The sequence below is a fragment of the Dysidea avara genome, chromosome 8, assembly GCF_963678975.1.
Source record: "Dysidea avara chromosome 8, odDysAvar1.4, whole genome shotgun sequence".
Classification (NCBI taxonomy): domain Eukaryota; kingdom Metazoa; phylum Porifera; class Demospongiae; order Dictyoceratida; family Dysideidae; genus Dysidea; species Dysidea avara.
Genome location: NC_089279.1, coordinates 3,922,566 through 4,049,713, shown reverse-complemented (window position 1 = coordinate 4,049,713; position 127,148 = coordinate 3,922,566). Strand labels below are relative to the sequence as shown.

At 38.6% G+C, this 127,148-nt stretch overlaps 4 protein-coding genes and 2 long non-coding RNA genes across 13 annotated transcripts; 2 read left to right on the top strand and 4 right to left on the bottom strand.

The window, feature by feature from the left end:
• Positions 1-7,778: 7,778 nt before the first annotated feature.
• LOC136263821 (probable outer membrane protein pmp6) lies at positions 7,779-9,136 on the bottom strand. The gene is made up of 3 exons (XM_066058444.1): positions 8,986-9,136; positions 7,868-8,681; positions 7,779-7,818 (listed from the first exon to the last, which is right to left on the bottom strand). The coding sequence occupies exons 1-3, from the start codon at positions 9,134-9,136 to the stop codon at positions 7,779-7,781; spliced, it is 1,005 nt and encodes a 334-aa protein (XP_065914516.1).
• A 6,703-nt stretch (positions 9,137-15,839) lies between these two features.
• LOC136265226 (uncharacterized) lies at positions 15,840-109,795 on the bottom strand. 2 transcript variants are annotated; one of them, XM_066060082.1, is made up of 11 exons: positions 109,183-109,795; positions 91,234-91,350; positions 91,106-91,178; positions 90,947-91,056; positions 90,462-90,521; positions 90,193-90,390; positions 39,484-39,532; positions 24,257-25,955; positions 17,548-17,894; positions 16,650-16,706; positions 15,840-16,400 (listed from the first exon to the last, which is right to left on the bottom strand). In XM_066060082.1, exons 2-9 carry the CDS (start codon positions 91,330-91,332, stop codon positions 17,849-17,851), a joined length of 2,334 nt encoding a protein of 777 aa, XP_065916154.1. In that variant the 5' UTR covers positions 91,333-91,350; positions 109,183-109,795; the 3' UTR covers positions 15,840-16,400; positions 16,650-16,706; positions 17,548-17,848. The 2 variants fall into 2 exon arrangements, with proteins under 2 accessions (XP_065916154.1, XP_065916155.1); XM_066060083.1 differs by lacking the exon at positions 109,183-109,795 and adding an exon at positions 104,307-104,335.
• Positions 85,075-86,272, top strand: LOC136265231 (uncharacterized). 3 transcript variants are annotated; one of them, XR_010705446.1, is made up of 5 exons: positions 85,075-85,273; positions 85,328-85,534; positions 85,583-85,677; positions 85,865-85,969; positions 86,020-86,198. It is a non-coding gene; the product is annotated as an uncharacterized lncRNA (long non-coding RNA). The 3 variants fall into 3 exon arrangements; XR_010705448.1 differs by lacking the exon at positions 86,020-86,198 and adding an exon at positions 86,224-86,272 and having other exon boundaries at positions 85,075-85,534; XR_010705445.1 differs by having other exon boundaries at positions 85,075-85,534; positions 86,020-86,189.
• Positions 86,292-87,294, top strand: LOC136265230 (uncharacterized). 3 transcript variants are annotated; one of them, XR_010705444.1, is made up of 4 exons: positions 86,292-86,376; positions 86,467-86,559; positions 86,984-87,048; positions 87,108-87,294. It is a non-coding gene; the product is annotated as an uncharacterized lncRNA (long non-coding RNA). The 3 variants fall into 3 exon arrangements; XR_010705443.1 differs by having other exon boundaries at positions 86,342-86,376; positions 86,427-86,559; XR_010705442.1 differs by lacking the exon at positions 86,292-86,376 and having other exon boundaries at positions 86,383-86,559.
• LOC136263814 (uncharacterized) lies at positions 104,745-105,263 on the bottom strand. Its single transcript, XM_066058438.1, has one exon. The coding sequence runs from the start codon at positions 105,261-105,263 to the stop codon at positions 104,745-104,747; it is 519 nt and encodes a 172-aa protein (XP_065914510.1).
• A 3,191-nt stretch (positions 109,796-112,986) lies between the features above and the next one.
• Positions 112,987-119,126, bottom strand: LOC136263568 (uncharacterized). Of its 3 annotated transcripts, XM_066058181.1 has the most exons (10): positions 118,937-119,126; positions 118,458-118,573; positions 117,729-117,773; positions 117,582-117,674; positions 117,443-117,508; positions 117,312-117,391; positions 117,190-117,262; positions 117,090-117,140; positions 116,982-117,026; positions 112,987-116,135 (listed from the first exon to the last, which is right to left on the bottom strand). In XM_066058181.1, the coding sequence occupies exons 1-10, from the start codon at positions 118,971-118,973 to the stop codon at positions 113,118-113,120; spliced, it is 3,624 nt and encodes a 1,207-aa protein (XP_065914253.1). In that variant the 5' UTR covers positions 118,974-119,126; the 3' UTR covers positions 112,987-113,117. The 3 variants fall into 3 exon arrangements, with proteins under 3 accessions (XP_065914253.1, XP_065914254.1, XP_065914255.1); XM_066058182.1 differs by lacking the exons at positions 118,458-118,573; positions 118,937-119,126 and having other exon boundaries at positions 117,592-117,674; positions 117,729-117,775; XM_066058183.1 differs by lacking the exons at positions 118,458-118,573; positions 118,937-119,126 and having other exon boundaries at positions 117,090-117,391; positions 117,592-117,674; positions 117,729-117,775.
• Positions 119,127-127,148: the final 8,022 nt, after the last annotated feature.

Genomic DNA, 127,148 nt, shown 5'->3' with positions numbered 1-127,148 from the left:
TCAAAGTGGGGCCCAGGGGCAAGGAGGGTTCCACTCTGAATCACAACTTCAGCCTAGCTGTAAATTAAAGACCAAATAAAAAAAGGTCATTACATGCTACAATAACAATAGCTACCACTCACCAATTATATCTCCTCATTTATAAACTTGCTACACTGCTCCTCTGAAGAATACTGTGACTGCTCTATTAGAGTATCTGGATTTTGACTGCTCTATTAGAGTATATGGATCTTTTAAACAGGTATTAAAGGGGCCCTTGATGGGGCCCCTTTCAGGCTGGGGCCCAGGACAAAATGCCCCAGTTGTCCCCCCCGTGGGTGGCCCTGATTTTATTGATAGTTCATCGCTTAGTAACTGTCAACTTGTCAAAATTTAGCAACCACACTGAGCCTAGCCTAACTTATAAACCCAAACCCATGCATAATTAAATGCTCTGTGTCACTCAATATACAAGTTAAATGTATCATATTTTTGAACTGGTTGGGCATCAAAGCCTTGAGCCAACCGCATTCCTATGATATTGCCCAGGCAATACCAAGATATTGACCAGGAAATATCAAGATATTGCCTGAGCAATATGCTCTGAGCAGCACGTTTGAATGCTCACACTAAAGTAGTATATAATATAATTATAACACTGTAGTATATATGGGCATTCAAAGACATCTCTTGGGGTTTAACTTGTGGGTAATATCATTGGAACGTGGGTTGCTGATGGCTTTGATGCCCAACCAGTTCAAAGATACGATACACTTTGACTTGTTATTAAGTGGCACAAAGCATTTAATTGTTGGTTTTGGTTTACAAGTTAGGCTAGATAATTTTAAAATAATTCTTTGGGCAATGCATGGATGCATATTTCTGTCTGCCACACTGAACACAGACAGGACAAATAAATTTCAAATAGGTGAGTAACTTATAGTCCTACGAATGTACTTAATAGGGCTGTACCGATACTGATATTATATCGGTATCTGTACCGATATTACAAGTATCGGTATCAGTCAATTGCAAGTCAACAATACAGATATTTCACTTGAGTTATTTGCACTATTAAAAGTAGTATAAGTACCATGAAAAGGGCATGATTGGCCAAGTGACTTAGTTGTTAAATGGTTAAGTTCTTAGCCTAGCAGTCCTTACTTAGTATGAGTCGACCTGGGTTCAAATCCCAGGTTGGTGAATTTTTTCTTTTCCTGAGGGTTTTTTTGCACCACAGTTATTTGGTGTTGATTTCTGTTTTGTTCTGTGATTTGCACTGAAAAAACAGACAAGTTTGGATAAACCTTTTGTGAACAGTCATAAGTACAGTCATAAGTACCAACGAATAAAAGGATTATGTTGTTGAAAAGCATATGTATTGTAGTAATTTAACACAGCCATAGTGATCATCCTACATACTCCTTATGCTGTAATGCATATTGGTTTGACTTTGAAGTATCGGCTGTGTATATGGTATTGGAAATAGACAGATATTGATATCGGATGTAAAATATGGTATTGGTACAGCCCTAGTACTTAAACATAATGTATTAACTTACTTACTGTCCCAATAGCAAAGTTAATATGCTTATAAATGTGTTACAAAATGCTAAAACTAAAAAACTAGCTCCCACAATCGCAATGTTTCTGGCATTGTGCATAATAATGTTCTGAGGGGTATAAAGATACTCAGATACTGATGTATAAAAGAAACAAGAAACAGGGTGAGTGCTCTGTAGTTCTTTCACCTGTCAGGTGAGTATGCCTCACTTATACCATGAGAGTGTCTGATTTTGCTTATATATACCCTTAGCCCTTGGGCCTGCATCCCTCAGGCTTTTGAGTGTATATATATTAACAAATCCCTTGCAGTCGTGGTATAGCTATCAACAGGATTCATATAATGTGGGTGCACCACAACTTAACAACTGTGTATTTACAGACATATGCATAACAATGTACTAAGTGATGTAGGACATTATTATGATATATATATAAAAACAAATTTTATGATACAGTCAATAATATTAACCATGTCAGGCTACTGATATTGCATGATCTAAGGATTAACATGATTTCCTAAATTTTGTAGATTCAAACCGTTACAACTAAATGTGTTAACCTGACTGTCAGTGTAAGAAACTAAACCATCGCCACTGTATGTATTAATGCTGTACACCACCTGGAACATTAATCAGATGATAATTAGAATCTCGCAACAAAAGCTAAGAGATTTTACAACATACCATGCATGATATAAATAGGTAAATGAACTGTTGCTATGGCTATGCTACCAGTTTAATAACTGAATAATAATATGTACTATGATGAATTCTTGTGTGTAATGTGGTGTAATACATGATGTGATTTTATGCACTAAATTGTGTGATTTGGATGAGTGACACTCAATAGTCAAAATTAGAATTCAGATTAGAAAATCAGTCATCAATAGTCAAAATAGTCAAAAGGTTCAATAGTCAAAATCAGTCATTCAAAAGGTTCAATAGTCAAAATCAGTCATTTTTTAATTGTGAGTAGTAAAATTAACACCACTCGACAAATCATGTAGTAAGCAGCAAAACTTCTGTACTTGTCTCTGTAACATCCTTGAAACTGATCAAGCAATGGTTTGAACCTAGCGAAGTTGATCTTGCGATTAAGAAATGGTTCAAGGAGAAGTAGAAGTGGTAGACCAATCACAATCACTAGTGTAAATAACACTGCTACAATAAAATATGGTAGATGACGACCATGAAAATACTCTATGTCAGGTGACAGGTAAGTGTAAACCTTATCCAGATTATTAAATGTTAGTGATCTTAACAGCAATAATGAAGTAGTGGTCACAGAAGTGTACAATAATAGCAGAAGGAAACATATTACATGGATAATTCCTCTACTTAGAAATGCTGACAACTTGTAAGACATTCTTGCTGACAAGCAGATTATTCCTACAAAGATGATAACAGCTAGGTATGTTACAAACCAATTATGGCAACTTTAGACCTGCTCAGAAATTGGCAAAAATGGCAATTTCTGGCAACCAAAAGTTGCCATTTTGGGCAACTTTTGAACTGCTCACACTTTTTGAGCAGCAAAAAGTTGCCACTTCTGGCTATTTTTTAACTGCTCATAATTGCCATATTTGGCAATTTCTGAGCAGGCCAAAAATTGACAAAACTGGGAACTGCTTACAGTTTCCAAAATTGACGACTTCTGTTTTTGAACAACCACAAGATGGTGTTCAAAGCTACCAATTCTGGCAATAAGTGTACTACTCCTGTTATAAAGGATGATGAACTAATCAATTGTGGGATTTAGTTTGCCAAAAATGGCAATTTTTGATATCCAAAAGTGCCAAAATTGGCAATTTATGTAATTGCCACATCTGGCAACAAAAAGTTGTCACTTTTGAGGTGCTTACAATTTCCATTTTGGAAAATTTCTGCAATTGCTATATATGCATTAATGAAAGTACATCAAACAATACAGTAGGACTGTATATTAGGAATCATAAAAATTTGCACCTTTTCACAAAAAAATAATGTGACCAGAAACCAGTTTCACAATCCCTTCATGGCACCTTGGCAGTATTGGTTAGGCAAAAAAAAGATTACTTCTGAAAGTAAACATACTAGCCTGCTAAAAGTAATAAGGCATTGTGACTGTACTAGATTGCAGCAACCTGACTGATATTAAAAAGAACAATATATAGTTATCCCTTAAAATAAGTTCTGTATTTACGTGGTTAAATGCCACAGTGTTCATTACCTTAGTTGTCAAATTGATGTGGCGATTATTCAAAATCTACCACTACTCATAAAACTTTGTTTAAGTTTTTAAAATTGATTGTGGAACCACTCAAGTGCAGCCACTATTGAAGGTGAGGCATCTAACCCATTTAATAAAATATACACATTTCATCGGTAGCTTAATGATCAAAGCAGTTAAAATCTACAAAAAAAACTGAACAATAATATTTTTATTATATGTGACTGGATTTTGGAAAAACAATCCAAATCGCACATTAGAAGTTTTGAGATAAGCGGTTTTAAAGAATTCAAGCCAGCATAACTCTCCAAGGATAGCAAGCACACATATGAAATTTACATAAAAGATGCATCAATCTATTACTTTCATGCCACTTCCAGTACTTGTAGCTGCTTATAGAGTTTCCCGCCAAATAAGATAGAAAATCTGAGCAGTTGGATGAGTGAAGTAGTATCATGAATGCTCACAAAGGGGTGGAGGATGGACAAGGGTTAGACCTCAAAATGGAGGCAGACTATGATTGGAGTCCAGAGATGAGATTACAGGGCTGTGCTGGCTCCTTAGTGGCTGACATGTAGCAAAATCCACAGAAAACATGTGGCCAACATTGTCAGGCTGTCCACCAGTAAACCACTGGTTCTTGCCAAGCCAGGTCCTTCACAAGGCCTAAAACTGCCACTCGAGCTCTACACACCACCCAGAAAAGACATCTGTTGAAACCATCCCCGAGTAGTTTGAGTGGTACTGAGTGTCAAAACTACTAGTACAATAGTGCAGTTATCCACTGGAGGTATTAGTTTGATTTTGCCTGATGTGCGATTTGGATTGGTTTTGTAAAATCTGGTCACATATAAAAGTACAGCAATGGTAATCGAGTTGGTAGCTCCAATGGCAATTCTGTGGAAGTGCCAAGTCATGATGAGGAGGAAGCTGGAGGGAAGAGAACAAATAGAGGCTACTATATCTCCTATATCATCACACAATGAAGAGGAGGTTGATGATGAAATGTACAAGAAGAAAAAAACAACCGACCATACAAGGAATTTATACCCTTGGCCAAGCATAGGTGTAAAAGGGTCATTAAGAAGCAGATGTGATATGGACAATCTTAACACTTCTACCTTGTAGAAACTGATTAACTTGCATTTACTAAATCAACCCATTTATTGCATACTATAATTAAAGTGGGATAACACTTAAGCACCATCTAGTTGTTGTTCAAAGCAACATAGACAATGCCAGTTTTAGAACAGCTTCAGTTTTGGCAATCTTTGTCCAGCTTGAAAAGTGTCTAATAGCTATGATAATTCTGTGTAGTTAAGAACTTGCCAATTTGATTGCAAAAACTTCCAACTTTGCATTGCATAAAAAGTGATATGTTTAGTTGCCAGAAATAACTAAATTGCCAAAAATGGTAATTTCTTGCAACCAAAAGTTGCCAAGTTTGGCAACCTTTGAACTGCTCACTAATTTCTCAGCGTCAAAAAGTTGCCACTTCTGGTAACTTTTGGCAAATTAAATCCCACAATCAATGTGTTTATTGTCCTTTATTAGTACAAATACAATTACTGCCAGATTTAGTAGCTTTGGAGCACCATTTGTTGTGGTTGCTCAAAGCAAAACAATAGTTGCCAATTTTGGAAACTTTCAGTTTTGGCAACTTTTGAACTGCTCATAAATGCCAAAGATGGAAATTATGGACAACTAGAAACTTGCCAGAATTGGCATCTTTCCTCTGCTTCCCAAACTTTTTGAGCTATCAAAAGTTGCCAATAAAGACTACTTTTGGTTGCCAGAAATTACCACTTTTGGTAATTTCTGAGCAGTCTATTAGTTTCCAAAATTGGATCTGTAGCATACCTGCAGCTAGTGGATGTACATAATGTAGAAACTCTTGGTCAATTCCAGTCATAGATTTTACTAGACAAAGCTGTCCTAGAAATTGTGGAGTCACTTTTGCAATGCTGGACATAATGCTAACAGCAGTGTACAGACTTTGAGATGCATACAAATGTTGACCCAGTAAAATTTCCAACATACTGTAATAGTACGTAATAACATACAAGTAACCAATCTCAACATGATAGTATGTCATAATAAACACTGCTATAACCAGAACTATCCAGTATATCACTGACAACACGATAACCAGTACTGTCTGTCCTGTTGTACACTTTTCAATGCTGACACATTCTACAGAATCAAATGAGAGAGTATATCCTTCTTCACAACTACCACAAGCAGTACCAGATCGGTGTGAACTACACTGATTCATTCTCACTGGTGAGAGCTGATAAAACCCATTAGTTGTTTCACAACAAGTAAAATTGCAATAATTGTTAGGACAAACTGTCACTGTTGATTTGCCATCAACTACACCAAACCAGTAACCTCTTTTGATAGTTGATGTGCTACCAGAACAAGACACAATGTCACCGTCATCATAGCATACACACTTTTGAGTAGTATTATCATAGTAGTAACCAGGGTGACAGGGAGATAGTTCTGCTATCAGCTGGACAGAAATTCCTAAATCACTGTTTGTATATGATGTAATCATCATAGTGAAATTGGTAATGTCAGAAGTCTCCTTGCCTGTTACACTGACCCCTTCAAATAGATTACAAGCTATTGGCACAAATTGTGTCCCACCAAGATTATGATCATGATTTTCACCACTTACCACAAAGTCCACTCCCCTAGCAGGTTGGTCATGAAAGCTTAGTACACAGGCATTGATTGTAATGTTTTGGCCAAGCATTATATTATCAACAAAGTAAGTATCACAATGATTTGTTGTATTGGTAGTATTGATACAGGTAGCTGGGTTATACAAAACTAGATGACGGGGAGGATTATTATGTGTCATGTTTAACCCCACAATGCTGTTGTTTAAACACATCTCATCACATGATGCTTGTATGTGCATATACACATCATCACCCACAAGAGCAGTATTGCTGCTAAACTCAACACTTGTGGTATTGGATAAGATATTGCTCTGGTTAGTTTGCTTCAGTTCACCATAAAAGGCTCCACCATAAAGAGTAGCATTGTTCTGATTGAATATGACATCAGATTCACTTTCAAATGTCATAGTAAAGATACCATCAAGGTATATTGCTCCACCATTCTTATCAGCTGAATTATAGTTAAATCTTGTGGATGACCTCATTGCAAATTTTATGTTAGACTGTTGGATATTAACAGCCCCACCATCTTTCGCCTCTAAAATCCACTTTGGCATTGCATTCAAATAATAGCCATGAATGTTCACAATACATTGCACCACCCATCACTGCAATATAGTTAACATATGTTACTGATGAGTTTCCAACAAATGTTATATTACTTGTTTGATGTATATAAGCAGCACCTCCATGTAAACCAGCTTCATTGCCACTAAATGTCGCTTTTGAGTTACCGTCAAATGATATAACAGAATATGCTGTTGAGAACACCGCTCCTCCATTAGTGGCATGATTGTCAATATATGTCACTGTTGAGTTATCATGAAACATGATGACACCTTTCTCCTGTGAATACATAGCACCTCCAGTTACTCTGGCTGCATTAATCTTATATGTCACTAATGTGTTACCATCAAATGATATTTCTGAATAACTTATAGAATACACTGCCCCTCCATATAAAGCTCCATTTTCACTAAATGTCGCCTTTGAATTCCCATTGAAAGATAAATCAGAATATGTCGTTGAGTATACCGCCCCTCCATACCTTGCTCCATTGTTACTAAATGTCACTGTTGAATTATCATGAAACATGATGATACATTTCTCTAGAGAGTAAATGGCTGCTCCACTTATGTTGGCTTTGTTAATGTCATATGCCACTGATGTGTTTCCATTAAATGATACGTTAGAATCTCTTTTGGAGTACACTGCTCCACCATATTTACCTCTATTTTTATTAAACGTCACTTTTGAATTATTGTCAAGTGAAATACCAGAAAATTTTTGTTGAGTATACAGCTCCTCCATTAGTGGAATCATTGTCAATAAAGTTTACTGTTGAGTTATCATGAAACATGATGATACATTTCTCCTGTGAATATATAGCACCTCCACTCACACTGGCTTTGTTAATTTTATACGTGACTACTGTGCTTCCACCGAATGATATTTCTGAATAACTACTAGAGCACACTGCCCCTTCAAATCTTACTGCTCCATTTTTACTAAATATCACTGTGGAGTTTCCATTGAATAAAACATCAGAATATGTTGTTGAGTATACAGTTCCTTCATTAGTGGCATGATTACCAATAAATTTCACTGTTGAGTTTTCACGAAACATGATGGTACATCTCTCGTGTGAATAAATAGCACCTCCACTACCACCGGCTTTGTTAAGTTTGTATGTCACTGATGTGTTTCCATCAAATGATATTTCTGAATAACTCCTAGAGTGCACCGCTCCTCCAAGTCGTGCTTCATTGTCACTAAATGTCACTTTTGAGTTTTCATCAAATGTGATGCTACAGTTCTTATATGAATAAAGAGCTCCTCCATTTCCACTGGCATAGTTCCCTTTATATGTCCCTGTTGTGTTTCCATCAAATGATATTTGGGAATAACTCACGGAGAACACTGCTCCTCCATATTCAGCTCTGTTGTCCATGAATGTCAATGCTGAGCTTTGACCAAATAAGATATTACATTTCTTACCAGAATAAATGGCTGCTCCATTTCCACTGGCATAATTCCCTTTATATGTTACTTTTGTGTTTCCATCAAACGATATTTGGAAATAATTTACAGAGAACACTACTCCTCCATATTCAGCTCTGTTGTCCATGAATGTCAATGCTGAGTTTTGATCAAATAGGATATTACATTTCTTACCAGAATAAATGGCTGCTCCACTTATGCTGGGTTTGTTAGCTTCATATGTCACTGTTGTGTATCCTTTAAATGATATGTTAGAAAACTGTCTGGAGAACACTGCCCCCCCCCCCCCCCCCAAATCTTACTTCATTATCACTAAATGTTACTTTTGAGTTTCCATTAAATGTAATGCTTCAGTTCTCATAATAAATAAAAGCTCCACCATTTTTACCAACATAATTCCCTTTATATGTCCAGTACACTGTTCCTCCAAGCCTTGCTGCTCCATTTTTACTCAATGTCACTGTGGTGTTTCCATTGAATAAAACATCAGAATAATATTATGTTGTTGAGTATACAGCTCCTCCATCAGTGGCACGATTACTAATAAATCTCACTGTTGAGTTTTCATGAAACATGATGGCGCATTTCTCTTGTGAATAAATAGCACCTCCACTAACACCGGCTTTGTTAAGTTTGTATGTCACTGATGTGTTTCCACCAAATAATATTTCAGATTGGCTTCTGGAGCACATTGCTCCTCAAAATCTTGCTTCATTGTCACTAAATAACACTTTTGAGTTTCCATCAAGTTATGTTGCAGTTCTCAAAACAATTAAGTGCTCCTCCATTTTTATTAGCATGATTCCCTTTATATTCCACTGTCGTGTTTCCATCGAATAATATCTCTGAACAACTTCTAGAATACACCGCCCTCCATAAGTAGCGCTGTTATGACTAAATGTCACATTTGAGTTTCCCTTAAATGTGATCCTACAGTGATTATAAAACTCAACAGCTCCTCCTTCACTAGCATCATTATCTATAAAAGACACAGTTGCGTTTCCGTCAAATAATATTTCTGAATATCTTGTAGAGAAAACTGCTCCTCCTCCAAATGTAGTGGTGTTATGGTTAAAGGTCACTGTTGAGTTTACAGCAAATAACATGTTGGAATTTTCAAAATACAGAGCTCCACCACTTGTGCTGGCTGCATTGCTTTGAAATATTACCACTGTGTTTCTGTCAAATAATGTTGCAGACTTACTTATGGAAAATACTGCACGACCATATGAAGTAGCAATATTGTTTACAAAATTTACAACTGAAATTTCTCCAAAGTATATTCTAGAATTATTAAGAAAGATTGCTCCACCGCTAGTATTTGCTGAATTATTGTAGAACATGACATTAGAACTGTCTTTAAATTCAACAATTGATCTGCTGCTAAAAATTCCTCCACCAGCAATCACTGTGTTTTGCTTGAAAAGTACATCACCTCTAATGTGTAGTTTATGATGTGAAAGATATACAGGTACTCCTTCATTGCCAACAAATAATGAATTTTGCAAGTATGAATACTGCAGCTGTCTTTCCTGAACCATCAATAAAGATAACACTCTTGGCAACTCCATTGTAAGAGAAATTACAGCTGTTAATCACCAACTTTATTTGCGTATGAGTTGTACCATCAGCTGTATACTGCACTGCTGCACCATGATCTCTATGATGATTATTATGTGTAAACACAGAATTGTTGATGTGTATATTTCCTGAAACTTTTGAGAAGACTACAGCATGTCCTATTGAAGAATTGAAGGAACAGCTTTGAATGATAATCTTGGATGATTTGTGAAATCTGATTCCTGGATATGATGGCTCCTTGCTAGTCAACCCACACCTCTCCCAGTCAATACCTGTAATAGTAACATTGTTGCAGGAGATGAAGTTTATTGCTCCAATACCAATACAGTTCACAATGGAAGTTCCATGTCCAATTATTGCAATATTCTCAAGATTTTCTACAGTAATTTTTGAATCCAACACAACATTTGATCCAACAATTTTGATTGTCATATTATTAGTAAGATGACTGCACTATCAAATGAGTGAAAAGAGCGATCTCTAATAACACAGCAACATTCTACCTGATCGTATCCTGTCTGTGAACCAGGTACGGCAACTTCCTGAGAGTAGATTTCATTGGTAATTTCGTCAGCCTTCGTGAAGACCACAGACAGTAGAAAAATACTTACAGTGCTGGCTGTCAGCATAACAACAGTGGATACCACAGTAGCAGACGTGAGTAATAATTTTCAGGACAACTGATGTTTGAATTGATACATCTATTTTGCACTATCAGAGCCCGTACATCTTTCAGATGCCATACATATGCATTAACAGCCATGTTATACGTAATGACTTTATGTCATAATGCTTGCTATAGTTTGACTTCTCAAGCCAGTACAATTATATGCCACACCATTCAAGATTTGCACATCACAACAAATGGAATGATTCTACATCTGTTCTTCAGTGTTAACAGTAGTAAACATTTCTCCCTTCACAGTACAGACAGTCATAAACTTGTAAGTCTTGTTTTTGTAGTTGGCCAACTACAGAACATTTCACACTGATTTGCAGGCCCAAGGTTACTTTCCTCTATAATACATACCAGTGTGATACCAATGCATAAAAATCTTAATTTGCTATGCATAATTTTAAAGTGGTTACTGCTGTCGTGATTGACATACTTTTTAGTTTTATTGCATCATCACCACCTCAAGCACAATAATTGCTCAGCACTTTAACTTGATAAAGGATTGTGAAGTTTTATTGGTGGAATCAGAGTTCTAAAAGCAGAAGTTGTATATACATGCAACTCAGATAGCCTTTTATTGTGGAGTACAGTATATTTTATCCTAAGAAGGCAATTCTAGGCACAACAAATTTAGAGTTCAAGTCATATATAAAACAACACTGGATACATAATGTGAGTATTGCATTTATAAGCTGTGGATAAGTTTAAAATCTATTAATTGCAGTTCAGCAGGTAGTCCAAACTAATATTCATAATACATGTATTACAATGATTGAAAATACACAGGACAATTCCTTGAAAATTGATGAAAGCTCTTTTAATTAACCTTTAGTATACTATTGCAATCTGCAGGGAAATGTAAGAGGAAATTTATTAACATTATAATAGTCTGTAAATTCCTTAGTAACCTTCGTTACACCAGGAACACATCAAATCTTCTAGTCAAGAATTGTCCACAGGATTTAAGGTACTCATAGTTACACATATCACCTGTCTAAAAAGGTCTATGAAGCAACTGAACAACAGAACAAAAATATTTCTGACATGAGTAGCTGAGTTGTGTGGCTTTTGAAATATCCCATACAATTAGAATAGGCAAATTTGGGTGGGAATGTATTGCACATGAGGATAAGTGGTTGTTTCAATACAAACCATTGGATAGAAATACATGAATGCTCACCTCATTCTTTAATAGTCCTGATCATGACTTTTGTGGGAGCTGACTATAATACACTGTATACCATTGAGTAAAGTATATATGGACTACAACCCACTGCTAACACAATATTTATGGGTGTTCACATCCTCTGAACTAAACAAGGATGTTGATGTATGTTTGTTAGTAATAAACAGTTAGTTAATGTTGCATCAGCCACCACATCATTTTTCCTGCATATTATTGCTTTCCACTCAGTTAACTTAGAAACAACCAATATTATGGCTGTTCATTGTTATGTGTATAATCTGTAATCTTTATAGAGGTTTGAGGTTACAGTCTTGAGAACTTTATATATATACTTTTTGTAAATGTCTCTTGGTCCGTCCATGCATCCCAGCTATGTACATAATATATATTATATTGTATATCTAGGGCTGGGCGGTATTGAAATTTTACTATCACAATATATCATGGGAAAATATCACGATATTACTGATTATCATGATATTTTTTCATATTTTGACAGATGCTCTACTATGAAGCTACGCCTACCTACACAAGTGATATAACCTGCAGCAACATGAATGAATGTGCAAAATTACATGTACATGTCTCTACATGACATGTACCATTCATTGAACTATACATGGAGATATAGACATCAGGTAGACATACAATTAAGCATAGTGAGGATATGTCTTGTACACCCAAGTGCATGACATAAATTCAGGAGTTCTACAGATTCCCATGCACGACTAAAACACTGCTAACTACATAGCAATAAAAGCTCATCTCAGTTTTGCATCACCCATGCACATTTCATTATAATGCTACACTGTACAGAAATATTCTTTCCTCAATAAAAATCAAGTCTCTTTAGTTGCTACTTTCATATTCGCATTTATTTTAATTATAAATATTCCACTTGTAAAATGTGAGATTAAGGCTGATTATCCAGTCAATATACATACATATTATATATTTAGCTATATCATGTACCACGGTAGTGTCATGTACCACGGTAGTGGTACATAATAGGGATCAGGCAGAAATTTTTCAAAACACTCTAATAGAACGCACGCCAAAAGCAGCCTTCCGGGCTTTAGATTTTATTTCTAAAACATTCTAGACCTTTCTTTTGTGTTTACAACACTAGCCAACAAGTATTAAAAGTAAGGGAAATAGTTTTAGGTGTTTTTAAAAATTTTGAAAATGGTTAGATTCTCCATCTTCTTCTTTCTTTCTTCTTTCTTTCTTGTTTCGCGCGCCTACAGCTCGTAGGAAGTAGATATCAGCCCTAAAAACGTATGGCGTATTTAAAAAACATTCGTACCCAGGTCTGTGTGGTATTAAAATCTTCCCTCTCTAATGCGATTGCGAGATATAGAGCAAGAATCACTCTTCGAGACGCCATTCGATCGAGAAGCCATACAGATGATAATATAGAATTGTTTAAAATTCCATTGCTTTAGCTCACAGGACTAAAATGCATCAAGTTGTATCACACTAAACATTAAACATAACTATTGTTCACTGAAACTCGGGTTTTAGACTTCCTTCATTACGAGACAGTGAAGGGGGTGTGGCCCGCACCTCGTCACTTAAACTATTACTGTACGCCTTTCGTGTATACTTTCTATTATATTCTTCAGCTGTTTACCAGCTAAGAGTCGACATAACAAGGCTTGTAAGCTATTGGAACACACTGGTAAATTTCGAATTGAAAAGGGGTGTGTCCCTTCCGTACGCGATTGAAAAATAAAAAGCGGGATACTCCGTATACTCAGCACTTTAATTGGAGTCGACCACGTTTTGTCAAGCGTGTGTTTTACTCTTGTTGAGATTTCGCACCGCTTCGTTGCAGTAAACGGTCACACTAGTGGATTTATCTACTCGTCAAAGGAAAGTGGTATTGTTTACTGTATTGTTAACTGTATTGTTAACTAATTGTTTATTAAACTTATTTATGTAATTGTTTATTGCCAGTTGATATTACAATGGGTTTCTTTATTAAACAATCATGTACTGTTGAACGTATATTTAAGAAGTAGTCCATGTGCATGGACATGAAAAAAATCATGAAACTAGTGTGGCAAAAAAATTATTAATTTTCAACAAGTAGAATAGGGATCAAAGATTTGATTTTGAAAAAAACTGCGTAAACAAGAAGTAATAGGGATGATAATCCACAAAATTCTATGCATCATCAGTTCAAAGCAAGTTATTTGAATAGTGTACACTCAATTTGCGATTCCTATTTCAACTTGTGGTTAAATTTTGTTAAAATGTTGAAATAGGAATCGCAAATTGAGTGTACACTATTCAAATAACTTGCTTTGAACTGATGATGCATAGAATTTTGTGGATTATCATCCCTATTACTTCTTGTTTACGCAGTTCTTTTCAAAATCAAATCTTTGATCCCTATTCTACTTGTTGAAAATTAATAATTTTTTTGCCCCACTAGTAATACAATTAACTGTGTAGAGCAGGCGATCAACCAACATTGGTATGGAGTCACTCTACTCTTTACAAGGTGTAATAATTTGACCAGGCCTGTGATAACAAGACATGTGCCAACTGCATCCTATCACATGACAGATCATACCTCAGTGCTGGAATGGAATATTTGCATTTTATTAAAAAGCTAAAAAATTGCATGGCCACACTGAATGATATAAAAGTTGAGAATCATGATAATTTTGAAAAAGTAGCTGCCCACATGCCCTATTTTTCAGAATAGCTGCATGCATCCATGCATGTATACTGCCACACACACACACACGCACGTACTCACACAGCTTGGAACAGGATCTGTACTTCCCCATTATAGTGAAATTAATTGATACTATTTATTTAATAAGAGGTAAAAGACAGTAAACAGTCTGTTAGGATACTCATCCTGAGAGTATCATGTTTTTAGGGCTGTGAATTAAGCCACCATAATAAACAAAGATGTAAGTCATTAAGTCTAAGTCCTTGACATTAAGTTAGGTAATCCTAAAGCTGCAGCATATGTTGTTGTCAGACCTTCAGTGCTGGACACTGTAAAGCGTTCATAATAAAAAGATCAAGATAAGAAAAACATACCAGTTTTTGTGAAACTCACTGCTTGCAATTCAAGTTACCATAATATATTTGATCATGCTAAAGGTGCAGCAATATAAATACTGGTAAAAATCAGCACTAATATGGTGGTATCGGTATCAGTTAACAGTTGACAATTTAAGCAGATATTTCAGATAAGTATCAGATTTCTGTGTACTTGATGTTGCAGTACTGTGGGTAAAGCATTAGACTAAAGATGTAAACTATTTTAGTGACCAAGGTTTGATTCCCAAGTCAGGCTGGTTTTTCTTTGCTCAGACCTTTCATAGCATCTTCTTCACTGGTCTTTTTTTTTAATTTTTATAAAATTCTTTTGGCAACTGCTTTTTTACATATTTTAACATTAAAATTGATTGTATTGTCCATACTGAAAACAGATGCAACCAAACACTAAAGAAAATCAGTATCGGCAATTTGAAGCTAATTATATTGTTTATTGATATGTTGTAAAATCTCATATCGGTGCACCTCTAGATCATGCTGATGCATGAAACCCATAACATCATGTAAAGGTGAAGCAACACATTATACCAGTGGCAGATCCAGGGGAGAACAACAGGCACATGCTTCCCCCCTCCCTTCCTTCATCCCTTTCAAAATAAAAAGTTACATTTATACGAGATCGAGATACTCTAATAGAGCAGTCAATCACTCTAATAAAGCAGTCACAGTGTTCATGAGGCAGTGTAGCTTAACTATGCAGCTAAAATAAGGATCTGAATAAGGATCTTATATACTTTCTAGGCTAGGGCAGCTATTATTGCTGTGACTTTTTTTTACTCTTCAACTTTTCAGCAAAGTGCACCCCCCTTTCCAAAGTCTGGATCCACCCCTGTATACATACGTATTCTTTGTTACAGTAATAAAATAATACTGACTAAAATTATCAATAACTTTAATGCTAGTAACATTTGCTTAAACAACTCTCTCACAATAATTGTATACAAAATTTGTGTAGGATAAAAGTACTATAAAATAGGTTACTAATTTTTACAAACAATAAAAGTCAAAATGTAAAGCAATCACAAGTATTCAAAGCCTATAGTACAAAATTGTTGTATCTACATAATCTACTCAGTATAGATATAAAATCAAAGTGTAGTAACATATGCATTTCATGCCACAAAAATTGGCAAACAAAAGTTAAGTTAATTCACCATGTAAGTTAGCCTTATTTCTTCAGCAATGTTAGTCTCCCCAGCATTAACAAATGCTGAGTGAACTCTCTTCCATGTAATATCTGTGTCCTTACACTTGTTAAAAAACATCTTAGACAAAGCAATTTGACATTTTTCTGCACTTCCTTGTCCATCTTCTTCAATCTCTTTCATATCTATATGCACAGTTTGTTCAGGCAACAGGAAAGTTGCCACCATGAACCATTGTGGTACCTTCTTGACCCACTTCAGTAATTCAGGATATGAAAGCTGCTCTAAAGAATACAAGCATTGCTTATATATACAAAGACATTGGCATACTGTCACTATGCTATGATTGCATAAATGATACTAGCTACAGCTAGGGTACAGAAATTCACAACAGTTTATGCTCTTTGTATTTACTATGCTTGAACAGCATTCTTGATAATGCCAATCATTGGCAATATTTTTACTATAATATGCAGTAACAATTTATAGCACATGCAAGACACTGAATACACAGAAATTAAAGTACAACTAACTTTTGTTAGACTTGGCTGATACAACAGGATCACTTTTCATAACTGCAAACGAATCATCTAAACAGAACATAGTATGATACAAACTTACACACTGTATGCATTCAAAAGATCATTATTGTTGGAGAATGATTAACACACATAATATTGAACCATTCCACTGTATAATTTTAAACATAATTTATTTCCAAACATTTCAGCTTCATGTCTATTATAATAGATAGTGTAAGCCAAATAAATTCATGCATTTACAAATGCTAAATATTAAAATTAATGCAAGAGCTTATTATCAACAAGAGTTCATAATGTTCAAGAGTTCATAGTTCATGGGGGAGAGTGATTGTCCTGTGCTATCACACTGTGCATAGTCCACCATTAACACTTCTATACTGTTGACAGAGAACTGCATGTTGATAAGGTCAAGTCTTTACCAGTTGGGATGTTACTTTGCACAGTGCATGCATTTGGTGTGTGCATTGTATGTAGTAAGATGCTCTCTCCTATACAAATACTATTCAGTCTTGGTTGTAGAGTGGGTTATCGATGAACAAAATAATAAGTACACAAAGTCAAACAACAAGCTCCTTGTCGTTCAAAGGAAACACAGGTAGTTAGTATAGGTCATACTTCAATAATTAAAGTTTGAGTGGCTCAGGCCAACCATTTTCAGTTCAAAATCTGAATAGTATACCAACATGACCTTTGGTCAGTGGAAGCCTGTACACGCAAAAGGCAAGGAAGATCCACAAGCAAGGAATATAAGGAAAGCTGTTTATTTATTTTCCATTTTAAGTTGTGCACAGACAGTAGACATAATTTGTTAATGACAACTGAATATTTAGTTTAGTTAAAATAGCAAGAAATAAAAACACATGCAGTGAATACATAAACAAATATTTACCTTCATCACTGACAAGAGTGCGATAATACTTAAGCAGCAAAGGTTTATTCTTGATAGGACAGTGTTGCTGTTTCCCTTGTAGTAGCAATGACAACCTGAGATGTAGTTGATTGCAGAAACAACATGGTATATATGCAATTGGCTTCTTTGCAGCTGACATAAAATCTTCCACCACAAGATCAAGCTTGGACATAAAATATTGTAGCAAATCTTTTCGAAGCTCAGCAGAGTGTTCTGTGTTAGGAAGCAAAATGATGCTTAATTGTATGCTGAATTTCTCTTCTGCAAGGCTAACAGTGTATTACTGGCCATTGCCAAGGACCATCTTAACTTTGTCCTTCCTCAACCTGAAATACAAGTACATACACAGTAGTTGTAAAATATGCATGAAGTAGTTAGAATTTTTAGCTGATATATCACAGCAATACTCACGTATACTGATACTTACTGATACTAACTCCATATTTACTCAGTCTTACTCCATCTTGGAACAATTTTTGTAGGTAAAAGTAGATCACTAGTCATAGCAGTAGTCTATTACTGTGCACATTTTGACAGAATTGGAATAATGGTCCCAAGACGGAAATACGGAGCAATACAGAGTAAATACAGAGTTAGTATCAGTCAGTATCACTATATGGGTTTTAAAATGTTTAAATTACAAAAGAGAGCACAAAACTACATATGCGTGAAAATCGTCACTGTGCTTTCTTTCTGTTAATAACACACAGGTGTGGAGTGCTGGCTACAACACACTACATACCACGTATCTTATCATAGGTCAAGCATTCTGGTATACTGCACAATTAAGGTGCTTGTAATACATGTATGGGACCTGTCATTGCATCTGATGCTACCTACCAAAGTGGAGACAATCAGTGAGGTGAAATTTTATCAATCCACCTCAAGTATTCAGCAGAATTTTCAACATCATGTCATGAATGAAAGTATATTAGTAGCTACAGCATGCATTCCCCCTTGAAGTTGTATTTATGTAAGCTAACTATTAATGACCAGAGACTGGCAAATAGTTGAATGGCAAACACATCACACTGTATATTAGGGATCACAAAGGCCTGGACTTTTCTGGCCAAAACAAGTTGATGTTCTAAAAACCAGTCACCTAGTAAATACTATCCCTTGAATTAATTAATCAACTCATTATTATCTAAATTAAACTCACAAAATGCTATAGCTTTTTTCTCACCTTATTTTGTAATAGTACATGCAGTACATAAAATTAAACATATTTCATAACTCACCAAATATTCCATAATTCATCAATTACATTGCTAAGCACTGTTAAGGAAGCATAACTTGAGCAAACCACTTCAAACCAAAAATTACACAATGAAGTATCTTCTTAACTGTTTTTATAGTTTGTCTATCGTGTTTTTATATGCAAATTCTCTGCACAAAGCCTCATACAGTCGTAAACAGCCTTTATACATTGAAGGTTTATTTACTGTAGCTCAAAGCCTGTTTGCTCACGTGGGTGTTGGACAGACATACCTACACAGACAGGCGGTTTTGGCCAAATCAATTTCAGTAAACCAGACACGTGCCCACACACCAGCTGTGGGCACATCTGGTTTAAAAACAACACCCCAAAACCAGCCTCACGACACCTTGGCAGTATTGGTGCGGGATAAGCAAGCCCAAGAAGTGTCTACAAAGCAACTAAATTGCTTCCAATAAAATGCTATGGAATTTAAAATAATTATTTAGCAGAATTTTCGACTGACTGACTAACTGCCTGCCTGCCTGATTCTGTCACACAAATATAATGCAACAACCACTAAGGTTATGGGCCCAATTTTTTACTGATAGATGCCACTTTAGCCCGACTGGTGCCTTTTAGCATATGGCAGTATGTCCAATGCATACTTCATGGAGTTGCCTGTGTCCTCTTTTGTGTCCCATTTATCTTTGCTGACTACAAAATATGTAAATTTGTGATAGCACAACATGATGGCTTCCCTACATAAACAAAAAATGAGTTTTTTGTTGTGACTGAATTTATCGCAGAGTTCCTTCATGTAATGTTCCTCAGTAGAATGCTGTGTAACAGGCTGAACATAGCTTAAAACAAAGCATATTGGCATATCACTGCTCAGTAATAATTGGGTGCATGTTCAGATGCAAAATTAATTAATGGCAAGTCTGGCATCATTCCTCCTTTTGATGCTGTATGCATGGGTCTTCTAGTCATAATTGTGTTATTAAAAATGTAAACAAACAAGTACAGCAAAAATAGGATTTTCTGTCTAGGAATCATAGCCATAAAAAATAGTGAGGTCACCTACGCCTGCAGATGTACTAGCAGACATTTAATCCCTGATTCAGTCTATACCCAAGGCTGAATTAGTGATTAAATGTCCACTAGTCTAGTATATGGTGTATCTCCAGGTGTAGGCAACCTCCCTTGTTTCTACTTTTATGGCTATGCAATTACTCTTTGGTTTAAGCTATTGCACAGTGTTGCTCACAAACAACAGCAAAAGAACAAGCTATGCAATCAATATGCACACTTTAAGCATCGCACAAAAATTATGGACAATATTTCAGCAATAAAAGCCATTGATGCATTACCCATGAATCAACACCTACATGCTCTAGTAAACAAAGAAATAGTACACAATTGAGGATAAAGGTAAGTCCATGATTCATGCATTGTAATTGCTACAGTTGGCAAAAAAGCACATTTCGGTCTTAAAATAGTGAAGACATCGAGCCCATACCATCAGCCATTAATGTATCAGTCTGTATTTCAGTTAGAAAAGCAATACAAGATTCTCTTAAGGAGTAAGTGGTATTCAATGAAATGTGACTTATGATGCTTGATCGCTTAAGAAAAACGTCTTTCATATTGTATAACGTGCAATACACTATGCTAAAGTGACCAATTAGATAATTCGTGGAACAAAATTTTAAGACTATACACATGTTAAAATTTTAACAAAACTGTATATTTGGTGACACACGATGAAGTCAGTAAATCAAGACACACGGTAGTGTGTCATGCGGCCCAAGAAGCCGGCGCACCACACCGTGAGTATATTGACAGGAAGAAAGAAAACACGATTTTCACACCTTTGTAGCTCCGTGATCCTTCATCAGATTGGAACCAGTTTTGCTGCAGAGGTGCCCGCCAGGTAGGCCACCCCACATACCAAACTTGAAGAAAATCGCCTTAACCATTTCCGAGATATGAGTGCCCAAACGTTCGTTTTTATTTCTTTGATTATTTTCTTATTCTTATTCTTCGTCTTTTCGCACACGTTGAAAAATTGCTATAAACACAAACGCGTATTCCGATCACCTTGACATTTGGCACACATTAAGGGAGTCCAACAAAGAATCCTAGTATCAAATTTGGTGCAAATTCGGTGAATGGTTCAGGAGTTATGATCGATTATTCGTGTGAAACAAGATAGATTTATTGTCACACCTACAGGATAAACTGCTTGGTGGAATGAGTTGAAAATTGGTTTGTGGATAGACCAACCATTGTAGGAGTGCCTTTTGGTGGTTTGAAAGCAATCGAAATTAAGATCATGGAGATATGACATGAAACCAAAGGTGTGTAACAATTGCGCGATCGAGATTCGTGAATAAAAACATAGATACTATACTAATAACACGGGATTGGAAGCTTCGTTCGCGGACTCAATATAGCGTGTACATTCCAAATAAGCACTCCTCGTAGTTTCGTGGACTTGCATTTCAGTTGGTGAAGGCTACAAAAGTCTGGTTATTTCAATACCAACTTACCTAAGGGTAGTGAAGAACCAAGGTAAGTGTATAGGGTGATATATGAGCTAGTATTTCTGTGCAGTTAAGCTCAAATTGTCTTGTAGCACAACATAAATTGGGAACACTACGAAAATCGTATTTTGTACTCTTTGCCAAGTCTTTGAAGGTATACAGTGAAAACTAATGGAATTGTTTTAAAGTACAGACAATTCCAAATGGCTTGTGCTGCACGTTGGTACAGTTCAACGCTTTTTCCAGAAGATTTTTAGTGTTAACCAAACGAGAAGTCACATAGTTTGTGTACCTGTTTCGGGTATTTCTAAGCGTCCTCCAGACAATTGCTGGAATTATGGAAAAGCTAAGTGATTCGAGTGTGGCTTAGTGTAACAATTACAGTTCTTTGTTTTATACAGGCAAACTTACAGCTCATGAAACAAGAGCCAAATCCCGTCCTGTGATAATAGAGCATAGCAACGAAGATAGCAACATAACTAATGACATGACGCAACCGTCAAATTAATTACTTCCGGTACAACGAGGAGTGCCGGCGCGCGAAACGGAGCTTCCAATCCCGTGTTATTAGTATAGTATCCATGATAAAAATACCAATAATTTTCACGCCTACCAGGCAAACCACTTAGAGCAGTGAGCTGAAAATTGGTATGTAGCTGGAATAGTCATCGTAGAAAGTTCTTGCAGTAGTACAGAACAATCGGTTTACAAACCACTGAGTTATGATTCCAAAGCCAACTCCGCGTAGCAAATGCGAGATCGATATACCCTAATAGAGCATTCACCTAGTTCATGATTTACTCCATTATAAATTTCTATTACATTGCAAGTTATGCTGTAGGGAATTCAGCAGCAACCAGTTAATATTTTGCTACAAGCAGTCACCTTGCAGAGAGTTCAGCTACAAAGAAACCATCATGTAGAGAGTTCAGCTGCAAACAAATCACCCTGTAGAGAGTTCAGCTACGAAAAGATTACCCTGTAGAGAGTTCAGCTAGAAGAAGTCACCTTGTAGAGAGATCAGCTACAAAGAAACCACCATGTAGAGAGTTCAGCTGCAAACAAATCACTCTGTAGAGAGTTCAGCTAGAAGAAGTCACCTTGTAGAGAGTTCAGCTACAAAGAAACCGCCATGTAGAGAGTTCAGCCTCAAACAAATTACCCTGTAGAGAATTCAGCTACAAGCAAATCGCTCTGTAGAGGGATCAGCTAGAAGATCACCTTGTAGAGAGGAAACAAATCACCCTGCAGATAGTTCAGTTACAAACAAGTTACCCTGTAGAGAGATCAGCTAGACAGTTCAGCTACAAAGACACCATCATGCAGAGAGTTCAGCTGCAAACAAATTATCCTGTAGAGAGTTCAGCTAGAAGAATTTACCTTGTAGAGAGTTCAGCTACAAAGAAACCATCATGTAGAGAGTTCAGCTACAAGAAGATCACCCTGTAGAGAGTTCAGCTAGAAGAATTCAACTTGTAGAGAGTTCAACTACAAAGAAACCGTCATGTAGAGAGTTCAGCTGCAAACAAATCACTGTGTAGAGAGTTCAGCTAGAAGAAATCACCTTGTAGAGAGTTCAGCTACAAAGAAACCACCATGTAGAGAGTTCAGCCTCAAACAAATCACCCTGTAGAGCATTCAACTACAAACAAATCGCCCTGTAGAGGGATCAGCTAGAAGAAGTTACCTTGTAGAGAGTTCAACTACAAAGAAACCATCGTGTAGAGAGTTTAGCTGCAAACAAATCACTTGTAGAGAGTTCAGCTACAAGCATATCATCCTGTAGAGGGATCAGCTAGTCAGTTCTAGCTGAACTCTCTACAGTGTGAACTTTTCGTAGCTGAACTCTCTACAGGGTGATTTCTTTGTAGCTGAACTCTCTACATGATGGTTTCTTTGTAGCTGAACTCTCTACAAGGTGACTTCTTCTAGCTGAACTCTCTACAGTGTGAACTTTTCTTAGCTGAACTCTCTACAGGGTGATTTCTTTGTAGCTGAACTCCCTACAGGGTGATTTCTTTGTAGCTGAACTCTCTACATGATGGTTTCTTTGTAGCTGAACTCTCTACAAGGTGACTTCTAGCCACACTGTAGAGAATTCAGCTAGAAGAAGTCACCTTGTAGAGAGTTCAGCTACAAAGAAACCATCATGTAAAGAGTTCAGCTGCAAACAAATCACCCTGTAGAGAGATCAGCTAGAAGAAGTTACCTTGTAGATAGTTCAGCTATAAACAAATCACCCTGTAGGGAGAGCAGCTAGAAGAAGTTACCTTGTAGATAGTTCAGCTACAAACAATTCACCCTGTACAGAGATCAGCTAGAAAAAGTTACCTTGAAGAGTGTTCAGTTACAAAGAAACTGCCATGTAGAAAGTTGTGTAATAAATACATGCATTATATATATAATTTGTACATTTACTGATAAAATCAGAAATATTTAAAGCATTTAACGTCTGCTTCATCTTTTCTTCTTCCTGTGGTAAAGAAAAAAAGATAGGTTATACAAATACAAAAAGAAGTGAAATCTAATCCAAAACAGCCAAGCTGTAAAAAAGAGTGCGGCCCTCAAAAAGGCTATGGTGAAAAATGATGTGAAATCCAAGGTGGCGGCCAAGAAATAGCTGTGATGGTAGGGTAATGGTAAAAATTTTAATAACGACAATTCAGGTGAATTTGGTGCCAAGACCAAACAGCACAAAATTCACCTGAATTGTTATTATTAAAATTTTTACCATTAACCTACCATCACAGCCATTTCTTGGCTGCCACCTTGGATTTCACATATTTTTTCACCATAGCCTTTTTGAGGGCCGCACTCTTTTTTACAGCTTGGCTGTTTTGGATTAGATATAATATAACATGTTGCATAAGTGCAAAAAATTGTGCCTCAATTTTTTAACAATGTATATGGTAATAGATTAAAATACAAACTAAAACCTTACCACATCAAATCTTCCTTCTTGTCTTCATTTCTGTTAATGCACATGGACACCATATGGTTGTAGATTACTGGTGCAACAAACTCATCAGGGAAATAGAAATAAACTATCCGGGCATCTAAATCTTCTTCATTTGGTATTTGCTTGTCAGTAGTACCTTCACCCTCTGGCAACATTGATGGAACTATATACAGTTCATCTTCCCGAGTAAAGTCATACTTTTCTTCAAGAAAATAGGTATTGCTACTGATTTGAGCTGCAAAGCCAAACTTTTTCATCAGGTCTACAGCTTCCACCTGAGCAATGCTAAAATCAACTGCCTTTTCAGATTTATTAAAGAGATCCAGCATGTAAGACAAAAAGCTTCCAAGCAGAATGCCTTTTTTGATTAACATCTCAAAATCCTTGTCATGGTTTCCACCTTTGACCTGGTAAGGATGAGCAAACAGCAAATAAGAAAAAAGTTTTGTAAGCCAATGCGGTGAGATGACAATAAGTCTCTTCAAACTTTTAATAGTGGAAAAATACAAAATAATTCCACGATGATGGAAATTTTCCAGTATTCCAAGGAATTCTTCACTTTCAATTTCTGCAGGAAAGCCACACTCCTTACTGATTGCATGAAACTCATCTGTGGTAATTACTCCTTTGTCAATGGACAACAGCCTTCTTTCAATTTTTAGAAAAACCACAGGATGCTCCTTTGAAAGAATTGGGGTTGCCAAATCAACCACAGCACACTGTATTTGACTGATTGTGCTGGTATCTCTCTTTTTGTTGCTGATGAAGATGCAGTATTTTCGTAGAGCATTCAAGAGACCATTATGATGACCTGCAAGGTGTTCTGCATATGGTTTGCCTTTCAGTTCCTCAAAAAGCTGCTGAACAATTTGCTCTTTTACTACTTCTGCCAAATCTCCAAGCAGATCAATATGTGTGGCAACAAGCAAAATAGCTGGAAGCAATGTGGCCATATCATTTTCATCACCTGGTTCATGACAGATGGAGTGGATTGTTTTCATCCAAAAATGGACACTCTCAGAGTTGGTCATTGGATTGTTTCGAAGTGTGCTTGATCGAACCTTCACATTGGTTGACAGCTGTCGTGAAGCATTGAACACTACCATGATTACATTCTCCTTTCTGATAAACACAGAGTGGGTACTGTGATAAATCACTTGGCCAGCAAAGTCGAGGAGGGTTACTATTATTCCTTCATTACCATCAAAAGTTGGTGCATGTTTAGCTTTGGTTATTTCAGAATCATCAATTAGAGCAGCACTACTTGCTTGACTCTGAGTAGGAATGTTACTTGTTCCACTATCTTTGGTAGGTGTAGCCAATTTGAAAACTTTCTTCACAAACTTAGGCATTGATGTGGGCTTGGTAACAGGAGAAGGAAGAGATATTTCGACATGTTTCACTATTTCTTTACAAGTGGCTGATGATTTCAAGTCACTTAAATATTTATCTTGGAGACATTGTGACATTTCCTGGTCTGAAATTTCTTTCCAGCTGATTGCATTGCAAATGTGTAGGTCTGCTCCTTCTGTCGCTCTCTCCTCTTGGAAAGGTTTGCCAACAAGTGTTGCAGCCAAGCACGTTTTTCCAACAAATTCTGGACCAAACAGTAGAAGTCTGATTCCCAAAGCCTTAGCTTTTCCCTTCTTTAGAGCAAGAGAATATGCCATTTTTTCAAGCCCTAAATAGGAAGTAACACATTATGTACATGTATGCATGTAGATACATGTGCGTGCTGATACAAAAAGAATGTAAAATATATATATACACATCTGCAAATTTCCAGAATATAGGCAAATGATGCAGGGGCAAATGATGCAGCTGTATCATTTGAAAACTATCTTTATTGTATGCATTTCATTTAAATTCGAATCCCAATGAAATGCTTTCAGGTTCACAATGTGAAGGCTTTTAGTTATATGAAATGTGACATATCTGTAAAAACTGGACATAATTAGTGCAAGCCTAAGTTTACAGTATATAACTTTGTTACAAATAACTAGTAGAGTAGCATAGCAGAAAAATTATGCACTTTGTGATAAAAGCATGAAACTTTCCACATAATTGGTACACCTAATAACATGAAATTTTAAGAGGTGGACTCATTTCAGATTGACCTTTGGTGCCCTGTACAGCTCATTCTACACGTGACCTTTGTCTCTATATCGCCCATGCAACACTCTATTCCTTCAAAATGGGTATTTATCCAAGAAACAAGTTGATACTTGTTAGAAGTTGATACTCCAATAGTACAGTCACCCTATTAGAGCATATACAGCATTGTTAGTAAGTTACACTATTAGAGCATTTAGCTACGTAACAAGTCACCCAGTAGAGAGTTCAGCTAAAACAAGTACCCAGTAGAGAGTTCAGCCTGTAGAGAGCTCAGCAACAAGCAAATCACCCAGTGAAATATTCAGCTCCAAAAAGCCACCCTGTAGAGAGATCAGCTACAAACAAATCATCTGTGGAGTATTCAGCTACAAAAGCCACCCGATCAGCTACAAGCAAATCACCCTGTGGAGACCTCAGATACAAAAAGCCACCGGAAGAAACAAGTCACCTTTAGAGAGTTCAGCTACAAACAGATCTTCCAGTGGAGAGTTCAGCTACAAACAAGTCACACTGTAGGAGAGCTCAGCTAAAAACAAATCACCCTGTGGAGAGTTCAGCTACAAACAAGTAGCTCTACAAAGAGTTCAGCTACAAGCCAGACCCAATAGAGAACTCAGATACAAACAAATTATCCTGTGGATAGATCAGCTACAAGCAAATCAACATGTGGAGAGTTTAGCTACAAATAAGCCACCTGTAGAGAGATCAGCCAAACAGAAGTCACCTGTAGAGCTCACCTGCAAACAAGTCCTGTGGAGAGTTCAGCTACAAACAAGTGAGTTCAACTACAAGCTAGTCACTTGGTAAGAATTCAGCTAGAAACAAGTCACCTGTAGATAGTTCAGGTCACCCAGTAGTGAGTCCATCTACCAACAGGTCGCCCAGTAGAGAGTTCACTTACAAACAAATCACCCTGTGTAGAGTTCAGCTACAAACAGGTCACCCAGTAGAGAGTTCACGTACAAACAAATCAGTTCAACTAAAAGCAAATTCTATACAAACAAACCACCTTGTAGAGAGTTCAGCTTCAAACAGATCACCCTGTGGAGATTTCAGCTACAAATAAGCCACCCTGTAGATTCGTAGAGAATTCAACTAGAAATAAGTAACTGGTAGAGAGTTCAGCTATAAACAATCACCCTGTGGAGAGTTCAGCTGCAAAACAAGCTTGTACAGAGTTCAGCTACAAGCAAGTCACCCAGTAAAGAATTCAGTTACAAAGAAGTTACCTGTAGAGAATTTAGCTACAAACAAATTACAAGTTCAGCTGCAAATAGGCCATCCTTTAGAGTTCAGCTACAAGCAAGTCAGAATTCAACTACAAACAAGTTACCTGTAGAGGGTTCAGCTACAAAAAGTCATACAGTAGAGAGTTCAGCTACAAAAATTCACGCTGTAAAGAGTTCAGCTACAAATTAGTTACTCTGTAGGGAGTTTAGTTACAAACAAACCCCCTTTTAGAGAGTTCAGTACAAACAGGTTACCTGTAGACTAGAGAGTTCAGCTACAAACAATTCATTCGGTAGAGAGTTCAGCTACAAAAAGGCACCAGTAAAGAGTTCAGCTACAAACAAGTCATCTAGTAAAGAATTCAGCCACCTAGTAGATAATTCAGTTACAAATAAGTCACCTGTAGATAGTTCAGCTATGAACAAGTCACCCAGTAGAGAGTTCAGCTACAAGCAGGTCACCCAGTAGAGAGTTCAGCTACAAACAAGTCACCCTTCAGAGGGTTCAGCTACTTTGTAACTAAGTTATGTAGTAGATTAAAGTAATTACAATAATATATAACTAGTTACATAGCAATTTGTAACAAGGATTAATTAACTGTCCAAAATTGTAACAAGTTGGATAGTTACATCCTGTTGGCCGCTGTTGAAAAAAGTTCATTTATCTAAAATTTGTACAATTATAAAAAAGGCATGTTTAAAATTAATCCTTTGCATCTTGTTTCTCCTTCCTGTAGTAAAGAAAAGACTGGTAAAAGGAAACCCCAAAGCTGGCCTATGGCCTGCTTTGGAGAATACAAATACAAAAAGAATTGATATCTAATCCCAAACAACCAAACTGTAAAAAAAGGGTGCGGCCCCCAAAATGCCATGGTAAAAAAAGATGTGAAATCCAAATTGGCAGCCAAGAAATAGCTGTGATGATAAGTAAATGGCAAAAATTTCATAACAACAATTAAGGTGAATTTGTACTGCCTCCTCCAAGTTTCACTAAACAAATTCACCTGAATTGTCATTATTAAAATTTTTGTCATTTACCTACCATCACAGCCATTTCTTGGCCACCAACTTGGATTTCACATCTCTTTTCACCATGGATTTTTGGGGGTTGTACCCTTATTTTACAGTTTTGCTGTTTTGGATTAGATATTGTATCACCATAAATCTTGAGAGTTACTGGAGTTTGTGCAAGTCTTCTTGCCAATGATCATGTACTTCTGTTGTGGACATTATAGTACGTGGGTAGTGGAGGGTGGTTTTCCTTACAAGGAAATTTCAAGTTGTATGAGCCATCTTGTTGACAAGTGATTTTGGTGTTCATATATGACTCAAGAAAGTTATTAGGGTCTTCCACTGTTGGTTGTGTTCCAGCTGACTCGATGTTCCAGAACAGTTCAGTGTTAAGTATTTCTGCTGGCAATTGTACAGATACATGGAAAAAAGTCTGAGAGTGCATCCCAGGCAGTGGTCTAGACAACAAGCATCCTAACTTGGATGCTACAGCAGTTGGCCCCTTCCCCTAATAACATGGTCTTCTACAAATGTCTAAATAGTCTGCACCTATTAGGATAGACAGTTCAAAATTCTTGTCATCTGTAACTGGATGAACCAGTCCAATTTCCGTTACGTGGGAAAGGTGTTTGAGGTTTGTATGCAATAAATTCTGTATAGGTGGAGCAATTCTGGGTACAACTAGCACAGAGATTAGTGTGTGCATTTCATATATATAGACCTCTGTGTGCAGACAATTTGGAACTACATAAATGAAGCCAGGCATATATTATCTCTGCCATAAGGTTGAAAGTTCAGTTTTGTAGCTAATTCTTGCATAACAAATAATCTTTGTGTACCCTCATCAAAGATGATGTCCCTTCTGTTGTAACATTTGGAGAGCTGACCATAGCTACAGCTGTCTTCAAAGACAAAAGCTAGTTTGTGAGGGAGGGTCTGACTCTGAATCTGTTGGGGTGAATAACTCTGTTGTTTACGTTGAATCTTCTGGATTATTTTTAGTGTCACTCGGTGGACCTGAATTAGTGCACAAGCTAGTGTGGTGTTTATGTTCACAAGTTCTACATTTAAACTTAGAGTTGCAAATGACAACCTTGTGGTAGCCTAAGCAGTTGTAGCAGAGCTTGTCTCATTTAACAATTGCAGTATGCTCTTGTGGGTTTATAACCACACTGAGAAAGCATTGTTTTTTATAGTAAACATAACTCATGGGCTTCTATGTATCTGCTGTGTGAGATAAGTGATGCCAGAAGCCAGTGAAGTGAAACCATTGTAATTGAAGTTGTGTCTGTGTGATTAGATTTACTTCAGTAGATTCTTGTCTAAATATGAATTTATTTTAGTATGCTACTTCTAAGGGTCCACCCTATATTGCTACGACCTCTGACAAGATTCCTTCTAATATCACTGGGTAGTTTTCCAAGCATAATTGTGATAAGCAGTGCAATGTATGACTCTAGGGACTTTGTCAAGCTATGTATGTGACTTTTATTGAGTCATAAAATGTTTGCAGACCAGAGAGTGTGTTCACAGGGGTACGAAGTTTTTAAAAAACCTGCATGTGGACATTAATTAGCTTGTATGGCTGCCGATACCTTTGTTTCAGCAATGTAACTGAGTGAGTACAATTATAACCCGTGAGAGGAAATTCTGCCACTAATCATGTTGCATTACCCTACAGTTGTGCCCTAAGATAATTGAATTTCTGGACCCTGGTAAACTGGCATTAAAGTTTACAGCAGGTTTGAATGAGTCCCAAAAGTTTTGCCAAGTTAATGGGTCTTCTGAAAAATATGAGTGTAGGAAGTTGGCTAACACAATGTCCATTGTTTGTACTAGGGTGATCTGTGCGTACCAACGTTGAAACCGGGTCACTACTGCGGATCCGGATGACCCACTGACCCGGATTTGACCCGGATGTGACCCAGATTAATTAAAGCCGAGGTGTGCGATAAGAGCTATATTTCGGCTAGTCTCGAGTGAACGAGCGAGACTACGTTTTGAGCGTTCGATTTGTGTTGAGTAAATATTGCAACTTCAGCCTAGCTGTAGGTTGAAGACCAAAAAAAAAAAAAAAAAGAAAAAAAAAAAAGGTCATCACCTACTGACAATAGCCATAGATACCCTAAGTTTCATGCTACATGCTGCACTTACTAATAAATGGGCGTAGCTGAGCATATGTTGGTAACGCAATAAGTGGGCGTGGCTCACGAAAGAGCTACGCAATAGCACTTATAAGTTTTCACGTCGTCAAATGGAACAATTTCGTTTCTCACGTGATCCAATCCGGGTCAGACCTGGATAATTAGTAAACCGGGTCGGACCTGGATGACCTGGAGGAAATGTGACCTGGTTGACCCGGATGACCCGACCCGGTTTCAACGCTGGTGCGTACACTCACCTCATGATCCACATGAGGTCATGGCTGATCTGTGTGTTGAACATCTGGACAAGTATTTGAGGTTTCTGTTGTACTGACGTGTGACTGGGATACTGCTGGAACTGTTGCACTTTCTGTAGAGGTAGGCGGATGCACTGCTGCTGGATTAAATAGTGGGGGCAGTTGCGACTTATAAAATCACAGGAAAAGGCAATTTTTTCTATCACTACAGCATAATATTCTTCAGTTTTACAATGATCCACTAGAATCGTCTGCTTGTTTTACGAGGTACCTTTTATCAACACTACAGTACCATGACATCTGAGTTATGGGTTAGAAAATGGATGTCTGTAAGGCAACCTGGTTACAGCACCAGCAATGTACGTAGGAAGAAAATTAGCTGCATAGTAATAATGATTGATTCTCAGATATTATACAGAAAGCTGCACCTATCTTCTGCTATTATCACCTCAATTAACACTGGTCTAGCACACTAACATGCACACGCCATTTACATTTTCATTAATACATTACCTAAAATAGTTACACAGACAATGTGATACTTCTAAGCATAAACATTACATCAGTCCTAAAAACTACTACATTAGAAAATGGTATGTTAGCAATGCTTTGAAGTTTGATTAAAATAGAAGTTTTTTTATTCCCAAAGAGGCTCCACCACAATTAATAAGAGAACTCGCGACTAACCATGTTAGCTAATTAGTCATCCACACCAAGAACTATTGTTAACCGCTGAAATATTGTCAACAAAGCAATAGCACAACCAAACCGACATGTTCTTCACCACCCTATTCCGGTGCCAGAGAGTTAACTGGAGTGCTAAGGCAGGTATTGGTGTCTTAATTTCCTAGAAAATGGGCTGTGTTGCCGTGCGACTTGACAAGCCAGCGCCATTATACAGTCACAGTAATTTTGATAGCTGTCTTTCTCTGCTTTCACTTCGTTTACATGAGGCACGGTGATGCCAATCCGTTAATTCTCCTTCGTGGTATAGACTTTCCTTGAATAGTTGCAAGGATATACTCCGGTGTCTAGTCAACCATCTGGTACAACCTTACAGTAGCTATTGTCCTTAATTTTTCACAGTTTTCTCTTACTTAAACCAATTCTTGTTGATAGCAGTGTGTATCACTAATAAAAGTGCCGTTTCAGTGACTAAGCCTTGAGAGGAAAGTAAGCTATCATATAGCTTTCCCATGCAGCCTTGTGCATGGCACCGTCACTAGCAATGGCATGACGCATAGCTACAATGTCTTTTTCACTGCTGGCAGACCATTTTCTAAAACAGTAAGACACTCCAAATAGCATCTTCAAAGTATAAATGTCTGAGGAGGAGGTGTTAGAATGATGCAATAAAAACCTCGATGGACTTACTATAACTAAGAGTTAATCAATGCCCTCGACAATTTTATTGTAGTACACTGAAAAAAGAGCATTTTTGATGGCACAGTGGAATGATTGTATCCTGTCAATTAGAGCTGGGCGATATCAAGAATTTTACACCAACGATATATCACCAATTATGAGCAACGATATTACTAAATATCACGATATTGTATTATTTCAAATAAATCTGTTATTTTTTATGTAGGTGCTCAAGACTGCTACTGATATGTACTACACAGAGTCCACAGCTATAGTGGCTACTACAAGTGTACAAAATCAAACTATTGTACTGTAGTCTGTAATGTATGTCATGTTACTCAAGTAATGTTAGTCTTTCATATTTAGTGCTAGAAACACTAAACTGTCCACTTTGTCTGGTTTAAGGCATGACCTTTTGTCAGATACGATGTTCCCTCCACAGCTAAAAACCCGTTCAGCTGGAACACTTGTAGCATACACACTCAGATACCTTCTTGCTAGTTGAGCAACCAGAGAGTATCAACTTGATTCATTTCTCCACCACTCAAGTGGACACTCTTCAGCATCAAAGTGAGGATGTGACAAATACTGATCAAGTTGTTGCTTCACTTTCTCTTGAGGTGTTGAAGGGGCAGCTGAACTATGACCAAGGCACCGACCAAGTATCTTGCTCAAGCCTTTGGCTTTCTTGGCTGGAGGCTGATCAGTAGTAGTATCCTCATCAGTTGACTCGGTGGTGATTCGTTCACTAGAAAAGTACTCAAGCATTTGTTTTTCCACATCTTCCCAAACTTTTACTCTATCTTTAACATATGCCAATTTAAATCTCGGATCCAAAAAACAAGAAAGCTGTAAGAGGTGGTCCACACCTGCATCCAGTGCAGGCTCAACATATCTCATCTCCATATCCACTCTAATCCTTTCTTTTATTTCTTTTGCTAACTCAACATCATCTTCCTTATCAACCAATACTTCTGTGGAGAGATGATTTAACAGTGGCTTTACAGCTGATATGGTAGGACACTTCTCTGCTGACAGGGCATCAGTCATCTCCTTCAGAGGTTTAAGTGCTGTAGCAACAGCCTGTAGAACATCACAGTCCTTCCAAGTAGGAATCAAATGTGATGAGCTCCTGTCAGCACCAAGAACAATCCTAATGGCTTCAATCTGTTCAAGCACTCTCTCCACCATATCGTACGCAGACCCCCAGCGTGTTACAACGTCTAGTTTGAGTTGGTGAATTGGAAGGTTCTTCTGCCCTTGTGCAATTTCCAAGTCTCGTTTCTTTTTCCAGCTATGAGAGAAGGCTGCAACCATACTTCTGCATGCTCTCAATGCTCGTTGGACACGGGAATCATTTAGGCCTTTATTAACTGCCAAATTCAAGTTGTGTCCAAAACAACTTAGTCATAGCCACCCAAGGATCTCGCAGGCTGCCTTAACATTTGAGCCACTGTCTGTAGTAATCCCAACCAACCTGCTCTCTTCTAGTTTTCAATGTTGTAAGGTTTCAGCAAGCACTTCTGAAATATTAATGGCAGTGTGGTCTTCAAGTAAGTAGTGTGTTTGTAAACAATAGGTCTTGATCACCCAGTTGCTATCAATGAAGTGACAAGATAAAGTAATGTATGGGTCTCCTGAAACTGATGTCCAGAGGTCAGTTGTAGTTGAAAAGTATTCCAACTCTCTGCCAGCAATTAGCCCTTCAATTTTATCTCGAACCTGTGACACTAACGATGGTATTGCTACTTTTGTGAAATGCTTCCGAGTAGGTAGCTGGAACCTTGGATTAAACTTGTACAACATTGCCCGAAAACCAGGTTTATCTACTGTGGACAAAGGTAGCATATCTTTGGCTAAGCAGTAGGCTTCAACGGTATACCGGTATATTTATTTGATTTCGATATCAGTTGCACACCGGTAGTGTTTACTAGAATATCGAAATATCGCGCATGCGTTTAATAATATCACGTGAGTTATTGTCAGCAGTTTTTATTGAACAAACATGGCCGACTCGTCGTGTACAATCGTGCCAAAGAAGAAAGTTGTGTCACCCGTTTGGGATTATTTCGGCCTCTGTGCAGATAGCGAAGGGAAGATTATTGACGATGGTGTGACGGTGTGCCGCCAGTGTAACGGCAACGTGCGAGCAAGTGGAGGAAATACATCAAATTTGCTTTCACACTTAAGGACTCACCACCCGTCGAAGTACACTCTAGTGTTACAAGCCCAAAGGGAGAAAGTGAAAGAATCGTCCACCGCATCTTCGTCATCTACCAATGCCAGCCAAGCTACGCTCCCTGAGTTATTTACCAAAACACAAAAGTATGAAAGGACTACAAGGCGATGGCGAGAAATAACAGATTCAATAACTTACTGCATCAGTAAGGACATGCTTCCGATTTATACAGTCGAGAAAGAAGGGTTTCGTCGTCTCACTTATACCCTGGATTCAAAGTATGAGATACCTTCAGCTAAATATTTTTCCAGTGTAGCAATTCCAGCACTGTACGAAAAAACAAGGGAAACAGTAGCTGTGGAAGTTCAAAGTGCCTATTACTTTTCTTCCACCACAGATATGTGGTCCAGCTCAACGATGGAACCATATTTGAGCTATACCGTGCATTTCATAACGAATGATTGGACACTACAGAGTCGATGCCTTCAAACACTGTTTGTTCCTAAAGACCACAATGCTGATAATCTCAGTGAAGTCCTAACAGAAACACTAGCTCAGTGGAAGTTAGAAGTAGGCCGACAAGTTTGTATAACAACAGACAATGGCAGCAATACACTATGTGCCACAACTGTAAGACTTATGTGGACACAATTATCGTGCTTTGGCCACAACCTACACCTGGCTGTTGTTAATTCTATAAAAGATGAGTCCAGAGTTCAACGTTGCTTGGGACTATGTAGAAAGCTAGTGTCTGCATTTTCCCACAGTTGGAAAAAAAAGCGAGACTTGACAAAAGCCCAAAATGATCTTGGTGTGCCCCAGCATTCTTTGGTAACAGACTGTCCTACTCGTTGGGGAAGTTTGATCAAAATGATTGACCGTATTCTTGAGCAAGAAGCTTGCATTCGACAAGTTTTAGTAGTTGATCGTAAGAATGCTCACCTTATTCCAACTTGGCAGGATCTAGAAGTATTGGAGTCAATGAAGGCTGCACTAGGGCAATTAGATGATTTCACAGACATGTTGTCAGGTGAACAAAAAGTTACAGTGTCTTCGATCAAACCTGTATTACACGTTTTGAAATCTAAAGTGCTTAAAGTCTGTGAAGGTGATGCTAATTTAACCAACTCACTTAAACAAAGGGTTTTGGATTACCTACTGAACAAGTACGATGATAATGATGTTGACGAGCTGTTGAATGTCTGCACTTACCTTGATCCAAGATTCAAGGGAGTGTACATTGAAAATGAAGTTGATCTTGCTTTAGTAAAGGATCGTTTGGCTAGAGAAGGCACAGAAATGATTGAAGATCAAGAGGGGGTTTCTGAACCAACTTCTAGTTCCCAGTCATCATCTGTGGTATCTGACCCTAGTATCAAGAAACGTAAACTCTCAAGTTGGCTCAAGGAGACAGTTGAACTACAATCATCATCCAGTACTCCTCAAACTCCAGATCAGAAAATAAAAAAGGAAATTGAAGATTATCTAAAGTTACCAATGTTAGATGCTGAAATGGATCCTCTGCAATGGTGGAAGGTTCACATGGTAGTACTTCCCACCATGGCTAAACTGGCACAGAAGTACCTCAGTGTGTGTGCTAGCAGCTCACCTTCAGAGAGAATCTTTAGTTGTTCCGGCAACATAGTTTCTAAAAAGCGAACTCTTTTGAAACCAGAGAAGGTAAACATGTTGGTTTTTTTGAACAGAAACCTTAACTAGATGTTGACTATACCTACCTATCATCTACATGAACTACTATAAGAACTCATCACAACTTTTTTACAACTGTCATGATCAACTTATAACTTTTACAACTGTCATTTACTTACAACCTTTACAACTGTCATTAAATTATACAATAATTTTTACAACTTTTATATCACTAATCACTATACAGTGTTACTTGTGATACCATGCAGGCCTGTGGGTGTGCAGATTACAGGCATATCATGTATGTGTGTAGAATTATACAGTTTATGTGATATACCGGTATATCGTGATACATTAGTACTATCGAAACCGGGTATAATTTTTCCAATACCGCCGAACTTTACTAAGCAGTTAGCCACTGACTTTGTCAACTCCTTGTGCTCCCTAGATGACGTCAATAATAGCTTTTGTTTATCCCATGTAGCCGTGAGCGATGGTTGGTTCGGATCCGGTGCTTTCTCTTTCTTCCGCCCCTTTTCACTGGCACGCTGCACTAAAGAATATTCCTCCGGGTGTTTATGCTTCAGGTGGCTGTGTAAATTAGTGGTATTAGAATCTTTCACCGCTACATTATTGTAGCATAATGGACATTTTGGTGCTTCCATCGAGAGAGGCTGACCATTTGCGTCCACCTCAAATCCAAAGTACTTCCATACTAGTGCCTTTGTGTTCTTTTTTGAAACTAACTCAAAATCACTCGACGAATTTTCGGTAGTGTTTTCGTCACTCTCATCATCACCTTCTTCGAGTTCTGCCATTTTCCCCAGCTCAATTATAATTGATTCTATTATTTTCATGCACGCAATAATATCGTCCATGATTTAATAAATATCGTTTAATGTGAATATCGCCGATATCAATAAATACCGTGATATCGCCCAGCTCTACTGTCAATATCTGTTCATCGATTTTGATATTGTCTGTGGTGAAAACAGAATACAGGGATAAACTTACCAAGCAATGGATATATGGCAAATTCAATTAACAGTGCAAGTAATTTTTAAATCTGTTCAGCTATCATTGCATTCATATACGTATACATTACATCTGTTTTAATAAACGTCTGTAATTCACTGTACTTTCCCAATGGTTCTTCTGTTCTTACTACTTTGTAGTACCAAGTTCTCAGCTTATGAAGTTGAAACTTCACTGACCAGTTTGGCATGTAGATAAGGAATTTATATTAAAGAATTCGAAAATATGCTATTATGTCTGTTTTTGCAGATCCAGGTATAATATGAATTTGATGCTTGAGTTAATACTAGTGTTTAGATACTGGATGGTTAAATTATGAACATACTATCAAACAGTGCAGTACTTACTGTATGGTTTAATAGGGTTCCTCCCTAAAAGTGACAGGCATTGTGCTATAAATGCTGTGTCTAAAAGCCATCATAGAAATATAATATATTGAATGATGTAATGTACAATGTAATTATATTGCCTAAATGTATTACTTATGTGATCTACCTGAATAAAATGTTGTACCCATGTTGTATTATTAAGTCAGTTCTACTGTAAGATATTCATTATTCAAGCAATTACTTGTCCAAGAGTTAAGCTTCTAGCTCGTGCTACTATACCTACACACTCCGTCAATACAAGAATATCATATATGATGAAATCACACCCTCAATGATCTATAGCTCTGTAGAAAACTAGGCTTTGTACCACGCCCCCTATCTTGAGCTACTACTGCATAGCTGAGTCACATAATTAAAGTTTATAATGTATCTGGTGCAATTCTTTCCTTTGATGCGATATGCGATGGTTCATCAGTAATGAATTATTTTACAGTAGGACCTCCATTATCCAAACACCTGTGTGCCAGTTCAATTGTAAATGCATTCAGATAACAGATAAATGAAGCCCATTCATTTACACACAGAGTTCTGTTCAACTACACTAATAGAACATGCACTTAGTCTAATAGAAAGTAGAGGGCAGTTCACATATACCGTTCAGATAATCAAGGGTTTGGATAATCGAGATTCGGATAATCAAGATCCTACTATATTACAAAAAAAACTATTGACACACAAGTTTAAAGAATAATTGGAAACTTCATATAATGTTTATCTGGTCAAAAATATCACCCAAAACCAGATACCATCCTGGCACCTTGGCAGTATTGGTTAGTTACAACCAAGCCCAAAAGTGCCTCTCTATTATCAAGAGTTAATAATAGAGAGCTCTTGGTACGACCTTATATGCTTTTAATAGATTGTTACAATATTTTTAAAAATGGAATTTTCTACTGACTAACTGCCTGCCTGCCTGCCTTGCCTGCCTGCACTGCCTGCCTGCCTGCTTGATGCCTTCAGGTAAGCATGACTTGATAACGACTATGGCTACGGGCTTGATATTTTCACTGTTCGATGTTGCCTTGTCCCAAGATGTGTCTTTTGGCATACCGCAGTATGTACAATTCACACATCACGGATTATTTCTTTTTGATGACAGCTTAAAATGTCAATTCACGTAGCACGATGCATGGTTCCCTATGGGAATTGTCCATATTTTCCATGGTGACTGGATTGATTGCAGAGGCATTTCTAAAATGTTCTTTATTTGCAACACTGTGTAACAGGCTGAAAATAGGTGAAAGCAAAGCGTAATGACCACTTCACTTGTGTGTCAGTAATTGATGGTTGGTGTGCACGTCCACGCAAACGTTTTATCTCTGGCGCCATCCTTTCTTTTGATGTGGTATGTGTGGATTCACCAGTCATAATAATGTTACAAAAAGTACACAAATACTGTAAGTATAAGCACATGATTGAATTAGGGATGAAATTTCACTAGTATATCTGCAGGTGTAGGTGACCTCCCTTGTTTCCCTACTTTTTCTATGATCCCCAATCAAACTTAAAATTCCTAATTTTTCCTTATACTTGTTAATTTCAAAATTAAGTAGGGATCCAAGCAATAAAAAGTAGTGAAACAAGAAATGAATGATGGTATTACAGAATAGCTCTGTGAGAAAATCCCTACATTGGTAACAATATTTTGTTCATTGCCAAAGTAGGCCAAGCTATGCTGTAATACATGTATATACCATCATTCATCTCTTGTTTCAATACTTTTTATTGCTTAGATTCCTACTTCATTTTAATATATACATATATATATACTAGTTTTAGTTGTTTTGCTATAGCATACAGCTATACCCTATGATTAATTAACTTGTTAAACATACTGAGTAATCTCTGGTGTTCTCTGTGTTCTTCTTCCTTTTTCTGGTTCTCCTGTAATGAAATCAGTCATGAGGCAAGCACTTGAGCTTATAAGCACTTATTTTGAGGTGCTTTAAAGTGCTTACAAGTATTTGTTATTGTGCAGCATTGTGTCTGTGCTGGTAATAAAGTACTTTATGGAAATAGTTTCAAAGAACAAAGGCTGCCAGCTCTTAAATATTATGAAAATGCCTTCAAAGAACAAAGGCTACCAGCTCTCAAAAAAAGTTTAAACATTTAACAGCCAAAATTAAATGTGCTATCAGACAAAGCATTTTGATGCTATGGCTTTTTGCATTTACATGTATACAAGTGGGCATTTAACAAGAAATTTTTCAGTTGTACTGAAGGCAAATTAAAGGAATGAATACTTACATGACAATTAATACATAAGACACTAGGTTCACAAATGTGGTGATGTAAATTGTTACCTAATTTCAAGTAATTAAATCAAGCACTTCATTTGTAATTAAAGCATTTGGTTTATTGAAGCATTTTTGCTTGTGTTTATGTTTAAGGGCTTTGCAGGTTCTTGAGGATGCATTTTTAAGCACTGGACCTAAATTTGAATGACATACATACAATCATCTTAAAATCAATGAATATGAACAAATAATGCTAACAATTAAGTAGACTATTCAGTGTAAGGTCAAAGGAATGTAGTAGTTAATATGCATACTAGATTGCATGAAATCTTGCAGACTGCTAACAGTGCCAACACATGTATACTATACTTAAAACAGTTGACTTGAGAAGAAAATGCACATGTAGCCTTTCTAATGTGAAAAAAGCAATTGGCTGATATAGTGTTACTAAATTGATAACTCTCCTTTACAACCTTTTCTGTGCATGTAGCCACCACCTTTAATATCAAATATGTGACCAAATTTTGGAAAATCACCCTTATGGTCATGCCTGAAACAATTAGATTTTTTTTTTAATTAGCATCAGAAAACACTTTTTAAATATTTCTAAAAATTGTCATGGTATCAATGGTTTATTGTATCCTTAAATGTTTATGAATTTAACTTATAATGCTGTGTTTCAGAACTAAATATTTAATGTGCCAAATGTGCGTGCCCATAAGGATGATTTTCCAAAATTCAGTCACATATTTCACACATAGCTTCCAGATTTCTAATATTTAGTAAAGAAATGATTACATGCTAATAACTTGTATTTATTCATACCTGTAATTCTTCTTTGTGTTTTTCTTTAAAAGCTTCTTTTTCCAATTTTTTTGCCTATTTTAATGAATAAATAAATATAAATGAATTATGTATTTATTCATACCTTTGATTCTTCTCGCAGTTTTTAAAAATACTGTATTACTCCTGTTCTGGTCTATGAAAGCAAGATATCACAATATTATTATCAGTCCTGCTCAATTATTTCTACAACTCAGTATGTATCACTTTCATACCACAAATCGAAAGGAAAAGCCAGTGTACATATCACAAATTGCACTGTTCCTGGAATGTTAACATGAAATATACCACTTTAGCATGCATGGGCGTTCAAAGGCACCATTTTGGGTTTAACTCACATATTGCCCGGGAAATATCATGGGAACGTGGTTTGCTCATGGCTTTGATGCCCAACCATCAAAGATACGAGATGCTTTGACTCGTTATATTGAGTGACATGGAGCATTTAATTATGGGTTTGGGTTTACAGGTTAGGCTAGGCTCAGTGTAGTTGCTAAGTTGGCAGTTACTAAATGATGAATGATCAGCACAACAATTATTTGGGCAAAGCATAGATGCAGAATGTGTCAGCATGATACAACTACTAGTGTTGTGTGAGTCAACTAGTTCAGTCCATATATACAATATCTAGGAAACGCTTCAGAGGTCTCATTGCATATATGTGACCCAGTCTGAGAAAACCGGTCTTATCGCCCATGTCAGCAGATTCAATTTTTCACCCAGGACACAAAGCTACATGAATAAACTATCTAATTCCACAATCAAAATCAGCTAGACTTGAGTGGTCTGGTTTTGCTGGCTGCTTTTCCCAAGCCCAGTGGCGATCCGTATGTATGGTGTGGGGCCTTAATAGAGCTCTGGTCAGCCTGGGGATGACTGTATGTGGCTGTACAGCTCTGTGGTGTTGAATAAGTACCTCTGCTGTGAATTTCCTTCCATTTTAGCCAGTTATGAGACCTCAATGGCCCAAAACTTGGCCTAATTCATCCCTTGGCCTTCCTTTTCAATTTTTGAACACCATCTTGCCCACCTTCCAGGGCTCCCGCCTCCCACCCAATTTGCAGCTCGCCTGATACAGTCAACCTCGGTTTAAAAACTATCTAAAATTGAGGGAAACTTAGTTGTTGGCTACTTGCACAGTGGATGCTCTGGAAGGTAAGGAATTGGTGTAAAACATGTGAAAATTTGGTACACATAGCTTCAACCATTGGCGAGCTACAACACAATAAATACTTAAAACCGGCATTTCTCGATACTTTTAAATAGGTGATAAGCTCGGTTTTCCCAGACTGGGTCACATATAGTACTGGTTTGTAAATGAGTTTGAATTGGAGATTTTGGTACTGTTTGTCTATGAATGAATCAAACTTTGAAAATATTGCTTATGGTGGCTCTCGCAAGAGATGTGGAGTTCCAAGATTTGTACTGGAGAAACTTAACTAGCCAAAGAACTTGCAATAGTAAATCCAAGGCTGTGGAACTATCACAGTCTAAGATATAAGAGTCAAAAAATGGGTGGCTCGTGCTAACGAGTATGCGAAGGAGAAGAATACAACGTTTTCAGCAAAATTCCATGCAGTGTTACTAAAATACAACAGGGATTACTTACTTATGAAGAATTGTCCTCACTATCAGAAGAAATACATCCCTCCCCAAGAGCCACTGATCGTTTTGCCACTCACACAACAGCCTTGGGAGAGCAGATTTATTTGAACTGGACAGCATCCAGCACCTCCTGATAATCAAGACCCACGGTAGTGAGTCACACGGCCAAGGAAAGTAGGGCGTGCGACTACCATGAGTTATTTACACGAATGACTAACTCTAATAGAATGCACACTGAAAACCTACCTTTAACACTATTCTTTTGTAAAAACCCTCACGATACAGCAAAACCTTTGCTATATTGTTATATAAGCATATTACTACTTACAAAGGTCGATGCTGTTGGTGACACTACCAGTAGTATTCCTTCAGTTCCCAAAACTATTTCAAGGGCCAGGAACAATAAAAGCTGAATCATACAGTACAATAGTACTGTATAGTAGGGACCACAAAGGTGTGGGCATGGCCCATGAAAAAGCATCACCAAAAACTAGCCTCACCTTGCCGTGACGATAATGAAGAAGCAATATTGGTTAGGTAAAAATAAGCCCAAACAAGCCTTAAGATCAACCCAAAACACTTTCATCAAGTCGCTATGGATTTTTTATTTAAAAAAATATTAAACGGAATTTTCTACTGCCTTCAGACAAGCGTAACTCGATAAGGCCATGTACTTGATTTTTTCACTGTTCAACATTGCTTCAGCCGGAAATGTGTCTTTTGGCATACTGGAGTACATACAATACATTCTTCATGGACTTACCAGTGTCCTCCTTTGTGTCCCATTCATCTTTGCTGACAGTGAACAGTATTGATTTGGTGGTAGCATGTGATGGCTTCCTTCATAACAGAAATTGTCCGTATTTCTCATAGTGGCTACTTTGATTGCAGAAGTGCTTTTCAAATAGTTCTTGATTTGTGATGCTGTCTAACGGGTTGAACATACATAGCTGACAACGAACCGTAATGGATATCTTACTTTTCAGATAATTGATAGCTGGGGAGCGCGGCACCATGTTTTTTTGATGCAGTATGTGTGGGTTCACCAGTAATTTTATTTTACAAAAAAAGGTAACAGATAAGTACACAAAAAATTTGGAATTTTCAACTAGAATAGGAACCAAGCACATTGCTAAATAGTACTGAAACAAGCTAGAGTAGTGCATGATATTAAATCACAGTAAAACAATAAGTGTTATATCCCTACTGTGCATTTCCATTATGGTAGCACAATGGGGATATAACACTTCTTATTGTTTTACTGTGTGATTTAATATTGTGCAGTAGTTTCAGTACTTTTTGTTGATGTTCTATGGTCCCTACTCTAGTTAAAAATTCCAAAAACTTTTGTGTACTTGTATGAAATAAATATCAAACAAGATGATAAGCCATATGTACTGTTCTCACCCTACCAGATGCCAATTCCCCTAAGACATAAGGTTGAGCAAGAGCTCAACCAATAGAGGCCACAGGAGTTATAAGTAAAGTTGATCAGCCAACCAATTGGTGTACTGGCATGGTAGTAGTCTAAAAAAATCTGGAGGGGTTCGCATATGCATAGATGTAAAGCCATTAAACCAGACCATGCTTAGGGAAGTGCATTCCATGCCACATGTGGAAGACACTTTAGCTCGACTTCAAGGAGGGGATGTTTTCAAAGTTAGATGCCAATAGCAAGTGCCTTTAGCTAAGAACAGAGGCCATCTTACTACCTTTATTACATCTTTTGGGCATTATTGTTTTAATAACCTAACCATTGGGACATCTAGCACCCCAAAAATTTTCAGAAGCAGATGAGTTATATTTCCCAGAGTCCTTTGTCATTTGGATGACATATTAGTTTTTGGTGGTGACAATACCGAAAATGACACTCAACTACAAGCTGTGCTGCATAGAATTCATGATGCTGGAATGACCCTTAACTGATGAATTGGTAAAACAGAAATTACCTTCCTTGGTCACATTATCAACCAATCTGGTATCTCTGCTGATCCTGAGAAGCTGTCAGCCATCAATGAAATGCCTCCTTCTACAAATATTACTGAACTACGGAGGTTCATGGGAGTTATCAACTCTCCCAACTCTCTGCCCCATTGTGTACACTATTCAGTACCAACCAAGCTTGGTTTTGGGGCCCAGACCAAGGTGTAGACTAAAATATATGCAGACACATTATCCTTTGGTCTTGGGGCAGTACTTCTTCAGGCAAAGGGCACATCTTGGCACCCAGTCGCATATGTCTTTTGTTCTGTGACAAACCCTGAATGTGGATATGCCCAAATAGAAAAGGAGGTGCTGGCTATTGCCTGGGCATGTGAGAAGTTCAGTAGCTACATTATTGGAAATTGCATCCCCACCAGAGACAGACCGCAAGCCCCTTGTACCACTGCTGACTTGCAAACACTTAGAAAATCTTCCCCCATGAGTACTCCAATTTAGACTCTAGGTTTAATTACACTGTTGTTCATATTTCTGGTAAATACCTTTATCTACTTTCCAGGGCACCTCAATATACTCCCCTCAAATGTCCAGAGTTTATCACAGCAAGAGGATATTGAATATTGTATACAAAGTGTTACCTCCCATCTACTAGCTATCGAGAAGCATCTGTAGGTCTACCGTCAGGAGCAAGTAGAGGATCCAATCATTAAAACAGTTGTATCCAATTGTCAATCTTAATTGTGACTGGGCCTGCGAAAATAGGGCACGTGGGCACAAACTACACCCTGTCACACAATGGGTCATATCTCAGTACTGGAATAGAATATCTGCATTCTATAACTTACATTCTATTGCCAATTAAATGAGTAAGTGCTGAAAGTTTCATGGCCATAGCTTAATGGTATCAAAAGTTATGAGCCATGAAAGCTTGAAAAATTAGGCAAATTTCATGTGCCCACATGCCCTATTTTCGCAGGCCAGTCTGCACAATTAGCACTCTTCACTCCAAGAGGACCTAAACCCTCCTGGCCATTTTGTGGTGAGCTAAGCCTATACAGTGGGTTGTTGCTTTATGGGAGCCATATTGTTGTACCCCTCAAACTTCATACTGAGACTCTGATAATATGCCTCCTTGGAAATTGCAGTGACTTCTGTTCCTATATCAACCTTAAATACCACTTTATTGTTATTCATCATTGCTCGGATGTACCGGGCTGTGATGGATTGTTCAGACTTGTCGCTTATGGCATCAAGGTAACATTGGGATGTTTCTGTTTGGGCATCATCTTCAAGATCAGCAGTGTCTTTAGATAGCATTGCCACTGTTTTACAGAAGCACATCTTGCCGAAATGTCCATGACAATTGCAAGTTACATGTTTAGCAGGGCAGTGGTCTCTACCATGACTTTTACTACATCTGGAGCACAGTGACACTTTTGTCTTAGTGTGGATAGGTGTACCTGTAGGTTTTGTTTGACATACTTTAGTGTTCTTTAAGAATGACTATTGCTCTTTAACTGCCTCTCTTTGGCAAACAAGTTTCTTGGGGTAATGATTCACCATCTGGAGTCATTCTGACAAACTTCTATCATGGATGCCAACTACTAGCTGGTTTTGTATCATCCTTTCTTTCAGTGTGCCATACGTACAGTGCTTTATCATGCTGTAGAGACTAGTGATGTACTTAATTCCTCCTCAGTTTGCACTCTGGCATTGAAACATGCATGCTCAAATATTACGTTATTATGCACCTTATAATGGCCTTCAAATTTCCAAGCACCTCTGAATATTTCTTGCAATTCTCGCCAGAAAAGTTTGTGGAAGTAAGGACTTTATCAGCATCTTTGCCCAAACAATACAGAAGCATACTTACTTGTCTTTGTCTTCTTTGCACAATCCAGACGCTACTCGAAACTGTTCAAAATGTCAATGCCACTTGGGTCATTCATCCAGAGAACTGAAGTTAAATGGCAGTGGAGGCTGGAGTGATACATTGTAAGTGCAGTTCTTTCAGAGTCACTTCTGACACCATATAACATGTGCTCACAATTAATTGACACAATAGTGCATGCCACAGAATGTGTCGGCATGATACAGCTACTAGTGGTGCATGTACATGTATGAGTCAACTAGTTCAGTCCATACAACATAGACCTACACAGCCATGCTGGTACCGACTATTTGCACTTGCTAATGCACATTCACTGCCATTCTCATACATCTCTAAAGCCTCAAATACAAAATTTATTAACTTTGTAGTGTTATGTATAGAGTGGTATATAAACAAGATTGAAACTGATAGAAAATCATACAACATATGCCATGGACAGTCACAATATCCCTCCCTAATTACACACATGCATCTCACATGATCTATTACATAATGTACTATAATTACAAAATCACAATACATAATTTTACTACAGTGTCTATTACTACATCTCCCCTTTACAGGAGATTACGTCACATTCGTATCAGATATTATCCACTTGGGAGGATTTGTTACTCTCATACTTCTGCAAACTGCAGGTCAGAAGTCATATTCACTGGGGGATTAGGATGGTAGCCATATGTGGATGTTAAATTAGATCACTGTTTCTTCTCACCTTCCTTGTGGAGTCGTTACTGAGTAGGATCTAGGAGCAACTTGTTCCCTAATATTTGTAGTGTAGTAACATTAGCTTCTTGTAGCCAAACTAACTGTCCTGTCTTGAGAGGTGGCAAATCTCTGGCTCCATGGTGCTTATCAAAAGTGTTCTTTTGTCTTGTCTTAAATCTCGGGTTTCTCTGCTCTTGTGTTGTTGGGACTGTTGTACAGAGAGCCCTATTCATCAGAAACTGTGTAGGGATGTATCCAATCTCAAGAGGAGTGCTGTAGCATGCTAGGAGAGCCAGATAAGGATCCCCTTCCTTCTTTAGTAAATTCTTAATTGTACCAACAGCACATTCAGCTTCCCCATTACCTTGGGAAAAATATGGACTGGTCAGTGGTGACATGCTTATATAATAAATTGATAATTAATAGTGAATTTCCTGTAAAAATCCACTCAGAATAGAGAACTATTGTCTGATTACACAACCTCAGGAATACCATGTTGAGCAAAGGTGCTCTGAGTGTGAAGAATGATGTCATCTGGTGTCAGCCTGCTCGGTTTAGATAATTCAACAAGCCTTGAAAAGCAGTCCTTTATCAAATCTTCTTCCATTCAAACAAATCAGTGTCAACTTTTTGCCAGGGGGAGATAATGTAAGAAAGAGGACAACATGGGTGCAGCACTCTAAGAATGGTTTTGCATTCCGTGCAGTTCTTAAGTTTTTTTGCAAAATGAGTTGCAAGTCCTGGCAACCAAACAGACTGTCTGGCTCAAGCCCGGCACTTTGTAATACAGTGGAACCTGTGTTACGGTCAACTGGATTAAGCGGTCACCTTTACATAACGGCCACGGTCACGAGGTCCCAAATATTTTCCCATACAAATGTATGCATTGTGGTCTGCATTAAGCGGTCATCTGTCTAACACATATAACGGCCAACCAAGAATTCGCCTATGAATCACTGTATACATAACTTCATCCTTCGTATAGCGGTTGCTTCCTATTATGGTGGCTTGTTAAGCCAATAGTCTGACACCAAGGCACCGTTTCAATTAATGCACCCTTATCACATTTCCTGCCTTTCAATGAATGCTATACAAACTATCAGGCTTCATTGCTTAAACATATTCAATAGCTATAACCAACATTCATAACAAGCTCACCTTGCCCTTTCTGTATAAGGACTAGTAAAATTATTACTGTATTGCGATTGACATGAGCCTCTTAATAATAATTACTCATTTATAACAGTCATAGCCACTAAAATGCTGCAGACCACCTTATACAGGTTTTCTCTATAACAGCCACCTGTATATACAGGCCAGATATATCTGGTCTCAAGGTGACCATTATAGACAGGTTCCACTGTACCAAGGTGACCATTATGTAGTTTGTCCAAAATCTCAAACTGCATTTGCAATGGAATTACAATTCGGTAACCTCTCATTAACAAACCATCTTTGGTTGATAGTTCTGTATGAACAAGCACTGGAAAAAATTATGTATTTGTCTATATGTGCGACAGAGTACATATGAAGCAAATATAGTTAACTATATGTGCATCATATGTGAGACAACCAGAATATGATTTGAATATTACAAAGATCACATGCGATATTTGCAATATATGTATGCTAATGGTTTTGTGCAGTACATTTAGTAATACATTTGCTACACATTTACTTCATCTGCAATCCCATGGCACATATATATGTACCTTATATTTACTAGTGTGTCCTATGTGTGATACACATGATAAGAATATGATGTAAATATGAAGTGAAGATGAATTACACATTAAACCATAGATATACTAAACTTTACAACGGGATTGGAAACGGAAGTAACTCACGTGACGTCTCTGTACAAATTCCCAATGTGACGTAACGAGCTCGAAAAATCATCCATGTTTCGCTTGCGCTAGTTAGTCGCCATAGATACTGTCCGTAGTTACGAGCACGATATTATTTCTAATGGCTTTATTTGCCAACTATTAGCAATTTGTCGACTTTTAACTTGACGAATTGGTTAACCTAGCCTTGTACACAATAACAGGAATGCGTGTGCAACCACAAGAGGCTGTTGTTCGCAATAAACAAGCCACCAGTATGTCAAGAGGTAAGCGAATTATGTTATGGCCACACCGTCTCATTTTTGTAGACTTTTCACAGATTCTCTGTGTTGGGAAGCAGCTTAGGTAGCTTTGTTTTGAAATCTATATCAAGTGTGTAGTGTAATAGGCAACTTGGAGTTATTGTATCAATTGTCATATTGTATAAAATTACTGCTTACCACTTTACACTTGTGGACTTTTAGTAGGCCCATGACCAATGCTAGATATCAATTTACCATACCATCAACTACTACCACACTTGGGGGGTGTAAAGTGTGTGTTGGATTGCTCTGAAACCAAAGCTGTACGGCACGGGGATGAAAGACAGAATCTTCTAATAAGACACAAAATTTTGAAGAAATCATCAAAGCCACATGGTTAGACATCCATCAAAGAACACCAAATGACAGTGTACTGATGACCAACAAGCAAGAGCTCAAGATGCACTACCAAATTATATGTTTAAACAGTACGTGTACTTTCAAAAGAAGTGACATAAACACTTATAGCTAGCTACATTGCACACGTAATTCATAATCAACGTACACATATTACACTGTACAGTTAAAATATTCAAAGTGTATGGTTTCTTTGTTAGTTAGTGTGAGGGATTGTCTATTTGATTTGATTTATAATTTAAACTCAAAACCAGTCGGCAGTGGTTGAGTACACACAACAACAAAAAAACACATTATGGTATATAGTACATGACACATGATACAACCACAAGAATACAACACAAAACATACAGAAAATAATTACAAAATCAATTAAGTAACTGACAATAAACATAAAAACTGTTCATCAGAAAAATCTCTTGCCATCACCATTTCCTCAGGTAAAGCATTCCACCACATAGTTGACTTATATCTAAAATGTTTTTGTGCAAAAGACAATCGACATCGCATCGGCTGAGCAAAAATTGCAGAAGTTCTAGTATGGTAGGAGTGTGTACTACCAAACACAATTGGTGGATCTAATGGTAAACGTTGGTACTTGAACATTCTATGCAGAGCACAAAGAGAGCGATACTGGACTAATAGTTCAAAAGGTAACCAGTTCAATGAGTGGTAATGATGACTAACATGGTCATACTTGTGAAGACATCTACACAAACGGACAGCACGGTTCTGCATACGTTTGATGCGTTCAAATGAACAATGTGGCAATGAAGGACCCCACACAGGCAGGCAATAGATCAAGTGAGAAAAAACTAAACTTTCTGCGAGAGTTTTCAAGAAGTCATCTGTAAGGACATGCCGATGTTTACAAAGCAAATGCAAATAGTATGACACACTTTTGAGACATGGTAATACCATGTTAAACGCTCATCAAATATCAGACCAAGGTATTTCTGTTTGGGCACCACAGATAGTATAACATCATCCATCATAATTGGTGGATAACCATGTGGCACTCTTCTATTAGACACTCTAAACCACATGACAGATGACTTGCTGTAGTTCAGTCATCTTATTAGCACTGGTCCACTGGTCAATTAACTTCAACTGACTATTCATTAATGAAGCTACATCATCCTTAGTAGGTGCACTGCATATAATAGTGGTATCATCAGCATACTGTAGCAGTAACCACCGGTGACTTGAGATGGTAAGTCATTAACATATATTAAAAATAAGAGAGGGCCCAATGCACTGCCCTGAGGAATGCCTCCCACTGCCCTGAGGAATGTCGGCTTAACACAGTCTGGCTGTACTGGTGCGGTTACCTTTAGCCAACTCTGTAGCAATGGTGAATGGCTTGTGTAATTAACTGAAGTCATACTGGGACCAATCAATCATGTTTATCCACTTTGTAGTATAATGCCACGTAAGTACTGAAGCTTCCATACAGGCCTCCTGCAAATCTATGAAATCATAGAATGACCTGGACTGGGAATTGAAGAATGTGGCTTGGTGGACCAAGTGTTCTATTAGCTAGTTGCAGACACACTTGCAGGACAGTATGGTATGGTATGGAATACATCTAAAGTCCGTTCTTTCAAATATACGACTCAGTACAAGGTCACGGGTTGTTGAAATCAGTCACTAAACAAACTGGATAAATCATGCACCAGCGTCCAATGTGTCACTACCGAAATTCGCCGAAATACGACTCTTGCAAACTCTTCAAACTTTTGTTATTGTCCTGGGAGACTTAACTGCTTCATCCTGAAGTGAAGTTAGCGACAAACAGATAAACTACGGACACACCTGCTTGCCATCATCGTCCTTAGCAACCGCACTATGACGCAAACCGAAACACGGATGTTATAGTGCGCGAGTTCCGTTTCCAATCCCTATGTGTATAGTATATCTATAATTAAACTAAGTACACTTTGCACTATAGCTCACTATCATGTGAACAAATGCTTACAAAACTGTGGTAACTGTACTTATTGGGTTTCATGCATACACATTATTTCTTGTAATTGCATTTTTGGTGTAAGACACTAGGGAATTAATTGTATTGTGGTTACTTGTACTTAGGTATATATAGGTCTTATTTTAGTGCTGTGTTCAGTTGCTGTAGTTGTCTTGTAGTTTTGTGTTTCAGTTCACTATTATATTCTTTGCTATTAAGTGGGTTACTACCTATTGGTGACGAGGATTCAAATGGCTACTCCAATTCCTGCTGCTATTGATGAATTTAACAGCCAAGTTGAGGACTGGCAATCCTATATAGAACACTTGCAACAACATTTCATAGTTGCTGGTGTTACTAATAAAGCTAAACAGCAAGCTATATTGCTAAGTGCATGTGGTGCACGCACTTACAGGCTAATTCATTCTCTATCAGCTACTAATGATCCAAAAGACACATCTCTATCTGATTTGATCAAACTGATGTCTGAATACTATCAGCCAAAACCGTCTGTTACAGTACAGTGATTCAAGTTTCATTCTCATTTTCGTAAACATGGGGAATCAGTGGCAACCTATGTAGCTGAACTTAAGAAAATTTCAGAACACTGTGATTATGCATTACCAGAAATTTAGTACATTTTTTGGTCGTGTGAATTAGTGTAGGCAACCTGTGTAAAATATTCAAATAATACAATCACTTTTGAATGCGATGCTTTTAAAGCAATGCATATGCTGGAATAAATGTCTAATGATTGAAACCAACACATTCCAAAGGGTTTGAAGCCATTTAGTCCCTAACCACAATATTATCTTGCACTAACCAATTTGCTTCCACTTAGTACACTTCACAGCCATACTGTGTATGTAGGTGTGTGTTTGTGTGTGTGTGTGTTTGTGTGTGTGTGTGTGTGTGTGTGCGTGCGTGTGTGTGTCTGTGTCTGTGTGTCTGTGTCTGTGTGTGTCTGTGTCTGTGTGCGTGTGTGTGTGTGTGTGTGTGTGTGTGTGAGTGCTTGCACATGTGCATGTGCATGGTTTAATCATGGCACATTTATACCTAGAGTGTTAACCACATCAAAGGGATACTCGAAATAACTGTTTGTGTGTTTTAACTTTCTTAGTTAAGGAACATTCTGTGAGATATAAACTGTTTGTTTGCTTCTTTCTTTTTTCCAATTTCTGTTGTAATGTACAAGTACATGTTCCTTTATAGACTGCAGCTCGTCTATACAAAACCATTCATCAGGAAGCCACAAGTCACCTACTAAACTGACGATTGTTTATAATGTGCATGCATGTGTGCGTGTTATTGCATTTTTAAATTAATTGAGCTGATTGACTATAATGTAGTCTGTATCACAACACGTACGCCATAAGTGTCTTGTCCTGTAGGAAGCTGGTCTATCACATCATACTTCAGTCGTTTTGCTTTGTTATTATCGCTAGCGTAACTAGTCAAGCAATTTTTGGTCCAAATTTACACCAGATTTAACCTCAGATGGGTAAATTCTCAAAACATCTTCTGTGGGGGCATGCCCCAGACCCCCCTAGATGAGAGCATGCTTTAGCATGCTCTAGGTTTTGCACCGTGTACGTGCTCAAAACGCCTTAGTTTAAAACAACACCCATCATAATTTGCTGATTTTATTACAAGCATTTTTCTAGCTCGATGTATGTGATTTTAATATACCCTGAAAAGTAGACAATCTCATTTGGCGCCAGTTTCAGCTAGCTACTACTTTCGTAGTTTACTTGCAGGAGAAAACAGAACACCTATAATTAGTTGGATTGAGCTTTCTAAGTAAGGTCAGTGCTGGATTTGCCTAATAATGATGAATGACGTAGGCAATACAACAAAGACTGTAGCAGTTTCTAATTTGTTGGAGCATCGCTGTACATTTATGGATGGCCTGGAACCACAAGTAGATGGCTGTATTTAGCAAAGATTTTAGCCTACACATTAATCATAAGGTGAAAACGATTGGTTACATACAGATTAAACCGACTTCGTAGGGTGAGTGAGTCTATTGTATGTTAAACCCATACATTTGGGCCTACTGAACCATAGTCTGTATTGCCACATGTAGACAGACTTCAATCCTACCAAATGGGTCATTTAGCCTCTATTTATACATATTTCATTACCTTCACTACAAAGTGGACATTGTACACAGCTATTTGACATGTATTGCCAATACAACACTGTATGTCAATTTCATTTTTAATCAGTAGGCCCATGACCTCAAATTTCTGGTATTGGGTGACAAACTGATGGAGATGATTAGAGATCAACTGGTCTGTGGCATCGATGACAGTCGCATCCAACAATGTCTGTTGGCTGAACCAAACTTGACCTATAAAAAGCTTTTGACTTAGTACAAACAGCAGAACAAGGTACCATTGATCTTCAAGGCTCCAAACAGCACCGCAATCCTATTGACTTGCACTACACAGCTGTCAAGAAACTAATCTGCTACCATTGTGGAAGAAGTCACAAGGCTCCAGAATGTCAACACAAAGATGCTGTTTGCTGCTTCTGTGGGGAAAATGGACACTTGGCAAAAGTCTGTAGACGTAAAGTCAAGAACTCAAAGAAGCCACAAACTGTTATCAAACACACAGGGAAGCCTAAGAAAACCCATCATATGGACGAGGGGAAGGATTATGATGAGTACATAATGTTTACTGTTAACTCAACCACCAATCAACCCTTGTTATTTGAATGGTGTTAACCTGACCATGGAGATTGACACTGGTGCTGCTAAGTCGATGATAAGTGAAAACACATTTACACAATTATGGCCCAACCATAAGGCACCCTCTGTGAAGCCAACCAATGCTACACTGAAGACACACACTGGCGAGAAAATTAAACCAGTTGGTGTTATTTCTGTTTCTGTAGAAGTGAATAAACAAAAACAGCAGCTCACTCTTCTCATTGTTCTAGGTGATGGCCCCAGTTTGTTTGGGCGTGATTGGCTGGCTTACTTTTGTTTGGACTGGTCATAGCTCCACAGAGTACATGTTACAGATGAACTGCAAACAGTCCTTGACTCACATTCTGCAGTGTTCAAACCTAAGCTTGGGCTAATTACTGGAATTGCAGCCAAAATCCATATTGACCCATCCACACCACCCAAATTTTTCAAAGCTAGACCAGTTCCCTATGCACTCCGGGACCGTGTGGACAAGGAGATTGATCGATTGGAACAGGCTGGAGTCATCCAACCAGTAAAACATTCTGACTGGGCTGCCCCTGTTGTTCCTGTTGTCAAGCAAGATGGCTCCATCCGCCTTTGTGGTGATTACAAAATTACCGCTGTCAATAAAACAGCTAAGCTTGATAGTTATCCTTTACCTTGTATTTGATGACTTGTTGGCTTCTCTTTCAGAATTCACCAAACTGGATTTGGCACATTCTTATTTGTAAGTACCCCTGGAAGAAGACTCCAAGAAATACACAACTATCAATACACACCGAGGTTTGTACCAATATACCAGATTACCTTTTGGTATTGCTTCAGCTCCTGCTATCTTTCAATGAATCATTGAAAGCATCCTTCAGGGTTTACCTCACACATGTATTTACCTCGACGACATCTGACAGGCAAGACTAAGACTGAGCATCTTAACAACCTAGCAGAAGTTTTGACCCGCCTAGAAAAAGCAGGGCTTCGCCTGAAGCAAGAGAAGTGCTCTTTTATGCTACCTTCAGTAGATTACTTAGGCCATCTCTGGAGTCTGGTAGAAGCCATCTGAAGAACAGGGTGCGATTCTCTAAAAATGTGTTGAAGGGCTTATGGTCAGACGGGATGGTGAATTGTTTGCCAAACAGGTATTGGTGGTATTTCCTAACACCATAAACAATGCTGAAGCCCTCTTTATCATCCAGCTGGGAGTATTTACATTCTGCTGGAGCCAGTGATCTTGAGGTAAAAGCAATAGGATGCTCCAAGCCATCTGGACCCTTCTGTGACAAAACAGTGCCTACCCCATATGGGGAGGTATCACAAGATAAAATTAACCTACAGTTAGGATTGAAATGACCTAGTAAGGCTGTGGATGAAAGTTGATGTTTGGCTTCTTCAAAGGCTTGTTTCTGTTTCTCTCCCCAGTGCCATTTTGACTTCTTCTGTAACAGAAAATAAAGAAGAGCCAGGGTTGTGGCTAGCTGAGGTAGGAATTTGCTGTAGTAGTTCACAAGTCCAAGGAATGAACAGAGCTGTGACACATTTCCAGGGGTAGGAGCATCAGTAATGGCACGTACCTTCTCTTGAGTTGGTTGTAAGCCTTTGGTTGAAATGGTGTGCGCATTAACCTTAGGAGCTTATGATTACAAGATTTCCTACAGACCAGGCAAAGACCGTGCAAATGCTGATATGTTAAGTCGATTACCACTGCCAGAAAGCCCACAAGATGTTCCCTTACCTGGTGAAACTATTTTACTTTTGGAACACTTGCAATCATCACCAATAACTGCAAATCACATCAAGAAATGGACTGACTAACACCCGATCCTATCAAGAGTAAGAAATTTTGTATTGAATGGATGGCAGGCACTTACTAGTGATGAATTTGCTCCTTACTATCAGCACAGAAATGAACTGAGTGTGCAAGATGGGTGCATCCTACGAGACAGTAGAGCGATTGTACCCCCAGCTGACAGGCAATCTGTACTGACATTATTGCACGAAGGTCATTTGGGAATTTCCCGAATGAAGAATCTTGCTAGAAGTTTTGTTTGGTGGCCTGATTGATAAGGATCTTGGAGATGTTGTGAAATCATGCAATGAGTGCCAACAAACCGGCCATGCTCCACCACTTGCTCCATTGCATCCCTGGGAATGGCCTCGCTGTCCTTGGTCACGTTTACACATTGATTATGCCAGACCAGTTGAAGGGAAGATGCTACTTATTTTGGTTGATGCATACTCCTAATGGCTTGATGTTGCAATTGTTAATTCAACTACCTCAACAGCTACCATTGAGAGTCTGAGGAGAATGTTTACTACTCATGGCATTCCTGAATCCATTGTCTCAGATAACGTAACTGTATTTGCCAGTGAAGAGTTCACTGAATTTGTGACAATGAATGGTATCCTCCACATTCGATCAGCACCATATCACCCAGCCACCAATGGCCTTGCTGAATGTGCAGTTCAGACACTGAAGGAATCCTTGAAAAAAAAACTGCTCCAGGTTCTTTACAAACAAGAGTTTCTCGTTTTCTTTTCACCTACTGCATCACTCCTCACACTACTACTGGCATTTCCCCTGCTGAACTGTTGATGGGTAGACAACTTAGATTTCATTTGTCCTTCCTTCACCCTGATACAACAATACAGAGGAGAGTTAATCAGAAACAGCATTTTCAGAAGAACATCATGATCTTAGAACCAAATTGAGATGTTTCAACATTGCAGATACGGTGTATGTTCGTGATTTTCCTTCAGGTAAATCCTGGTTGCCTGGAACACTGACAAAAGCCCGTGGTCTATTAGCATTTATGGTTAAACTGGATAATGGTCATGTTGTTCATCGACATGTTGACCACATTCGTGATCATGTTATATCTGTTCCACTTTCTGATAATGAACCACACACTGATGACTGGGCAGATGACCTTACTCCAACTGTCCCATGCAATACTCCATTATTGCGACGTTCTTCACGTATTCACAGAGCTCCAGCTCACTTTACAGCGCCTAACTTCTGACTGCTTTTCTTCTTAAGAGGGAGGAAGTGTGGTAACTGTACTTATTGGGTTTCATGCTCACACATTATTTCTTGTAATTGCATTTTGGGTGTAAGACACTAGGGAATTAATTGTATTGTGATTACTTGTATATATAGGTCTTACTTTTTGTACTGTGTTCAGTTGCTGTAGTTGTCTTGTAGTTTTGTGTTTCAATTCACTATTATATTCTTTGCTATATATTAAGTGGGTTACTACAAAAACTCACTGTATTAAGTATAAATCAACTATACCAAACACATGTTGAGTTGTCATGCATAAAATTACAGAAATAATTTATTTTAATGACAGATATACAGCAATAACAGCCTCTGTTTCAGTGTTCAGTTGCCGGAAATGCACTTGATTTTGATCACTAGTAGAAGTGATGCTGGTCAAATGGCTTTTTAAGTGTATCATACTAAAATAAGTTGGCCTGAGCTGAGCTGGTAGAGGCAGTGGATTTTCAAATCATTGTACTTTTGTCATACAAATTTCCTTGTATTCATTTTCTATCAGCAGCTTCTGATATTATAACATACAGAACAGACCACATTAATATACGGCAATCATTTCCAATCCAACACGCTTCAATGCATGTTGAATATATACTTCCTACCATGATGCTGTCTCTCCAAACCACCAATGACTGGATTGATGATTTACATGCGGTAAAAAGTTCAAAGGCAAGAAACTTTATTACTGCTAAATCCATGTAGTGAGTATACAGTGGTACAGGTTTAACAATTAAGACTGCATCACACAAATCTCTGTATAGTATAGAGATAAAATATTGGTAAGTTGCTTGGAGGAAAGGTGTCTTGCTCTAGTAAAATCTTAGACGATGTACCAAAAGTTTTTTAATCAAATAAAGATAAGTTTATATCACTGTTTACATTTTGTAGGTAACAACCAAATTTCAACTTGATTATTTGTTTGCACATGGGGAAATACCATCATCGTAACTCTTGAAACTAAACAACCAGCATCCGTATAGTCCCTCAGAATATCACAGATATTCATGTGTAGATGCATATAGAAACTGAGTTAACAGAATCTACCCATACAGCATTTCAGCAGAAACAAAGAACTGATACATTAGATCCAGGGTACTACGTATAGCTAGCAGTTTAATCACTGATCACTTGATTCACTACAACAACACCAACACACCTGAGACAAATGAATCTGGCATAAATTATAAACAGTGAGAATAATAGGTCCGATTTGACCATTCATTGGCAGTTAATCTTGCAAATTTGATGGAATTTTGAGTGGAATTTGTCCATATTTCATGAGCCAGTGTCAGTAGGCTTCCCGGTATGTCACAGGCTATGTCAATTGTCTACTTTTTTACCTTGCATGCTCACCAAATCACCTTTATTACGTAGGTTAGAACTGGCCCAACCCATTACTTCTTCTAACATTGCTTCATGTCATCTTCATAACCGCCGAGTCAGTTCTCCGCCTACAGCTTGCCAGGACAAGCGGCATTTATTTACGATGAGTCCGTATTTTTAGGATCTCAAACAGGTCCTCCTTTTTCGTCTAAACTCAAACAGCAAATGATTCCCCATGGTTTCGGCACTATTTTTGCTAGAGTGTTCCTCCATCCAGGCCTCCATGAAGAAAAGAGCTTACATGCTGCATGTCACGGGAAAGCACAGGCAAGTGACGAACAGGTGCTGTGTGAAAATCATGGAAGAAACCCAGAATCCCTGTCACTCCCAGTATGCTTCCAGAGGCACTCCACTGAGAAATACTGTCGCCTCCAGAGGAACTCCGCTGAGCAAAATTGTTGTTAGATCCCATCGTCAGGGTGGCTGTGATGTTTTATGAGTGACAGATGCCCAGCAGCTAGAACAACACTGGCGCTGGGACAAGCTATAACAAAGCCATTACCTCAGCCATACAAGCGAGTCGTAAGTTTAATGAAATTTAAAGACTTTAAACATAGTTAATGGTGGGAGCAAACACCACACACACTTTTGCTAGCTAAAGGAGAGCATTGTCTAGAAAAGAGCATTATTTGGAGTAACAATGCATGTGCAGCAAGTAACACACTGTCAGTCCATGCTTGAATATGTATGAAGAACTTGGTGGTGTAAAACAATTCCCGACACCAAATTCTTCCTTATAGCCAAGTATCTGTTGTCTCAAATTAAAGCCCATTTTTTCACATTGGCTTTGAGTACAGTTGGAGATGTATCCCAAAAGGTAGCCAAGACCCTGTACAGATACCAAACCACCCTCACAATTATTAGCTTGTGGGAGGAGAAGAATACTCAGAGCAACAGAGTACTGATAATCAACCAGGCGGTGAGTGACCAACATTAACGATGTAAACAATTCAGTTACTGGGCTATGTGATAACATTTCAGTGCTCATATTTCATCTGAAGAAGGCCAAGGTGTGTTGAATCTAGTACAACAAGAAGTATCCAGACTATAGACCAAAGGCTTATTCTAACTGGTAAAGATGTGACAAGGACTGCTCACATACCAAGATACTTTAATAGTGTAAGTTGCATTTTTTGCTTATAAGTAAGCATTCACTGATCATAGGAAGTTGTCCGTGACATATTGAATTGAATGATGATAAGACTGTAGAAGAACTACACGAGCATTTCAGTCTCAAGTATGAATACATGTTGCTTGAGAAACTTAATTTACTACCATAATATTGACAGATTTGTTGAAAGGATTTCATTGGATGGTAATCAAGAAAACATATGCATGCAAGCAGTTATTGATAAAACGACAAATAAAAGCATTTGTTAAGTGCAGATACTCTCCCGCAACTTAACAAAATCTGTAAAGGAGTGTAAATTGCTGCCAATACTAGCTAGTATCTATTAACTACTATTGTCTGTATCAAATGTATTGAAGTGTCACAGTGTTTATGGATAAGGTAATACTTAATTGACAATAAATTTTTTCCAGGAATGACTGAGTGCTCTCTTGGCAGGAGTGGTGGAGCAGGTTAGCGAGGTCCTACCATACTTGAATTGTGACAGTTATAATTATAGGATAGTAACTTGTCTGTAGAATTTCCATTAAATTATGGATTGTTTTGATATGAAAAGACTTTCTGCAATTATAGTGTTCTGTCCATTATCAGAAGTCATTGGACCCTTGGTATGTTCACATGTAGAATCATTGGAATAACAGGAGAAAATTCATGTAAATAGAGCATTCTGTTGTAATACTGTAATAGAGTATACACTCTAGACCAAATGCCCTAATAGAACACTCATTTCCACAGTTCCTATAATGGAATGCTATATATGGAATGGCTATCAAGTGGCTCATTGCTCCATCTTGGTATGGTCTTGCTTAGTAAGAATAACATTGCTGAGATCAAAGTATGTAAAGATTAAACAGATGTATCATGTCTATATTTTTTATGTATACACTGTCAATGCAATGTACGTATATTCTCTTTGTATCGTTTATGAATACAACTTAATATTAATAAATCAATGACGTGGTAGTATAGTTGATATTTACTTTTGCACATGGATAATACGCGGGTTCTACATGCAGTTAAGGAAGGTCGCTCACTGAACGTGGCTTATATGTTCACTGCACTACACAAACGTATACAACATACCTCCTGTTTTTGCAATTTTATTGAAATCACTACTGTCTGAACAAAGAGAACAAACTTTACTTACATTCTAGAGCATCCACTACAGCGATTCTGAATGATATCACCATTGTTGGCCGGAAAATTGAACATGTACTACATGCATGCGTATTACAGGGGTTTGCAAAGTTCTTGCAAATCTCATAATTTGAACGTTTGCACATGCGCGTTATTGTTCTTGTTTTTATCCTGAACGAATGTCATCTGCTATCATGATAATGTTCGAATGTGATACGGTAGCTACTGTAGCTCATGTAAACATGACCATTACTTGCTTTTGTGCCTTGGAATTTGAACTGCATTTTATGTGCATGTGCAAAGTTTGAAATATGAGGTGACAAATATGTGTCTACATGTACGATACATGAACTATTGTGCCATATTGCATTTGAATATACCTACCAGTAGATATGAGTAGGCAGTTCTAGTTTATGGTGATAAATCTTGAGATAAATGTAAGAACAATTACGCATATGTGCGAAGGTTTTAATTACGGGATTTGCAAGAACTTCACAAACCCCTGTAACAACAATACACCATTGTGTAAGGTGAATCATGCATGCGATAACCATGTGATAATATTTGCAAATAGAATCACTTCAACCGATACCCATGTGGTTTAACAACATGATGAAATCACATCAGTTCTATGAGTTCAGTATTCGATGTACATAGCTGATTTGTGAAGGGATTTGAGAATTTAAAAATCTTAATACATGTATTTAAATGTCTTTCAGCTATTGTGCGATGTTGTTGACAATGATACTGTAGTGTACAAAACATGGCTACAAGCACTGTATACTGCACCATTGCAATTGACATGCTATGAATCATATTAGGAAGGTTACAGTGGCTTATTAATTGTGACATAGAACTTTCTCACGCAGTACTGCTGGCTAACAAGGTTTGCATGTCTTGTAATACTCAACTAATGCAACTTAGTAATGACTAATTAAAAGACTTTACAAATGCATAGCTGGGTATACAGCTGAGTTTCAATAGCCCGATACACAATGAACAGTGGTATGACCATACCCATTTGTTCAAATGCGTTGAGCTCGGACTATGTGCCATCTTTTTATAGCTTTGTGTAGATTCTGCACCCAACCATTCCGTACAACAATGCTTATGGTTAGAAAGGAGAGAATAGTCTATGGAGTTTTACTAAGTGATAATCACTGCAAGTACCGCTCAGAAACTAAGTCAGCAGAAATCCATACCATAACTGAGAGTTAATTAGTTTCAATAGATTTCTTCCTACTAGTTTAGAATCGTATGAGAGCAACTAACAACAATTGAAGTCTCCAAGAGTCATCCGTGAGTTGTATTGTAATAGTGATGAAATTATTCGGGTAGCATCATCACGTTGATGTGACTATAGCTATTAGTTTGCACCTTTAGAGGAGAATAGCAGCCCAACGGTCCAGAATACAGATTTTACCCCCTAGACACTTTTTCCCCTGGCTGAAGAGCTATTGAATAGTGTGTATGGCATCAGCATTGCTAGCACAGGAGTGAAGATAGCAGCTGACGCACATACATTTTCATTCATAACTTGCCGAAAATGTTGGTAAAACAAAATTGCCTAGGTCTAAATTTAGATTCTTAACAAAGGTTTCATCTGCAAGTTAACATCACCATTTAGCTCTGAGTATCTCGCCAGTAGTAAACCTGCAAAAAAAAGAAACCACATAATTCCCAGCAAATCAATTACAATATACTCTCCCACATGGGAGAGTATGATGAAGTAGTACTGAAGCTATATTACTATTAAACGTGTGTTCAAAAAATGTGTGTTCTGTGTGTACAGTTATCCATTTTCTGATAGGAGCAGTGACTTCAGAAACGTCACCTATGCCAGGAGAGAAACATGACAACAGTCAGCTTGCGCTGCCATTCTAGGAGAAGACAAAGAAGGCACATTGTAAGAATTGCTGTGGCTTGTATTACAATGTGTTACAGATATTATTTTGTAGAAAGAAAGTGTGTAAAGCACTACACAATTCTTCAACTATCGGCACAGAATCAGAACGAAAGTATGAAGAAGTACTAAGAGCAATCGATGAAGTAATTGGGAAAGATTCTGGTGGCAGCTAATGCACCAACAGAGATGAGACATCTAATCGTCCACCAGAAAAAAGAAGCTGAAATTACAGGATGTGGAAAGTCACTTAACAACAAAATAGATGCTGTAGCACAAGAAGCAGAGTTATGTTGGAGAATCTACATATTAAGACCAAAGCCTTGTGAACTTTTCAGCTAGTAACAAACTCATTTGAACTGAAAGTAGAAAAAAACTGTTAATGGAGTTGTCTAATTATTTTCATGTTATATTTTCAAATCAAATTAATTGTCAAATCAAACTACTGTACATAGCTAAAAGTGAAATTTGTCATGTGTATGCTACATATGTCTATACATGCACTTCAGGTTTGTAGCATCTATCCTACATCTGTCCATGTGCGTGAAATTGCACAAATACAGGCCACATGTGCTGCAAATCTGGTTTATCTTCTCCAACACTCAACAACAAATGTGAAGCAAATAACAAATTTACTCTAGAGCAAATATGATGAGCACATAAGTGAATGTAATATTTGCTTAATATGCACTATATATGCACTACAGGCACAAATGTGATTTTTTTTCCAGTGAAGGTAGTATGAAAGAATTTCTTTAGAGATAGAGGTTCTGTTAAGCCACTGTGTCTGGCAGTATTGCTTCACTTGCTCATCTGTTGACTATGCTTATTTGATTTATGCGAGATGCTGTTCAGTAGCTGGAATACTTTGTAGGACTGTGTGGACAAATGCTTGAGTTTGGGCTTCAAATTGGAGATTACTGGTACTGGGGGGTCTGTTGGTACCCAAGACAACATGTCAGCAATGAGAAGTTGTTTTCCTGGAACATGCGATATTGCATCATTTGTATGTGGAACCACTGAACTTGAATTGGCAATTCATCAAGACTTTTAGTGCTAAACAGTGGGGCTAAGAGTTTATGGTCGGTGTTAATGTGAAAAGTTAAGCCTAATAAGTACTTGTACTGTAAATCCTTGTGCTGTAAAGCCTTAATAAATATTGTCCACAAGGTGTACTTTGAGATAATAATTCACTCCCTAAGGTTCCTATGGATACAAATACATGGAATTAACAAGGAGAAAGCATCCTGGACCACCTGGCAGACTTCTGTAAGTGTTTGAGCATAAATCAGATGGCTACAGGTTCAAGGCTGCCCAGTCTAGTCATGGATTTTTTCCCCTTTTTCCAACTTACTTAATATAACATCTTGAAACAGGCTGTAGGACCAAGTGTCTTACAGACCTTCAGCACTTGTGCTGTAAAGCCTTAATAATAATAAGTAGTCTGCAAAATGTTTGCAGATCCACACTAAAACTAAAGATTTCTATTTTATTGAAGTATATCTATGCTCTGTGGTGGATGACTAACGAGGTATGTATGCGACTGGCTGTAAGTTCCCTTGTGGTTGTCATAGAAGCAGCATGCGCCCTAGGCCATAAAAAGATACATCAACTGAAACCACTGTAGGGGATCTTGGATTAAACAAAGCAAGTACCAGACTGGATATGAGTATCTGCTTTAAGTTTTCAAATGCCTTCAGTTGCACTGCTCCCCATACCCAATGATGGCCTTTCATGAGTAAGTCTCTCAAGAGTTTCATCTTGTCAGCCAAGCATGGCATAAATTTGCTAAGAGATGGTTAACCATGTCTAAAAATCTATACTTGGAAATGTTGTTAGGAGTTAGCATTGTCTATTTACCAAAACCTTGGCTGGATCTGAGTTGATGCCAGTTCCATAATTAACTGCCCCAAAAATAGAACTTGTCTTTGAGAAAATTGACATTTTGCCTTGTTCAGAGTCATACCAGTGGATTGCATGGCTTGTAAACGGCAATCATACTCTTTTTACATCTTGCCGTATATTAGGACGTCATTCATGAGACACACAACACCATCCAGATCTTTGAGGATTTGCACCATTTGCTGTTGAAATATTTAGGGGCCCAAAGGGAAGTCTAGGAAAGCAATAATGGCTAAAGGGTGTGATAAACATTGTCAGAAGAGTTGACTCTGGTGCAAGTAATATCTGCCAAAAACCAGAATTTGTGTCCAGACTGTGGCGCCTGCCAACTGTGAGAGAATTTGTTCTACAGCTGGAAGTGAATACTTCTCTACAGATGCTCTTCTTGAGTTGGGTTAAGTCCACGCAGATTCACACTTGACCAACCACTGTCCCCAAGCACCAGGCTGTTGGCTCTTGAATCAAAGCAATAACACACAATTGTTCCATAGAATTTAACTTGTTTCACTGCTTCCATGAGTGGTACAAGTGGTACAGCTACCCAGTGGGGCACATGTAAGGAGAAAGGTTTAGCCCCATCTGAGAACTTGATAGTATATGGCTAGAAGCAGCCTACAAACATGTCTTTTATACTGAGAGATTGCTTGTTAGCACCCTTGAGGGTTTGATCTGGTGCAGTCAGGGGAGGGGAACCAACTTTGTGATAAAGGACCTTGGAGATAACCATGATCTCAGCTCCTGTATCTATGTGGAATTTGATGGGTACACTATTTAGTTGATTGTTACTGCCCATGGATTTTGTAGTGGTGTCTCAGAAGTCACTGCACCAACGAACCCATTGGCACTTTGGTCATTGTAGTTGCTTGGTAAATTAACACAAGCCTGTGAAACTGGGTTGTATGTGTGTATATCTCTCACGCATTGTGTTGAACTTCAACACACAGATTGAAAATTGTCCAGTTTACCACATAGATGACATGTAGTATCTCATGCTGCAAAGTATTTATGTTCGTGAATAGGTGTTTTACCACAGTATATTCAAACTCAGGTCATAGTGTTTGTAGGTGATCGACATAACATGTGTGAAGTGACTTACTGAGAGCTGTTTTCTTTCAAATAGAGCCAATTGGAATATCATTCATGTGTCCACTTCATTGCTCTTCTCTAAGTAAAGGTTGTTGCTGCTTAACAGTTTCACATTGGCGGACACATTGGACACTTTTTCCAGAGTTAGCTTGTCATCGAGCTACAGTTTCTTAGAGAAGTTGGAATCTCTGATGCCCACCACTATTCTGTCCATGATCATCTTGTCATGCGGATGGCAGTAGGAGCAATGTTCAGCTAACTCACATAGTGCTGTGATAAAAGCATCAACTGATTCACCCTGTTCTTGTTTGCGTATGTTAAATCGAGCCCACTCAAAAGTTGTGTTGTGCCACTAGATGAAGTAACTGTCGAATTTCTATATAAGAGTCTTGTGATCTGAAAGGATCACAGAATGTCATCCGCTGTATTGCCCATCAAGTATTATTATAATGTTTACTTGTAAGACCTCTTCCTTTTGTGAATTCCTGACGCTAATCTAAAGCGATCAAATCAGCATATCCATTTCTCCCTATTTATAGGGGCGGCTGAAGTTAAACAGCTCAGGTACTGCCACTTGGGAATTAGCCATGTGTTAGGCTGAAAACTGGGCAAATCGCTTCAAAACAGTGGCATACAACTTGAAAATGTAAAAAGAATTGTTTGTAGACTCCTGTCACAATGTAGTATTATCAAATAGTACGGTAGTACTATTTAAGTAGGGATCCCTCTGAAAATGATGCGCACCGCCTAAAATGCCGCCTTTAAAATTATCCTAGAGACATCTTACAACACGAAAATCACCTTCACGGAATAATATTAGTCCATCTAACATGAAATACAGCATTAAAAACAAGAAAACATTTATTAGTGACCGGATATAGAATTTTTTTTAAATCTCCAAAACTTGAAATTTCGTCTCACTCACTCACTCATTCACTCACACACTCGCTCACTCATTCACTCACTCACTCACTCACTCACTCACTCACTCACTCACTCACTCACTCACTCACTCACTCACTCACTCACTCACTCACTCACTCACTCACTCACTCACTCACTGACCACAGTTGCAAGCCTAGAGCCCAAATGAAGTAGTGCACAGTCACCATTTTACACCACAACAAACTCACTGGTGGGATATGCCTTTTTGGGTTCCGACAAGTGTACACCCTGTGCGCCTTGTCTTTTCTTTTATCTTCAATCAGGTTGGTTGTCATCTTCTTCAAGCATTGAAACTATACCAAGGCGTTAATTTTCCGTATCTACACTTTTCTGTAAACACCACAAAATCATTTCAGAAAGCGCTTATGCTGCTGAAAGAGTGGGACACTTATAATTTCAAGTGTTGCACGTGAAACATTAAGGTTACTGAGTTATCACTTCAACTTTTGCCAACGCCTGGACTGCAACTTAATATACGGACTGATACCTGATGGCTTGTTCCTCTGAACACACTGACTCAACCATTCAGTGCCGTGGCCGGATGGTGAGATCAGCGAGTGATTGGATAGTACTTGAGTGGAAATTGTATTATTTCATCCTGTTAGTCGATACTAAGCTCCAGACAACTAAAAGAGCCTGTTTGTTTGGTCCGGGTGAATAGAATGCAGACTATCGTACTGAGACAGGTCATAGATCTGAGTGCCACTGCTACTACAATCAAAGGTAAGCTATGCACGCTAATATGGGCCTATGTGCTTCCAATTTTGGCACAGTATGTATTTTAATAAGCTATACAGGAACTTAATAGCTAGCTTACAAGTTACACTGTAACCAGCTGTGCTACAACAAAAAACTAAACAAACTAGTATTTTAAAACATTGTTGATTTAAAAATGAAGTAGGGATCTAGCTATGCAATAAAAAGTAGTGAAACAAGAGATGAATGATGGTATTACAGCATAGCTCGATGGGAAAGTCCCCTATTTTGGCACACTAGCTATAATCAGTGCCAAAGTAGGGGACTTTCCCATCGAGCTATGCTGTAATACCATCATTCATCTTTTGTTTCACTACTTTTTATTGCATAGCTAGATCCCTACTTCATTTTAAATTAACAATTTTTTAAAATACTAGTATATAGAGTTCTACAAGATTGAAACTGATTGAAAATCATACAAAGTATGCCATGCACAATCACATTGTTTCTCACATGCATCTCACACGACCTGTTACATAACACACTATAATTACACACACATACACACACACACACACACGAACACACACACACACATACACACACACACACACACACACACACACACATACACACAAACACACACACACACACATACACAAACAAACAAATCTCTCACATGACCTATTACATAATGTCAAAATCACAATACATAATCATACTACAGTGTCTATCACTACATTTACAAACCTTTATCATGCTACAAGCTCTCCGTGACCTAAAATCTTTTGCTCACTGAAATGGCTTTGGTTTTTTAAATAAGTGCAGATTATCCAGGCCAGCTACTAGCGTCCACATTTTGTACTTTCTATTAGTGCTCACTTATTTACAGATGTGTTTCTTAGCAAAGGGTCAGCAATGAAACATAAATTTTGTAGGCCATTAAAGAGAATCTGTAAATCCTAATCTCAAAAGTAATCCAAATTTCAGTAAATTTCCACTTATCTACGTTTACCAACGAGGTGACAGAACTTTTTAAATACACTGTCATGTAGTTTCTTTCAATGTACAGAAAATGGAAGAAGTGAAACAAATACAGAATAAAACAAAACAGATTATATAGGGTACCAGGGATGTGCCCACAATGGTCGGCAGTGGTCGGGACCAACCACCACTCAGATAAAATAGCCACCACTCAACCAAAAATAACCACCACTATTACTCACCATTCAGTACAAATGCACCACTAACTTTTGTAATTATAGCCATCCTAAACTTCAAGTCTGTTTTATAGCCACCACTATTCTAAACCTGGGCACATCCCTGGGTACAACAACCAATAAAACTACATAACTATCTACTTACTCTACATTCTACTACTACTACAACTACTACAAGCAGGGGGATACAACTAAGGGAAAGGGGGATGGTCATCAATGTCAATGCCCTGAAGTGCCCAATACCTCAAAAAATCCTTCAGGCATTGTTCAACCATAAAGTAACAGAAAGTTGCTGAAGTAAATCCTTCCCCGCAAGTATAGGAGGAACACCACTGCAAGGGGTAGTACGGTTGACAATTCCCCGAAATGTCTTTGATGCAAATAGAGTCCACACCTCTAAACACTCGACCACCATTGCAGGGGCGTAGCTAGCCAGAAGGTGATGGAGGGGCAGGCATACCCCCACGAAACACTCAAAATCATTCATGATTGCAAAAAAGGCTAATGACCCAATGGTGGGCTAGCCAACATACGGAGTTGTATTATTACAGCTTAAAGAACTAGCTACGTAACTATTTCAGTACTGACTGCTTCCAATCAAGGTAGCTATATTCGTCGAGCATCATCGCACGTGCCACAACTGTACTCCAACAAATTCATCCACAGTCCGGTAGAGCTAATACTTTAGTGCAAATACAGGTTACTTTACGTTAGCCACAGCCTGTGCTGCAGTCCTAGCACACTGCTGACAGGATGACGTATTCACTCGGCGAAATTGAAATGCATGTATTGCACGAAATCCCACCTGTCTTGCTAGCAGAACTTGTAAGCTTGACTGATCCACCTGACTGACTGACTGACAAAGTAAAAACAGACTGCACTGCCGTACGTACAAAGGTTCAGTGTGATCGACTCGATAAAATAAACTTGGTACATTTATTTAGCTAACACTTTATCACCTCGTAGGCAGTAGGTTCGTAGCGTCATCTGGTCTCCTTTGTCACTTGTGACTCCTGCCGCGGAGAAGCCGGTCACTCTTTTTAGATTCAAAAATGTTCTATCACGCGAGTAATCTAGGCTAAATATAGAAGTATGTCTCTAATATTTTCGTTCGATGGATTCACGAGCGAGTTGAATGTTGTGTGTGCGCATTCACTAGCAACCCCTGGTGATACCGCGTAGTAGTGTACATAATTTACAGTCATTTGCGTGTCAGTTTAATACTGGTAAACTTGTGACGAAGGTTTTTAAAAAATCATTTAGTGATGGGGGGGCAAATGCCCCCCCTTGCCCCCCCTTAGCTACGCCTCTGCACCATTGGAATAAAGTCAGATCCCACATACTCAATTGGTTTGCTTTTTGATAAGATTTTAAATCGCTTATCTTAATAATCTTGTAGGCAATTTTTTGATCATTGCACACCTCTCATTTCTTAGCAGTGTGGGGTTGTGTTATACCAGTCCCAAGTTGGCTGGTATGTTTATGTGCTAAGGGATACTGTACAACCTCCTCTAAACTTTGACCTTTTACTGTTGCACTGTCTGTGCATGCTAAATGTGCTTATAGTGCATGCCATCAACTTGTTACCAAAATTTCACCTTTTCAAATTGATCCTGCAATCAAAGTTTTGCTTTCTTGACAGGTCCAGTGCAATTCAGACATTGGCAGCTATTGGGGAAGGCATCTTTCATAGAGATATTTTCAGCCAAATACACTTGGTGGTTTGCCACTTACAGCACAAGTTGTTTGTAAAGGAAGTACACTTTTTGTAAAGGAGATCAGTATAGCCAGGAGCTTATGAGCCGCCGAAGGCGGCGAAGGAGTATGAAACATACGCTGCCGGCAGGGTGCCATCACAATCCAAATTGTCTGCTGATTAGTTTCCTTATAAGGAAACTAAAATCTCATTATTGGAAGCCGTATACGGAATTGCGTGTGACAAAATATCAAGGAGCGGTAGTATCCCGAGCTCAGCCATAGCGGGCCATGTTCATTGTCGAGGAGGCCTAAGTACATGACTGAACCGTCACCAAAGCATGCCATGCTTCAACAATGAGGGAACACCAAGGCGTCACAGAAGAAGTACAGGGAGGCGACTGGCAGTGACCCATGGCGACGGTGAAGCGTACTTCTCTCCAACACTGGTTAGGCGCCCTCTAGCATTTCGAACTGGTCTTCACTTCCACCTCAGCTATGGCAGCTGGTGCGTTCTGACGCATACCAATTACATATTATTTGTGCGTGTCGTATCCAATTTATTTCAAATGATGTGACGTAATTGGGATTGTGATGGCACCGAGTTTCATGCTCCTTCGCTGCCTTCGGCAGCTCATAAGCTCCTGCTATAACTGGTATACATGTGCTCACATAGTACTATTTTACATGCTTAAAAGCATATACACATTAATTTTACACAAGTATGAGACATACACACAACAAGTGTACACAATGTTATTGGTTGTACTAATTTCATATCATTTCTCTTAAATCCAGGTAAGGGACCCAGAGTAGAGGAGGGGGTGATAGTGGTGCATTTTTCCGGGATTCTCTTGCCACCATCCCCAGCTGCTGGAAACAATTCACTACAAAATTCCATTTGTTGTACATTTATCCTCTGCTAGGGTATCTCAAGCTCACTGGTCATTAATTTTATAACAATGGATCAATCTTTTTTTTGTTTTCAAAGAGTTGTTATCAATAGAGGTGTACCGATAATCGGATCGGCTACAATATTGGCCACCGATATGGCATTTTTTACCAATATCGGTATCGGTACAGAACAACAGAAGGACCGATATCACTACCGATATTTATACAGTAGCAATAGTTTGTACATAAATGGATTATGCATTGGTTTTCTAAGTTATTCATGTGGCTCATTAGTGCCAGTGGCTTATTGCTCGCTCTGCAACAAGTGCTACGAAAAGCCATATAAATACACACGATTCTAGTGTTTGTTGCTGGAAAACCTATCACAGTCTTTACAAATGAAGCAGTTATAGAGTACCTTTGTAATAAAGAAGGGTCACAGGATGACCAAGGAAACTTGCTGTACCAGCTTTCTCACGAGCTATTAGAATGCGGAGTAATGCAGAAATGTCCATTTTAGGCTTCATGGGAGTATACATAAAAATGTTTGTGTGTGCCTAATTGTCTGGAGTGCACAATAGAAACCCAAGCTTACATGCACATGTTGTTGTAGGGTAGATAAATGTACACTTTTGTTTACTTAAAATATTAATGCAAATATCGGATCGACTATCGGTTATCGGCTTCTTTGGTTACATCAATATCGGATATCGGTACATTCCAAAAACCCATATCGGTACACCTCTAGTTATCAATGGCAAGTTTTTTTATTGACTCCCAGTCTTATCTAATGTTCCCCAGGGCTCCATTTTTGGGCCACTGTTGTTCATCATATATATATATATATATAAATAACATCACATCTGTGGTTCAGTCTTCATCTATCAAGGTATTTGCTGATGATGTCTCACTTTATGCTACACAGGATTGTTGTTTTAAGCTCCAAGATGATTTGTACAATACTTACAACTGATCTCTTCTTTGGCAACTAAATCTCAACCCTCATAAAAATAATGTAAAGCTATTACCATTCAAATAAACCAGTTTCCCTCAATGGAATGCATTAACTGAGTCACTAAGACAAAGTATTTGGGTGCTGTGATCAACTCTAAATTAAACTGGATAGATCGCTGCCAGAGAATTGTTCAGAAAGCCTCACTATGCTTAAATAGGCTGAGTCATGCTATGTGTGACATGCATTGATGTTGTGAAATCATTGGCACACAAAGCTTTAGTGAGAACTTGTCTGGAATATGGCTGCACTGTGTGGTCCCCATATACTGCCAAGAATATCAACTTGTCAGAATCTGTTTAGCATAGAGCAGCAAAGAGTAAAAGAGTAAATATGACTCCACTTTGTACAAGTGCAGTAAGAATACTGATGACTGCCTGAAGGAATTAAAGTGGCCTACACTGGTATCATGGCAACAACATCAGAGTGCATCCATAAAACAAGTTGATGTTGTACAAGTTGATGTTGTGCTACTCCTAAAAATTATGCACAAACAAACCTAACTGGCAGTGTACTAAACTAATATTGAATCATAGTAATTTGTATTTCATAATTGATGAAATATTTCATAATTTACATTGCTAAGCACTGCTAACGAGGTGTACCTCGAAAACCGCTAGTAATGCACAGAAGTAACTTCTTAAATGTTTTATAGTTTGTCTATAAAATTTTCTTACACAAATTCTTCAATTCTTCAGGCAAAGCCTCAAAGCTGTTCTTCATTTTCATTCACGTATGTACAGGCACGTCCATTTTCAACACAAAGTACCCAGTAGCCTAGGAGGCCAGCTGTGTTGTTTTTCAGCTGTTTGACATCCGTAGAGCCCATTGGGAAAGGCCTTCACCACATCCTTATAAACTTGTTTCACCTGTATACGTATTAGCCATCTTAAACCAAAGCTTAACTTCCCAGAAGTTTAATACAGGCTCTATATGGCCTTTATTTATCATATAAAGGCTGTTTTTAGTGAACAAAGTTTTGCTCACATGGGTGCGGAAAGACAAACAAATAATATTATACATACATACATACATACATACATACATACATACATACATACATACATACATACATACATACATACATACATACATACATACATACATACATACATACATACATACATACATACATACATACATACATACATACATACATACATACATACATACATACATACATACATACATACATACATGCATACAAACACACACACGGAAAACAATTTCAGTAAACCAGGCACACGCCCACAGCGGCCAGCTGTGGGCACATGCCTGGTTTAAAAACTCCAGTCAATTTCTGTCATTACATTGATATTAACACTAATTCTACATGATCTCATCCACTAACTTTATACACTCAAGCTTAGGGTACAAGAAAACCCAGATCATGTGCGCAACCTCTTTATAACTCCTGACCTAACTCCATCAGAACAAGAAGAAAGTAAAGCAATGAGGCTACAGTTAATACAAACGAATCAGGGTGCAAAGAAGTATAGGATAAAAACAGACAGATAGTGTAGCGGGAGCCTCAATGAGTCCCTCTCGCTGCACTGATAATGTAACATTAAATGTTCTGATCTAGTCTCCAACCCTTTTTCAAATAATCAAAGTAGTAATAAGATGACCAAACTTAATAAGCACAAACCATCTATAACTCCTGATGTACTTAAAGTGATCAGTGTCAACTGTTGTAGTTTACGATCATTATCTAGACAAGCTAGACTCTGTGGCCTCATACATTAACACAAGCCTGATATTATAGTGGGTTGTGAATCACATCTTGACGACTCCTACTCATCATCAGAAATCTTCCCACCACTTATAGAAAAGATAGAACAGTTGGGGGAGGGGGTGTATTCTTGGGAATCAAGGATACATTAGTTACCATGGAAGAACCTACCTTTGATAATAATGCAGAACTTATCTGGGCCAAGATAAACCTTCACAACTCTCCATCACTTTACATCTGCTCATATTACCGACCACCACATTCTGATCTTCAACCAATTCTAGAATTTTATGAATCAATAGACAAACTAACCAGGAAACACCAAAAGTGCAACTTTATTCTAGCTGGTGATTTCAACCTCCCCAGCATTGAATGAAGTGACGGTCATGGCACCATCTTACCAAACCCAACCTACAGTTATAACTTAAATGAAGTTTTCATTGATGCAATAAATAACCACAACTTGGAACAGATTGTCAATTCACCAACTAGGCAAAACCACATACTTGACCTTGTACTTGCATTGACACCATCACTAATCAAAGAAGTCTGTACTTTCCCCAGAATGTCCGATCATGAAATAGTTATGTTTTCTATCAATTGCAAGTGTCCTTCAATCAACAAAAAAGTTCCTCGTAGAGTGTATTTCTATCATAAAGGTGATATATCTAGTTTTAAAAAATGAACTTCAAGAATTTCAAGAGCACTTCAGTGCTTCAGACCCATTACAGAACTCAGTAGAGGACAATTGGCAGCTCTTAAAACATGCAATTGAAAAGCCATTTCTAAGCACATTCCATCTAAACTCGTAAGATCTCGTGACAAGCTACCTTGGATTAATCCAGCCATCAAACACAAAATGAAACTAAGAAAGTGTCTATACGACAAAATTAAGTGAACAGGTAGACACACTGACTGGTGTAATAAACAAACAAGCTAGAAATGAAGTCAAATCTCTACTAGAAACTTCACATCGTAACTACTGCACTAACTTATTCAATGATTTATTTAAAAGTATAAAAAGATTCTGGTCATATATCAAGACAAAAAGAAAAGATAACACTGGCATTGCACCACTTAAGGATGGGGAAACAATCTGTACTAATGCAAAACAAAAGGCGTGTGCTCTGAATAATCAGCTTCAGTCTGTATTTACAACTGAGGATCTATCCAATACACCACAGCTGGATTACTCTGTTCATCCTCCAATACAAAATCTCAGTTTTACCACCCATGGTATCCAACTACTACTAGAGAGACTAGACCCTGCAAAGGCTCCTGGCCCTGACCACATACCTGCCAAAGTAATCAAGCTTTGTGCTAATGCAATTGCTCCTGTACTACAAATAATTTACTCCCAATCTTTAGAACATGCTGCTCTCCCTCAAGACTGGTTGTCAGCTAACATTACCCCTGTAAAGGTCCCTGGTTCGGTCCTGGGTTTCGGCACCAATGTAAAGCAGTAACAACTAGCTCGATAATGAATAATAATCGAAAAGTAATCAATCACACTTACAATTTATAATCACTTTACAAAGATCAATTACGTAATTACTAACTATAATTATACTCTGATGGCATTACATTAAAAAGGGAAACTGAAGCACTCCTGCAAACTATCGACCAATCTCATTGACGTCAGTCCTTTGTAAGGTGATGGAACATATTATTTTCACCATATAATGTCCTACTTCACATCACAAAGCCTCTTGAACCCTCTACAACATGGATTTAGGCCCAACCACTCCTGTCAAGACAAGAACCAACAATCCATGAATGCCAAACAGCAAACCGGTTTAGTATTTATAGACTTTTCAAAAGCCTTTGATACAGTCCCACACAGAAGACTGCTTAACAAGTTGAAATTTTACGGTGTAAGAGGACCTCTTCTTCAGTGGATCTCATCCTGCTGACTAAAAGACAGCAAAGAGTAATAGTTGATGGTGAAGCATCCAAAGCAACACCAGTTAAGTCTGGGGTACCACAGGGTACGGTTCTAGGCCCTCTCATGTTCCTTGTTTATATCAATGACATCAATGAAAACATTACATCCTCAGTTCGGCTATTTGCTAATGATTGTGTTATTTATAAGCCTATTACAACACCACAAGATACAGAACAACTATAAGAAGACTTACATAAATTAAGTGAATGGACTAAGTTATGGCAAATGAAAATAAATGTTGATAAAAGTGCTGCGCTACAGTGTACTCGTTCCTTGGCTCCTCTACAACATGCTTACACACTATCAAGTCATAATCTTGATATTAAGAAACTCCATACATACCTTGGTGTAGGAATTAATAATAATATGTCATGGTCCTCTCATATACAACGATAAGTAATAAATCAACCAAAGTATTGAATTTTATAAAACGAAATCTTTACAACTGTCCACCTAATACTAAAAGAACAGCATACATGACATTAGTTAGACCCATCATGGAGTATGCCGCCCCAGTCTGGGATCCATATTATAATATTGACACGTACAAGTTGGAGAAAGTACAAAGAAGAGCTGCACGATAAATTTTATTTGAATACTCTAGAACTATCAGTGTTACATTATTATTATCCATCCTTAACATCCCCACGTTACAACAGCGTTGTCAATCATCAAGGCTAACATTGTTCCACAAAATAATTAACAACTCACTACCTATCTCTATTCCCGCACATTACCAACGTACCCAATTTCACACAAGGTAACAACACCTGAATCACTTTATCCTGCCACAAGCCACCCTTAACACTTATAAGTACAGTTTCTATCCTAGAATAATTAAAGAACGGAACAATTTACCAATTAATGTGATTGAATCAAGAGACATAGACGAATTTACTTATTTACTTAATCTTAATTATTGTGATTATTAGTTCAATAGAACGTATGCATGTGATTGTACTTTTTGAGGTTTTTCACCCCATGGGCAACCAGCTGAGCTGACTGCCCAGTATCCAATCTTAAAAACTTAATCTTCTTCCATCAATGCATTCAGATATTCTATTATGTAAGCACATTATGTATGGAACTCAATCCCACCTTGCGCAGGTTATAAGCGTATTGTACCCTAACTATCTTAAAATAAAATAACAATATAAAAGTGGTTTGTCATGGAAAGTAATCATTTTTGTTAGCACATTTCAATCACATAATTGTTACATTGTAGGAATTTTCATTGTACTGATCTTTAGCTCAATTTCTTTCAAATCACAAAAGGTTTGTACAAAACGACAAAGAAAATTAAGAAGAAAACCTGAAGAAATTCAGCCAATTTTTGAAGGTTCATATCTGGGAATGCCTGGTAAAATTGTGGTCTGATTTAGTATGAGGACTACCGAAAGTGGAGAGCATTTTCATATCAAGAATTGTCTGGTTTCATAAAAGCAGCACAAAACTACAAATGTGTGAAAATTGCAATATATGGCTTTTCCTGTAAATAACCCACTAGTGTGGTAAACTGACTTCTTGGGCTGCATGATTCTTCGCAAATTCTAAAGTGAGTAAAGAATTACGTACTTATGGATAATACTTTCTCTTGCATTGATTTATATGGGTTTTGATAACAATTAGTCACGCAAGGAAGATATTAGGGTACCAGTACATGATAGGATTGAGAACAGAGCAGATCAAGATGTATCCTTGGATACATATACATGAAATTGACAATGAGAAAACATCCTGACCGCCTGGCAGACTCCTGTAAGCGTTTGAGCATTAATTGGATGGCTGCAGGTTCAAGGCTGCCTAGGTCCAGTCATGGATTTTTCTCCTTTCTCCACCTTTTCAAACACACTTTCTTGTAACAACTTTAAAACAGGCTGTGGGACCAGGTGTCCTACAGACCTTCAGCACTTGTGCTGTAAAGCCTTAATAAATAAAAAATATATATATATATTTATGTCATGCTACAGGGGTATATTGTGTCAGGGGTACATGCAGGATATTAAAAAGGGATTCCTCTGGCTTATCATACAATCCCATTCTACAATGATAGAAACTAATAAATATATATATATATATATATATCATACAAGTATAAGAAAAGATTTGGAATTTTCAATTAGATTAGGGACAGTGTATAATGCTGCAATAAAAAGTACTGAAACAAGCTGGATCGGAGCAGTACGTATTGTCCAAATACTGTAAAACAATGAGAAGTGAATATCCTTTTTTCTTATACTTGTTTGTGAAGTTTTTTTGCAAGCTCATGACCACTAAATATCTGCTGAGTTACTCACAGCACTATTATACTAGCTTATGACTCATACAATAACAACTGATCAGTGGGCGTGGCTCTACATAAACCTGCTGACAATAATGGACATGGATTCATGCATACCTATGGACTGATGAATAGGCGTGGCTACCATATGTCTACAGACAGTAATTTACATAAGTGGGCGTGGATTCGTGCATACCTATACACTGATGAATGGACGTGGCTACCATATGTCTACAGACTTTAATTTACGTAAGTGGGCGTGGCTCACGAAAGAAGCAGAGCTACACTATGACGTGTAGTAACATTTAATTTAGCACGTGGGGTCAGACCCGAATAATCTGTAAAGCAGGACCCAAATCGGTTTAACATTGTTACTAAATAAACTATGTTTATTGACTTACACATTGCTATATAGTTCGCCGTGAGTTGCTCTCTCTGATCGATATTAACAGCGAGTCACGCACGCGTGTGTTTTTGGTGCAACCGGCGACCATGTGTATTCGAATAGTTTGATGCAATATACACTGGTATGGAAGCCGTACTGTAGTCTATTAACACTCAGTGGTAGAACCTTGACTGATGGCCATGGTAAAGAAGGATAAAAGGTAAGACAATAGCACAAGCATTGTATGCTCATCAATATACCAAAGGTTTTTCTTAAGTGAACTAGAAACGTTTCTGCGAATAAAATTAACACTCAGTGGTAGAACCTTGACTGATGGCCATGGTAAAGAAGGATAAAAGGTAAGACAATAGCACAAGCATTGTATGCTTATCAATATACCAAAGGTTTTTCTTAAGCAAACTAGAAATGTTTCTGCAAAAAAAAATAGAGTAGCCACTTTTCCACTACGCTTGACTGAAGGCGTCAGGCAGGCAGGCAGGCAGGCAGGCAGGCAGGCAGGCAGGCAGGCAGGCAGGCAGGCAGGCAGGCAGGCAGGCAGGCAGGCAGGCAGGCAGGCAGGCAGGCAGGCAGGCAGGCAGGCAGGCAGGCAGGCAGGCAGGCAGGCAGGCAGGCAGGCAGGCAGGCAGGCAGGCAGGCAGGCAGGCAGGCAGGCAGGCAGGCAGGCAGGCAGGCAGGCAGGCAGGCAGGCAGGCAGGCAGGCAGGCAGGCAGGCAGGCAGGCAGGCAGGCAGGCAGGCAGGCAGGCAGGCAGGCAGGCAGGCAGGCAGGCAGGCAGGCAGGCAGGCAGGCAGGCAGGCAGGCAGGCAGGCAGGCAGGCAGGCAGGCAGGCAGGCAGGCAGGCAGGCAGGCAGGCAGGCAGGCAGGCAGGCAGGCAGGCAGGCAGGCAGGCAGGCAGGCAGGCAGGCAGGCAGGCAGGCAGGCAGGCAGGCAGGCAGGCAGGCAGGCAGGCAGGCAGGCAGGCAGGCAGGCAGGCAGGCAGGCAGGCAGGCAGGCAGGCAGGCAGGCAGGCAGGCAGGCAGGCAGGCAGGCAGGCAGGCAGACAGGCAGTAGAAAATTTTGTTGAATAATTTTTTTTTCTAAATTCTGTAGCAACTTGACACAAACGTTTCGGGTCAATCTGAAGACACTTTTAGGCTTGGTTTTACCCAACCAATACTGTCATGTCGTTGTGAGGAAAATCGTGGCAGGTTTTTGTGTTATATTATATCCACACAAAAACAGCCAAGCTGTGAAAAAATGGTGCGGCCTTTAAAAGCCTGGGTGAAAAAAGTTGTGAAATCAATGGTCGCGGCCAAGAAATGGCTGCAATGACGTTAATGCTAATAAATTTTAACAATGCACACAGCCATTATTAAAATTTTTAGCATTAACATCATTGCAGCCATTTCTTGGCCGCGACCATTGATTTCACAACTTTTTTCACCCAGGCTTTTAAAGGCCGCACCATTTTTTCACAGCTAGGCTGTTTTTGTGTGGATTTCACTCCTTTTTGTACTTTATAAGGTCCCAAAACCAGCCTATGGCTGACTTTGAGGCTTGTTTTCACTCACATTTCTTCTTTTCTATGTTGATACAATGATGATTATTGAAGACAGACTTATAAATGTATTTCATTGCATGATTTAATTCAATATTTGATAATATTATTGTAATACTCTAATAGAGTGTACATTTTTTTGAGGACTTCTAATAGAACATACATAGAATGTTCTAGAACAATCTAGTACTTCTATTGGTACATCTATGAAATTACAAACGTTTGATTATGAGCAGATTTCAACTAGAAATTTCATTTATAAAGCAGAAATTAAGTGAGGTAATCAGCCAAGGTAGCAGTGGTTCAGTGGTTAAGGATGCAGGTGTTAGGTATGGAGGTCCCTGGTTCGAACTCTGGTAAGTTTTTTTCGACATTTTTGCACACCTTTTTACTGTTCTATTAGAGTATCTCGATCCCGAGATTTTACACATGCTTAGTTTTTGCTTTATAACTTTGTCGCTATAACTCTATTGCTATTCAAACTATTAAAAGGCACTGCTACAATGATCAGCCTATCTATACACCAATTTTCAAGTTATTTCTTTACTTGGTTTACCCTGTAGCCGTGACAGAAGTTTGATCTTTTTTACGTGAATAAACGCTCATAACTCCTTGAATGTTACTCAGATTCACAACAAATTTAGTACATGAATCCACCGTTACACACTTTTCATTTGTGCCAAAGATCGTGGCAATCGAGTTACACGTTTGCATTTTATAGCAATTTTTGCTAAGTGTGCGAAAAGAAATCGAAGCCCCTGTACGGCATAAGAAGAAAAAAACGAAGAAATTAAAATGAAATTTTGAACACCCATATCTCACAAATGGCTGTTGCGAATTTAATCACATTTTCTGTGTGGCATACCCTACTTGGGGGACAGCTATAATGCAAAAATGGTGTGCTTTGGAGAAGGGGCATGGAGGTATGCACACATGAAAAAGCTGTTTTCTTTCTTCCTGTAAATATACTCACGGTGTGGTCGCCGACTTTCTTGGCTGCACAACACACTACCGTGTGTCTTGATCACGGATCGCCCCCACACCTTCGATGTCCCTAATATACAGTACTATCGTACTGTATGATATTAGAGGCTTGGATTTTTCTGGCCACAACTATCACCCAATATCAGCTCCACAATACCATCCTGGTGCCTTGCCAGTATTGGTTAGGTATAACCAAGCCCAAAAGTGCATTCAGTATGACCCTAAATGCTTCCAATAGATTTCTACAATTTCTTTTTAAATTATTCAATGGAATTTTCTACTGACTGACCAACTACCTGCCTGCCTGCCTGATTCCTTCAGACAAGTGTAACTCAATAATGGCTAAGGCTATGGGCTTGATTTTTTCACTGTTTGACATCACTTCATCCCGAGATGTGCCTTTTGGAATACCACAGTACATACAATGCATGCATCATGGACTTACCTTTGTCCTCCTTTGTGTCCCATTACTTTTTGCTGACAGCTAAAGGTGTCAACTCGCAGTAGCATGATAGCTTCCCTACTGGAGTCTGTATTTTCCATGGTGACTAAATCGATTGCAGAGGTGCTTCTCCTATACAGTTCTTTGTTTGCAGTGGTGTGAAACAGGCTGAACACAGCTGAAAGTGAAGCGTAATGGCCACTTTCAAGTCAGTAATTGAGGCACGAGAAATGTCCATATTTTTTGTGGTGACTGGATTGATTGCAGAGGCGCTTCTCCTACCTGTTCTTCATTTATAGCACTGTTGAACCTAGCTGAAAGCGAAGCATAATAAACACTTCACTTTTGAGTCTGTAATTGATGTTTGGAGCACGCATTCAGTCAAAAACATTACCTCTGCACCATCCTTTCTTTTTGATGCAGTATGTGTAGGTTCGGTCACCTACACCTGCAGATATACTAGTGCACATTTAGTCCCTAATTCAGTCTACCTACCATGACTGAATTAGGGATTAAATGTCTACTAGTATATCTGCAGGGTTAGGCGACCTTCCTGCTATGATCCCTAATTGAACATAAAATTCTTAATTTTTCTTTGTACGGTACAAACCGGAGACAAGTTAAATGCATTTTGCGTGTGCGTTTGATAAAAAAAAACGCGTCTACACGCAACATTGTCTGACAAAACGCATCTACACGCATTTAATGCGTGTAACAGCAACTAGTAGTGCATTGCACTGTAATGGTCTGTGGCTACTTAACAGAACGCTAAACAAAGTATACAGCTCCTACAGCAGCTATGGCGGGGTATGGCACTGCTGCACCAACTATATACGTACGTATGTACGGCTTGTCACCACCAAGTACGTAATTTGAATGACTATCAAAATGGCTACGAATATCAGTGTCAGTTACATGGAGTTGATCAGCTATATTAGTATACGTACCTTGTTTATTCTCCAGCCTTTTCCTCACTGGCTAACTACTACTATCCAGTATTCTCCGTGACAACATGCATACATAACCTAACCGGTACATGGCACAAAACTCGAAATGGGTAGATAGATTGTTAAATAATGTACTGTTAATACTTGTGTTAGTCTTCTACTGTTCATTAATCAGTACTAAACTGAATAAAATGACGTGCAAAATCGAATCAGTACTGTCCTATTCGTCAGATGCGTACGCATTGTTAGCACATGGCGCTTTGTACACAACATGGTCTTGGAAAAATACAGTACATGTCTGTACATCCCAGTATGTAATGTCAGCCTGTGTTTAACTACATCTCCAAAATGGCCATGGCCTTTCGTTGTCTGGTGCTCGGGTTCATGATGTCAGTGTAGCTGCACTTCTCAGTTTGTGATAGAAGAAACCGCTTAGTGTGTAAGTTAATTCATGCATACATTATCTGTGGTACAAGAGCCCGTGTGATATGTGTGATTCTCACAGAAAAAAACGCGTGTGCACGCATTAGCCATAAAGGTTACGCGTTTAAACGCAAACACAACACGCACACGCAAAACGTATTTAACTTGTCTCCGGTTTGTACCGTATTTGTATATATATACCACCCCAAAAACACCTTCGCTGTAAAAAAGGCGCGCCCAAGAAACTACAAGTGCCTGGAACCCAATGTAAAAAAACAAAAAGAAAAAACAGCTCAACTAAAGTGAAAAGTAACTGGTAACTTAAAGAGCTGATATCTGAAGCGGCCAAGAATACAATTACTAAAGTTTAATCCATGCAAGAACACCTTGGCTATAATACAGATGTGTACATGAAAGCAACTGGCAACTGAAATGGCTGATATCTGAAGCGGCCAAGAATGAATGGTCATATACAACTAATCCAAAAGTTTAACACTGAACCTTTATAATTCAGCTGTGTTCTATATTCACTCTTGCTGCATCGTAAAGTAATTTCTTTTAACTCTAATTGGCTGGTAATTTGGCCGCCTTTTTTAATAGTCAGTATAATAGAGCAAAAAAAGGCGGCCAAATTACCAGCCAATTAGAGTTAAAAGAAATTACTTTACGATGCAGCAAGAGTGAATATAGAACACAGCTGAATTATAAAGGTTCAGTGTTAAACTTTTGGATTAGTTGTATATGACCATTCATTCTTGGCCGCTTCAGATATCAGCCATTTCAGTTGCCAGTTGCTTTCATGTACACATCTGTATTATAGCCAAGGTGTTCTTGCATGGATTAAACTTTAGTAATTGTATTCTTGGCCGCTTCAGATATCAGCTCTTTAAGTTACCAGTTACTTTTCACTTTAGTTGAGCTGTTTTTTCTTTTTGTTTTTTTACATTGGGTTCCAGGCACTTGTAGTTTCTTGGGCGCGCCTTTTTTACAGCGAAGGTGTTTTTTGGGGTGGATATCACTCATTTTTGTCAGTGATAGACTCTACATTTGGTTTAAAAGGTAATTTTTTAGGAAATGAGCAATTAACATTAATGCAGAATATTGTCTTGGAGAGTCAGTAAAATCCAAACATAATAATGATTGTTTCATATCACTGTAAATTCGGAAGTATGAATTTACAGTGTAGTATGACTGTTCTATTAGAGTAAATCTATCTTTACTGCCTGCATGTGACAAATATATCTCATATCTGTGCATGTTAAATGCTTCAGACACCTAATTAAACTTGCAAGTGCCTAACTAGTTCACAGTTGCTACACAGCTATAAATACATTTGTAATTGTTATCATCATAATAATTTATCATGTTATAACCATTTTTTAATATTTTGGTCACAACTTCAGGATTAGAGCAGCAGAGAAAGGAATAGAGGACTCAACCATCAAGACTTGTATATGGGAGATGGAACAGTATTGTGATAGACAATGCCAGTACTAACCCCTCAAGGGTGTTGCAGTACAGTATAGATGCAAGACCAGAGCCTCGATCGTCACCTTTTGACTGTGGTCACAACTTCAGGATTGGAGCAGCAGAGAAAGGAATGGAGGACTCAATCATCAAGACTTGGGGAGATGGAATAGTATTGCCATGGACAATGCCAGCACTAACCCCTCAAGGATGTCACAGTGCAGTATCGATACAACCACTCCAACCAGTGCATAAGACCAGAGCCTTGATCATCACCTTTTGACTGAAATTTTTATACTTGAAGCAATTAAAACAAAAAAGTTGTAGTACTTATACTTTCCTGAGGGAGCATGTCCCCAGAGTCCCAGACTCCCTTGCCTGTTCAGCAGAATAATAGGATTGAGCCTTACTACCACTTTCACCTTTATTCTTGGCCCGGATGTACATATCGGCAACATAATACAGTAGTTGTAGATAATGGTAGTTAATGCCCCTAGGTATAGGGGTGGAATTTTTCCCTATATCACACTATCACAGTAGTTCTTCTCGCAGTTCTTTGCCTGGCCATCATCAACTGCTGCAAAAACATTAGTCTCGTCCCCCAGACCCTTCCTCAAGCATGCTTATCACACAAAAATGACTTAGTTTAGCAGTGCACAAACAATTATTGACAGCTTATACTATATTAAAGTACACTTACCGCATTGTTGAACCATGTATACCACCAGAATCCACCGGATTGACAACTAACACGTGATCTATTTAGGGGAAATCTCGTGGAAAGTCCCTAATTACCTTATGCGGACATTCGTGATACGTGGTTTTAAATTGAATGGTTTAAGAATGTAACTGGATGGTGAGGCGTACTTTAATCGGCTTGACTTTAATGAGAAACTCGAGCCCCTCGTGAGAAACTACATCGCTTGAGCAACGCTTGAAGAAGTAAGAGTCAAGAATACTGAGGTACTCTATGACATATGCCGGTCTTGAATGCTAACGAAACGAGGAGTGAAGTTTGTGCAACGTGTCATATCGCCACACACTGAGTCACCGTGTTTGTGCGATAGGGTTTTTGACCTGTCCACCAGATGTTGAAAGGAAATTCATTCCACTACATGTTGAAAGGAAATTCATTCCAACTTGTGAAGTTATTGATATACTCATTGTTGGGGTCCACGGGGACATCAATGATCATTTACCAGTCAGCTGTAAGTAATGTCACAACAGAAGGAAAGGAACCATTTCCATACCCCTATGGCATACTGATTTTCTAGGTCAGTTTATGTACACTCAACCACAGAAATGTAGAACTTCGGTTGCAGGTGGAAAATAAACACCTTTTTACTCAGTTACAAGAGATTCACCAGCTGGGATAAAATGTTGAAGTGAATGTCATTAGTACCAACTTGTTCATCAGGTATTGGACAATTCCAAGTGTCCAGATTATGCAGTTGTCCTCATGTTCAAGTTTACATGTTTAGGCAAATTCCACAACATCCTATAATCTATTACTATATCAGTGTGGAATAATGCTTATATGATATTTTTTCATATTCCAGGCTTTAGGTGTATTGTATTTAACACCTGCTTGTTGGTTTTTGCAGGCCATCTGGTCATACTGGTTTATCCACTAGCAGTTGAATGTGATCATGGTACATATGTAAGTTGAGACCACGCAAGAACAAAGATACAGGTGTCATGAATTTCAGGTCAGTTACCGTTCAGAGAAATTGTATTATTACAATTGTTCTTTTTGTAGCTATCAATTATCAGTGACCAGTTTGTGATAGCGTACTTTTGTTTGACTAATGACCTAATGTTCTGGTTTACATGCTTACCCAACAGTTATGTTACTCACTTAACCTGCATATGGGATATATATTTTTTAGTTCATTTTGATTACCCATCCTTTATTGGTACAACCTGGCATATTGATTTTTTGTACATTCTCTTTTTAATTCAGTGCCTGCTGGATTGTTTTGTCAGATATCAAACAGGTGTCTTTGGTGTTGTGACCGATGTTCCAGGTCAGTTTGCATGTGTGTTTAATTTAAGGTTGACTTCAGTGCCTGCTTATTCTTTTACAGGTCTCGGTATCAAGTGTCATGAATTTCAGGTCAGTTGACGTACAGAAGAATTGTATTATTACAATTGTTGTTTTTGTAGTTATCAATTATCACTGTATACTAGTGATGTGAATTTGCAGGTCAGTCTACTCAGATGTATCGGGCATAGTGTTGATGGGTTCATACAAATTTCCAGTGTAGACTGTAGTGGCATCAAGGGTGTTAATTTCCAGGTCAGCTTACATGTTGTGATGTTAGTGATTTTTTCCTAGTACCTAGATGTTAAGTGTATTGTATTTAATGCCCACCTGTTATGTTTTTAAATTATGGTATATCAGTGTAGACAGTGCAACAGTAAGCCTTCTGTGTTGTAGTAACTATTTGTTTCATAATTATGCTTTTGTCCCGGAATGGCACAATTTTTTTGGGCAACCAGTGTGAAGTCCAGTGTTACAAACATTGTATTATGACCAAGTTGGTTGTGATAGCGTACTTTTGTTTGACTAATGTCCTAATGTTCAGGTTTGACATGCTTACCCAACAGTTATGTTATTCATTCACTTAGCCTGGGATATAATTTTTGTTCATTTTGATTATCCATGCTATTATTGATACAGCCCGGCATATTGATTTTTTGTACATTCTCTTTTAATTCAGTGCCTGCTGGATTGTGTCATCAGATATCGAAACAAGTGTTTTTGGTGTTGCGACCGATGTTCCAGGTCAGTTGCATGAGTGTTTAATTTAAGGTTAACTTCAGTACCTGCTTATTCTTTTACAGGTTTCAGTATCGTCATGCTGACATACAAGAAATCATCACTATTGTTGGAACTATTTTTAGTCAAGTCTTGATGTGATTTTGATTAACGTTGTTACACATTGTTGTATGTTTACCGTATGGCAAGAAATTTTCATGGCCATCATGAAATTTGAATATTGTGTAAGTTGTGTGGAACAACCCCAACTCATACATGGTCACTGGAAAACCACGAACCACATTCGAGTCACAACACCACGAACCATGCACATCCGAGCAATCCATTACAAAATTTTGTTGCACCATTTGTGTGTGCATAATACTTAATGAAAGCCACAACACAAGCTACATGGTACACACTACATAGAGGTGGTAACCCCTAAAGCCTTGTATTCACCTTACCAGCCTTTGTGGTTAATCTATTAAAAATTACATGTAAATAGACAATTGAAGAGTATGCTTAAAGCATCTTCGCTAGTGATTTTGTTCTTCACACCATAAGACAACTGGCGATTTATAAACGCTCGCATGGGGTGTGGCACTAAATCGAATTTAAAAGATTTTTGCTTAAAACGCCATCCCTAGGGAACTTACGGTTCAGCACGCTATCACAACTTGTTTATCAGGCATTAGAGTTTGTGTCCACGTCGTGTCTTTAAAAGTTATTGTAGGGAATAGAGGTTTGATTGAAGAAAATACGCGTATAGGCAAACCAGGATTGGATAATGTCAGTGCTAGATGGACTATATAAACACGGCTATGTTGACTGGTATAACGTGACAGTAGTTGTAACATAAGGTAGAGAAATAAAGTGAAATACGCCTATTTTTTATTTTGCGATTGTTACTTTTTTAGTTTAGCGAGGTCGCAAGAAAACTATGATGATGACGACTCCTAAAGATTTTTTTATCACGTAACGCAATACAAATCTATTGAGAGATGTTGCGTAATCTAGGGCTAATATTGCAAAACCGGCCCTACACGTAAATAACTCACAGTAGTGGCCGCGCGTCTTTTAATTTGGCGTGCGCTTTGTAGTTTCTTGGCCACGCGACTCACTACCGTGAGTCTTGATACTACACCTGTGGTGGAGATCAATAGTGCCACGCTGTGGTATATAACTGATATATACCACTTTAGTGTGGGTGTTCAAAGGCACCGCTCAGGGTTTAACTCGCATATTTCCCAGGCAAATATCAAGATATTTCCCGGGCAATATCATGGTAAAGCAGTTTGCCAATGACCGTCCAGTTCAAAGAAATGATACGCTTTGACTCATTATATTGAATGACATAGAGCTTTGTATTGTGGGACTCATTTTTGTATTGGTTTCTAAGCTGAGTTTATTTGCTAAGATAGACTAGTTGGTTGTTAGTAAAGGATAATGAAGGTGGCAAAAAATAATTGCTTGGGTGATGGTGGATATGTATTTCTACCTGCTACATATCAGCCTTTGAACAGACCACAGAACGGCAAAACTACTACTGCTACGCTGGTAACTTACAGTCCTAAGTACTTAACTTAATATAATAACTTATTTACTGTCCTAATAGCACAAAATGATAACAATACAAACGCCATCCCACAATCATAAGTTTTCTAACATTTCGCATTGAAGCATAATACCGTATTAATGATGTTTTAACATACAGATAACATTCTGGTGGTTATTAGCCCAATTTATTAAAACCACGATCAACCTTCAGATGCTACTGTATTAAACAAATGGGGTGAGTTCTCATTAGTTCTTTCACCTATTAGGTGAGTGTGCCCCAAGTGATATATAACAGCTGCTTGGTATTTACTCATATTATACACCTGCAGACCTCGGGTTTTGGGTGTATATATCAGCAAATCCCTCACAACCGTGGTATAACTATTAAATACCACGGCAAACTGTGGTATATAAGTGATACACCACGCTTTGTGGCTATGCTTACCATACATGGTATAACTTAACACATTTTACGAAATCCTTATCTAAACGGTAAACAAATCTCTAACAACAAGCACCTAAATCAACCAACAATTATTCACCTCAGTTAATAAAAGGATTTTCAAAGAAGAACTCTTGTCTCCTTTGAAGATAACTCAGTAATCGTGATTAGACTATGGTATGCATAGTATGCTTTGAAGTTTGGTCATTAATGAGGTATTTAAAATCCAACAGATACCCTTGGGTAGGTATCTAAACTGGTTAGATACCCGTGACAAACTTTTTGTCACATGCATCACGTGTTTAGTTTGATTCCAGTCACAACAGCTATCAGAAATTATCAGAGTGTGAAGAAAACATCACTGGATAATAGAGATGATTATATTCATCTAGGAAGCCTACCAGAGAGTTGTTTTAATACTAATTCGATCAGGAAGCCGCCATTATTGGCAGTGACCAGAGCCGTACGAGCCATAGTCTAAATTGGCTATCGCCCAAATCCACGGTATCTTCGCTATTTTAGAGACTTTCGGAATGGCACATAATCACCTCGGGCTTCACCCTTGATGATTATTGTACCATTCTTCAGGTCTCTAAAATAGCGAAGATACCTCGATTTGTGCAATAACCTACACATAGGTGGGTATGACACCACTAAAGGGTCTAAAACGTCTGATCCATTAAGGATTTCTACTGATTTCGATCTCTAGCAGGTACTTTTTTTTATTATTATTATTATTATTAGCACTTTACAGTGACCAGCACTGAAGGTCTGACAGCAACATACTGTTTCACTATAAATTGCTATCTATAATCGTTTCATCTACTGGGGTGTAGAATATACTAGTTATAACTCAATTACTTGGGATATGACTAATTATATGCACTCTCCCTCAAGCGTGCAGCACTCTCAGGATTCATGCGTATATTTTAGTCTTGGGAGTCTGCTGTCTGATAACTGATCATCTATGGACTGTATTGTGGATTTTACTGTGAGAGACCTGAAAGTTTCATTCTCCATTCTCCACAGGGTTACTAGACATTCGGCTTGGTATGCATGCTTCCGTATATTGAGATGTGTACCTTATATTATACCCAAACACCATAAGTCATATATTATATAGCAACATACAAAGAAAACTCTTTTGTACAATATAACACTATACTACATACCATTTCTGGTGGTTCCAAAGCAGCTAGTATGGCTTCATCAAAAACATTCTTTACTCCTTTCATAGTTACAGCTGAACATTCAACATACTTCACAGCTCCCATCTCCCTTGCCAATTCCTCTGCCATGTGAACAGTAATAGGCTTCATCTTTACCTTTGAAAGCTGCTCTAGTGTTTCTATATCATCTCTTAAGTCAATCTGTACACAAGTTTATTTACCAACCCACAGAATTATATATATATATATAGATATAGATATATAGTACTAACCTGTGTACCAACTAATAAAAATGGTGTTTTTGGACAATGGTGATTAATTTCTGGTACCCACTGTGGAATAAAACACATCCTTAATTTTTTTCCTTCTACTTGTTATAATTAGGGCTGAAACGATCATAAATTTTTAGTTTTCAAGTACTCTCTAGCATTACTGCAGTGCATTTATTATTGCTGTGACTTGAAAACACTTATGGGCTTATAAAACAGCTAAAAATAGCTATTTTTCATGAGTACTGGATCATTAATTAAAAAGTACCCATGTAAATGTTTCTGACTAGCAAAGTGCTTGAAACTGCAACTAAACATGACACAGTGTCACTTAATTCATGATGACAAATGCATCCTGTAAGTAGGATCACGTGATCTTAACAAGTACTCAAATACCAATTTTACCATCCGAGTATCAAAATCCTTAATGAGTACTTGAGTATTTGTTTTAGCCCTAATTATAATAATATCTTATTCTATGCTTTTACCTGTTCTTTAATATTCTCAAAACTAGCAGGTGACACAACTGAAAAAAGAAGCAAGAAAACATCAGTCTGAGGATAAGAGAGGGGTCTTAATCGAGGATAATCTTGTTGTCCTTAGTAAAAATTATATGAAATTAATGCATATAGCAATAATTATCATACCAGAAGTGTCAAACAATCCAAGAGTATAAGGATCTCCACCAATCATAACAGTAACTGCATAATTATCAAACACCTACAACAGTTCTGTATTACACTCTCATATAGCCTTGTAGATAAACAATGCTTACCGATGGTATATACTCTGGGTATTTATTAGAAGTGTATGATGTCAGTAATGTTGTTTTTCCTATACTGTCTCCAATAACTACACATTTAATTGCTTGCATAGTGTTGGCTCCAATTATCTATAATGAGAAACCACACCAGCTAGCCCTTGATGCATCATGTGCATTAATGCAAAGTTGTAACTAAGAACAATTTTATATAACAATTTGTTATCTCTACTAGTATCCCCCCAAAAACACCTTCGCTGTAAAAAAAGGTGCATCCCAGAAGCTACAAGTACCTGTATCCCCATGTAAAACAGCTCAGCTGTAGAAAAAGACTCCATGAAATTAACTGGTAACTGAAAGAGCTGATATCTGGAGCAGCAAAGAATCAATGTTACTACAACTAACTATGATTACCACAGTTTTTCCAAATCCATGCAAGAATACTGTGGCTGTAAAACAGGTAAATAAAAGTAACTGGAAACCAAAACAGCTGATATCTGAAATGGCCAAGAATAAAATTTATGTTTATACAACTAACTACAATTATTAATGAACTTGTAACATCAAATCTTAATTATTCAACTGTGTTCTATACATTCACCCTTGCTACATCCTAAATTAATTCTTTGTAACTCTAATTGACTGGTAATTTGGCTGCCTTTTTCAATAGTCAGAGTAGAGAAAAAAAGGTAGCCAAATTATCAGCCAATTAGAGTTTCAAAGAATTAATTTAGAATGTAGCAAGGGTGAATGTATAGATCACAGTTGAATGATTAAGATTCAATGTTACAAGTTCATTAATAAGTGTAGTTAGCTGTATCACCATAAACTTTATTCTTGGCCATTTCAGATATCAGCTGTTTTGGTTACTTTTATTTACCTGTTTACAGTCAAAGTATTCTTGCATGGATTTAGAAAAACTGTGGTAATCATAGTTAGCTGTACATAGTAACAATGATTCTTGGCCACTCCATGTATCAGCTATTTCAGTTACCAGTCAATTTCATGAAGTTTTTTTCCACAGCTGAGCTGTTTTTACATGGGGTTACAGGTACTTGTAGTTTCTTGGACATGCTTTTTTTTACAGCGAAGGTGTTTTTGAGAGATATCACTAATTTGTATTAGTTATATGATTTACAGACTCAATGATCAAGCCATGGGGGTGTATGATGAATTCTGCATTGCAAAGGTGTTGCTACCAAACCAACACAAATCTACTGATAAGTGGTGATTCAGTGAACATATCATAGATTCCTAGTAGATGTGAATTATTATTAGAACCAGGGCCAGTGGAAACTGCAATTAACTGGTCAGGCCAAGTAATGGCTACAGTCAGGGTTACCACTAAAGATGTATGCAAAACACTTATTTGTAAAGGATGCTTTTCTGGGTTATCTGGGTTAACTGTTTTATCAGAGTATAAATCTATAGCATTCATTTACTGTTTACAAAATTTTACGATATCTCATATCTGATAAATGTTTCAGACACCTTAGCTTATACTCAAAATTAAGCTGGCATAATTGGCAAGTGCCTAATTAGTTTACAGTTTACACACAGCTATAGCTATTGACTACTCTATTATGAGTAGATTTATCTTTATTGTGACACTAGCACTGGTACTTGCCCTATGTGTAGGGACCACATTACAATAACAACCAAGCATTAAACATCGCTGCCATTCATGTCCTGCAGCATGCATGGTGATATCACTTTTAATACCACCATCTTGCAAAGTATACCAAAATGATGGGAAGCATGCACTCTTGAACCTGCAGAATTACAGTAACTAAGCTAAAACTACTGTAGTAATGTGTATGTTTAACACACAGGTGTGAGTAATGTGGATGGTTCTAGTAATACCTGTCCTATTATGCAGGCTAATATTAGTATACATGTAGCACCATTTCATAATATATTGACCACAAAAGACATTAACTTAAAGGTACCTACCCTACTTAGTTATGATTCGAAAACGAACTATGTGTAGCGAAAGTGAGATCGAGATACTCTAATAGAACAGTCAGCATGCAGCTATAAATAAATTGCTTTAGCTATTCACACCATTACAAGTCACCCTGTATGGAGATCAGCTTGAAATTCACCCTGTAGAGAGTTCAGCTACAAACAAGTCACCTTGCACAGAGTTCAGCTGCAAGTAATTAAGTCACCCTGTAGAGAGCTCAGCTAGAAACAAGTCACCCTGTAACGAGATCAGCTAAAAACACATCACCCTATAGAGAGTTCAGCTACAATAAGCCACCCTGTAGAGAGTTCAGTTACAAACTTGAGAGAAGAGCTAGCTAGAAACAAGCCACCCCATAGAGAGATCAGCTAGAAATAATTTACCCTGTAGAGAGATCAGCTAGAAACAAGTCACCCTTTAGAGAGATCAGCTAGAAACTAGTCACCATCTAGAGAGTTCAGCTACATACAAATTACCCTGTTAGATCAGCTAAAAACAAGTCACCATGTAGAGAGGTCAGCTAGAAACAAGTTACCCTGAAGAATTCAGCTACAACCCTATAGAGATCAACTACAAACAAGTCACCCTGTAGAGAGATCAGCTGCAAAAAAAAATCATACTATAGCAAGATCAGCTATGACATCAGCTAGAAATAAGTTACTCTATAGAAAGATCAGCTAGAACAAAGGCACCATGTAGAAAGTTCAACTACAAACAAACACAGTTGGGATAGTTACTCCAGAAAAGTAACTAGTTACTAGCTATTATAGTTACTTTTATCCCATGTAACTTACTTACAGTTATAGATACTTTTACAATGTATCTATAGTATCTAGTTTCATAAATAAGTTACGCTTGTTTATTAAATATTGTAATATGATTATTTTGCCCAGAGTAAGGGAGAAGAGAACTATATATAATAATTATATGCACACTTTCTGATAATAACAATTCTGTAGCCATTTAAGCTCAATTTCAACTGTTATGTCTGTATACTCAAGCTGAATCATGAAGAGCAGTACAAGAAAGTGTTTACTTAATGTGGCTGTAACACAAAAATTGTGCTTTTAAAGCAAAATTACCTATATTTACTACTGTAACTTAGCTACTTTTCAGGCAGTTCTAACTAGTTACAAGTTACTAGTTACAAAGTAGTTATATTACTGGTTACTTTTAAAGTAATTAGTTACATAACTTATTACAAAGTAACTAGTTACCCCCAACTCTGCAAACAAATCACCCTGTTAGATCAGCCAGAAACAAGTCACTCTGTAGAGAGATCAGCTAAAAACAAGTCAGAGTTCAGCTACAAAAAAATCACCCTTCATAGAGATCAGCTAGAAACAAGTCACCCTGTAGCGAGTTGAACTACAAACAAAATATGCTGTAGAGAGATCAGCTACAAAAAAAGAGTCACCCTGTAGAGAGATTAGTTAGAAACAAATCACCATGTAGAGAGATTAGCTAGCACCCTGTAGAGAGATCAGCTAGAAACAAGTTACCCTGTAGAAAGTTCAGCTGCAAACAAATCATCCTGTAGAGAGTTCAGCTACAAACTAGTCACCCTGTAGAGAGATCAACTAATTTACCCTGTAAAGAGTTCAGCTACATGCAAATCATCCTGTATAGAGTTCAGCTTTAAACAAGTCATCCTGTAGAAAAATTAGCTAGAAATAAGTCACCATGTAGAGAGTTCAGCTACAAACAAATCATCCCATAGAGAGTTCAGCTACATTTTATGTGACCAGATAGAGAGTTCAGCTACATTTCAAGTCACCCAGTGGAGATCAGCTACAAACAATTATCCTGTATAAAATAAATGGCATGAAATATAATTACTGATAAAGTCAAAAATAGTTAATATTACTTTGAGTATAGTATAGAAAAATCAAGACACACGGTAGTGTGTTGTGCGGCCCAAGAAGCCGGCGCGCAACACCCTTGAGTATATAGTCTAATCTCTTTCTTTACAAACTACAACACTGACTTATTATAGCATACAGGTGTCTATCTTATACAAAAATAGTGTTAATTATCTATTGGGCTGTCTGGTTTCCTCTCTTACACTACCCCCCCCTCTTTTGAGCAGACATCTTGTATGCTTGACAACACATAGTCATTGTATCTGACTGGAGCATGCCTTTGTCGCAGTGGATATCTCCTAGAACTATTACTTGAGTTGCCATAATTGACATTGCTTTGTTCATGAGAGTGTGTATCTGGTAGACTTGGAAACTGTACAGTTTCATTATCATCTTCGTCCACTAACTGTAGTTGAGTTCCAATTGGAGTTGAAGAAGTGACATGCTCTTGGCTGCCTAGGCCGGTTTCGTTATGTGTGCTTTCATTTCTACATCTTGATCTTGTGTGCCCTGGAGGCCTTCATTGAGTCATATATTCTTTGGACAGGGTTTTAAATGATTGAAGTGCACTACCTGTCGTCTCCTTCCTCCTCTAAGAGATTAAATTCGATATGTACATTCTGACACCTTTTTCAGAACTTTGTATGGTCCTTTCCAGGGGTGAAACAGTTTCGTAGTACTATTCTTTGGTACTTTAGGGTTTAGCAACCAATCTCCCACATCGTAAGAATTGCCATGGATCTTCTTATCATATTGCTCCTTCTGACATTCATGTTCTGCTTTAAATATCTGCCGCACTGTGTCATATGCTGATACCAACTGTTTCAGCAAACAGACTGCATACGCACTGGGTGGGTGACTGTGAGTCAGTTGGAGCACTGCCATACATTACATCTGCTGGTAAACGAGCCTGTCTTCCAAACATGACGTAGAATTGCATATACATTGTGGTAGCATTTACACTACTGTTGTAAGCTATGCACACTTTGCAGATATGCTGCTCCCAATTCCACGGATGGTCTTTGCAATGTGTTGCTAGCATGTTCAACAGAGTTCTGTTAAAATGTTCTACCATGCCATCACACTGTGGATGGTAGGGTGTGGTCCTTGTTTTTTCTTATGTGAAGCAATTTGCAAACTTCCTTGATGAGTTGAGATTCAAATTGTGGACCTTGGTCAGAATGCAGCTGCTCGGGAACTGAGTATCTCATAAAAACTTCATCGACTAGGTGGTCAGCTACCGTAGATACTTCCTGATTGGGGATTGGAATGGCCTCCGTCCACCTTGTGAAGTAATCTCCCACAACCATAACATAAGAATTCTTCTGATCACGCTCTGGCAAAGGACCAAGTAAATCGACAGCCTTAATTTGGGTTGGGTAACCTGCTTGTATGGTACCTAAAGGGGCTCTCCTGGAATGAGTCAAGGACTGGCAGGTAGAGAATTCTTGGCAAGTGAGACACCAGTCTCGTGTTTCATTCCAGTAGCCAGGCCAGTAGAATCTTTCCTGGACACAACCTAAGGTTTTCTCATGCCCCAAGTGACCTCCTACAACTCCTCCATGTAGTGCATCTAACATACCTGAACGGAGCTCAGGTGGGACAACTAGTTGAAGATGATTAGAAGTATCATCTGGTCCAACAAACAGGCGGTAGAGCACACCTTTTCTAACAGTAAGCTGGTCCCATAACTGAGCAAGTCGTCAGTGTGGGAGGTTATCTGCTAGAGAAACTTGTGGAGGCTGATCCCTTTCCTTACATTGAAGGATTGGTCCAATGATTGGATCATCCAGTTGTGATGCTCGCATTTCACTTGGAGTATGTGTATTAAGGGACAGTTCTGGAAATGTCACCACATTTATTGGTAAGTGATTTTCATTGGCAAGAATTCTACACTAACAGCATGGTACTCTTGACATGGAGTCAGCATTATTATGTTGCCTACCAGGTTGATGGACTATGGTGAACTGATACTCTTGTAACTTTTGGAGCCAACAAGCAATCTGTCCTTTTGGCTGCTTGAACTTTTGAATCCATGTGAGACCACCATGATCCGTGCAAACCGTAAAAGGTTCCCCAAGAGATATGGTCAAAAGACACAACAACAGCCAGCAATTCCTTCTTTGTAACATAATAATTTCATTCTGACTTCGTCAATGTTCTACTGGCATAAGCAATCATACACTCTGCATTATCTTGGACTTGCGACAGGACAACCCCTATTCCTTTGTCACTAGCGTCAGTGTCCAGTATGAATGGTTTTGACCAGTCTGGTAAAGCAAGAATGGGAGCTGAAACTTAATGTTGTCAAAAGCTTCTTGGCAATATGGAGTCCAGTGAAACACAGAATGCTTTTCTGTAAGCTTGTGCAATGGAGCAGCTATGGATGAAAAATCCATTACAAACCATTGATAGTAGCTTGTTAACCCCAAGAACTACTGCACTTCCTTTGTTAAAGTTGGGGTAGGCCACTGCTTCACTTTATTGGACTTTTCAGGGTCAGGAGATACTCCCTGAGTAGACACAACATGTCCAAGGAAGCGTACTTCAGATTGCAACAGGTGACACTTATGTGGTTGGACCCATCTTTCTTAGGTACCAGGACAATTGGAGATGCCCAGGGGCTCTTTGATGGTGAGATTATAGCTTTCTCCCTCGGTTCTTCTAGTAGCTTCTTTACAGCTTCCTTCTGTGGTTGTGGAACTCGCCGAATATCCTGCCGTACAGGAACACCTCTAGTCTCTATCCAGTGAGTAAGAATATTTGTACGGCCTAAATCATTAGAGTTGCTAGCAAACATATGTGCATATTGTACCAGAAGTGCATGGACTTGGCTCTGTTGATGTTCAGTCAAGTTAGCTGGCATAGCTTCCATCAGCTGTTTCACAATACTTTGGTCATCCTGTTGCAGGAATGAACAGTTTAACTCTCACCAAGTGCGATGATGGCTTCTATATTATGCTCCACTAACTCTCCTGTAGCAATTCTAGTGCCCTTGTAAACTGTGATGGGTTCCGAGGTCAAGTTAAGTACCCTAATTGGGAATCTGCCTTTCTGTGGTGACACAACTGCTCTAGCAACCAGTACTGGGGGCTTTTAGATACTCGGTCCTCTACCAACCATGTATGATGTACCTGTGCAATCCATATTCACATTTCCCATTATCTCCATTTCACTGACAGGTCCAATGGTGAAGGTCTCTTCTGCAGTTATCTCTGTGTATGCAGAGACCTGCTTGCCAACACAATGGGGATCCAGTGGTATGCTATAGCCACCTGCAGATAGTTTTCCTTCTGCTAGGTCAGAATGATTTGACTCTAGAAAATCCATCCCTTGGGATGTTAATGCATTGGCCACAATAAAATTTTGATCAATTGTTAGTCCACAATGCTCCACATACAGATAAACTTAATACGGCAGATCCACGTACCTGTAAAGGGACACCATCGACACCCACAAGGCGCGTAGTCACAAGGTTCACTTTCACAGTATTACTCATACTATCCCATACTCTACCATCAATGAGAGAAACAGCTGCACCTGTATCTACTAAAAAGGATACCCAGACTCCTTTTACACACACTTTTTGTGAGTAATTAGACACACAGTTGATAGTGATGGTGTTAATGTCACTGCTCACGACTCTAGCATCTTGTTCTGTACCCTCCATTGGTTTGTTTTCATAAGGACTTATATGCTTACTAGCACACACCCTTGTGTAATGCCCAGTCTGACCACACTGGTGACATGTCACCTACTTTGGGTAATATCTGCTATTGTAATGACTTTCCTCCACGTTATTTCTAAACTTAATAACACTTTCTAACACCTCAATGCGACCAAGAAGAGTTCCGGTTACATCGCTTAATTGCTGATCAAATGTTGCTCTCAGCTGGTTGTCCAGCTGCATTACATGCACGTTGTGGTCATTACATGGTAGGTAGGTCTCAAACTCAATAACCACCAACACTGCTTCCACTACAGTCCTTGGGTGTTGTTGCCTAACGGCGAACGAAATCTGTGGGCCTACTACGTAGTTGCTCCAAATATTTGTTCAGTGCCATCATATCTCGCGCTTCCTCCTGAATGTCCGGGTAGGCCTTGTCAATTAGTAACAGCAGTGCATCCCCAAGGTCGGCCTAGTTTTTTCATCTGCGCATCTTGTCCTACTTTCTAACAGTCGTTTGTACAATTCCCTTTTACACAGGGGATCAAATTTTTGCTGAAGAGCTTCAATGGCTTGCTGATACGTTATCAATGGATTTTGTCAAGTTAGTCTCATGAGCATTGCACATGCTTTTCCAATCACGCAAACATTCAACCACTTAATTTTTTCGTTGTCACCCCATCCATTGATCAGATACATTATCAAAATGTACAACCACTCACTCAGATCTTCCTTGCCTGAGAACTTATCGGGAAGGATCAGAGGACATGATTCTGCCAATCCGTTCATCTCGTGGCTGGAATCACGTAACTGCAACATTCTAGAAAACGAAGAAACAAGACAGCGGCTCTACTGTGTAACCTCACCACCTCATGGGGTACCATCAATTCAATATTATGCCACGGTACCACGATGTTTCAGTTGCTGGTTACAGTTTGTTGGTTATGTTTCAGGTATCTGTCTTATACAAAAATAGTGTTAATTATCTATTGGCTTCCTCTCTTACAAGAAAATTCGGGGTGCCAAAGTTGAGGCCTGCTCAGCCTGAATTTTTGAGCTTTTTTTACCGAGGCAGCTACACCACTGCACTTTACAAATGCAGCTTGTCTTTTGACCTACTGCAAATTTCTGGCTTGACTTTTTGACTTTAATTTTGACCAAGGACAAAGATCAGAGTACAGGCTATATTGGAGTGCCACCCCTTGCAATAATGGTATTGCAAGCACTGCTTAGGCAATATTGGCGATTTTTCGGAATATTGCCCAACCCTACTACACTGCACCTCTGAATACTGTGACTGCTCTATTAGAGTATCTTGAATTATTGATGCTATTGAGCTAGGCTCTCGATGACAGCTATAGATAACTTTAGGGGGCTAAGCCCCTGGCATAATCTTTTTGACAGGGGCTACAGCCCCCCCTTCTCCGCTGCCCCTGGCTACAACAATAGCCTCTATCATGCTTTATCACTGCTTGTACCATAGATATTATATACTACGTACCCGGGATTGCGTACCGACTTCGTTAACACTTATCAACAGTGCCAATCCGCATTGTACTTCAATACATGGTCTTCTGTTAGTAATCATAAATGTTTCCCATAAAACTGGCCACCTCCTGGCAATTTTACTAATACGAAAGATTTAACCTCTTCAACATTATGTAAACAGTGAAAGGATACACTCGAATACTTCTCATACCAGGAAAGCGCTTGAAACACAGCATAAGCATCGTGTAAGTGATTTTACAAGCCTCAAACTTGCCACCATATTTCATCGAATAATGACTCAAAAAACCAAGCTACAATCGTCATGTCTATCTTAAACGATTCGTCTGTGTCCACACAACCAACAGTATCATAGTAAGTGACATACTTAGCCATTTAACAAGAGCTGAAATCCCCAAACACCTTCCAACAACACGAAGCGGATACCACTATTTTACCACTCAGCTCATGCCGACTTTCTGGCTTTGACACGTAGCCAATCAGGATCTGTTCTCTAGCCATTGGAACTGAAGAGGGTAGCAGATATGATGCTGTTGAGCTCCAGTACTATGCCGCCTAGTACAACACTTGCGCGGTACACTACAAAGGAAAAGTGTTGACAAGTACAACGATGATCATTCCTTTGAAAACCGGTGGTATGCAATCCCGGGTACGTAGTATATGCTACATGCTGGCTGTGTTACTCTGTTTTACTTTTGTCTTTTACAGTTGTCCAGCACGTGCCTTTCTTTGTGCTGGGGATGCCAGTCCATCAAGCCCGGGTTAGGAAAAACAAGTTGATGTTGTGCTACTTCTAAAAACCAGGCGCCATGCAGCTAGCTAACTCATCTGGAATTAACTATAGACAGTATATGCTACTATGAATTAACCAACTATGTATTACTACTTTACAATAGGGTAGTTTTGGGTTGTGCAATAATATTAGCTAATTCTCGTATTTCGTAATTCATGAAATATTCGTAATTCATTCAATTACGTTGCCATGCACTGCTAAGGAAGCGTTTGTTAAACAAACCGCTTTTACCAACATATTACGCACAGAACTATCTTCTAAACTGTTTTATAGTGTGACTAATGTGTTGTTTTCCCACAAATTCTCTCCACAAAGCCTCAAAGCTGCTCTTCATTTTCGTTCGCGTACGTAAGGGATACGCCCCCTTTCAACTCGAAGCGATAGGCTATTCCTGGTAGTCGAGGGGTCCGTAACGCAGTACTTAGATTTGAGAAATCTTAAGAAAGATTCAAGATTTTGACTGAGATTTGAAAAGATTTTTAAGATTTCAGTTAAGATTTGAAATACTATGTTGTAGTGCTGTGGAGCCGTGTTCTGTGCCTGGTATGAGTCGAGGTACGAGTCTACTGAAGAGGCTACTCTTTAGCTATTGCACTACTGCATACTACCAGCGATAGAGCTTAGTATATGTGCCTAATTTGCCTAGTTAAATTGGCGGCTTTGCCCGCTGACACGTAGCAAGTTAGCCTATAGCTAATGGAACTGTTCCCAATGCATCTATACAATTACCTCACATAGTAAGTAATCATGACTAAGAGCTAGTTCTCCTTGTAGTGATCTCAGTAGTGATGAGAAAATGCCTAGATCTTGAGATGTACGTACTTCATTTGTACTGAGCAACCAAGACAGTGACATAGCAAACTACTTCAGTACTGGTCACCGTAGCTAAAGCATTCAATCAAATCAAATAGCCCTGCATGCGCACATAAGCTCAGTAAATCTCACACTAGAGTTGGCAAAGCTTAATTATACTATTATTAACTACTACTTTGCCCTAGCTTTTCATGCCGCACATGTATTGCTGTATTATAATACTGTATGCATCAAATAATATGTCTAAAATCATCATGTTTTGCCATGTCCATGTAAGTTGTGTACATTTTAGCTATATCATTATTTAGACATCTCTTGCAACTGCTGACAGTTGGACTGCATAATTGTCTCGATAATTGTGTACAGGAACTTCAGCATATCAATGGTGTAGTAGACTTCAGCAAAATTAATGTGGAATAATATGATATCAAATATACCACACAATTAGATTTTACACATAGATTCCACATTTATATATAATATAACTTATAGTGCAACTGTCTTTGAGACTGTCTACCTGAGTTAGCAAAGTGATATGGACATTGACCCTTTGAGATATAAATTGTTAGCTAGCATGCTTGTTAAAGTTTGTGCATGTATTGTAAATTGTATATATATATACATACGTACATAAACTCAGCCAAGCGAGCAGATGCGTTCATGTATTTCAAGGTATCAGGTATCAGATGGTATCAGATGCGTTCATGCGTTCAGCGCAAGTATATCAACTTCCAAACTGGTAGTGGATAGTTCCTGAGGTTGCTGCTCCATATCCTGTTGTCTTTCACTAAACGATAATAGATGAGACAGTAATTTAATCTGCTCGAATCTGTTCAGCTAAGAGTGTGATATCATTTGGACACATTACTTGCTGGCATGGTAGAGTTAAGCTTACACATTACATAGTGCATGTTGCTACATAGCTAATTATAATTGGACTAAACTTTCATACCTGAGCTTAATGTTGTGGGATGCTGGCACAAGATACCAGTGCAGGAATATTCAAAAGCATGCAAATTCTTTGTAACCAAAACCTTAAGATTTCAGAGACTCCAGCCAGCTGTGTTGTGACTTGATCCACAGCCACATACAATCAAGACATGTGCCTATGGTTATGGAGCCATAGCAGGGATTATTAGTCTTCTCTGTATTCTTCTTGCCAGCATGTCTCTGACTCCCTACACTGCAGACAGAGGTTTTCCGTAGCTTTCACAGCTGAGGTCCCGTATGAGTGGGATAACAAATTAAACTACATAGCAAATATCACTACTCGTATCACTAAAAGTAGGGGTCCCACATGTGTAGCTAAACTTTTCATTTGCTTCATGAATGTTGGCTAGTCTATATCGAGGTCTATACTATATCTAGAATATAGAGATTGAGATGTGTTGATTATAATTACTGCATGATGATTTTCAAGAATGTGAATATTGACGAGACGTGGTAGCTACTCCTGATTTAGCTAAAGAGCTCACTAAAGAGATGTATAGCTGTTAGCTATTGGAGTTTTATCTTGGCTATTATGTCAGGAGCAATATGAATCCGTACATGCACCATGCTCACTCTTTTCACAGGTGTGAATTCAGTATGTAGACTCACCTAACAAAGATCCGAGTCAGGGTCACTAACTAGCTTGTCCCAACGAGTTCGTCAAGTAGCTAAAGGCGTTGCGAAGAAGAAACAACCTCGGGAACAACTGGCTATATCTCTGGCAATATACGTAGACTGCAAGAACCCAATAATCGCACAGTACACGTGGACGAACAGGCCTAGGTGCAAGACAGCCGCAAGAATACGTGTTAATTTGATTTTGTATAGTAATTAGAATAGCTAAGTACATAATAATTATTAATTTTGTTTATGGATGTACAGGCATAAGCCTTTATCCTTAAAATACAAATACAAATACAAATTAACAAGCAAGAGCTTGAGTAAAATATCCAAACGTTTACTGAAATTTACTAACAAGAAGATTAAGATTTGATTGTGGTAGTCTCAGATTCAAAGATTTCAGCGAGATTTTAAAGATTGTAAAAGATTGTCTCGAAGATTAGGAAGATTTTAAAGATTCCATGGATTTTAATGGATTTTGCAGATTTCACAGAGATTCAGAGATTTGAGAAGATTATTGTAGATTGCATGGGGATTCCAAGAGATTTGAATCTCGGATAAGTTAGATTTAAAGCGTGGCGGACCCCTCGCTGGTAGTGTACGAGGCCTGCACCGTTGTTTTTCAGTTGCTAAATGCCTGAAAACCTCAAGGGGAAGGTAGTCTGAGGAAAGTCACCACACCCGTATTTTAGTTCGCCGAAAAGAAACCACCTCAGAGCAAAGTCCACCTGTACAGAAGTTTAATACAGACTTCATTTCACTTTTACTTCTTACGTAAAAGCTGCTTTTACCGTTATTAAATGATTTTGCTCACATGGGTGCGTATGGACAAACATAGATAGGTAGATAGATAGGTACATACACACTTACGAAAACAATTTCAGTAAACCAGGCGTGCCCACAGCCGTCCTTCGACCGGCTGTGGGCGCGCGCCTGGTTTAAAAATATTTAAAAAGTTTATACTATCTGTGCTTGTACACGTATATCGTAAGTGTATTCTAATTAATTAGTACAGGTGCTAGTTTCATGGCTTGTAAGGAAGAACAGCACCAGCAGTTGTAGCTCGATAATGGTGTCTCCAGTGTTGCAAGATATGAATTATAGTATCTTCTAGCCGGAGCCTAAAGCTAGTTCTAGACACGCACGCTTAATAGCTATATACTTTTAATAACTCAACTCAACACATATAGCAACTGACTTACAACACAATCTTACAAGCATAAATAGTGTAGCTACTTAATGACGTCATACAACCATACAATTACATCAACACTCATTAAGTAATAAAGTCTGTTCATTGTCACGTTACTACATTTCCTCCTCTTCAAGTTCTGAGGCTTCATCAGTAGCAACAAAGTCATCATATCTAGCAGGAGGTTTTCTAATTCGTGATGGTCTTGATGTTGACATTGTAGTTGTTTCAGTAGTGTCATCCGATGTGGTTAACTGATCAGGAATACTAGAATGCTGTGTGTTTTCAGTTGGTTCTGGCTCTGATTGAAAAGCTAAGTCAAACTCTGATCCATTAGTTCCATTGGTTGTAGCATTGTATCTGGCCTTGATGTTATCAACATGTCTCCTTACTATTTTCCCATCAGACAAAATGACACTGTATGACACTGGGCCTGTTGGCTTTTGAATAGTTCCTGAAACCCATTTTGACTTGGCATGACTGAAATCTTCAATGTAAACTGGGTCACCTTCACTGAATTTTCTAAAAGACTTCTCATTATCACGTGACAATTTTTGTTTTAATTGCTTGCTTTGAACTGTCTCAGTTAAGTTTGGCTTCAATAAATCTAAGCGGGATCGGAGACGTCTTCCCATGAGTAATTCTGCTGGGGCCACTCCTGTGACAGTGTGTGGTGTTATACGATATTTAAACAAAAACTTGTTCAGTTTCTCTTTAATTGATGTGCCCTAGATCTGTCGTAAACTCTGTTTGAATGTCTGGACTGCCCTCTCCGCTAAGCCATTAGTTGAAGGATGGTAAGGAGCAGAACAAATGTGTTTGATACCATTTCTCTCCATGAAGGCCTTGAAAATTGAGCTAGTAAACGATGGTCCATTGTCAGTGACAATTTTCTGAGGTAATCCATGAATTGTAAAAATATCTTTAAGCTTCAAGATGGTGTTTTCAGATGTGATCGATTGCATTAGCTGAACATCAAGCCATTTTGAGTGGGCGTCCACTAGTACTAGGAACATATGACCAAGGAAGGGTCCAGCAAAATCTAAATGTAGTCTACTCCAAGGAAGTGCTGGCCATTCCCAAGGATGTAGTGGAGCTTTGGCTGGTGATGAACTGGTCTTCTGACAGGTGGGGCATGACTTTGCAAGGTTCTCAATTTCTGTGTCCATCTTAGGCCACCAGATATAAGCTCTTGCAAGTGATTTCATTTTGCTGGCACCAAGGTGAGTGTCATGAAGCTCTTGTAAAACAGATTGTCTGCCCTGTGGTGGAACAACAACTCTGGTTCCCCATAAAATGCAACCATCAAGCACAAACAGCTCAGTCTTTCGTTTGCTGTAGGGTTGAAATTCCTCATCAAGCTGGTTGTTTGGCCACCCTTGTAAGATGAACTGACGGATTTTTGACAACAATGGATGTGTATCTATCCATCTTCTGATGCTAGCAGCATTGATTGTTGTGGATGAAAGATGTTGTAACAAGTGAATTAGTTCTGCTGGCTGGCAATCCGCATCTGTAGTCTGAGGTTGTGGTAATCGACTTAGTGCGTCAGCATTTCCAAGGTCTTTGCCTGGCTTGTATCGAATGGTAAATGTGTAAGCACTCAAGGTCAATGTCCATCTTGTAATTCTTGAGGAAGCTGTAGGAGAAATTGTCTTTGAACTACTGAACAAGTAGGACAAAGGGCGATGATCTGACTCAATTATGAAGTGTCTCCCAAACAAGTAGTTGTGGAACTTCTTGACAGCAAACACCACACCTAGGGCTTCTTTCTCGAGCTGGCTGTAGTTCTTCTCAGCAGGTGTTAAGGTGCGGGAGGCATAAGCTACAGGATGTTCTTGACCATCATCCATGATGTGTGACAACACAGCACCCAACCCATACTGTGAGGCATCACAGGCTAAAACTAATTGTCGTGTACTGTCATAGTGCACGAGTAAGGTATCACCCTGTAGTGCACCCTTGGCTGCTGCATATGCCTTATCATGCTGTCTGTTCCACTGCCATTTAGCTCCCTTTTTCAGTAATTGGTAAAGTGGTGCTAATCTTGTTGACAGGTTAGGAAGAAACTTTCCATAATAATTGATTATGCCCAAAAATGATCTAAGCTCAGCCACATTGTGAGGTTTTGGGGCTTCCTGAATTGCTTTCACTTTCTCTTGGGTTGGATGTAACCCTTGCTCATCAATGACATGGCCCAGATATTCAACTTTGGGTAACAGGAAAGCACACTTTGACTTATTCAACTTCAAACCATTGACGGACATGATGCTTAAAACTTTGTTTAGATTTGTCAAATGGTTCTCAGTGGTTGAGCCCGTCACTAACAGATCATCCAAATAAATAGAAACACCTTCACACCCTTGAAATAGGCTTTCCATGCACCGTTGAAACACTGCTGGTGCAGAAGCAACACCAAATGGTAGCCTGTTGTATTGAAACAAACCCTTGTGGGTGTTTATTGTGACTAATTCTTTGGACTTGTCATCTAACTGTAGCTGTAAATAAGCTTGTGACATATCTAATTTGGTAAAAAATTTTCCACCTGACATGGCAGCAAACAAATCCTCTATCCTTGGCAATGGGTAGGTGTCAACTTTTGCAGCTTGATTGACTGTGACTCTGTAGTCACCACAAAGCCTGATTGAGCCATCATGCTTCACAACTGGAACAATGGGTGCTGCCCAATTTGAATGTGTAACTGGTGTGATGATTCCTAAAGCCTCAAGTCTTTCTAGTTCATTCTCCACTTTTTCTTTAAGTGAAAATGGTAGGGTGCAAGCTTTAAAAAACTTTGGTTTTGACTGTGGTTCAATCTGGAGGGTAACTTTTCCCCCTTTAAAGGTTCCAAGCCCATCTGAGAACACTTGTTTGTGTTTTTCCAAAAGTTCTGGTAATCCACTTGGCACCTGCACCTTGTGGACTTCCCCAATAGAGACTTTGAGACTACACAACCAGTCTCTACCCATAAGGTTGGGACCATTCCCAGCAACAACATATACCACTAATTGTTTTGTTTGCTCACCATAAGTGACTATGAGTTCAACAGCTCCCAGGACTTCAACAGTTTCTCCTGTGTATGTCTTCAACTGGACATCTGTTGTTTTCAATGTTGTGTGGCTCTTGTTGGCAATGACATCAAATGTTTGCTTATTCAGCAGGGACAAGGAGGCTCCTGTGTCTAGCTCCATCTGGACTGGTGTCTGGTTTAGTGTCACTGATACCAGGATAGGTTCTTGACCACTGCTTGAAAGAGTGAACAGGTCATAAGAGTTATCCAGTGGTGTGGTTTGCCCAGTGATCTCCTGCACGTCATCAACATAATTTGTGGCCTTTGGCTGTTTGGGTAATTTCTCTTGTCGTGCTTTTGTTTTACATGCTTTTGCAATGTGTCCTACTTTCTTGCATTTGTGGCATTCTGCTTGCTTAAATGGGCAAGTTTGAGGAGCATGTTCCCCTAGGCATCTGTGGCAAGTAGTAGGTTGACGTGAGTTGCGAGGCTGTACATCCTTTCTAGGGGGCTTGGGACCCTTTCCATGAAATTGATAGTGGACTACTGGAGGCTCCTGTATTTGTTTCATGTCCTTGTCAGCTGCTTCAACTGCTAGGGATATCTCGAGAGCTTTGTCAAAAGTCAAATTCTTTTCAGCAAGAAGTCTTCTTTGTACAACTTGGTGGTTGATTCCACATACCAACCGGTCTCTGAGCATCATGTTGAGGGTGTCTCCATAATCGCAATACTTTGCAATGGCCCGGAGAGAAGCTACATAGTTAGCCACGGTTTCTCCCTCTGCTCTCACACGATTGTAAAACTTGTACCTTTGTACAATTGAAGAAGGTGTGGGGTCATAATGCTCTGATAACACCTTGATCAGGTCAGCATACTTGATGCCTTTCAATGTGTCCTCACCTACCAAACTGCAAATTGTAGCAAATGTAGACTGTCCACAAGCTGATAACAGTATAGCACACTGTTTAGCATCACTTTCAATCTCATTAGCCACAAAGTAATAGTTCAACTGGTCAACATAAGATCTCCAGTTTGTAGTGGAAGAGTCAAAAGCTGTCAGAGTCCCATGAGTTGCCATCTTATTGACTTCAGTGTGTTGAGAATCTTCAGTATTGTTCATAAAGTTTAATCCTCGTCGCCAATTATAGTATCTTCTAGCCGGAGCCTAAAGCTAGTTCTAGACACGCACGCTTAATAGCTATATACTTTTAATAACTCAACTCAACACATATAGCAACTGACTTACAACACAATCTTACAAGCATAAATAGTGTAGCTACTTAATGACGTCATACAACCATACAATTACATCAACACTCATTAAGTAATAAAGTCTGTTCATTGTCACGTTACTACATGAATAATGTCTGTGTTATTGTTAAACGCTGTTTCCAGCTCAACCCGTGAGTCCAGTCCGCGAAAAACGGATTTTTAAAATTATTTTACGAATAGCGTTTGAGTTTACGCCTTAGAAATATCAGTTAACACGAACAGAGCTAAATATATATACGCACACACTACCGTACCACTGCCACATGACTCACCTTACCACTGCCAAAACCGAGGCAAAAACTAGTGTCGCGGTGCCCGACCCTAAAAAGAGGGTCTGGTGAAACTCTGTACAAAAAGTTTGATCGTGTTACGTAAGTGCACTGTTTACGTCACAACATCCATTCAACCAGATCCGCTTACAGCATCACTAAACTAATGGCGCTACTTCATTTATTCAACATTAAAACGAACTCAACAGAATTGTAAGGCCGTTTTCTCAACGATTTTAAGCGGCAGAGTCACCGGATGTAATTAACCGAATCTTTTGAAATGTACGCATCAGTTACATAATCAATTTTTAATGTACTAGTTTGTTTAGTTTTTTAACTAGCTTAACTACCAAACTAAGTACTTTAACTACAAAACTAGCCACCTTAACTACAAAACAACCTTAATTAATAACTTAGTTCAACAAGTCTATGCCATCTTCTCAGTGGGCATAAGCCATAATGCCTCAGGGTCATTTTGGCATTATATCGCCAGAGAGTAACTGACAAGCGCTGAAGCAATTGTTTCCTTGCAAACTGTCTGGGAATACCACTTTTAACAGTGGTACGGTCGGCAATCGAGGATAAGGTTAATAAAGCAAAGGGTGTCCAAACACCAAACGACTCGCAAACCAGGGGAAAAAATTCGGGGGTGTCTATTTTACGGACCGGACCGGACCGTCGGACCGGAAGTTTCTGCTTAGCAAGCTAGGTGTTTATCAAGTCTATTTTATGGACCAGGCCTGAAGAGTTATAATTAAGGCATGCGTGCACGTGGATCGATATTTCCATGATCGTGCGTGTTTTTTAAATCCCGTGTGCAAAGCTCTAAAGGCTGAAAGCTTGTGAGAGCTGATGTTTTCGCGGGTTTTCGGGCCTCATCAGAGCTAGTGGAGTTCAGTAGCTATCTCAGCATAATGTAGTGTGTCATTGTTTCGAAGTGGACAAGAGTGAAGATTTAGCCGCACCCGAAGTCGTAAGACTGGTTAATTTAAAGCTTTAGTGCAGGCGAGTGCAGGTGATTGGGGACAGAGATTGCAGATTAGCCATATAGATTTAAGATTAGATAGCTACTGGAAAGTCAGCTCAGCTGGTTTTCCCAGGGGGTGAAAATCCCCAAAAGGTACAATCACATGCATACTGTACATTCTATTAAACTAATAATTAAGATTAATTAAATAAGTGTGCAAGGCCATGTGTGACTTCTCTGGGGAGGCATATTTTTTAAGCCTATAAGAGTGTAATCCACGAAAGTAAACTCCAACTGTAATTTGTTGCTAGTTGTTGCCTAGCTATAGCTAGGTGTCACTGAGCTGCTGAGCAGTCTGAGAAAGAAATTTTTCAGAAGGACAGTTAGTTATTGTTGCATGCCAGAGCCAAAACATTGTTTCAGTGTGTAACCAATGGCAGACTGATCCAGCATTGATTAACACTTTTTCTTCTGATACAGATCAAGGTCAGTCAAAAATAATAGCTATGGTCTTTTTTATAATACTTGCAATTGTGTTTTACATATGTAGCTAAAGCATGCTAGCCTATAAAACACTGCTGTAATATTACACAGCTAGTAACCTATACTGTAACATTTTCATGTGACAATGATTTGTATAATTCTACACAGAGGACTGGAAATCTGACCATGCGACATTGCATACTGGTCTATCAAAATGAAACAAAAGAACTTTCTGGCAGAGCTCAAGATGGTTCACAATGTGTGTGTAACACCAGATGGAAAGGACATGTGTGCAAGTCTTTTAAATGTTTGACTTGTTAAATATTATATACCTAAGTCTGATTCATACACAATACCACAGTGTACATACATATAACATCATTATTACATGTAAGCATCAACACGGTTTCAGGCCTTCTCATTCCTGTCAAAATCAGCTACTGCTACTAACCGATGACATTCTTTAAGCTATGGACGAAAAGAAACAAGTAGATCTGATCATTTTAGATTTTTGCAAAGCCTTTGATAAAGTGCCACATAGACGGCTATTAAACAAACTAAAGCACTATGGAATTACTGGTAACCTTGTTAAATGGATAGAGCAATGGCTGACTAAAAGAAACCAACAAGTAACTCTAGAAAATCATGTGTCAAATAAACTACCCGTAAAGTCTGGAGTTCCACAAGGAACCGTATTGGGACCTCTCATGTTTTTGTTGTACATTAATGACATTGATGAAAATATTTCCTCAACTGTTCGGCTATTTGCTGATGATTGCGTTATGTATAGGATAATTGGTTCCTTAGAAGATTCACTGTGCCTTCAAAGAGACCTCAGTACCATTCTTAGCTGGACTAAAAAGTGGCAGATGCAATTGAACATTCTTGACAAATGTGTAGTATTAAGGTGTACAAGATCAACATCTCCCATTAATTATGACTATAATTTAAATGACGAAACTCTTCAAGTAACAGAACAACATCGATACCTGGGACTTATTTTTCATGAAAGCATACAATGGTCGCATCATATTCAAGCTATGTGCATTAAAGCAAACAGATCCTTAAATTTTCTTCGGCACAACTTAAGTAAATGTAGTAGTAATGTCAACCAAAATGCCTACATTACCATTATAAGGCCATTGTTATAGAGTATGCAGCTTTTGTCTGGGACCCTTATCATGAATACTTAATATAATGACATAGAAAAAATCCAACAACGTGCTGCAAGATGGGTCCTTTCTGATTTTAGTTGGTACAGTAGTGTGACAGATATGTTGAACTTCCTTGAATGGCCAACCCTACAAGAGAGAAGACACATTAATAGGTTAAGCCAATTTCACAAAATTGTTCATCAGCTTACTCCTTCCATACAGCTACCATCTTATTTCTTACCAACTCAGTATCCAACTAGACAGCTTCATCAACATAAATTATCATCCCAGTCAGTTCCACTGTATCGTATCAGAAAAGTTTCTTTTCGAATACTTTAAGAGAATGGAACACTTTTCCTAACAACTTTATTGAAGAGCAATCCACAGAAATTTTTACCAACCACCTTGTCAACACACAATAAATAATTTTATGTATGCATGTATATGTTAAATGTTTTCTTTTTGCCGTTTGTAATTACCAGGGTCAATTATCAGCTATACTGTCTCAACCCAGTATATAATCATAATCATAATCAGCAAAACGTTTGCTGCTGCCAGGTAGCTAAGGGCATTAGCTAGCAAGATTGCTAAGATAACCGTCGTCTCTGATATGAACGAGCAAGCTTCACCCGTGAACAGTTGCTATCGAGGTTGCTATTTACTTTAAGCTACAGTTACTGTAGTTAAAATGGCTTTTGCAGGACTATAGCTAGCTAGATACGTACACCCAGCACGAGAGTGACCAGACCAATGCGAAGCTACAATCATCCGGGCACGACAGAGCTGGCAAAATGCTCGTGGGCTGGCACACAGGTCTAGATCTGGTCCGTAAAATAGACTTGAACGTATTAAACACTTAGCTTGCTAAACAGGAACTTCCGGTCCGACGGTCCGGTCCGGGCGAATTTTTTTTTTGTACGAGGTTTGGCCACTTTAATATTTCCATTTAATGGTTTTACGGAAATATCCATAAAGTGAACGGATATCAATTACTCGACCCTGCACAATCGAACGTAATCATTTTAGTTGCACTGTAGACCATACAGCTAGACTCTGTACGTAGTTATGCTTAAGCTTAAATAGTCAGCGCGTTCACCTTAAGTCATTGAAGGACCCTCCTAGTAATGAACGCTATTTTTAAGACACGAATGCAATTAGCTAGTTAGCTATTCATTGTGTCCCTAGACCTTAATTGTTACAGTGTCCCAGTGGTTCAAATATAATTGCATGCATTTAAAAAGACACATTGTACATAACTGACTACTATAGCCGTACTGAAATTCCACAAGACTAACAAGAGTGCAAAAAGTTGGCCACACTGTGATATGATGAGTTCACCATTTTCCAGCATTTTGAAGGCCCTTTGAAACATTGACAGAAAAGTTATGAGGGCGTTTACCCTTGGGCTCTCTTCTTGTTGGCATGTTGTAGCGATTAGTGTCATTTTCTTTTCCTCTGGTACAATTCAATTTTAGCGGTCTCCCTGATGTAACTGTTCCTTTACCCCTAGGTGTCCCCTTTCGACGGCGACCTGCAGCAGTTGCCTGCGCTGGGATTCTATATCCTCTTCTTAACAAACCAGGTTGAACAGTCAACTTTTCCCCTGGAGACCATGCAAATTGATGCAAGGCAGAAGCAAGCTTCGCAGTGGTACTACTTGCACACATATCTTGATATCTCTTTACAAACTTTTCAATTCCTGAGACCATGTTATAATCTTGATCCTTTTGTTGCAGGTGTTTTGTCATGTCTTCCATTACAACTTTTAGCTGTGACAATGTTTCAGAATTCTGGTCAACGTTTGCATCTTCTTCAATTTGCATCTCTTCACTGATTTCACACGTGCCATCCTCAACAACAATTGGGATCACAGCACTCTCTTCTTCCTCGATCTCAGGGAATTGCCTTTTACTATCACAAAAAGTTTTTTCATCAGATGCCTGTGACACAGCTGCATACATTGACAAGTCAGCCTCTGCCTTTTCTCCTAATGCTATATATGCCATCAGCTTCCTAGATTCAGGGTGCATGGAAGGAATAAAATTTATACTTGACTTATGAAAGTTGATAGCAACTGCTGCCTGGTGACTGCATGGAGACCCATCACTTCCTAGAACACATGTGCAGAACCCCACAGACATATCCACTGTATACACATCACCAGTATCCCTTGAGCTTACAACCTTAAACTGATCATTGTTGTCCGTAGTGTATATGTTTTCCAGCTTAATTTTGCTTGCATTGATACCTTTGAACTTCATAGATACGTAGTGATCAAACCTGCAATGAGCTATGCTGAGCAGCTTCCTCTGATAGTAAAGTTCTAAAGCATCTGTCATAAAGTGAAACATTTGAATGAGATTGTAGGCTTTGACACGACTAAATATCAATTCTTTGAGAATTTTCATGCCAGCTTCTGAATAATTGTTGGTGTGATTACCACGAACTGGCAAAGAAACACGAAAGCAAAGAGCCCACTGGTGTCTCTTGGTCCAAAGAGCTTTCACATAATTGCAAAAGTGGGGGTACTTGGATGCTGTAGTGTGCTTTAACAAATCACTGTAGCTCTCATTTAGTAATAGCTCAGATTTGCTATACAAAAGCTTTTTTAGCAAATTAATTAATATCACACGATCTCCCTGAACAATTTTGTTTTTACCATCATATAACCATGTCCATCGTCTCTGCAAGAAGTGGAATGAGCAAAGTAACAATGTTGAAGAAGGCCATACTGACTGCAAAGCAGCTTGTTCTGCTGCACTGTCATCTGTAAGTATGACTTTAGGACCAACACTTGTACCGCTGTTGTAAAATGCATCTTGCGGCCACACCTTTTTTAAATCTGATAAAGCTGAACATAATGTAGATTCCTTTTCATCTGATGTCAATGCAATTCCTAAAGGAATGGATCCTCCTGCATGATTAGTTGAAAAAAGAAAGACAGATGTATTGAAGCGATCAAGGCAGGAAGTTGAATCACAGTACATGATTTCTGCTGCTTGTGGGAGGTTCTGGTGAGCTCTTGTCATCATTGGAGTACAAATGGTAACAATCATTGGCTGAATAGCACATTTACGTCTTTTTGGAGGCTTGCCAGAATCACTGCAATCACTAATTTCTCCATCATCAGCGGATTCTCCTTTATCATTGGGCTTCATGCTGTCAAAAAACTGTAAAGTTGCTTTCCCACCTATTGAATTATATTTTTCATTATATAATCTTATTTCTTCTTCGAGTTTTTCAAGCATTGATTTTCCATTCTGTAGTCCCAGTTCTGATTTTCTCCATGTATCAAACAATCTGCTTACATCTTGAGGATTAGGATTGACTGATCTATCTGCTAGTGTGGCCTGTGTTGAATCTGGATCTCCCAGCAGTTGTGATTCGTGATAGTGTCTTGCAGTAGCAGCTGAATGGCCCAGAGCAAACAGTGTGAAGTATGCATCCTTTGTTTCTTGGGATACTGATTTAAAGCTCAAGGTATGAAAGCATTTGATCGGATGGTTATGCTCAAACAGAAGTTTGACATACAAAGGATGGCTACGCTGTAAGGAAGTAGCCTTGTTGTTTGTTGCAAACAATGTAACAGAGAGTCTTGAAGGACAATTTGTTTTTTTGTTCGGTAAGGTACTAACCATAGTTGGCTTTTTAGGCTTCTTGCTTTTAGCGCTTAGCTGCTTTGCTGTAAGCTGTTTTCGATAATGGTAGCAATGCATGTCCAGCTTATACAACACTCTTTTTAAAGATGGATTGTATGTGCGGGTCTTGCGATATGTGCATTGGCTTGACTGAAAAAAAGCTGTAATCCAATCATTAAATTCTTCTTTGGAATGCAAGTTAACTCTAAATTCTACATTGAAACACTCCTTAGGTTCACCAGAAAATGCTTCCTGTGTCAAATCTTCGTACTTCTCGATGACATAAGTGTATGACATATTTGTACTTGTAGATTTTGGTGGAAGAATTGCCTTTAACTCATTATTTAAGTCATCCCATGTAATAATACAATTAAAACTATCCTCAAATGCAGTTTCGTCAACTAGTTCCATCTTGGGTTCTGTATCAATTGATTTCCTACTTTCATCAAGTTGTAAAAGCTCAACTGGTTGCACCTCAGGTTCTGTAACAAAGGATTTATTGCCGTCATTGAGTGCTAAGATATTGACTGGTTGCACCTTTGGTTTCATAAACATTTTACCACTACTGCAAAAAGGATCCTTCTCTTTTAGTGGCAAACAATGATCCTTCTCTCCTAGTTGCACAGAGTCACTTAGTAGCGTGTCACGAGTTAACAATAACTTTGTGTTAGCCAACTCATTTGCTATTCTCTGACGAATTCTAGGCATTTCCACCTATAGTGAAGATAAATAATATTACTGTCAGTGATATAAACACCACATAAGATAGGACATAGAATTAAAGCACCACTAAATTAAAATACTACTGCAGACGACCACAAAGTATGCATATGCATAGTACAGCCCTTCCATAAAGATATGCACCTGAAACATGATAAATTGGATACTTTTGTGCATGATCCTGAATATTAATGTTGATAGGACTGAGACAAATCATAACAACTTTATTTCCTGAATGTCCAAACAAAACAAATTATTATGACATGGATATGCTATCTATGGTTGCACTTTAATTAGCATATACTAATATTCATAAAATTACAAAGCTTGTAGCAATAGCTATGGTGAAAGGTCTGTAAAAAGGAATAAGGGAATATGAGAGTGCTTAAATTATCTGTATGATTTCATACCACTATACAAACACCATATTTTAGCTATGACATAGTTCATACATAGCCTTGACGCTGCCCTCGAATAAGAGCCACTGCTTGTATTTAAATATGCTGGTTGAATTGTTTGTAATACATGCACATTCAATACTGAATCCAGGAATATATTTAAGTCAGCTATCTGATTAAAACAGCACTTTTATGAGAGTAACTTAGTGTATAAAAGCATTTAAGGAATCAGGTCAGTTATTGGAGAGTCCATATAAATGCCCTGGCCTTAGTGCCACACAAGCCCATGGTAGTCTCTTTGAAAAACAGCCACCTTTGCATAGTATCTGGTTAGTTTTCCTAGCTGAAAATCACAATAACCATGGCTACCAAACATGGAAAAATATTCAATGTGTACATCGTACAACATATGTACCTAGCTATTATTACATTGTACATGTACCTGTGTAAAAGTCATTGGGTAGTCCAGTAAGAGGCATCGGGCATACTGTATAATATGATACGAAACAACATTACTATGTCAATATCTTATTAACAATAAATCCCTTACTTCTAACAGAAATACTCCACAGTCATACTGATTGTTCTGCTGTGGTATACTCTAATAACATTAAAATGTATTGTACATTTTCCACCAATATTACGCACACATTTAATCTTATACTCATAGTTTTGCATTGCCAAAGGTCCTTTGAAACAAGCTGCCGTTCATGAAAAAACATCCTAATTTTACAAAGCATAGCTCAATCACTAATTAAAGTATTTCACATACTTTAAAGATTCAAAACAACAAGTTTGTTCAGTGTTCAACGAATCATAGTATATCATCTTCTTATTGGCTAGTTCTATTCTCTAATTAATAATCAAATACTTTAGCAAAGGTGCCATACTATGATTACTAACCATCATTGTCCAGTGGCTGTCATTTGAAAAAATAGCAAGCAAATAATCACTCTCCAAAAAGTTTACCTTAAATTTAGCAAAAAAACAACAAAAAAACATAGTAAAGCTAGTAAATATAAAATTATATCAGTATACGTACCTTTGAGTACCAGTTCTGCACACCAGAGTAGCCTGTCTCTAGTAGCTTCTTTGTAAAGAAACAGTTAAGAATAGTTAAACGTTGGGCACGACTCTGATGAAAAGCAGCTTTTCACAATTGTGCTAACATTGTTACTAATTACCAAACCTTCTGAACATGATCTTCTAAAAGCCTTAGGTAGTCTGATATTACCTACAAAAACAGATACATAAAAAATATAACACCTGCAGAATCAACACTATGTAAGACATCATGAAGTATAGTTTCATGTTTACAATACGCAATCCCTGAATATCTACAAATCTGAAAATGCTCGTGTGAAAAACTTTCAAGACTTATGTACTTGAAACTGCTCACAAATTAATTTTCACTATAGTGTAAGCAATCAATTGCTAATCAACTCAATCGTTGGAAAATATATTGAATGCATGTTGTACTATAGTACTGTCTAGAGGTAATGTTACACTTGCGAGCAATTGACACTCGTGTAGCCCATTGTCGACCTGCGAATTTCTTTGGCATGTGTGTGTTAGTAACTCACCACATGTAGCCACAACACTCGAGCTCCCTCGGGTGGTTGCTCCAGTAACCGCATGCCTTCGCATGTGATGATTTCCAGTTTTGTGTCATGTCAAGTCAGGGCCTGGATTTGAGCACTTGTGAGGTATTGTAACATTACCACTGGGTGGTACTGTATATAAAACAGTGGGATTTAATGCAATGAAGTGTTGCGGTTTGTTAATTGTAATAATAACCAGAGTAAATATTCGACAAGCAAAATCCTTGAACCCAGTTGCAAGTGTTTTAACCAGCACTGATTCACATACATGCAATGTACATAATGACTTAGCTGTGAAGTGCTAACATTAATTGTACCTTATCTGAGAGCCACTGGTTTCCAGCAAGACAGTTGTAATATTCATCACCATGTTCTACAGTCAGCTCATACTCTGTACAATCCATATCAGTGAGGTCAATCACAGCTGACTCCCCTAGAAATGCAGTAAATACAATTGTTCAATTATATCGGTGAATGCAAGACATTATTGGGACAAGCCTACATCTATACATAATACCGTAACCCACCATAAAAAAATGGTATGATTTTATTAATTAGAATTGTTAATACATTGTGGCATATTTTGAGTCGTAATATACAATTAAATCAGTGCATGTGTGCTCTATCAGTGAACAATTCAAGCAAGACGGACTAACAGGTACACGATTGAGCCTTTATACAAAGGCTCCATCGAGTCACCCCAACAAATGCACACTTCATTGGCCCAATTCAATTGCTTCTAACCACGATACTGACAAATACTAAAACGTACTGTAAATAAAATCACACTTCTCACCTGTAGCAGTATCACTATGGCCCTCGCTGCTTTCCATCTTTCTATTCCTTGGCACCCCACAGCGCCAGGCAACGACCCACAATAACGCGCCAAACAGATTACGTATTTAAGTAGGCTTCCGGAAACTCCAGTTTATGTAGCTACTGGTGTACGAAGTGGCCAAACCTCGTACAAAAAAAAAATTCGCCCGGTCCGGTCCGTAAAATAGACACTCCCAAAAAATTCACCACCATGGTTATTAACAGTTTCCAAATAATGGTCATCCTTAGCCTCCTCACCGGCAGCAGCAGCTACCCCAGCCTTAGATGCAGCAGCGGAAATAAAGGAAGGCTGAGTTGTGCACCTGACAGAGAGGTCAAAGTATAAGCAGGACGGCCTAGAGTAAAATCAGGATGGTAAATGTCCCCAGGACGAGATCGATCAGAGGCAATGCTTTGCTCACGGAGAACACCAGGGTGATCTTGCAGTAGAGCATGATATACTATAGAAACAAGAGCATCATGGCGTTGGATACGTAGTGGGCCATGAGAGCAACCAAGAAGATGGTCACCAAACTGATCTATGACAGACAAACATGTACAAAGTGGTAACAATGGGAAAAGAGGAACACCCAACCATAAACGGACAGCGATAACAAACTCATGTGGAGAAAAGGCCAAACCCAATGTTGGTTGAGGGATGGCCTTCAGCCAGCCACTGCTGACACCAGAGGAATGAGCAACAGCATGTAAACGAGCCTGGTCACGGATTGTGGAGGTGTTGAAAATGCTTGCAAATAATTGATCATCAAGGGAAGCCTGTAAGTCATTTTGGGAAGATAAGTTAGAAGGCAAGATGGATAGACTTTGGAAATAGGAGATAGCACAATTTTCACCCGGAAAAAAGGAAGTCATATCAAAATTTGGTGCTAAACGGGACACCAAAATCCGGGCTGAGTTACAGGAACCCAAAAAGGCTGGATGTGAAGAGCGTTGGGACTCACGCAAACCCAAGCCTCCTAAACGGAATGGCAAAGTAGCTTGAGACCAAGCATTATCAGAGATGCTACAGCACAAAATTCTACTAAGACAGTTGCGTAGGTTAGAGTCAAACACAGATGGAAAGCAGCCTAATGATGAAGAAGGGACACAGCGCAATATGTGAGTGATCTTACAAACACTGAGACAGCTCCTAAGCAAATTCAATTCAATTTGAGGATCTCCAAGTTCTGCAAGCTTATCCTGAATAGATGCAGTTTTTTCAAGTTTACTAGACAAAAAAGAATCAAAAAAAGTTGGTGGTCCCCACACAGGAGACCCTAAAAGCTCCAAACCACTGCTTTCAGGATTAATTCGTTTTATTGCATGAGGAAATTCAGGGAAAGAGCTATCTCCAGAAGGCCAATACAACTCACATTTGGATAGATTGATATGCAAGCCAAAACTTGGCCCAGACTGAGTAAAGCATGATAGTAAAGTAAGGAGAGAAGACCTAGACCCAATAAAAGTGCCATCATCTAAATACCACAAACTTAGGAGACAATTTTCACTAAGAGGATTGGAACCAAGAAACTGAAGCAAAACTGATGAGAATAACAGAGGACCAAGTGGATCACCCTGCTGTACACCAGTGGAAGCAAGAATACGACGGTGGCCAAAACGTAATTCTGCAGGCTGGTTATAACACCAGTACACCAAACGAGATATTTCAGGAAAATCCTTATAAATACGGCTGAGAAAAGCAGTGCGGCTGCATTCATTAAAAGCATTTTTCATATCTATCTTCAGAAGAGCTAGTGATTCATCACCACCCAGCTGAGATAGAGCATGACGGACAGCATGAATAGCCCCTTCCAAACCACCTGGAATGCCAACTCCAACTTGGCCATGAGGAAGGAAGACATCTGGAAGAAACGGGCGAACAAAGTGACAGCACAACCGACTGGCAAGGCGACGAAGGACTTCACCAACAGCAATAGGCCGAACACCCCCTGTCTTTTTCAGAAGAGCTGTTAAAGGGGCACCACACAGCCAGGGAGCTAGCAGAGGAGATGCTTTACCAGATAACAAGAAGTTCATAAACCTAGTGAGAGCATGAAGACAGTCCTCAGCAGATGAAGTAGTATGTCCACTGACTGCGTCAAGAATATGCTGAGCACGCAAACCAGAAGCACCAGGACTGGTACCCCTAGGGAACCCTTTCAAGCACATGAGCACGGCTGATTCATCAACAACCAAAGAAGCTGACTCAGGAACAGAACAGGAAGGAGGATCAGAAGTTGGATGGCGTTCGAGCAGCTCTTGAAAAGCGCAATCATCATTCTTATCAGCTACACCAGTAGAAGTGAGTGACTGAACAGCATTACTATATCGTCCTTCACGTGCCCAAAACAGAGCTCGAGAAACATTGTATGATTTAGTCTGAGGACCACTGGTGGATTTGCGGACACAAAGATCATCTTGTAAAGACTTCCATAGAGTGTACAATCCATCAGAGTGAGACCAAACGTGTAGGCGTTCCATCAACATAGAAGCTAATACAAAACGACGACGGCGTTGACGGAATGGTGGCATACGCAACACAACTTTAGCAAACAAGAAAAGACGCACAAAGCCCCAAAGTGAGGAAGTTGCATTGCGAAGTTCAGTTGACAAGACTTTTGCAAGCAATGGACGAACACTACGGGGGATGTGCACAACTGTAGAAACTGGGCAAACCATGACAGCTTCCATTAGCACTGTGAGGCCCCTGATTCTAGATTGGGTGGGCCAATAAATGAGCAAGCTGAAGCAGAAAGAAGGGCTAACTCTAAAGGATCACTGGGTATGTTGGTGGAGGTAACCAAAGGAGGTGATGGAGAACTAGGAGGAAGCTGGATACTAAACACAGCAGGTAGGTCAGAAGCTGAAACCAAAGGAGCATTACAGTGTTGGTCAGGCTTAAGGAGGCGTCGACATCCTGTCTTACGATAACGATCATGAGAGGCCCAACGGCAGGAAGGAACTGAGCAAATAAGACGGTTGCATTTGGCAAAGAAAGCAGCAGGTGGAAAAACCGCTCTAGAAATATGCACAGAATTGATGTGTTGCCACAATAGAGAACAAGACTTAGTACAGATGGGACAGGTTAGAACGGAAGAACACTCCGGCACGGCTGAGATATCCACAGTCACCATAATCAATTTGAAATGGAGCGATCTGATTGGAGCTTCCAACATTCCGGCAGCGCCAAACTTTTTGTACACAGTTTCACCAGACCCTCTTTTTAGGGTCGGGCGCCGCGAGACTAGGCAAAAACTAGCTCTTTGGCTTTTTCAAAAACCACGCCCTATATTTCAAATAGCCATGGTAACTGACCGGCCACCATTTTGAGTAGAATGACTGCAATCTGCCTGCATTGGAATTCAGGTTGAATCTCAGTGTTGACAGCTGGCAACAGCAGCTCGAACAGCGCAGTGCAGTAATTTAACGAAAACCATGTATGGTCTCGCGTTTCCGTAGGCTCTAATATCTATGGTGCCATGCTGTTTTGTGGGGGGGGCGGCTAGCTGGGCCGCGGGTCACGCTATTGTTTATCTGCGCCGGGGATGACGTGCGGATGGGATATGGTGTCAGTTGTGGTTGGATCGCGGTTGGGGTCTTTGCCATCCAAAATTTTGCTTTGATTTATGACTATGCATGGCGTGGGGGCCTGTGAGTCCAGTCCGCGAAAAACGGATTTTTAAAATTATTTTACGAATAGCGTTTGAGTTTATGCCTTAGAAATATTTAGTCCGGTAGATATAACTGAAAAAGGGGTGAACCCGGAAAAAATTCGAAGAAGGCTGAATTTGGTATCATTAGAAAGCAAATTTTTAATAGAATAACATATTCAAAATCCTCTAAAATCCACCTCGGGGAAATTTTTTTATGGCCAATTTAGTATTGAGGCATACGTAACTGGATTCAGGAAAGTAGATCTTCCACACATATCCAATTTGACAACTCATAACTTCAGATTGGAAAATGGTATTGACTTGAAATTTGATCAGTAGTGAGCACCAGCATCACTTATTAGGTGGAGAAAATTTCAGATTGATATTCAACTTGAACACTAAGTTGTGGTTTCTCAATTGGATGTATTTGCAGACCCATTTTTGCAAATCTGGTCATTTCTGACCAACTTTTAAAAATGTGCTATCCTTAAATTATTTTTTCACAAGAAACAGTTTCCTTAGCACTTCTACAGCTCTCTCCTCCACATTTTGCAACACACTAATAATCCATGTTTGCAACAAGAGCATAATATTACTACCACATGGATTTGCAGTGGAAAGCTGGAATTTATATTGTACAAAATTAATTATATGATCTATGGGACTGGTCCCATGTCTACTGATCATCATCGGTTGCAGCCTTAATCCTTCTAGTTTCCAGCCCCATATTAAGCTCCCTCCAATGAATAACTTCTTGCATCAGCTAAAACCATTGATCCTGAAAGCTCCATCCAACTGCAAGGGTTAGCACACTTTCACAGCTCACATGTGTAATAACTTTCTGATGCCACCATTTCCATGTACTTTGTTTTGTATACCTGAGACTCCTCAATGAATCAGACTGATTCCCATCAAACTCCAACTTTTTCAACATGTACAATTGTTGCATTATATAATCCATCATTAACTTTTGATTGCTGATTAGGCCGACTTTACCTATTCAAATGTTGCGGACATTGTATCACAGCCACCCAGGCATGTGAAAAGAGGACCTACATATGTGCCCAATAACGTCATCATTTTTCCAGATCTTCAAATGTTTTACAACCTCTGAATGAAAAGAGATATGTACTTGTCATGTTCTGCTTCCAGCATGCACCAGTAGCACAAGAACTTCATTGTTGTCATCAGCTACAACATTCACTCTACTTCCTTCAATTGCAAAATTGAAGTGCGCATTGGACCACCAGTATGTCAGAATCTCCATGTGTGCAATCAGTGTGTAGAGCTGGCAGTATCCCCAGGTATGTTATAGTACGTATGTGCAGGTGCAGATATTCAGTCAAGTGAATCTATGGAAGCATACAAAAGCCAGGAAGTTTTCTTGCAAATGAAAAGAGCAAACATCAATTGATTGTCCAATATCTGAGAGATGATGGCCAGGTTGTGCATCAGAGTAATTAGGATGGTGACACACTGATTGTTCAATGTGCACTTCAATTTGCAATTGAAGGAAGCAAAGTGTGTTGTAGCTGATGACACTGATGTTCTTGTCCTCCTGCATGGTGCACCAGAACATAGCAAGCATATATTTTCTTTCAGAGGTTGGGAAATATTTGAGCATTGGAAAATTGATGACATTATTGGGCACATAGGTCCTATTGTAACGTCATAATTACATCTTCTCTTTTCGCATGCTTGCATGGAGTGGCTGTGATACAACATCTGTGACATTTGAACTGGGTAAAGTTGGCCTAATCAAGAAGAAAATGATGTGCAAATGATTGCAAGAACAACACACTTTCACAACTTGCATGTGCATCTACAAGTTATTCATTAGAAGGAACTTAATGACTAACTTGATCCATTACCATAATGGAGCTGGAAACTAGAAGGATTGAGGCTGTATGCAACTGATGATAACAGACATGGGACTAGCACCAGAAGTCTTAACTTAAATTTGTACAATATAAATGCAAGTTTTCTACTGCAAATCCATGTGGTAGCAACATTATGCTCTCAGTGTAATCATGGATTTAAGTATGTTGCAGCATGTGGCAGTTGCAGGGGAGAGAGTTGCAGAAGTGTTGAAGAAACTGTTTACAATAACCGTGACAAATATATTTGTTCAGAACTTACATGATAGGCATCTTTTTTTATTTCTATAACTAGTCTTATCCTTATTTCATACAGCTAATATTGATTGCAATGAATTTCTTATGAGAAAATATTTTAAGGATAATATGCATTTTTGTTAGCCACAAATGACCAGGTTTGCAAAAATAGGTCTACCAAATGCATTTAATAAAGAAACCACAACTTAGTATACAAGGTGAATATCAACCTGAAATTTTCTGCACCTACTAAGTGATGCTGGTGCTCACTACTGATCAAATTTCAAGTCAATACCATTTTCCAATCTGAAGTTATGAGTTGTCAAAGTTGGTAAATTGGATATGTGTGGAAGATCCACTTTCCTGAATCCAGTCATATATGCCTCAATACTAAATTGGCCATAAAAATTTTTCCCCGAGGTGGATTTTAGAGGATTTTGGATATGTTATTCTATGAAAAATTTGCTTTCTAATGATACCAAAATTAGCTTTCTTCGAATTTTTTCCGGGTCCAACCTTAAATCTACCAGACTATTAGTTAACACGAACAGAGCTAAATATATATATACGCACACACTACCGTACCACTGCCACATGACTCACCTTACCACTGCCAAAAGGGCAATTGGAAACAATGGAAATGGAAAACGGAAATGGTCAAATCATCATATAGCTAAATGTACCCTAGAGTAAAACCCTTGTATAGTGGCCACCTCTTAAAGACCACCTTCTTATAAAGACCACCTCCATACAAAGACCACTTTGTAATTGGATCTCAAAGATGGCTAAAACATACTGACTCGTATAAGACCACTTCACGATCACTTTTAATAAAGACCATCCTCTTTACAAAGACCACCTCTCACATTGTAATGATACCTAGGTTCCAAACATCTGCATGTTTCATGACTTATCAAAACAGCTAAGTTAACTACACTCTTAAGATCATCATCTCCTTATGAGACCTCACTTTTTGTTGATCAGAGACAGTATGGACTAAGGACTTGATACATTCTGGTACAAACTAAGCGATAATGGTAGATGACTTGAGTGAAGTGTGGACCAATATATGTGAGATGATATTGACCCCTTTCTATGAGTCATGAAATACATGTTTGATGCTTATAAATATTACCATGTAAAGAGATGGTCTTATAAAAGATGACCATGAAGTGGCCTTACCTATATTATCTTTAGAACCTAATTACAATGCAATCTTTGCATATAGAAGTGGTCTTTGTACATTTGTATAGAGGTGACATTTAAAGGTGACACTAAGTGAGGTTTTATTCTAGAACTGTAAGAGCCTGATAAAATCATGGAATAGGTGCTTGGAATCTTAGTTATGATTACAATGTGAGAGGTGGTCTTTGTAAAGAGGGTAGTCTTTCAGCAGATCATGAAGTGGTCTTACAAGGTCAGCTATCTTTAAGATCTAATTACAATGTGGTCTTTGTATGGAGGTGGTCTTTATAAGAAGGTGGTCTTTAAGAGGTGGCCACTAAACAAGGGTTTCACTCTAGGGTAAATTTATATGACGATTTGACTATTTCCCCATTTGCGGTTTCCATTTCCACTGTTTCCAATTGCCCCTGCCAAAACTAGCTCTTTGGCTTTTTCAAAAACCACTCCCTATATTTCAAGCCCAAAACCACACCCCTAGTCATACTGGCTCTCTTTAAGAGCTTCCACATAAACGCTGTTGAGGTTGTCTTTACTTATTACACATGACTCCATTTCCTGTTGCCATGGTGGCAAGCCTCCAAACTTAGCCCAACCTCCTTCCGATGCCTGCAGAGGTTCAGCAGATTCTAAGGTAGCTTCATCATTCTCTCTTTCTTTAGCTTGTATAGCTTCAACCTACATAAAGACAAGTTAAAGTTGGATGGGATAAAGGCACCAACCTCTTCAATGAGAGAAGTTAACTGCATGTGTCACTACAACATCAGATAATGATCCTTTTCTCTGAATAACGCTCACCACTTTATCCATGGTTACGCGATCATAATCAGGGGTGTAATGCTAGACTGGATATGAAGCCATCACAAGCTCGTGGTTGAGGTTCTTGGCAGCAGATCATCAGTAACTGTTGACAAGTTGAGTAAGTAGAGTGTAAGATTGGAATGAGTACTTGTCCATGTCTTTCACCTTTAGCTCTGATGCTTTGGGACCACACAGAAGGTTGAGGAATCCAAATATCTGGAAGGGGATGAGATGAGTAACAATACAGTGTACACAAGTTGTAAGACATACACACTACATTCCACACAAGCACACACAAAGCAAAGCCTTTGGCTGCCACATACAAGTCAATACTGAGCCACCTGTGCACTGTTACCATCTGAAGTCAGGAGTCAGTTGTAGATGGTACAGCTTAGTAGGCTGTACTATGTCTCATGGGTAAAGGTGTCACCACCTCAACCTC

Bases quoted from the DNA above. Each gene is read 5' to 3' on its own strand.
- LOC136263821 (XM_066058444.1), bottom strand. From the start codon at position 9,136: ATGTGCTCCAGAAGCCAATCTGAAATATTATTTGGTGGAAACACATCA. The intron at 8,682-8,985 runs GTAATCGTGCCA...TATCATTTAAAG, and splicing joins CTCAACAGTGAGATTTATTA to GATACACAACAGTGACATAT. The intron at 7,819-7,867 runs GTATAAAATTAA...ATATATTCACAG, and splicing joins GGTGGAAGCACAGTAGTCAC to GAGAAATGTATCATCATGTT.
- LOC136265226 (XM_066060082.1), bottom strand. From the start codon at position 91,332: ATGCAAGCAATTAAATGTGTAGTTATTGGAGACAGTATAGGAAAAACA. The intron at 90,522-90,946 runs GTAAAAGCATAG...TTTATTCCACAG, and splicing joins TTGAGAATATTAAAGAACAG to TGGGTACCAGAAATTAATCA. The intron at 39,533-90,192 runs GTATGTAGTATA...ATTTCATTACAG, and splicing joins CTTTGGAACCACCAGAAATG to GAGAACCAGAAAAAGGAAGA.
- LOC136263814 (XM_066058438.1), bottom strand. From the start codon at position 105,263: ATGGGAAGACGTCTCCGATCCCGCTTAGATTTATTGAAGCCAAACTTA.
- LOC136263568 (XM_066058181.1), bottom strand. From the start codon at position 118,973: ATGGAAAGCAGCGAGGGCCATAGTGATACTGCTACAG. The intron at 117,774-118,457 runs GTACAATTAATG...CTGTTTTTGTAG, and splicing joins ACCAGTGGCTCTCAGATAAG to GTAATATCAGACTACCTAAG. The intron at 117,675-117,728 runs GTTTGGTAATTA...GCTTTTCATCAG, and splicing joins TAGAAGATCATGTTCAGAAG to AGTCGTGCCCAACGTTTAAC.